The sequence below is a fragment of the Podarcis gaigeae genome (genome assembly GCF_964106915.1).
Source record: "Podarcis gaigeae genome assembly, chromosome: 8".
Lineage (NCBI taxonomy): Eukaryota > Metazoa > Chordata > Lepidosauria > Squamata > Lacertidae > Podarcis > Podarcis gaigeae.
In genome coordinates, this window is record NC_139684.1 from 37,491,359 (window position 1) to 37,635,537 (window position 144,179).

Sequence of the window (144,179 nt, forward strand, 5' to 3'; positions counted from 1 at the left end):
AGGGGTGTTTTACTACCGTGAGAGGATCCACCTGGACAAGGAGGGAGAGAGGCAGGTAAGAGAAGGGGAGTCACGTTCTCCCAGGCTGTCCAGTCCACCAGGGGGACACAACACTTGCCCTGCCCCGGCAAAGGCAACCCATGCTACACCACTGCTGCTGTCTATGCAGTGACAGTAAGAGCTGTTCAACACTGGAATGGATTGGCATTGAAAGTAGTAGACTCTCCTGCATTGGAGGTCTTTAAGCAAAGATTGGATAGCCGTTTGTCAGGGATTCTTTAGCTGTATTTCCTACATTGCAAGAGGTTGGACCACATGACCCTTGAGGTCTCTTCCAATTATATGATTCCTGTCAGTCCCATTCAAGATGCCCTTGATCCAGGGTGATGGGAATTGTAACCCAATACCTCTAGAGGGTACCAGGTTGGGAAAAGTTGGTCTATACTTGACTGGCAGCTTCTCTTTACAATTTCTACTGGATCTTTTTTTCCAGCACTGCCTGAAGATAGCAGAGACTGAGCCTAGGACCTCCTTCCTGAAAGGCATGTGCTACACCACTGAGCTACACCACTTCTCCATAGTCCTGGCTGGCTGGCTTTCCTCCATTTACTAAACCTTAAGCTGCACTAAGCATATATATGGTTACTGGGCAGAGAAGACTTTATAGCCCACCTTGATCCCTTGGGTTAGGATGCATTATAAATCTAACTTACTAAATAAACGTGTCACTTAGCCATGCTTTCAATCATATTACAAGTGCTGATTTCTCTCAGTTCTTGAAGACTTTCCACTCTCCACTTCTTGACATCATGCTCTGCTCTAGAAAATATTTGTGGGTTTGCCAGGCCAAAACTGGGACTGACATAAATGGCCACAGTCCCAAGAGATCCCTTTGACTATGCTTTATCTTTGCGAAGGGAGAAGGGACTGCACTTAAAAGAGCCAAGGAATATTGAGATTGCTCCCCTAGGCATAGGCAAGTTGGTGTGAGCTTCTTTGGAAATTGCAGAAATATTGGATGGGGCGTTTTCGAATGTGGATTATGTCATGTGCTCAGGGACTATTTAAACAAAGCAATATCGACAATCATTCCCTCTCCTGATCTTATAAATAAGCATTCAGGGAATCCTTGTGATGATGAACGCTTGACAGGGGAGGCTTGTAACAGCCTACTTCTTGGCCTACTGCAAATTATCCTTTTAAACCAGACTTGGCATAAATGAATTGCTAACACATTTGACCCTTCGCGTCTCCTAAAAAGCTTGCCATTAAGGTCTGGAACAAGCAGGCCAGTAGCTGTACGTAATGGCAGATAACTAATTGCTCACTTGAAAAATATACTCTCCTAAAGGGGCTTGAGGTTCCAAAGCAGGTCAGAAGTCAGAGGGATGCTCCCTCTGTCAAGAACAAAATAATTCTAGCAAAAGCCACCCCTCCTTCCAAGCACAGCTGCCGTAAGAGCTACTGTAGGCCGAGATACTTTGCCGCCTGAAGCCAAGGAAAGATAGTGCCCACTTCTATTTTATGCACAAAAGTCAACTACCCTAGCAGATGAATCTTATAGCAACCACTGTGTTGGTGGTGCAAAATCCTACTCTGCAACTAGAGAGCCCCAGATTAACTTAGGTGGAGGGCAGGTCACAAAGCACACTATTCTCCAACAACTTGCCACCATACCTTCATCCCCTGAAGGCAACCTCTTCCCTCTGCTTAATGTTAGAGCTGGCCCTGACTCATGTTATCCTAAAACATGAATACAGGGTGGGGAAGAGCTTATCCTTCACAGCTGCTGCAGAGAGTAATGTCAGTGTTGCAGATCTGGAACTGGGAAGCTCCTGGGCTGAAGGTTGGAAGATAACCTAGTGAGCTGACGTGGCCTGATATTCTTCAGAGATCTCAATCTGGGTATTCCATTTAAAAAAATCCATGGACATCAACTATATAGCAGAGAAATTTGGTTCCATTCACATTTGAAGGTGAGCCTACCCAATCTGCACTTTCTGAAACAACATGCCAACTGAAACTCATCCATCCTTCAAAATTAGCATTAGTAATTTCTGCAGTAGATTCTGCAGCTCTCCTGCCAAGCAATGTGTACAAAAAATGCATGTAGTAGGGTAAGATGTGCACCCAAATGCATATATTAGTGAAAGTAGCATACACACATACATGCATTATATTAAGGGAAACTCTTTTGCAAAAATGAATGCATTAGGCAAAACTGCACACAAATGTGTATATTAGGAGAAAATGCTGTTGAATTTTCAGGAGGCCTGATGTGGAAATTATATTGCCTTTGTGACTTTTCTAATATTCTTTCTTTCTTGAAAACTACCCTGGGAATGCATAATGAAGGTTGGTATAGAAATCCCTGGAACTGGGATGGGAAACCTTTTTCATTCCCTTTGGGGCAATCTTCAAGGGGCCACATGACAGTGGAGGGTTGGGCCAGAGACAAAAGCAGGCAAAGCTGTGAATGCAGATTTGGCCTTTGCAGAGTAGCCTAGTTTCTACATACACTCACACACCCTTCTCGATCCTCCATCCACGGAAGCAAGAGGCATCGTCAGAGCTGAAGGATGCATTTCAACCAGGCAAAGACACACAAGGAGGGCACTCAAAGTAGTGAGGAGTATGGTCTGGGGAGAGGGGTGTGTGGTTGAGGAGGGGGTATAGTTTGGGGAAAGGCCCCAGGCCCAAATAGAGAGGCCTGGAGGGTTGAATTCAGTCCCTAAGCTCAATATTCCTCACTATAGACATAGGGCAAAATTATATAGAGAGAGAATATATGCTTAGAGTTTTGCAAACCCAGCCAGTGAGCACATGGTAGCCACGAGAGAAGTGCTTGATGACCCTAAACATGCCCACTCATTTCTAAGTTCAATGGGACTTGCTCTTTAATAAGCATGTGCTTAAGATGCAGTCTTGGTGGCGAGGCTGTAGCAGCTCCAAGACCTGAAATTTCTGTTTCTGAAGCAATCAACCTGGCTCTACCCACAAATACTAAATTTAAGGCTACGTGTTTATAAAAGGAAACATTCAAGCATGTTCGTTTATGGTGGTCAGCCATGTCTCTAAATAAATAAGACCTAAACAATGCCGATGACATTTTCAGCATCGTATCCACCCAACAATTTTTCCCTCCCTGGGCTTTAAGATGGTTTTTTGTTTTCCAGGGTGTATTTTTCCCTTTAAAAAAACAAAACAAAAAACCTCTTTTCTAAACACCTGCCTTGGGACTCCAAAGCCCTCTTAATTCATCTCACATTTCAGAAAGGCCACCGTTATTACAAAGGTCACATAAAGAACAGGTTGGGCCCGTTTTACAGAAATTTGTTGTTTCTTATTGCTGCTTCTGCTTGGTTGAGCTGCAGTTCATAATGTCGGCTGAAGAGCAAAGGGCTGCATGCTGGAAATGATGTGCAGGAAAGGATGTCTTGGGGTGCACCTCAATTGCCTTGTGGTTTAGCATTCTATAGGGCAGTGGTAGGGGAACCCTCAAGCACCTCTATCTGGCTTCAGCCAACCTCCCCACTGCTCTTGCTTAGCACCCAACTTGAGAGTTTTTGCCTTTCTGGAATATGTCCTTGAACTCTGATAATGTCTCTCGTCCTGGGTGGAGGATAGAGAAGTACATCTAGAAACTAGCCTACAGCACAACGGTTAATTTTACATCCATTACTCTGGCATGTGCCCCCATCCCAATGAAGGCTGCCCAGAATGGAATGCCCTAGCTGAAAAAGCCCACTCACAGATTCTGCCAGTGAAAGAGCGAGCCACGGAATAGTGGCGCTCTGCATGGTGAAGGGTTTTTGGCACCAATAACAAGGCTTTACAGCCGACCAGGGAGGCATTTGCCTGATTGCTCTCGAGTAATCCCCTGATATCCTTACACCCTCCCCCAATGTCTGCCACCTGATGAACCAGACAGCCAGCTGCCTGCCCTGCCCTGCCCTGTCCTCTCACATGGCCCATGGCCACCCAGCTGTGCATGTGTGGTTTCACAGAGGCTGCACACACATGCCCCTGAAAGCTCAAGGTCCAGCCCAGCCTAAAGGGTGGAAAGTCAGTGCCTGTGTGCAACAGGCAGATGCCTGCACTGTGAGTGCCTCTGAAGCCTTGCCCTGTTGTGGGGCTGGGAAGGGCAAGGGGATAAAACCGCTGATGCTTGCCTTTCCACCTAACCAGTCTTTTCTTAGGAACTGGGTGCAGGGAGTGGGGGGTGGGGGAAATGGTGTTGGTACTGCGTACCATTGAGTATCACCAGAAAAAGAGCACTGCTTTCATTCATAGAGGAACCTTGAAGAGAGATTTCCCACCTCCTGGTCTTGCATTCTAAACATAAACCCTGAGAAATAGGGAGATTTTGTTTAGAGCTGCCCAACTTGAGGAACGCTGTCTCATGGAACACTCACTCCATTCTCTTGGCCAGATCATATGAGTGAGACCAGCGTCAAAATCTGGGCCTGCTCATATACAGATCAAGCCGTTTCCCCATGGCTTGCTCACATTTTGACGGCAGTAAACTGCACCAACTGTTTGTTTGAATAGGCCGGATGCCTTACAGAAATAGCAGGTTGTTCCTGCCTTATGGCAAGCAGACAGGAGCCCATCAGCTGTTGACAGACAGCAGAGGCTAAATGCAGCAGTGACTGCTGAGAGACTCAACTTCCATTGAGCTGTTTAATCAGTGCTATGAATGAGCTCTGTGCTGATCCTTAAAAATGAGAAGCAAATCTTCTCTCGAAAGCTTCCTGGCCCCCTAGTGCTATTGCTGTTTATTTTTTATTTGGACTCAATATTATCTTTAGCGTTGCTTACAAAATTCTGCTCATCCAACTTCCTACCAGGATTTGGGGATTCTAAATTGCTTGGTCTTGCTTGTGAAGTGGCAATGACCAGGTTAGCAGTCTTCTAGTCCTCCAACTTTTGATTTCTGGACACTGATATAGTCAGTTGAATCATTCCACTGTGGATTTCAAGGCAGGTCCCATCTACACCATGCATTTAAAGCAGTATCATTCTATTTTGAAACAGTCATGGCTTCCCTCAAAGAATCCTGGGAACTGTAGTTTGTTGAGGATCATGGGAGATGTTTGAAGACTCCTATTCCACAGAGCTAAAATCCTCAGGGTGGCTTAAAAATCTATTCTTATTCATAGGGAACTCTGGGAATTTCAGTTTTGTGATGGGCATTGTGAAATCCTTACTAAAATTATGATTGAGGACTTATTTTCACATCAGTTTGCATTGAAAATGAATGTGTAAAACTGAGCTTAAGATTGGAAAAAATGAGAAGGGAGAAAGAAACCAAAATAAATTTGCTCATTCCTGTGTCCAGCCTCTGCTTTAAGAACCCAATGAGAGAGTGAGAGATCACCTTTCTTCTAGGCAATTGGTTCCATTGTTGAGCTGCTTGTACCAGAAAAAAGTTTCTTCTCATTCAACCAAAATCTACCCTCCGCCACTTCAGCCCATTAGATCTACACAGTAAAAGAAGCCGAAACAAAGCTTACAAATTTCTACACAAACACACACACCCAAAGCAACTGATTCCTTCATGATCTGACTCAGCTTCCTTTGTTCTGTATGTAATAATAATAATAATAATAATAATAATAATAATAATAATAATAATTCTGGGCGACTTCCAACAAAACACTAAAATACAAAACCTATGCCAGTGATGACCCCAAGCAGCCAGCAAGATCATTCATTGCAGGTCTCTAGCAAAAGCAGAATTTAAAATAAAAACAGCCCTAATGTGTGCATATGCTACAATGGCAAAAAGCCTTTGGTTTGACCACAGCAGCACCAGCTCTGTTTTGCCTAGTTTCTCCAGGTAGCATGTCAGGCATGCACTGTAACTTGTAATTGATGCATCAAGGTTACTGGCTGCACCTGAGACCCTCCAACCCATCCACCCCCACCTCTCTCCTTCTCCCCAGGCTTGCAAGTAAGTGCTATGTTCAGGACCATAAAATGGATCAAAACCACTTTGGGTGCCACATCGGCAATTGTTTTAAGAAAGCGAGGGGAAAGTTATGAATCTGCCAGCACTAAATCTTGACTCCCAATTGGTTGAGTGTCTGATCGATGCGCAGTAAATCCTCGGCATGCTTAACTGTCTCTTAGAATATAGAACTCATCAAAAGTCATCACCATCAATGTGTCCAGCGATGCTTTAATTCAAAGTTACAACCACCACTGCAACTTCGCAGGCAAAGGGGAGCGGAGGTGCAAGGACTGCGATCGTGCTTCCTCTGGGAAAGCAGCACTAATGTTCAAAAACTGCGAACTCTGACCTGTGGGGAAGAGAAGGGAGAGGCATCCCACCTCCCATCTCTTCCCTTCCTTTGTTAACCAGGTATGTCTTGTTCACCACTTTTTTTAAATGTTAACCTGTTTATAACAGAAGTGGCTGGTGGAGGTGGAATGGTGTTGCCCACCTGGCTTCCCAACAGAGAGCTTTTGACCAGATTAGATTGTCTTGTTTGTCTTAGGCAAGCTATTCTGGGAGCCTGTAAAGGCTGAAGATCAGGTAAATAAATAAATAAAAATTGAATAAAATGGCAGCTACTGTGATTTCAGCACCAAGGTAATGCTTGCTTGACTTACACTCATCTCCTCTTAAGTGTCATAAACAAGCAATCCCAGAAGCAGGTTTGAGCAAGTGGGGAAGGAGAGGGTTGAGAGGACTGGAGTGGGGCAGGGATGGAAGTGGTTGCCTAGATCAGTGGTTCCCAATTAGCTAAGCACTGAGGACCCACTATTTTTCAAAAGCCAAGCCACAGACTCCCTACTTTTGAAAATGTTGATAACTTATTTTAGTTACCTTTGCAAAGTGATTTTTGGAATAAATTGTGGAGTGGACCCTAAAAGCAAAGGATTTCTGGTATATTAAAAAACCAACTAGGGCTGAGCGATATCTGGTTTTCAGCATGGTTATATATCAGCAGCTAAGCATTGTGATATTCCGATATGCCACGATGTCTGAAATTGGAGATCAGGCGTGGGGGTGAGGGAAGGAGAAGCCACAGAGATCAGGCGGGTGGGGGGAGAAGAGGAAGCGAAGTTACCTCCATGGTTTGAGTGGGAGGGAGGATGCATCAAACTGCCAACAGTAGGGCAGCCAGCGGTGGCAGCCAGTGAAGACGAATGCCCACTGTAGCTGCTGCTGCTTTCCTGCTGACTGAGAAAAGCTGCTCTGCCTCAGTGCCAGGGGAAGATAGTTCCATGCTGCCTTGAAGTGAGGGTGAACAGCTGCCCTGGTCTCCCTCAGCTTGAGGAAAGGCATCTCAGAACAGCAGCGTTATCGATTGGGATCATCGTGCAATATTGTTGGTACCTTGAAATCGGTTGCCCTGCTCTCCCTTGCATGAGGAACAATATTGCTGCATATTGCCAGCTCAAAATCATTCTTGCAGTATGATTTCAAAACCAATTTTGACCAATATGTTGAAAAAATCACACAGCACTAAAACAGACCAAAAAAATTGTGATACTACCATGCAAATATGACCCAAAAAAAAGTTCGCAGGAGGCAAGGGATGGGGTTGTGGACCCCCTGGGTGTGTTCTGTGGACCCCCAGGGGTCCTCACACCCCTAATTGGGAACCACTGGCCTAGATAGGGTTAGACCTCTGGCTTGTTCTAGGTCCCTACAGCACACATGGCCACTCAGAGAGTAGGGGAAGGAACATAGCTCAGTGGCAGAGCATCTGCTTTGCATGCACAAGGTCTCCAGTTCCATCTTCAGTGTCTCCAGATAAGGCTGAGGAAGACTCCTGGAGATCTGCTGCCAGTCGGTGTGAACAGGACTGGGCTAGATGGGTCTGATTCTGCATAAGGCAGCTTCAAGTGTTCCTATGATATCAGCCCTGCTTCTGGCTTCAAGGAGATAACTTCAAGGCATGCTTGAGCCTCGGACACATGTACCCCCACTTTCTTCCTCAATAAATAAATGGCTGGACCCCAGTCATCCTATAGATCCCATGACATGATGCCCAACTGATTCCAAGAAAAAGCTTTGAATCTATTCTAGAACTCCCTCCAGTTGATCTTCCCTGCAGACAGACACCTTCCCTGTTCCCTCCCTATTCAGGCTTTGTGAGAGCAGAACGGAGTATGCCATCCTCTGCAGATCCAAGCCGCCTTCTTATTTTGGCTTCTTTGGCTGACTTTTACCTGCCTTATCCTTGCACTGCAGCCTCTGCGAGTCTCTCGGGATTTCTTTCGTCTCCTTGAGTTGAGCATTCATGTCTGAGTGAGTTATGCTCCTCTCACTGGTAATTTTGCAGCTTTATTGGATTCCTTCAACTTCACTCAGTAAATTCCAGTGGCTATCAGGAATGGAAGGCATGCAGAGCCCCGATTGAGGATTTTATTGACTCATTGAAGTCTAGATAATGCTGTTTATCCTTTTCCAGCGACAGCACAGGCGTGTGAAGTGCAGCAGCTTAGCTGAGAGTCACTAGCAGAAATCATCAAGCAGCCCCTGCCTCCTCTTTCCAAGACCTCACAACTTCTGACGAAAATTGGTATGTAAGCATGTCCTCTCACCATGGATCCCAACAGACATCCTTTTCATTATGATGACTTGTGCTCATGATGTTATTGCGGAAGTTATATGCAGTCTCACTTTCAATACAATACTTGCAATACTTTTGGGCTGGACATAACTGCTTCATTTCCAGTGGGCATGTCCTATAGCTTTCTGCTGAAATCTTGTAGGTTTTTATACTATAAATCTTTATACCATATTTTTTTATATACTAGTTTACTTTTTCTCCCATTTTTGCTGTGCTACATAGTGCAAGAATGTCCCTACAAACAGAAACAATAAAATAAAGAATTTTGAGATGCATTGCAGAAAAACTAGCAGGCTGTGTTCAAACCCGCATTGGCTGTGCACTCACTGTGTTTCCATTATTATTCCATCTTTTCTCTCCAAAGATCTCAAGGTGGGGTACATGTCTCTCCCCATCTTCATGCAATCCCCACACCAACCCTGTGGGGTAGGTTTGGCTGAGAGACAGTGACTGGCCCAAAGTCATCCAGTGAGCTTCACATCCATGGATTTGAACCCTGTTCTCACAGGTCCTATTATTATCCAAAATGTGCATGTATTCTGTACTTCTTTGATATAAGAAAGGTGTGTTGCTTCTCAAGCCAGCTTCACACTGATGGAGTCCTTAAGCCATTCCTATGCATAGGATAAAGACATCCCTATCTTGTCAGCACTGCCTGGCATCCATACAAACAGAAACTACGGTGGAACTAAAGTTGTGCTGATGTGAACAGCTGTGGGGGGAGAGCTGTGAAATGCAGTGGGCCAGGGGGGCAGGCAACTTCCCTGTGCTCTAAGGCAGTAATGTGAACACCTCCATAACGTGGCATGAAGTGTGGACAGTCCAGTATAAACCCACCGCATATTCACTATTATTACATCAATGGCATGTTGCAGAATGCACCCGCAGAAAAACCATCCATCTGGAAAACACCATCAATCTGCCGTTTCAAAGAGGATTAGACAAACTCCCTGGAGGATAAGGATACTAAAGGCTGCTGGGTATGATGACTACACACCAACTGTAGTATCAGAGATGTCTCTGAATACCATTTTCTGGGGAACTAGAGTAGAAAGAGTACTGTTGTGCCCATCCAAAGTTGTTGCTGAACACTGGAAGATTCGGGGCAGGTAAAAGGAAGGACTTCTTCCCGCAGTATGTTGTTTTAACTGTGGAATTCACAGCCTCAGGATGTAGTGGTGGTTGCCATCTTGGACTGCCTTAAAAAAGCCCTGCCTGGCAATTATGGGGATTGAACCTGGAACCCTTTTCTGCATGCAAAATGGATGCTGTTGCATTGAACTTTGGCCTGTCCTGATCAACATGGCTATGATAAGCCTGCACATACTTTACAATTATTTGAGTACAAAAATATTGGAAGACGTGATGTTTCAAAGCAATTAAAATAGATAATGCTCAGAAAAGAAAAGAAAAGAAAAGAAAAGAAAAAGGAGTTTAGACGAATTCATGGAGGATGAGCCTATCAGTGGCTGCAAGTCACAACAGCTGCATTCTCTGTCCATTGCCAGAGGCAATATGCCTCTGAATATAAGTTGCTGGGAATCACTGGCAGGGAGAGAACTGTGGCCCTCAGGTCCTGCGTGTGGGCTTCCCGTCGGCATCTGGTTGGCCACTGTGATAATAGGATGATGGACTAGCTGAGTTTTGGGGCTGATCCACCAGGGCTCATAGGCTGCTTTTCTTTTCTTTTTTTGCCCAGATACTGTACCTTTTATAACTGAATGACAGACAGACTATCAACAGGTGCAGTGCAGGGTTGTAGTGATGAAGGAAATCTACTTGCTATGCAGCTGTTAGAAACACAAAGCTCCTGTCCGTGAGCACACGGGGACGGGGGGCTGGGGAGATGGCAACCCTAGGTCAGACTTGCTACCTAACTTGAGTGAAAACCTTGAAGAATGGTCTCCGTGTTTCATTCTGTGTCCTCTGAGGCCCACGGCCAGTCAAACTGAGCGGAGGGCTGTGCTAGAAAACCTAGCGAAATCGGGAGTGAGCGTGATTTATCACGTGAGCGGGGAAAAGTATATTGGAAAAGGTGACCGGCCACGTCCCCAGGTTGCCTAAACAGACGGAGAATGAGTGCTGCAGATACGTCTGGGTTTTAAATGCCGATTTGCTGGTCTCATTAATCTGCTAAATTACCCAGCTCAGATTGCTTTATGCATAAGCATCACATCCAAACAGGCCATTTTGCATTAGCTGCCATCAGAAAGAGGAAACAGCCGCAGAGGAACAGGGGGGAAGCCACAAGGAGAGACTTATTGGCTGCAAAAAGAATCCTTAATAAAATCCTTATACACCACTGTTCCCAAGAACCGTTTTGGCGTGTGTGCGCTGGTGTCTAGTAATATCTACTTCAGTCCTCTGGTCAGACAACATTTGTTCTGCGTCAGCCAAAACCCAGTGCCAGCAACAATCTGGGGTACAGTCTTATAATTAATAAGCAGGTATTCACAGAGCCTGACTGACTACTCAGAGTTAAGCATAGCATAGGATCTGGCACCAGAACAATCTGAACCACATTTCTGAATATCAATCCTGGAATTATTTAGGACAATTGTTTTTCGTTTTCTTTTGGGGGAGTTGTGTGTGTGTATTTATAATGAATTGTTGCAGACAGCAGAACATTCTTGTCACATCGACACAATTAGCTGGCTAGCCTCAGTGTGCAGTGATTTGCTTTGATTATTTAATCGATTTTCTTTTCGTCTCTGTTTTTTAGTAAATCTACCTAAGCCCTAATGAGACCTCCCTAAATTGATTAGATGCTCTGCAATTTCAGCCTAGTTTACACATTATTTCGGAAAGCTGTCAAGATCCTGTGACTTTCATTTCATTGGATTTAATGATTGCTGGGAAGGAGAGCGAAGGGAGAAAAGGTGTGCATTACAGCCAGATACAATCGTTTTTGTCAGTGTGATCCTTTTAAGTGCAATTCAATTAAAGTGTTATTCCCTAATTTTATTATTGTGCTAGCTTGAGTGCTAATGCTAGCCACCAATAAAGCAACAGGTAGATAATGGTATACAATTTAATTTAACTAATTGGAGTTTAGTGATCTAACATGCTTTTCATATCCTAATTCTTTGAATAATCTTTGATTTTTGCATCTCCTACAATTTTTTTAATGGAAGAGGGCAGGCGAAAACATCAGTTACATTTCAGATTCAATTATCGGTTAACATCTGCCTTTAACAGCGAGATCAGTATGCACACGAATTCCCATCTATTACCTGCTCCATGCATCCATTTCCCATTGTCTCCATGTTTGACCTTGAAATTAATTTATCTAACTGTGCTTACATTCCTTATTATGTTATCTCCAGTCTTGTAGGGCCAGAAACATTTTCACTGACTGGATTTTGGCAGAGTGACAATGCAGAGAGAGTCAACCACAGAGAGGAACGTGTTCCTCAAGCAAGAGAACAGAAGTATGTGGGTTTCCCCTCTTCTGAATAGAAAATGTGGTGTGTTATTTGCAAGCACACATAGAAGCCCTCAAGTGGAATTTTGCTTTCAATTCCATCTTTTGTCAGATTTTTATTTTTATTTTTGATGAAGGGGTATCTCTGTTTATTTTTATTTCATGTGACTTTCTTTGCACAGCCATTGCTGCCTTGTTCAATGCAGTTTGATATCCTGGCTGTTTTTTGTACAAGTATGTTTCTATTGCAGCTATCAGGAGCCAATCCTAAGTGTCTGACTCACCTCCTTTTGCTCTGATTGGCTCCAATCAACACAAAAGGTAGGAAGACTTCTGCTCAGTGCCTACAAAGCTCCCTTTCACAATGATTGAATGACTTTTGGATTCTGGAGACAGGGACCCTGTCTTCAACTCCCTGTCCTCCTAGGCCACCTCTAGATGAGAATACAAAAAATGCTGGTCATGTATCCTTTCATATTATGGTTACTACTTATACTCTTAGTATAAGAGTATCCTTTCATGCATCCTTTCATGTATCCTACTCTTAGTCGTCATTCAAATAGAAGAACTTACCAGGAAAAAACCTTTGTGTGCTTATTTCAGCAGTATTTCATACGCACTGTGCTCTCAAATTCTTTTTCTGTCTTTCAACTTAAGTGTTCACTGACCGCTCTTAATGTGTGCAAAATTCCTTCCTGCCTCCACCACTGTGTCAACACCTGTCCACAATTTCCTCTGGAGCAGCAAGGAAATATAGCAAAGCTGAGCTGAACGTTACAAAGTGATTATAATCCTATTGTCTCTCCTGACCTTGAATGTGGCAGCATGGCATGATCTCTGTTTTTCTCACTGCGTGCTTTCAAAGCACTGCTCAGATTATTGGGGGGGAGGGGACACAGGGAGCCATCGTAAGATCCACTAGGTGATAAGTGAGGAAGCTATGACCCTCCAGATGCTGTTGAACTACAACTCCCATCATCCCTGACCATTGGTTGTGCTGCCTGGGGGTGATGGGATCTGGAGTCCAGCATCTGGATGGCCACCAGTTCCTGCACTAGCCCCCACATCCTGTGTCCTCTCCCAGATGTCTTCTCCCATAATCCATCTAAGAACAATCACCAAAGGGTTGGGGCTCATCTCACCTGCCTCCCTATTGTAATTAAAGCACTGCTTCACTCTGGATCAAGTTCTGAAATGTCTCAGCTAGGAGTTGGCCATGTTGAGTGTTGCTGGTGGAAGATGGCTTTTAGTCTCAACCATTGTAAGAGCCTGATGATTTCCTCCTAGCTTTTAGACTCTTTATGTGGGGAATCTTTCTTCTATCTCAGCTTTGAGAAAATAAAAAGAACACTGCAATTTGGGCACGTCTGCAGTGCTTCCATTGAAAACTGGACAAAATGCACCTCTGAGAATTCCTTTAAGCTGGGGTGTCCAAAACCTTAGAACTGTGTGTGTGTGTGTGTGTGTGTGTGTGGTGGGAATGAAAGTAGACTTGTGAGAAGACATCACTGCCTGTTCCACACTGCATTTGTTGCATGCAGCACTGTTTCTGTTCTGCTGCACTCCGTCTTCTACCAAAAACTACAATATTTGTCTCACTTTCCATGGGGTGAAATTATGTAACTTATGTAATGTACATAATTAAATAAATTATATAAATCATGTAATTACATGGCCATTAGTTATTCCACCCCATTCAATTCAATGCAAAATAAACAGAATGGAAATAGAGTGGAAGGTACCAATTACATATTATTTGTCAATTGAAAGCAGCAACAGTTAATACCAATCAAGTTTGCCTTATTGATTTCCATTCCAGATCCAAACTAAATAAGCAAACATTTGAGATTTCTATTTCCATTTTCATTTGAACATCCTTCTTGTGAATGACAAGGCATGTTGCAAGGCTTTTCCTTCTTTCATCCATGAAACATGGGGGGGGGGGATATGAATCCTTCATTCTTCTATTTCCCAGATGAACAAATGCTTGGTACTGTTGTAGCATTTAGAAAATGACACTTCATGGACTCTCTTGAATTGGAATCACAGTACATTGCAAAGGTTACATTGCTACCAAAAAAAATATTTAAATGCAAAATCCCAGAGAATAAGAGTAATACCAATGATGAAAAATTGTAGAATAAAATGCATGATTACCCCCATTATGGCAGAGCTAGTTACTAAGAATGTTAAGAGTCATAGAAGGCAGACAAAGTTGTAATAAATGTGCTGAAAGCCGACAATCTTTATGTCTAGCAAATGGAAAATCAAAAATGCAGCCATTAATTGATGTAAGAGGAAATAAATTTAGACCTAAGCTTGTCCACTGTGAATCTGATAGAGCAGTCAGCCCATGCTTCAGAAAAATGGTTAAATGAACATATATAAAGCCTACAGAGTCCCAAGATGAGAGGATTTAGTTTCACGCAAATTCTCTTCTTTTGTCGTTCTTTCCCGCCCTCTTCTATTTTCCAGAAATATTATAGTGCCACTGTCAGTAGCAAGGATACATTAAACTTTAATGAGAAAGTGGCAATGTGGGAGGGGTAGAGAGAGAGAGAGAGAGAGAGAGAATGATCTTCACATATTACTTTGCCTCCCTCGATGGCCTTCTGTGCACTCAGTAACCTTTGGCACATAATGGGCAGTATAATTTTGAATACACTTTGCGGACGACTCATGGAATGGTGCTTCAAAAAGATAAATCCTCATGGTGAGAATGATAGAAAGTCACGGGAACAGCACCAATGGCCGCAATCTACCATAGTATTGGGGTGCATTCAAATGTGGGGAATATTTGTATTAGTTTTCCTTATTATAATGCTAGTGCTTCTGTCCCGTTTTCCAGTGCTTCTTTCACAGTGCAGTGCCTGTTGTGTTATGCAACTGTGGCTCTTTGACCAAGATGCCAGCATAATGCACTGAATTCCATTCACACCAGTGGGTGTGGTATGACACAACAGCGAATAATGTTGGACAATGTCACTAATCCATCTGCACCCCTATCTGGACAAGGATAGCACAACTTCTGTTGTCTGTGCTATGGTAACCTCTAGGTTAGATTACTGCAATGCATTATATGTGGGGCTGCCCCTGAACATGGTTCCGAAACTTCAGCTGGTGCAGAATTCGACAGCACTGTGTGTAGTGTATAGAATCATATTGTATCTGGATTGAAGATTTTGGATTAATGCATTTTCCTCTGGTACATTATATTAGACTGTTAGACCATTGTGAGCCTTTCATGGCACATTTTGATCAACACTGACCCCTATCTTAACTGCCATGCAGCCCGGGAACCAAGCACATCCCCTCAGGACTATCTATTTGGACCTCAGGGCCACACACCTAAGATACATTGACCACACCTTCCCTGAACGCTTTCTTCTGGCTAGTATCTGACCTTCCACTGTCATATTGCCTCTTGTTTGCCTGAAAGTAGGACAGAGGGAGCTGTAAGTGTGTGTGAAAGGGAGAGCGTTGTGTAGCTAGAATGTCACCTATCATACAAAGGTAAGAGTTACATCCATTGCTCTGCTCACTTTTACATCAGCCCCCCTTACCACTGGCTTGTGTAGCCCCTGGAAAGTTTCTCACAAGGAAATGCGGCCCCCAGACAGACACCCCTACTTGATTCATATGTTTCTGTCCTTCATCTACTCCCACCTCCCCAATTTGACCCTGCCAGGGCTTATTTCATAGACTCTGACCCCATAGACACTTGTCGTATTCCAGACAGCCTCTGAAAAGAGGCTCATATCTAATGTGGCTATAGATTAATGTATGTAGGATCTTGCCTTAAAGTGGTAATTGAATTTGGTGGTCTCTGTGCATGTGTGGTGCCATTTTGACTCCATAAGGGCTGACACTGAGACAATGACTTTACTTATAGGATTCCTGCCCCCTCCCTAGCCAGGCTGACCTGGTCAAGCTGTTTTACCTCTCAGTCTCAGTTTTCCTCACCTCTAGAACATAAGAATATTGTACCTGTCTCCCAGGGATATTATGAGTCGTAATTAGTTTAAGTGCTCTGGGAACGAAGCTTTCTAAACATCATGTATTATTACTGAAATGAGTGTACGACTATTCTGGAAAACCAAAGGCATTTCAAATTACCTAACAGCTACAAACCCCAGTCATTAATGTGAGTACTTAGAAAAGCAGATGCCCATTGTTCAAGCCACTGGGGAGATTATGTGTTTAAAAACGTAATTAAATATAAAAAATGTATAACACAGGAAGCCTGCCGATGACAGCACTAAACAGATGATCCAGCCCAGCAATTGTAACAAAGAAGGTGTTAAGAGCTCCAGTCTGCGCTGGGACTAGTATAGAATTGTGAATGCCACAGAGATGGCATGGAATTTTGTGGGGTTTGTGTTCCATGGAGTTTAATTTATTCCCCCACCCCTGCTTGATCATGGACTGTCCTGTGAAGCTGGCCATGAGGGAAATGCAAGGATCTGTGTCTACTTTTGTTTCTGCATTCATTTTCATCGGGTTGTAGCTATCTAAGTTCTACTCAGAAGAGTCACATTGAAATAATGGAAATGCCGAACGTCTGCATTGGTTTTGTCATTCATTTGTTGTCAGTAGTGGAGTGGCACATTCAAAAGTGTCTTTATGAGCAACACAGCCATGCTCCCTCACAGCCATGCCCCATCTAAGTTTATATAACCTTTTAAGGTTATGCAATAATAATAATTGCAAATGCATCACAATGATCAATGCAGATCCCCATGTGTTGCCTTTCATTTAGATCTATTTTCTGTGCATGTACATGGGCAAATAAGGTGTTGGGGAGGGGTAGTATGTCTGGTGGGGACACATTGTTCTCCTTCTGGATACTTTGTCCACCTTTGGACCCCAACCTGCACTCAGCTCTCACCTGCAGCTGTCAGCATGTGACAGCACCCACACCCCAGGACTGGCTTTGACTGGTCGGCTAAACCAGGTGAGAGTAGCCAATGGGTCTCAAGCCCTCAGTAAGTTAGGGTTTGAGGCTCCAGTGGATTGTGGCGGATTGTGTGGACAAGACCAATAGTGAAGGTAGTTTCTCCACATGCTATAGAGGAAAGTGAGGGGCAGATGGGGCTTGTCAACTTGGGAACATAGCCCATCAAAGAGAAGGAAAACTCTGGTGCAGGATATCTTTGAGAGAAGAAAAGGCTCAGAAGTAAACCCTACAATAATCTGGAGTGGAGTCCCTAAAATGGTTGGATAACTCCTTGATGCTTCCCTCTGGCAACTCCTGGAGCCAAGCTGGTGCCAAATGTATTGCTCTGCTTTCCTTTAGACCACATCAGTACACCAAAAAGGGGGTCTTGTCGTCTGAGCAAGGGGGTGTGGGTATAGTGATGACTTTGTTGTGGCTATGCTACGCCTCCATGGCTGGAGAGAGTAATGCTTCTGAAAACCAGTTTCTGGAAATCACAGGAGGGATAGTGCTCTTGTACTCAGGTCCTGCTTGTGGGCTTCCTATGGCCATCTAGGTGACCACTGTGAGAACAGGATGCTGAACTATATGGGTCATTGGCCTGATCCAGCAGGGCCTTCTTACATTCTACTCAATGTTATTTGAACTGCAGGTCCTATGAACCTGAACCAACATTGCCAGTGATATGGGGTGATGGGAGTTGTAGCCCAGCAACACAGAGATGACATCACAGTGGCGGTCTCTGGTGCTGACAATGCTGAGCTAGGTGAGCCAGTGGTCTGATTCTACATAGGGCAGATTTCTACATTGTACATGAAAGAACCTCACACACACGAGAGAGAGAGAGAGAGAGAGAGAGAGAGAGAGAGAGAGAGAGATTGTACTAAGGTCATCACTGGCAGAAAGCCAATTCCCACCCCAGGCAGGATGAAAAGAACATTCTGCATAATGGAATAGCTAAACTTGGCTCTCCGATAGATATAAAAAACAATCCAATGAATCTTGTGCTTCCATGGGCTACCCCACTTCACAAGAGCTTCTCTTTTGTTCTTGCAACTCTAGCATTTGAGCCATTTCACTTCCTCATGAAGGGGAGATGGGGGGAAGAGGGACCTCCTAGGACTCCACTTTTATGCTTCACATTTCGCCAATCAAGAAGCAGGTGTCCCTGGTTTTATGCCTAATTACCCAGGTCAAAGGATGTAATGACAAGGTTTCTCTTAGATGTCTCTTCGGGAGAGTCTGCTGTTCAGATTCCTATCAACAATGAAAACCCGTGTGCAGCAAAATAATTATTTTCCACGAGCCTTTTCAGGTTTTCACCAAACAACGAGGAGAACAGCAGGAGTTTGCAAATGGGAATATCTTTTATTGATGGCAAAGATTTAGTGCCTCTTTGTATGGGAGTTTCAAGGCCATGCAAATCCTTACACTGGTAAAATATGGTATTGTTCTTAAGAAAAGGTACTGTACTTAAAAACTGGAGCAAAGGAAAGACTTTAAAAATGAGTTCCGAAAATTGTCTTTATGATGAATTTTGTAATTTTGCAACTTGTCCTATGAAGAACTGGTAGGTTTCCCCCCCCCCCAAATTCTAAGATGATTATTTTAAAACAACAGCAAAAGATTATTACTTCTGTTGCTGTTATAATAATTGTTATTCTCTGACAACAACTACAACTGTGACATTTCCAATCATAAAAGGGTATATTCTTGACTGACCAACACACATAACACTTGAAATTAAAATTTTAATGTGGGTCAAATAGTACCCAAAATACTGAATCTGCAACATGGTAGGTAGGGGTGGGTGAATCAGCTTGTTTTGGTTTCTGTCCATCACACAGGACAGCACAGAAAACTAGTTGTGTTGTGGGTTGCTCCATGGCAGTGTGACCTCCTATACATCTCCCCAAAAGATGAAATGGATCACCAAAATATATCTGTACAGCCATTTGCCCAGTATATAACAGCAAGACAGCATCCTGTATAAGGAAGGATGTGATATAAAGAAGGACAGGGAGAAGAGTCAGTCTGGGTAATGCATAGTTAAATTATAGAAATTGCTCCCACATGCAGGCTTCTTGTCAAACTTCTTGTCAAGCTGCTTGGCCACTGTGAAAACAGAATTCTGCACTGGAATGGGCCATTGGCCTGATCCAGCACGACTCTTCTTATGTTCTTAACCTGGGACAGATGGAGGCAATTGTTCAACTCAGTACAGGCGTCTCCTGATATTCTAAGATGCTCAAATGCATATTATAATGAAATTCCAGAAAGGTCCAAGATCTAGCCCTTTTCTCATCATCTTTTAAACCAATTCTGCCCACTGATCTTTCTGACTTCCCATCTGAAACAATGCCAAGCTCCTTGACCTGACTCTTTTTAACCTCCCCTGCCAAAAAGATTCTTAATATAAACAGGACATTCATAATGAGGTCTTGGTAGGCTCTTTAGCGGCACAATGATGTACCAAGTCATATTACCCCCTTTTTGTGCATATATATATATATATATATATATCCATCCCTGGATCTTCATTGATCCATCTTGGATCAATGCTTTTAAAAAATCTTAAGACACATTTTAGTTAAGAGCAAAAGCCTGCATTTTATGTTTTGACATGCTATTATTGATTGGGAAGGGGGAGAGAGCAGGGACGCCCCACCTGACTGTCTCTCCAACTTCCATGTCTGGCAGTGTCTGGTAGCACAACGTCCTTAATGGCTTTGCTCCTGTTTTCTCCTTTCTATTTGCTGGCATTCTGCTTTATCCTCCCAGCCCACAGCACGGGGCCTTTCTCAGGGTTTTTTTAAAGTAATCAATACCCCCCCACTGCTGGCCGTCACTCATATTTGGCACACTTCTAAATTATTCAGGGGTCTCTCTTGAGCCATATAAAATTTCTATTGCATTTGTCAATTGCCTGATCAATAGTTCATTTTTCTCATCCTCAAAGATGCACACAGGGTTTTGAACTTGGAAGTCTGACTTCCTCTCTTCTTCTTCTTCTTTGACTATATATATATATGAAAGAAAGAAATTTTAACAGGAAGCAGACTGTGTTAGCTACAAGTTTCAAGATCCACTGTTGTATCTTGATATGTCACTAAGGTGAATTCCTGTATCTCGACACGTATTGCATCCAGCTTTTTCCTCTGGTACCATTTGCAGCCTACATAACGTATGGCAGAATGTGCTTTATTTCTCTTTGTGGCTGTGCTTACCTGTGACCCTTTCACCCTCCGCTGCAGAAGATGCTTACACCGGAGGACTGTCTGAACATCCAGCATTAATGACATCTGACATTTAAGTCAACCTGAAAGAAATCTCTGCAAAGGCAGTCACTAAAGCTAATACCGTTGACGTCTCTTTAAGGAGTTGTATTGACATTCTTGGTTGAAAATAATACCACTAAGGCACGTTGCGTTGAAGTCTCAATCAATTGGGTGGCTATCTTCTGCTTTCTGCCAGCTTTGAAAAAGGGTTGTAGAACAAAAAAGGAACAAAATAATGCCTTTTATATCCAAAGTATAGATTTGAAAAAAGAAAAAGTAGCAGCATTACTGACGGTATGAACTAAGCCACCTACCCCTGCAGCAACTTCAGCTTCAGCGCTAGCTTTTTAAAAAATTGTGCAAAGCAGCGTCAACTTAGCCAAGGAAAGGGTCCTGGCAGAGTGAGGCAGCTTGAATTCTTTCTTGCTTTAGGGCAAAAATGGGGGGATGAAAGAGCTGGAAACAAGAAAAGCTTCCCCACCGTCATTCCAACAAGGTAAACATCAAAACTCCAATCATTTGCTGTTGTAGTTTGGTGGCTCCCATAAATGTTTTAGTTTTAAGAAGCTGCTGATCTCAGTGGGTTAAAGGGGAGGTTTTGGTTCTTCCAGAATGATAACAACTCGACTGGCAAAGAGGAGGGACGTGGTTGTGCAAGTCATAACCTTGCTAAATCCCAAGAATGTTGCAGGCTTGATGAGGGTCTCGTCTTTCTGTTCTTCTTTGGGTGAAATCCATTAGTGCTGTGACAAAAGCTGTCCTCACATTTCATAAACTCCCCCCCCTTTGAAAACAAAAAATAAACAAACAAGAACTTTTCACTGTTCTATTTTGGATATATTCTTTAAGCTCTTATATTCCACCTTTCCTCCAAGTCATAAACTAATGCGGAAATATGAAGAACTGAATTTAAGATTAGAAAAGTGAGTAACTGAGTGAAACTGAAATTGACAAATTCATCCATGCCGAATGGTAGAGCATCTGTCATGCATGCAGAATATTACAGGTACTGTGCCTGACATCCCCAGGTAGGCTTGGGGAGACTCCCTTCTTGAAACCCAGGAGCACCCCTGCTGAGCTAAATGTTTCAATGGTCTGCCCTGGAATAAGGCAACTTCCTGTCTTCCTATGAATGTGTTGGTTGCTTCAAAACATTTTCAATTGTTCTTTTATTCCACCCTATCCAGTGTCCTGTCCTTGCAAGTCACTTTGAGCATTGGAAAAGTGGCACTTATAACACCTCCTGTCACTTCTGGAGCACAATAAGTGTTCTGTGGAGCTAGCTGAGAGATCCTCAGAGTTCTTCAAAACAAAATATAATTTTGATAAAGATGGCTTTCTCTCCAAATCTCATAGCCCAGTGGATGCCAAGCTGAACTTCCGACACAGATTTAAGTCCCTCTCAGATGAGAGTGTTGGGTTGTCAAGGCACTCTCTATCTATCTCTATCTATCATCTACAGGGGTCCACAAACTTTTTCAGCAGGGGGCTGGTCCACTGTCCCTCAGACCTTGTGGGGGGCCAGACGATATATTTTTTTTGGGGGGGTGAATGAATTCCTATGTCCCACAAATAACCCAGAGATGCATTTTAAATAAAAGCACACATTCTACTCATGTAAAAACATGCTGATTCCCAGACGTCTGCAGGCTGGATTTAGAAGGCGATTGGGCCAGATCCGACCCCTGGGCCTTAGTTTGCCTACCCATGATCATCTATCTATCATCTATCTATCTATCTATCTATCTATATCTATCTATCTATCATCTATCTATCATCTATCTATCTATCTATATGCCTCAATTTGCATCTGTAAAATGAGAACATGTGCAACCTTCCTAACACAGTTAGCTAAGCAGGACAGAGGTGGTAATCCACATGAAAACCTTCATTCATTAAAAGTACTATATTAGTGCTTAATAACAACCAAAGCCCATTTTGGCATTGTTATGTGGTCAATATAAGACCATATATATCACACACATTTTATTGACCCAACTATCCCAATACAGTGGTACCTCGGGTTAGTACTTAATTCATTCTGGAGGTCTGTTCTTAACCTGAAACTGTTCTTAACCTGAAGCACCACTTTAGCTAATGGGGCCTCCTGCTGCCGCCACACCGCCAGAGCCTGATTTCTGTTCTTAACCTGAAGCATTATTTCTGGGTTAGTGGAGTGTGTAACCTGAAGCATATGTAACCTGAAGTGTATGTAACCCGAGGTACCACTGTAGTATGTAACAGGCAGTCAAATATGCATGAATTAATATGCACCAATTAATAGGAGCATCAATCCCCAAACTAGGCAACAGTCTTGCAACTAGGTCTTTGCATTAATTAGTATCTGCTAATAAGTGGTTATGAGGTTGCTATTTCTCTTGGGGGAAGTGGCAACTTTAAACTACTGTTTGCATTTCTCTCTCTCTCCCTCACTAGAGCATGAAACTGTAATTAAGGACCTCACACCACCAAGGATTAAGTACGCAGCTGTTCGGCCAAGTTCTCTCTTCCAGTTTTACTGTACCGATGGCAGTGCAATATAATCAGGGAGTGTGGTAACAGAGGAGTGCCATGGCAGCTGGGGTCCATAAGGCACTCCAGCCCAGAGCTCTACTGGTCCCATGAGTGGCACATGAAAGAGTTTTACTCACGATGTGCTCCCTTTATGGCAGCATGACCACTGAACATCTCAAAGGTCTATTGGCTGCTAAAAGGCTCACATTCCTTCCAATGGACAAGCTGGCAAGGATTAATTTAACCCACATCTTGGCAGCTCTGGATTTCCATGCAGTGGCCATCCTCAGCCAGTGAAGACTGGCTTCAAGAATTCTACAGAGAGGCAGCTGGAAAGTTTGTTATAAAGCTGTTCAGGAATCCAGGATGCTTGCAGTTTGGCTGCAAGCTGATCTGAGACTCAAGGAAGGAGACTCTGACTCCTCATGTCAGATGTTTCAAATCCCAGTTTCCCTATGAGGAAACATAACAACATGGGGGGGCAGTTTAGGGGGAAGATGAGTGGGGGGCATGGTAGAGGTGTGTGAGATTATGCATGGTGTAGAGAAAGTGAATAGGTAGCTTTTCTCCCTCCCTCCAAATACAAGAATTTAAGGACATCCAGTGGAGCTGAATGTTGGAAGAGTCAGGACTGATGAAGAGAAAATGCTTTCTCATGTGGTACACAGTTAAACTATGAACTCACTCTCACAGGAATCAGTGGTGGCCTCCAACTTGGATTGCTTTTGAAAAGGATTAGACAAATTCATGAAGGATAAGATTATAGATGATTACTGACTGACCACAATGGCTATGTTCTAACTCCACTTTCAGAGGTAGTAGACCTCTGAAGATCAGTGGCTCCTTGAGCTCTAGAGAGAAGAAAAGTGTCCTTTCCACATTCTCCACACTATGCATAATTTTATGAACTTCTGTCATGTCCACCTTACTCAACTTGTTCTAAACTAAAAAGCTCCAAATGTCCCAAGCTTTCCTTATAAGGGGTTCGCTCAGTAGACAGTGTGGGTGCCTCAGATTGGCTGAGCCTAATAGGACTTTGGCCTTCTGCCCTTGCTTGGTCAACTGAACAGTGCCAATGAGAGAGCCAGGACCAGAGTCTTGGAGGGCCTGATGAGCCCTACAGTAGGTGTACTGAAGAACAGCATGATTGGTTTTGGAAAGGACATGTTGTCCCAGAAGCACAGGCAGAACTGCAAGACCAAGGCTGAAGGTCTGCCTCAGCCGAGCTTTAGGCTGATGACTGTTATTCCTGGTTTAAATAGGAGGGCCATGGATGCACATCAAAGGAAGCAATGCCTCTGGTGAGTTCCATTTGTATCCACATTTACAGATCATTATAACTTGGCATAGTTCCATAGGAGTCAAACAGCCAAACTTTCAGCCTCTATAAATCAGCCAAACTACTCTGATTTATACCAGCTGAGGTCCACAGCATAGGTCATCTGCACTGAGAGGTGATTAGCCAACTGCTGACCCACCAGCTCTGTGCCTTTTGGCTCTGATTCCTTCCCTTGTTCATTTTTTCCCCTATTTGCACAGCAGCCATTAAATGACTAATTGTAGTGAACTTCTAACCACAGTGCCTCCTTGTGAATTGTGGATAGACAGCTGAAGAAGTGATGGGGGTGTGGAAATACTGCAAGCATTTCATTCTAAATCCATGTGGGCCCCATGGGTGAAAAAAGTGGGAGACCATTCCTGGCTTTTGCATGTTCTATCATATGCCTAGAAATCATCACAGGTTTATTATGCACTGGTCCTATTATAGGATCACAGAGCTAAAACAGAGAGAGAGAGAGAGAGAGAGAGAGAGAGAGAGAGAGAGAGAGAGAGAGTTACATGCAAACTACATTGCCACATTTACACATGGGTGGAAGTGAGGAAGGAAAGAGAACATTGGGGTGTAGGAAGCTGTCTTATACAGAGTCAGACCATTGGTCCCTCTAGCTCTTATTGTCTGCACTGGCATGCAGCAGATCTCAAGAGTTTCAGATAGGACATTCCCTGTCCTACCTGGAGGTGTCAGGGATTGATTCACTCGGCCAGTGAACTTCAGCCCTGGAGAAATTACATGTTCTCTGTGTATCTGAAGAAGTGTGCATGCACACGAAAGCTCATACCTAGAACTAACTTAGTTGGTCTTTAAGGTGCTACTGGAAGGAATTTTTTCCTTTAAAATAGTTCTGCAATACAAGATCAATGGTATTACATGGAGGAGGGATACAATTCAATAGTAAGAGATTGGATCCAAGGTCTAATCTCTAGCAATTTCAGTTAGATGTGAAAGAAAGCCTCTGCCTGAGATCCTGGATGGCTACTGGCTATCAAAGTAGACAACACTGGAGTAGTCGGCAAATAGTGTGACTCGGTGAAAGGCAGGGCCAGTCCAAGGCAATTTGATGCTTGAGGTGAAGGAGAAGGTGGCACTCCTGCTTGACAGACAAAAGCCAGTTGGATTGGCAGTTGAACTTTGTTTTGACACTGATGGGCTGGTTTTTAACTAACCAGATTTTGTCAGTTATGGTTAAGCTTTTAAGGATGTGAGAATTTAACAGCATGATCCTAACCATGGCTACATGAAGTCCTATTGAATTCCATGGGCTGACTCAGGGGTAGAGGAGAAATTCAATCTTGTTTCCATTTTAATAGGAAATTACCAAATTCACACTTTTCAAACCAATGCATGAACTGGAATGGAGCCATCCTTTGAATTCACACTTCTCTGAATTTTGTGATGCAGTTCTACAACCAAACAATATGTACATAGATGCCTATATTGGGGGGGGTATGCATAGAAATGCATGTATTAGTGAAAATAACATGTAAAAATGAATTATATTAGGGGAATTGATTTGTACAAATGTGTATATTAGTCAAATCTCCATACAAAAAAATGGGTTTATTAGAAGAAATTAGCAATAAAATGTTCATGAATTTTCAAGAGGATTTTATCATGAACTGAATTTAAGACTGGAAAGAAATGAGAAATGAAATTGAGAGATGAAATTGAGAGATGAATCCATTCCTGCTTCCAGATAAGCAGGGTTAGGATTGCAGCCTTGGTCTATATTATTCTGAAATTGACAGATTTGTCCAGGTAAGGAGTGTTAAGGTGTGTTAGGTCTGTAGCATTGCTCTGTGTTCTTCAGTGAGCCAGATTGTGCGTTTGCGTACACACATTTGCACATGTGTGAGAGTGAGAGAGACAAAGCAAGATATTTTAAAATATAATTCTCAGGATTTGATAAATGAGAAAATGGAATAACAAATATAGGCATACATAGGTAAAGGTAAAGGTACCCCTGCCCGTACGGGCCAGTCTTGACAGACTCTGGGGTTGTGCGCCCATCTCACTCAAGAGGCCAGGGGCCAGCGCTGTCCGGAGACACTTCCGGGTCACGTGGCCAGCGTGACATCGCTGCTCTGGCGAGCCAGAGCCGCACACGGAAACGCCGTTTACCTTCCCGCTGGTAAGCGGTCCCTATTTATCTACTTGCACCCGGAGGTGCTTTCGAACTGCTAGGTTGGCAGGCATAGGCATACATACAAATAATTAAAAAACCCTACTTGTATTCCTTAAGATGTATTTACATATTTTGCCTACAGTGCATTATGATATAGGTATTACAACTTTGCACAAATGATGGCAGTTCCCTCCTGACCCCTCAATTTTAAAAAAATTGTATCCTTCAAACAAAATCTTGAAATATTTATTGGGGTAGCCATATGGAGGAAACAGATTATGAGGGAGGATGAAGCTGTTCCTTTTAAAAGAGAGAATACAGGGAAACCACATTAAGAAGCACTTCACATTCTTCCTCCCCTTCCCCCCGCCTCCAACCCATCCCAATCTCCAACCCACGAGGGACAACTTCCTTTGATCATCTCAGATCCATATTGACATGTCCCAGGCCAACCTCCCCTCTCTAATCTTTCAGTGCTCTGCTTGTGGAGCACATAGCACTACATACATTCATTACTGTTCAGAACAAGGGATTGCACAGACCCTACTTGGAGACCACAAGTAGACTGGAGTTATTGGTTAGAGATCATTTACATGCCTCCTTGACTGCTTTGCCTTCCTCTAGAGGGGGCTCTGATTTGCCAGGAGAATTGAGTTGGAACTTCTCCATTGTTCTCTCCTTCCTTACACATGGCTGGGCCGAAGAGAGTAGAAGTAAGTGAAATGGTTTCACATATAGCTGTTTGGTGTGGGGGTTGTATTTCTTTTTTCTCTCTCAATCTGACCTTCTTCTTCTTCTTCCCCCTCCCCTTCTCATCTCCCATGTCAGGTGAAAGAACCTCTGGAAGAGACAGAGTGGCCCAGAGCACATGTCATGAGTCAAAACACAAAAGCCCTTAAAAGAAGTGAGTGAGGGGTACAGTTCTGCCATGGGAGATGGGCAAAATATATCCCTTGGCAAAATCACAGACACTTGTAAAGTCATGCAACTCCACAGCAGGGTGTTTATCTCTTCCCTGCTGCAAGGTGTCAGGGAATCAGTCTGCGTCGACATCTTGAGCTATCAAGTGGGGAATGGCATTGTTTGCTTCCAAATCAAGGAAGTTAAAAAGCAATGTGCAGGGCGTGTAAAGGCTTTGCCATCACTACAAGTGTGTGTTTGTAAGAGTTGTTCAAGAGCAGAGCCGGAAAGTCATGTCTCAATAGATGTCAACCGTTTTGACACTTCCAAAGGACAATTCAAGTTTCTGTTAACAGGGCTTTGACTGTGTTTCCAGAGAGACTGTCTTGCTCTGCTTGCCTTGAAAAGAGAACAGTTGTGGGTGAGTTGGAGCTGAATGCTTTTGTCCCCATACCTCAGCACTGTGATGCTCTAAAGATTTTGTCGTCTACTAGTAATAATGATGATGATGATGATAATAATAATAATAATAATAATAATAATAATAATAATAGGATTAAAATATCTTCCTTTCCCTTGAGGACCTGAGGTCATAAGTCAAACAGCTTACTTCAGGCCACAGAGGAAGGAATGTCTAAATATTTGCACCTGGATCCAGAGCCCCATGTGTACTCCCCTGTGCATGAAGAGCTCCTGCAGGAATGAGCTGCCTCATTCAGTGACTGGAGCAATTGTGTGCATGTTAAGGGATGTGTGAGAAGAGCTGTGCCCCCTCTCCACTGGTGTGAGGCTGCAGAATATCATATCCCAAGGGACAGCTCTCATGCACAATGCAGGGCAGTAATAGTGCTGAGTCCTTGCTTCTCACACAGTTCAGTTTTGCAATCTTCTTCTCTCTCGTCTCCAATCTCTGCAGTTTGAGAAAGGTCACAGGGCCAGATTCTAATAAGCCTCAGCACAAATTAAATTGTGAATTAGGTCCTTCAATGTTGCATTATTGTATTATATTATTTTATGGTTTTTAATTGCTACCCCTCCCTTTAGGCAAGCTCTTACAAGGGATCTTGAAATAAAAATGCTAAAAGCAGGAGAAAGACTGCAGCTTAGTGCTGAGGTGGGAAACCGGATATGGTTGGACTCCAACTCCCATGATTCTCAGCTAGGATGACCAATAGTAAGGCACGATGAGAGTTGTAGTCCAAAAAACATCCAGAGAGCTACCTTTAGCTTAGTGGTAGAGCATCTGCTTTGCATGCAGAAGGTCCTGGGTTTAGTCCCCATCATCTCCAGGTAGCCTAGGAAAGACTCTGAAACCCTGTAGAACCACTGCCATCCAACGTACACAGTTCTGAACTAGATGGACCAGTGTTTTGACTTGGTAAAATGCAGCTTCCTGTGGAATAATTAATGTGTAACAAAAACAAAATCAGACACATAGAAATGCAATTTAACAAGTAAAAGCAAGGAGAATAAAAAGGCATAAAAGAGTCTGCTTCTCCCATTTGAACCTACACAGGTTCTGAGATCTTCAGGGGAGATCCTTTTCGCAGTCCACATTCACAGGCATGCCTGGTGGTGACAAGGGAGAGGGCCTTCTCAGTGGCTGCTCCCTGGGTTTGGAACTCGCTTCTTAGAGAAGCTCAATTGGCTCCCTCCTTGTTGCCCTTCTGCCAGCAGGTGGAGACATTTTTATTCCAGCAGAGTTTGGGGAACTGATTTATTGTAAGGAAAGGGCTCTTAATGCTGTGCTGTATTATTATTATTATTATTATTATTATTATTAGCACTGGTGGTAGTAGTAGTATCTGCAGTTCAGTAGTTCTTTTTTACATCATTTTAATTCCATATATAGTCTACTTTTTAACGACAACCTTTGATAGGTTTTTAGCTATATTTGTTTTATCAGTATTTAATTTTTATGAGCCACCTTGTTTGGGGGGAAAGGCAGGATGTAAATCATCCTCATCCTCACAAGAGAAAGGGCTGTATCAGAAATCTGGCCTTGTGAACCATGGCTCATAGTTAGATCTGGCATATTGACGCTGCAAATGTGTCAACTGAGGCATCCTGTAAGATTGTCATTGTGCTTGTTTTCTAACTCATGAAAATGGGCAGACAGATGGCTTAAAATGAAAGTCCATTAAGGCCAACCAAGGGGTATGTAACAACTAGGCAGCGTTCCAAAAACTAGCCTTGGTGGCTTGGCATTTGGTGACACACACCAGAGTCACATTGTTTGCATTCCTACCATTCTAACTTATCAACACGTCTCATCAACATCCTCCAAAAGCCCAACAGTTTACAACTGATTTGGCTGGTGCACTGAATAAAAAACTCTCAAAGTATCTGTGGCTGATCCTTCATAATGACATGAGTCCTGTTCAGAGAACTGGTTGAGTAACTGAATTTGTGGAGTTGAGCGCAATCCCCCACACCACAGGTCCACCTACACAAAACCCCTTAACTGTAATTGATCTCTGATTTGCATCACATGTCCTGCATGCAGAACTTTGTCCTTTTTTGCTACAGCCAGTCATGGAAGCATGGAATTCTGTTGTCCTAGCACTGCCTTTTTATCTGCAATTCTTACAAATAGTTTGGTGCTAGATGTTTGACTTTTTCATATATATTTACATGGCATCTCCTCTAGTCCCTACAGAGACTAAACCCTCTATTTTTATTTTTAAGGGGAATTCAAAGTGCTGGCCTTTAAAGTCCTAAACTGCTTCAGTCCTGTATACCTAAATTAGTGTCTTCACTACTGTTATTCAGCCCAGACACTGAGATCTAATTCTGAGGGCCTTCTGTCAGTTCCCTCATGGTGAGAAGTGAGGTTACAGGGAACCAGGGAGAAGGCCTTCTCAGTAGCCGCACCCGCCCTGTGGAATGTCATTCCATCAGAGATCAAGGAAATAAACAACTATTTGACTTTTAGAAGACACCTGAAGGCAGCCCTGTCTAGGGATCTTTGATGTTTTCCTGTGGTTTTATAAATTGTTGGAAGCTGCCCAGAGTGGCTGGAGCAACCCAGTAAGATGGGCAACATATTAATTGTTGTTGTTGTTGTTGTTGTTGTTGTTGTCAGGGTCACCGTTCAGCAGCAGAAAGACTCATGCTTGCATGCAGAAAGACTCATGTTCAATCACCAGAATCTCCAAGTAGGGTTGTGGAAGAACACTGCTTGAAACCCTGGAGAACTGTTTCTAGTCATTGTTGACAATACTTTGCTAGACAGACCAATGGTGTGGCTCAGTATAAGGCAGCTCCCTATGTTCCAAGGTAAACTAGATAGTTAACCATGCTGGAAATGGTGTTGGTTAACCAGTAGGGGGAGACTTCAGACAGTTCAGGATGCTTAAGCTGAAGTTACATCAAATGGATTTATCCTGTTTCAAATAAAACACTGCTTACATTATTAGCTAGTTGTTAAAAGTTGAAAGGTATTCTTAAACAATGTTGTGGTGTGGTAGCTCATTACTCTGCATTCACTGTTCTTGCTACAGCTCCACAGCATTCCTCAACAGTCATTCCAATGATGGGCTATTATGCTCCTCTTTGCAGTATGGGTTGTGGTCAGCTGACCTATAAAAATGCAAGGGACTTACAGAAGCATCATGTTGCATGAGGCCTTTGGCAGACAGGACTGATAAATAGGGAGGAAGGGCTATGAAAGCTTTCTAGGGCTAGGAAAGAGTTCAGTTGCTAGTTGTGGGATATGACTTGAAACCCTAATCAGGTGATACAGCAGGGATGGAGACTGTGTGGCCCTCCAGATGTTGTTGCACTTACAAGTCACATCAGACCCATCCAGTATGTGAAACAGTCAGGGAGGGTGGGAGTTGTATTCCAGCAACACCTGGAGAGGCACACCTTCCCCATACAACCATGCAGCCTCAAATGTATGTTGGTACAAGTGTGAGAGATAATGTGGTGGTGAAAACTTGTCTTGCTGTTCTTTTTTACCATCCATCAATTAATGAGAAAAGGAATGCATCCAAAAGTTATCAAAGGGGAGAAAAAAGTGGGGATGTTCTCACAGGTGGGATGCAGAGTTTTGTTGTCCTTACCTTCTGACCGAGGTGGCCATAAAGTGTTTGTGAAGGGTCTTTCCTTTCACTCTGCAAAGCATCTCTCTGGTGATCTGAGCTCTAGTGCCTTGCAGGGTATCTCCCTTTTCAGAAAACACAATGCTATCCTTGGCTGGGCTTTTCTCTAAGCACAGGAAGCTGGGGAGACTGTCCACTGTGCACCTGACAGCTGTTTGTCATTTTCCTTGATGGTCTCCCATGCCTCCCATGAGCAAAGCTCATATCCATCAGGAGCTGTGCATTGAGTTTTGTGGGCCCAATTTCAGCTGATGTCAGATCAGCAGCCCCTCCCTGTTGAACTTCCAGAAGCTACTAAAAACCTTTTTCCCCCCCATTATTCCAGAAGGAATTTTAACAATTCTGATTTTATAGTTGACCTGTATTTGCATTTTACTGACCTTCACAAACAGCACATAGGATCAATGTAATTAAGTGTTATGTACATTGCCAAAATAAAGAAATAAAGAAATTTTGAAAACTTTAAAAAAAACAATGTGGGAATCTTCTTCTTTTTTAAAGAAGTGTAATAGGTCCTTCATACAAAATCAGCAAGGCCATCTTAATCTTAGGCAATGGATAAATAGTCTTCCAGACTTCCTATGCTTTGGTTAAAGTTCAAGGAAAGATCAGATCAGGAAATTTCATCCCTTGTTGAAAATACTTACATACCAACTCACTTTTCCTGTTCCTGATCATCCCATGTTCAGTTAGGAAGGTTTGGGTGGGGGAGCTATTTACCTGTGTTTGCTTCAGAAAGCAAGGTTCCTAACCATGCAGAGGCTTCTACTTGCATTCATGAAATCGTAGGAATTACCCCATTCAATGCAGGAAGGTAGGAAAGCACCATATATATGGCTTGATGCTTACTTTTCAGACACGACATATGAAGAGGGCTACAGTCACCTTATAAGGCAGATCTCAATGCAATGGTCAAAAAGGTTTCACTCCGTTCAGTGGAAATCTTCCAGGTATTTTCACATACACACAAATTCACTGATGTTACAGGATTTCCAGACAAGCTGTATTGAGCATTGATCCCTGATTTCTTCACACAAAGTTTGTGAGGAGGATAGACAATATCAGCTATTTTTATGAATGATTCCCTTCCGATTTGTTTGCAGAATGGTTGTATAACATTGCGATAAACTAGGTATAGGGAACCTTTGGCCCTTCAGAAACTGCTGAACTACAACTCCCATCATCCCTGGACATTGGCCATGCTTGCCCAGGCTGATGGGGAGCTGTAATTCAGTGACATATGGCAAGTGGGGAAAGGGCTAAAAGTGTTGGATGAGCTGTAAGATTGGGATGAGGATAATGTGGTCTGCCATATGCTGTTGGACTACAACTCCATCAGTCCCAGCCAGTATTGTCAATGGACAGGGATGATGGGAATTGTAGTCCAGCTACACCTGGAGGGCCATGTTTTCGCCATGCCTGCTCTATGCTCTTAGTTCAAGTGGGCTGATAGTCAGACCTTTCAGATATGACATATAAATTTATATGGAATGTTCCTTGAGGATAGGAGCCTTGCAAAACACTGTGTTAAATAGATACAATGCTAGCTTATCTCAACGGGATTCTTAGAGGATCAATTAACTTTGACATCTTATTCAACATGTGAAACTGTTTCTTATCTCTCATTAACATGGCTGCATTTGTGACTAGCAAGTCTTCCAGCTTTGGCCAAGAACCCAGATATTAGCAGTCTTCCATCATTGTTGCCTCAAAGGATAATGCAAATTATACTTTTCCTAGTGAGTTGCTTCAGGTAGCAAGAGAGATACGGGAACAAGTTTGCACAACATTTTATTTAATTTAAATTTTGGAAGATTGACTCGCACCAGCCGGAGCCAGGAGAAAAGAGTTTAATGAGTGTTGTTTAACTAATTGCCAATTATCTTTGAGCAGAGTGGTAATTTCCAGCAGCTGTTCATAAAGCAAGGTTATAGTCAATTTATACTTTGGTGTTGCCAAATTGGGTAGGTAGCAACATGTGGGAGCAGATTGGCTCCATCTTTATAGTTTTTTAAAAAAGATCTATATATCATTCCTCAAGAAGGAGATGAGTGGGGGATGGGAGAGGAAACTTGGCACTGTGTTTTTCCATTTATTTGGAGTTACTGAGTGCAGGGCACATCCCAAAGGCATTTTGGTTTTATTGAATCACCTTAGATGTTAATGCCTGATTCTATTTATGTTTACTTAGAGATAAGTCTGATCGCAGGGGTGGGCAGATTTCATGTTTTGGTGTGTTGTTTTGGTGTTTTTTACTAGAATCATGGGATCCAGCAGCCAGGCCCTGAAGCCAAACACTGTTCAAGAGTAACAGATTGGAATGAAGTTCATGGTCCTCCTCCCACACTGCTTGCCTCAAGTGATTTTAATTTCAGCAGTATAATTTAAGCTCTGGATGTGCTGTACCTTTAAAATGCATTTAAAACATAGCCTTTATCTCAAAGTGTTGTGGGCGCTGTAGTTTGCCAAGCAACTCTTAACAAACTACAGAGTTCATTAAGGGGAAGGATTGTGCTTCAAATATGCTTTAAAGGTATAGTGTTTGCACAGCCATAGTTGCTGCTACTGTTTGATCATTTAGCATCAGAAATACTTGATAATCTATGGCAAAGCATTCTGAAATCTACTGATCAAGTAACTAGCTGTGGGCTGCAGCTAGGCACTATCATAACGGCACTATCTCACTGTGAAGAAAGCCCCATTCCGTTCAATGGGGCTTACTCCAGTGTAAAGTGTCTACAGAATTGCTGTGTAAGGGCTGCTACAGACTGGGGGATTTTTGCATATATTTTCTGCAACTTATCATTGATGCAATGATAGTGCATGAGTGATGGATTTATACTGGACTGTCCACACATTATTAGCTGTTCTGAGATGCTTCTCTGGTGTTACTGCCTTATTGCCATCTGGAGGGCAACTATGGCACAGCGAAAGCAGGACACATTGAAAAGCCTGGGACATTTGTTGGTATAAAAAGTGACAGAATTGCAGTAGGATGGTATAGGACATGCCCCGAAGTGGTATGTCCACTACAAAACTTTTGCAGCCACAAATGGTTTTGAAAGCAGGATTGAGCATAACCACCCCAATACCACCAGGAGTGCAAAATGTTCCTGAATGCATCGTAAAAGGGCCCTAAATCACTCAATAGCAGAATCTCCGGGAAAATCCTTGAAAGCCACATTGCAGGAGCTGAAGTCTTGAAGTGGTTTCCTTATTCAAAGTCCCCCACAAAAAACTTTTCACTGTTTTGTCTGTTAGCATTATAGACCACGTTTCTCTGCGGCTTGTAGTAGGGGGGTTTAAAAGAAAAGGCCTCAAATATGAGTTTATATACAGTGCCAGATTTTGTTAAGCACATGAGAGGATTCCCATGCCAATTTATAACTAAGTGTCCCTCCTGGCTGTGTCTGTTAGTCTCCCTGGAACAGGCAAACCTACAGATCACTGTAAACGTTAATCTTCTTATACTTTCAGGTATCAGGTTCCCTTTGATGTTACCAAACATGTTGACTCCTATCTTGGTTGAATGTGCAATCCAGACATAGTTAGCATTAATAATGTTTTGTCTACATCGTTCTCACTGAGTGACTAACAATATAGATTTGCTTCCAAAACCACACTTCTCTGGTATTTTCATAAAGTCGTCTCTAGAGCTAATGCAGTTTGTTTCCTATCTTCTGCTTTTGTTGAGGTGCATAGATACATCACTCTTTACTGGGGAGGGGATCATTTATGTCTTTTATGGGGCAAACCAATCTGTGTCTACTGAGAAGCAAATATAGGATTTAGGGATGGATGAATCTGTCAATTCATCCAATTCTCTGTGTTTCCCCCGTTTTTTCCAGTCACAGATTCAGTTCTCCACACTCCTGCAGCAATTTAGTGCAAATTTCTCCCATCATGTGTTTTCATATGTAGTTTTGATTAATATACACATTTTTGCAAATTATGGGGGCTCAGTGCACCTTTAAGTTTGATACATAAACTTGCTCTCAGGTAAACACTTAGGAGGGAACATCCACTCCCATCCACAAACTTGTCTGGGAAAAGAAGAAAATTCTTTATTCTCAATTACTTGATCATTCATGAGAACTGCTAATTAACAAGCAAATGTAAATAGTGATAAATTATGCTCAATTTTGATGTTTTCCATTTAGCAGAGTATTAAGTTGCAAGTGATATAGTGCACACTTTAAGATCTCGTTAATTTTGATGCCATAATGGATGAGAATTCCTAGAGGAGTTTTTTAAGGCCAGAAATATGAATGGTATTAGCTCAACAGTTATATGATTAAGCAGTAAGACCTGCTGAGGCAGGCAGTACTTGGGCATGATTGACGACTGTAATTGATTGACGTGCAGAGGTAAAGCCAAGGGCACCGATTTACTGGCTGGGTCAATCATCTCATGGCTGTGGCCAGTTTGGGAAGGCTTATTACTCTGCTGATATAGTGAGTGTTATTAGAAGCTTTTAATGTGTTTTTAATGCTAAAGTGGTAAATTTTAACTACGGTGAACCTTAAATAGGTCAGTGTGAGATTGTCGGGATTGGAAAATATTCTGATACTTTGGTAATAAAAGATCCGATTTTTTTTGTTGGGCCTCTTCTGTGGTGGCACCCTCAGGCAGTTTGACTGGCACCAACTTTACTATTTTTCAGCACCAGCTCAAAACATATCTCTCTGTCCAGGAATCTAAAATAGTCTTTACTGTCTCTGTCTGCTTTATAATTTTGTAGCTATGTTTGCTTCTTAGTTATCTTACTATGAAGAATGTGTGGAGTTGATGTGATGTTTTATTACATTGTGTTTTTTTTGTTGTTGCACACCTCCCTGGAATCTGTGAGGATGAACTTGAGATTGTCCTGAATCTTATTTAAGAATGATATCCTCTTTATTCAAATAAGCAACTACTAACCATGATGGCTGTCAGTGGCGTAGCGTGGGGAGTGCAGGAGGGCCAGCTGCACCGGGCACAACATCTGGGGGTTAGGGTTAGGGGGCGCAAATCCACGGGTTAGGGGGCACAAATTACTTGCCTTGCCCCGGGTGCTGACAACCCACGCTATGCCACTGATAGCTGTATATACTCCCTCCAGTGTCTGAGAGTATTTGCCTTTGAAGACCATTTCCTGAGGATCGCAAGTGGAAATATTGCTGTTGTACTGATGTCCTTTTTTGTGGGCATCTGTTTGGCCACATGCATACAGGATACTGGATTGGATGGGTCACTGGTCTAATTTAGCAATGGAGAGAAAAATGAAAGGAGCACGTGGGAAAGCGGCTAAAAGTGCAAATAACATACAAAATGTGTGAAATATAAGGAAAACTGCTTGCAAAAATATGTTTATTAGAGGTGTATATTAAAATAAATGTGCACTAAATTGTTGCTAGATTCTTGTGAGTGTACAGTTCCTTTTTTAAAAAAAATGCAAATTTGTGCAGAATTATGTTGGCTGAACTCAAGACTGGAAAAACTGAGAAGCAGAGAGAAACTGAAATTTGCAATTTTACCCGTCCCTGTTCGTTCTTATGCCAGTTTCATTTTCAAGCTGTCCCCCTTCCTCATTCACAGTACAGCAAGAAGAAAGATCTATATTCTAATTATGCGGCTCCAAGGGAGGACACACTTAAAGGAGGTCAAGGTCGAGAGGCTTGTTGGCATCAGAAGCCTAACGCCCTGCTACTGAAGCATCGCTTCACACTCTCCCACTGATGTATCTTATTGCAGCTCCCTGCCCTCCTCATTGTGCAAGATAACAAGGAAACTAAGAGGAGGCAGAGACAATAATAGTATGAAATATTGATGGACTCTTACATGAAACAGTCCATAGATCCAGCTGAGGCTCTTGTTCTTCCTGAATTGAAATCCACCAAACGGACCTCATTCCAAGGTAAAAATAATCATTTTTATAAAAAAAAATCTACAGGGGCAGGTGTTTGTTGCATACCTTCCTCACACTTTCTTTTCTTTAACAAAGTTCTGATCATCACCATATAAAAACCTATATTAATGTAAGAAGTTGTGTGATGTGTCTTAAAAGAGGAAGGGCAAGGAGTTGCAACTCACTAAGTTCTGCTTGGAGTAAACCCATTGAAATGAAAAGATACAAGTTAGTTCATATCCATAAATTTCAATGGGTCTACTCAGAGTAGAACCCCCACTGGATACAGCCGAATGTGCCCTGAAACCTCATTTATCAAAGTCATGAGGGGAAAACCTAAAATTAAGGGTTCCGTCTCAAATTTTAGTGAGGGTGAAGAACCAACATCAACAAGAGAGCCAGTATAGTGATAAAGTGGTTAGAGTTGTGGACTAGAACTTGTGTAACCAGGGTTCAAATGCCCTTGGACCAGACACTTCCTCACAACCTAACCTACCTCACAGGGTTGTTGTGAGGACAAAAATGAGGATACATATTTATGCCACCTAGAGCTCCTTGGAGGAAAGATAATAATGTGATAGATGAATAAATGCATCCATTAAGAAAGGTCCTAGAAGACCTGCTCCCCGCCTTGGAGGCCTTTTTCCACCGTCCCTGGGAGGAGAGGGCCCTGTCTGACTCCAGCTACCCAAAGCTGAGGCTACTGAAGAGGCCATAGACCATCCTGGCTGTCTTTTAGTGCAGACCCAGGTCATTGAGCCTGAGCTTCCACAGCTGCCAACCACCATGAACCACCATTGGCAGGATTGGCAGCAACAGTAGCAGATATGCTCTATGCTTATGATAATGTTTATTCTCTTGTTGATCATGCTGTTATAAAAGTGCACTTTATATTTGACTTCCTTTAGTCATGTTTTCTTTTGAAATGTTTAAGGTATTGCTTTAGCCAACTTTGCTGCATTAAATGTGCATTCTGTAGTTGACCTCCTTCGTAATGTTCTGTTGAGATCTGTTGAGAAGGTAATGTTTTTCTTTTATGTTAATTATTTTGCTTTGAATATATACTTTATAGTTGTCTTTCTTTGTTCTTTGTTCTTCCTCATTCTTCTTTGTTTCATTTGATCTTTTAATATATTGTAAACTGATTTGAGATTTTTTTTTCTTTAACATTTAAAGTGGTATAGAAATGAAATGAATAATAATAATAATTGTTCCACCCACTTTTGATATTGCTTCTTTCTCCACCTTCCACTGGCATGTGGCCCCTGGAAGGTTGCCTATGAAGAAATGTGGCCCTTTGTCTGAAACAGACACTCTACCCATTGTGTAGACCAGTGATGTCCAAACTTTTTCCAAAGAGGGCCAGATTTGATGAAGTGAAGGGCCGTGAGGGCTGACCAAAGGACCAACCAAAGTTGTTAGCCTTTTTTTAGGTTTGAAGTTGTTGAGGGTATTTTAGGATTTTACCCCAGTAAATGAACTGCCACAGGGGCCAGATTAAACTGACCAGCGGGCCGGGTTAGGCCCCCGAAATGGACTTTGGACATGCCTGGTGTAGACAATACTGAACAGATAGACCAATGGTCTGACTAAGTAGAAGACAACTTCCCATGCTCCTGTGTCTGAATAACACAATGTTCTTCTGCAGGAAATGTCTTGAAGGGGATGGGAGTGTTTAAGGGAAACAGTTGAACCTGTGACAAAGGCAAATGGGGAAAATGTATGAAATCTGTCTTCTCATTCATTCTCTTCTCTTCCCTCACCCCCCACTCCACCACCTTCTTCTTCTTTTGAATTGGATTGAAACCGCTATCATGAAGAACATGTCTGATTGGATTGAGATGTCCCCATCACGGGAAGCAGGCAAGGCCTGATGCCCCTATAACAGAAGCTGCACAAGCAATTTAACATGTGGCTTCAATCCAATTCCCTGAGCGATTCCCCCTCTTTGTGTGTGACAACAAGACAAAGTGTCGCATGTGTAGAATCGCAGGAGGGAATAAGGAGACGCACCGGTCTGAGCAGCTGGAACAACTCGTCTGTAGCTTAGTAGCAGATCATTGGGCTTGGAGTCTGCAGAACCAAATCTAATCCCACCATTTCCCCTCCCATTTAAGAATTCTGTATTTATTGCTTGGTGTTTCCGTTTGGCTAGAGAGGGGTGTTAAATGGCGTTCTGCCAAGTTTTCAGAACATGGAGAGTATTAAAGGGAATCTGTGTTATCCTTAAGCAATGGGAAGGGCCATAGCTCAGCGGCAGTGCATCAGCTTTGCATTCTGAAGGGTCCAGGTTCAATCCCCAGCATATCTAGGTAGGGCTTGGAATGCCCCCGTCTGAAACCCTGGGGAACCACTGCTACTCAGTGTAGACTGCTAATGACATCAGATGTGGGCAGGTAAAAAGATCCCTGGGCAAAAAAGGGACTTCTTGAAGCACCAACAACTGGTAGCACTTCAAAGCACAGTGCAGAGCTCTCTGTGAGGGGAGCCCTGCTTTGAAGTCCCAGCAATCAGCTGGTTGTGGAGGCTTCAAAATGTCTCATTGGCTGAGGTTATTTTGCCCCACCCACCAGTCAAATTTATCCACATGGAGGTAAAGGAGATAAGGATCTGACTCAACAGCCAGAATCACTACCCACATTCATCTTGTAGTCAATCCTGATCTAGGTGAAAATAGAAACATAGGAAGGTGTTTTACATTGAATCAGACCATTGGTCCATCTAGCTCAGGGTTGTCTACATCAGAGGTTCTCAACCTGTGGGTCCCCAGATGTTGTTGGACTACAACTCCCATCATCCCTGAGCTCTGGCCTTGCTAGCTAGGGGTGATGGGAGTTATAGTTCAACAACATCTGGGGACCCACAGGTTGAGAAAGAAGAGGAACAGAATGATAGAATGATGCATCCATCATGGGACATTGGAGGGGAGTGCAAAAGACTTGGAACTTGGGTTCTGGTTGACCCAGCCCCTGCCCAAGCCAAGAAGGAATGCAAGTGGGACCAAGGCCACATCTACGCCATACAATTAAAGCACATGGCTTCCCCCAAATAATTCTGGGAACTTTGGTTTAATAAGGGTGCTGGCAACTGTAGCTCTGTGTGGATTAAGCTAAAGTTCATGGGAGATTTGAGAAGACATATTTTAATGTATGGTGTAGATGTGACCCAAGTTTCCTTACAAGTCAAGACCAGGAAGCAAGTCTGTCATGGAAGCTTTTGCAGAGGCCAAAGTGTATCATCTTACCTGTTGTAACCTCCTGGGAAAAAGACAGAGGCTACATTGAGTTGTCTCCCTTCCTTCCTTTGGCCAGAGTCTTTCCTACAGCTCATTCCATTGGTTGGTCAGTTGCTTTGGAGGACAAGGTCAATGGTGGCTATTAGTCTTGGATCAGAGGTGGTATACCACTGAATGTCAGGTGCTGGGGGCAAAAAGCAGAAGCTCCTGCATTTGCAGGAGGGTGGCATGCTGTGGCTATAAGGTCCTGCTTGCAGGCTTTGCTACTGTGAGAACAGGATGCTGGACTAGATGGGTCTTTGAGCTGATCCAGCAGGGCTCCTCTTATGTTCATACGTTCATATTCATGTTCTGCTTAGGGCTTTTGATAGGCATCTGATTGCCTATTGTGGAAAACAGAATAGGTCCCAGGACATGGTTTGAAGGCACATGAGGCAACTATCTTCCTAGTGCTGATCAAGTCTGGATCTGATCAGTGTCAGGGTGGGTGCATCTCTAGGAACCACTTGTATGCAGTCTTGGATTTTATGATGGAAGAAAGATAGAATACAAATACAAGAAAAGAACTAAGCAAGTACATTAGCTAGGCCTTTTATCTGAACCAGCAGGGTTCTTACAGTACATGAGCTGAATCTGCTGCCTTTTAGGTCAAAATTCAAGAGGTGCTGCAGGTGCAAGTCTTGACATGTGCCGAAAGCAAGTGGGTGGAAGGCCGGAGGAAGCTTTTCCATCGGTGCATTCAAAAGCCCTGAGAAACACCTGTAGCCTCTTTCCATCCTTATCCACTGCTCAGCTAGCTGAGCTGAAGAAACTCTCTGATCATCTATTAATCTCTTTTGTTGCTCAGAAGGCACCGCAAAGGCTTCAGCCGTGGAAGCTGTCTAATGATTCTCTTAAGATCAAAAGGCAGGTGTCATAAAGGTTATTAATATTTTCCAAGTAAAATAGTGTTTGCTTTTTAAAGCCCCTGCCAAAGCTCTCCTGAAATGTGTTTGCCATTAAAAAGAGGGAAAAAAGAGTACTGGATGCCTTCAGCCAATATCTAGGTAGACAATTTCCAGACCAATTTGTGATGCATGATTAACAGATCAGAGGGGGATTTTTTTTTCTTCTTCAGAAAAAAGAGTGTTATCTGTGAAATGTTCCAGAGTGCCTACTTCACCACTTGAGCATCCCTGTTTATAATAGGCAACAAATGTTGCATTTACACAACAGCCTTATGGAGCAAAAGGTCGCCATGTTCAAGTGCAAAACTATCTGAAAATGGCTCTGGTTGCTTGACAAAAAAAGTGCTTTTCTCCCCTAATTAAACTGTTTGGCTCCCTATTGCAGATCCCAATACAAAAGAAAGAAATGCCCTGAACATGAAGCAATAGTTTTCAACTGCTTCACTCTGGAGGAACCCTTTATGCATTGCTTTGTTGTCTGCAAAACTGCTGTCGACTGTGCATTGCCCTGTGTGTTGCATAATCTAGATCAGGGCTATGGAAACTGTAGCTTCCCAATCTTGTTGAACTCCAGCTTCCATCAGCCTCAGCCAGAATGGCCAACCAGAATGATGGAAGTTGTAGTCCAACAAACCCTACAGGGTTACAAGTTACCCATCCTAACTCTAGGTGGTGACCAGATAGTTATAATATAAATAAAAAAGTAAAGGTAAAGGTACCCCTGCCCGTACGGACCAGTCTTGCCAGACTCTAGGGTTGTGCGCTCATCTCACTCTATAGGCCGGGAGCCAGCGCTGCCCGCAGACACTTCTGGGGACAAGCTGCATCTGGCGAGCCAGCGCAGCACACAGAACGCCATTTACCTTCCCGCTGGTAAGCGGTCCCTATTTATATACTTGCACTCGGAGGTGCTTTCGAACTGCTAGGTTGGCAGGCGCTGGGACCGAATGACGGGAGCACACCCCGCCGCGGAGATTCGAACCACCGACCATATGATCGGCAAGTCCTAGGCGCTGAGGCTTTTACTCACAACGCCACATACGTCCCTCTATAATATAAATACCGCATACAAATTAGGTGTGTGCTCCAGAATACTCTACAACAGGGGTAACCATAATGTTGCCCTCCATGTATTAGAATTCAACTTCCGTCAGTCTGAATGGTCAGTGGTCAGGGTTGGTGGGAGCTGGAATTCAAGAGTATCTGGAGAGTGCAATTATGAGTTATCTCTACAATGTGCAGCAGTAGTTTCTGGGACATGTTCTAAAAGAGCATTTTTCCAGTCCATATGGTGTGCCTGGTCCAAGCCATCACTCTGTGCAATTAAACTATGCCCTTAAAATGCACTTTGGAAGGTCATTAATGTCCTTCAGCCGTGTGCAGCCCTCTAGCCGAGGAAACTCTGTTGAGCAGGTTGGAAACCATTCCGCTGTAAAGTATTAAGAATGTATTGTTTGTGAAATGGGTACATCGGGATGTCCTTTCATATAAGCAAACATTGTCCCTTGAAACTTAGAAGCATCATCTCTTTTAAAATGAAACCTGGGGTTCCCTAAGCAAGCTTTCATTAGAATCATGTATGCCTTTGTGAATCACCATAGAGCTTCTAAGAGTCCAGTGGTCATACCAGGATCCAGAAGAATACAGAAAGGCATCAGAGCCCAAAAGATCACTGCTACATAAGCCAAGTCTCAGTCTAAACATAAGGTCTTTTGATAGTGTCTCTTGTTTAGGAGGACCCGTTGTATAGAGTAAGTGTACAGGGCTAGTATGGATCTGAGGACAATTTACCATGCCGGAAGACATTCCAAATGGAAGTTCGGGTGGCTCAGTTCAGTTTGCATGAAGCAGTCCCTTGAGCTGGGGATAGAGCAGGTGTTGGCAGCCTTTGGCCCTCTAGATGTTGCAGAACTAGATGTTGCTGCATCATCTCCAATAAGCATCCCCAGGGATGATGGGAGCTGTAGTTCAGCAACATCTGGAGGTCCAAAGGTTCCCAACACCTGCTCTATCCCCAGTAGCTCTTAACATCTGGTCACAATAGCGTCATGAAGTGTTCTGCTCATGGGCTTCCAAGAGGCATCTGGGAACAACATGGTGGACTAGACAGACCTACTGGTCTAGTCCAGCAGGGCCTTTCTTATGCTCTTATTAATTGCATCTGTGTGACTGAGCCATTACAGATCTACCACTGCAGCTAGGGCTTTTCTGTCATATGATGTCACCACAAAGGCAATGCTTTCCAAGATAAAGTATTCAGTAGGCAGCCATCCCATATAGTACAATAGGTAAATATAAGCTGGAGCTTGGTCCATAAAGGCAAATGGAGCTCTGCATCCCCAACAACCACAGTCTGCTCCCAGCCAGCCCCCACCTGACTTCCTTCTTACTTACCGGTACATCCAGTTCAGGCAATGGCACTGGCTGTTAGCTTCCTCCTAATTTGAATGTTGCTCTTGTAGACCTCAGCAAGGAGAAGGATAGGGACAAAGCTAAGATTAGTTGGCTCTGCCCATGAATGGCTCAGGCTGCATATACTGTGGACTTCTTTGCCTTCCTTTCCACCAGTCCCAATGGACACTAGCCACCACTGCAAGTGAACATCACATTTGGGAACCAGCTTAATCAGGTAGTCCTACAAGTGTTTACTCAGAAGTAAGCCCCTTTGAGTTTAATGACACTTACTCTCAACTAAGTAGGCATTAGGACTGCAGTCTTGGTTACCAATTACTCTTCAATATTTCAGGCACTGTAGAAGAGGAAGGTGGGAAATATCTTTTTCATATACCATGGAAGACCTTTTTAAAAAAATGTTTTAAAAATGTAGATCCGATTTATTTATGTTCCAACACAAGTATTTCTGACATAAAGGGCAGCTTCAGAATGCAGTAGAGTAATGAAGTTTCTTGCAAAGCACAACACAGAACCAGCCTTATTTCCTGCAAATTATAGATTAGAACCTTCCCCAGCCTTTGTAGAAGTCACCATTCCATTTTGGACAGGTTAAGTATAGATTTAACAAGCTTTTATTTCAGGAACATGAAAGAAGTTTTGCATGGAGTTTTCCCAAAAGGGAAGTAAATAACACCTAAGAATATAGCATGTAATTTCAACGTCAGTGCTGATGTCTATGTATACAGGTTTTAAAACCACCTTTCTTTGGATCTTCTTCTGTTCTCAAAACAGTAGTTAGAGTTCAACGATGTCCAAATATAAGCATACAGAGCTGACAAGGTACCCGACAGAGATGCACAGAGAAAAGATGCAAGAGTTTAACTGAAGCAACTAGACGCTGCAGCACCATACATATGCTCCAACTCTTAAACTGGTTTTGCATATTCAGGAATTCAGGAAGTGTAGAACATAGCTCATAATGAACCATAGGAAGAACAGAATAATAAAATGAAGGAAATCCTCTCATCACAACTTCATAATTGAGGCTGAATGTGCAATCAGCCTGGACACCAGGCCTTGCTCACACAAATGTTGCAGTGGGATGATGACTGTGGTGGTTGCATAGTACCATCATGACTTGTAGTCCTCAGTTGGCTTTCATGAATTTAACTGTCTTCCTTAAAGTCATTTAAGCCAGGGTTGTTGAACTACAACTCCCATCACCACATGGTAGCTGTGGCTGATAGTCCAGTTACCTCTGGAGAAGTACAGGTTCCCCAGCCCTTGTCTGAACTAAAGGCTATCACATGTTGTGGAAATAAGTTCCACAAATCAGTTAAATGATGTGAGAGGAAGTGCTTGTCTGTCCTGAATCTCCTGTCAAACAGTTTCATTGCTGGAGGTGGGGGAGCCCTACTGAAGTAATCACTGATTTTATGCCAACCCAAGCACACTACTTTTCAAACATGTACTGAAGACTTATCAAGGATCAGTTAACAAGTACAACTGGATCACTCGATTTCACAATCCTTGATGACTGGTACTTGAGGTGATATGAAAAGATACAAGAGTGCTCCCTATGATGTTTTGATCTATGATGAATCACCTTCAAGTTCCCCCCACGCTGCAGTCATTACTTGCATACATTCTAAAACTGGTCCTAAGGTTCTCAGTTATTAAGGCTGCATTCCTATACACAAAGGAATTCTGGGAGCTATAGTTGCTGAAGATTCTTAGGAGACCCCATATTTCCCTTCTAGAGTTACAGTTCCTAGGAGTAGTTTGACATTCAATCCCACTTCCCAGGGAACTATAGCTCTGGGAGGCAAATAGGGGTCCCCTAACAGCTGTCAACACCCTTAACAAACTACAGCTCCCAGAATTCTTTGGGGAAAGCCATGATGATATCATAGTGCTTTAATAAAAGGTAAAGGGACCCCTGACAGTTAAGTCCAGTCGCGAACGACTCTGGGGTTGTGGCGCTCATCTCGCTTTACTGGCCAAGGGAGCTGACGTTTGTCTGCACACAGTTTTTCCGGGTCATGTGGCCAGCATGAAACCAGAGCAGCACACGGAAATGCCGTTTACCTTCCTGCCACAGTGTTACCTATTTATCTACTTGCACTGGTGTGCTTTCAAACTGCTAGATTGGCAGGAGCTGGGACCGAGCAATGGGAGTTCACCCCATCGCGGGGATTCGAACTGCCAACCTTCTGATCACCAAGCCCCAGGCTCAGTGGTTTAGACCACTGCACCACCTTTTAATTATATGGTGTGAATTCAGCTATTGAGCTGAGCTTTAAGTTTAATGGAAATAGAACAAAGCAGCATTTGAATGTTAATATATTTATTGATATATCTTTTTTTACCAGTTGCATTGCTGGGGAAAATAGGTTTTCCTTTTAGAAGCGTTCCTTCAGATTACAGATCCAGCCCCAGAGTTTGTGTATAGAGCTCTTGCCTTCAAAGCACTATCAGACCAGTACCCAATAAATCTTCAAAGCACTCTCAAGAGGCAAGAAAGTTGTTATCAGGACAACTGTGATAAAGAAGGATTAAGGAGATGTCTCAAAGCCAAACAGGAAGCTAGTGTCAAAGATTGAAAAATTATTAGCTGTCATGATGACCTTGCAACTGCCATTCATGCTAGTGCTCTACCAAAAAAAAAAAAAAATCATCCTGCATTTTATTTTATTTTTTAACCATTCTCCATCAGTTAATGAGAAAAGAAACTGATTTAAACATTGGAAAATAAGAGAGAAAATGTTGATGAAGATTCACTTCGGTGGGGTGCAGCGTTTCTGTTGAGCTTACCTTACTTTTGCAGTGACCAAGGGACACACAGCACTAATTTGTGCTTTCTCTGCCTCATGCTGACTTGTTGCAATGCGTGCTACACATGGTCACCTTTCAAGACCATTTGGAATCTTCTAAGGACACAATTCTTCTCATTTCAGGCGTGAATCTCCAGGAGCACATTATACCAATGTATCTGAGCATGTGCTGATTCCCTGTTGTCTTTTCAGCCCAATTCATTGCATATATTTTTACTAATAAAGCCAAGGTCCAGCACCGAGGGCCTTCTGGTGGTTCCCTCATTGTGAGAAACAAAGCTACAGGGAACCAGGCAGAGGGCCTTCTCGATAGTGGCGCCTGCCCTGTGGAACACCCTCCCACCAGATGTCAAAGCGATAACCAACTACCTGACATTCAGAAGACATCTTAAGGGAAGTTTTTAATGTGTGATATTTTAGTGTATTTTTGGTTTCCATGGAAGCCGCCCAGAGTGGCTGGGGAAACCCAGCCAGATGGGCAGGGTACAAATAATAAATTATTATTATTATTATTCATTGTGTCAGTGGGGATGGCTACACAATCATGCATGTAACTGCAGACCCTCCAAGTGTCCCTATTTTCCAAGGACATCCCCCCAATTTAGAGAAGCCGTCCCGGTTTCTGATTTGATCCCGGAATGTCCCAGTTTTCCTTGGGATGTCCCCATTTTCATTGGAGAAATATTGGAGGGTATGGTGACTGGTACTAACATAAAAGACCTTATGCAGCTCAGGCCCAGGTTACATATATACCCGGTAGGCCATTGTGGTCTGTGGGAGCACTTCTCCATCAAGTTCCAAATACATCAGAAACAGACTCCACAGGAACTCAGAGCAGGGCTTTTTGTGTGACTGCCCCTGTTCTGTGGAACTTCATTTCTCTTGAGATATAACAGTTGTCTACTATCTTTACCTTCCGGAAACAACTGAAAGCATTTTGTTTTGTTTTCCAAGCTGGATGGATAAATCTCTAACATGGGTGTCTCTTTTGTATTTTTAAAAATTTTATCTGATGATGTGGATGGGTGGGTGGATGGGTGTGTTGTTTTTAACTCGGGGGGGGGGGCGGTTAGTCACTTTTTAATGGATTTTGTACATCACCTTGATACATGTCTGTGGAAGGTGGTAGACAGATAAATAACTGTTCCATAACTTCTTGTTATTGAGCCCTTTTATCATGAGAACTGTGAATTTTTCTGTGGACTGGCCCAACGTTGCTTAGTGAGCATTATGGCTGAGCAGGAATTTGAACCTGGATTACTCTAAGTATAGACTTAGTCCAATAGACTCAGTCCAACACTGTAGTCACTACTGGCTCTTTTGAATGTGCGGAGATGCCCTGAGCATTCTTCTGGAGTGGGTCTTGTAGGTTTCCAAACACAGCTTTGGCAAGAGACCTGAGTCTGAACTAGAATGGCATTGGACAGAAGTTTCATATTTCAGTGATCATGGATTTTAGGGCTGAGCTGGATGAGCACAGATTTCTTTGCTTGATAATGTGGGGGGGAAGTGTTTTGGCACTTAGGCCTGGAAGCCCTTCCTCCTAATCCTAGCTTTGTGGTGACTGGTATCAATTATTCAATATATCCAAGAATTTTTTAATTTTTTTTGGATATGCAAAATATCCAAGAAAAGAGAAAAATTAAGTGAAATTCTCATGTGTGGGATGTGGGAGTTTTCATCCACTTGTTTTACCTTTGAGAAAGCTGAGGGATTTTTGTGAGTGTCCTTCCCTTCCATTCATTCCACACATCATCATCTGGTGATCAGCAATATGCAGCTTTTCCAGGTGTCCTAGCTTCCTTAAAAACAGCAACCATGACATCCTTGACTGGGTGTTCCTGTGTGCACAGAAAGGCAAGGAGGCTGCCCACCATGATGTTGATAGCTGTTCCTTGGCTTCTGCATGGGTTTGTGCATGCATGTGAACTCTTTATTTCTCTTCCAGAAGCAAGAGTGGAAAGATTTTGTTTTTAAGGTAAAAGGGAGGACTTTCCTTAAAAACAAAATAAGTGGGCTTACCAGTCTCAGGCATTGGGTAGATAACTTTCCAGTTTTCTGAACTTTGATTAAATCGCAGGGGAGGTGGTGTCTCCCAAGGGGCTTCTTCTGATCAGGAAGCATGGACAGATGGGGAGAGGGTCTAGTGCTGGAGAAATCTTTAATGGAAAGAGAAACACAGGCACCAATCTTGACCACCTTGCAATGAGAAGGGATGCTTAACCTCATTCTGAATCAATTTTCAATGCCCTGCAAATGAGGCAAATTATATAAAGCTCTTTTGTGGGGGAAGGAAACTGCTGAGAAATAGGAGGACAAGTTTTGGTGTGGCATTATTTTACATGTGCTCAGAAGCAATCCCTTCTGTAGCACTCATTCCTGGGCTAATCGACCACTATGCCAATACTGAAACTCTTGCATCCAAGAATAACTTCTGCTGCAGTAAAAAAAAAAAATGGCACAGCCTATCCCCTGATTAAAAGATAAATCAAAATTTGTTAAGAGAGCGGAAGAGTTGGAGGGCTGATTGCTAACACCAGTGGGGAGGGGAAGGGGAGAGAGAAAGATGAAAGGGAAGCCTAATCGGAGACTTTCTTTAAGCTCTGTTGATTACTGAGAAGCTTTTGACATGGCTCTGTTGCAGGCAAACAGGAGTGGCGACCCTCTCTGATATTCTCCAGCTCACCCGGACGACTCCACTGACACGAACAGCTCAGCCCTGCAGAAATAGTGGTGAGTTAGTGCATGTTCCAAGGGAGATAATGGCAAAGTTATTTTGCCTTTGGGCTCAAAGTCTGTATGTGGGGAGTGAGCAGGGGGAGAAAGAGAGTGGGGGAATCCCTTGCAAAATAGTATAGAAGGGTTTTCTTTTAAGTCCCTTTTAGCCCTCAGGAGCAGGCAATGTTCAGCCAGGTCTTGTTTCACCAACATAATATCTCTTTATGAATAGCTGGAGGGTTGCTAGCAAGTGTACTCATTTAGCTGTGGAAGGGATGTTTAATAGCCATCAAAAAGGCGAACAACTTGACAACTGTTTGATCAACTGAGATGTCACCCGCAGAGATGAAATGACATATCTTCGGGTGATATGTGTCGGTCATTATTGAGTTGACTGTTAGCAGGAGAAGCAAGCTTTTAAAAAAGCAGTTGTGTCAGACCAGAGCTTGACATTATGGGGGTCTCGTGGCTACTGCTGGAAGCAGCAGACCCACATCCCTTTCTCCTCCTCACTTCCCCAGAGTCACGATGTTGTTACATCCCAAGTTTCCCTGCCCTCAGTCAATTCATTGGCTGCCCTTTGCACTGGCAAAGAGTGTTGCCAAGCAGTGATGTCACTGCATGGATAACACACACTGCAAGGAACAGGAGAGGAGGAGACAGCGTAGGGCTGCCATTTGGGGTGGCAGCTGTGTATCCTTCACAAGTGTTGCTGCAGCAGCGCGAGAGGCAACAGCAAACACAAAATAGGCATGTGTGAAAACCCAACAGATTTATTGTGGCAAGACTTGTTATAGGCATGAGTCTCCTTCAGATGCATGAGCAGTGATCACCCCCACATACACATAGGCCTCATCCGCACTATACATTTAAAGAAGTATCATGCTACTTTAAGCACTCTTGACTTCCCCCAAAGAATCCAGAGAGCTGTAGTTTGTTAAGAGTGCTAAGAGTTGTTAGGAGACTTCCATTCCCCTTGTAGAGCTACAATTCTCAGAATGGTTTAGCAATCACTTCCCATGGAACTCTGAGAATTGTAGCTCTGTGAATGGGAATGCAGGTCTCCAAACAACTCTCACCTCTCTCAACTGACTTCATTTCTCAGGAATCTTTGGGGAAGCCCTGACAGTTTCAAGGGGCGTGTTTCAAATGTATAGTGCAGTTGGTGCCAAGCGCTAGTGTAGTTCAATGTCGATTTTAAAAGGACTGCATCATTCTCAGGGCATAGTCTGAAGGTACAGAATGTGTCAATCTTGCTAGGCAGATAGGGGTCTCATCAGTGCTGGAATGGAGGCTGGGTTATTGGAAGAAAGAAAGAGTCAACCTGAATTAAATTGGGCGAGGTGGAATATGGGTTAGTGTTTTGATGACTGAGTCATGTGGATCCTGAAAACACAACTGCATGGCCGAGGGATAGGAATAGGTGAACCTGTTGACTCTGGTTTTGCTCAGTTTCTATTTTTTTCCCTATCTTAATTCAGTTCTCTACATCACAACATCAATTTGGGGTGGCTATTTCAAAGTCTTCGTGAAAATTCATCAGCATTTTAGGGCAGATTTCTCACAATTTGCATATTTTTACAAGCTGTTTTCCCTAAAATAATGCATTTTGTATCTTATGTTCACTAGTATATGCATTTTTCTGCATACTTTACCCTAGTACAGGCATTTTTGTACACTTTACATTACTGTAAAACTGCACTTCAAAATTCGGAGTTGTCCAAATTTCAAAGAAGTGTTTCAATTGGTACAAATTAGCCAGGTTTCCCTTTGGATGCAAACTGAATTTCTCCCCAATCCCACTTGACTTGCAGAAGTATGTTGTAGAGGGTTGAACTAGATGACCCTTGGGGCCCCTTCCGATTCTATGATTCCATGAAATTACATCATTGCCACAGGATTTGACTCCTCCCACTGCAAGCCTGGAGACAACAGGGGAGCATCAAAGACTTGAAGGGCATGCAAAAAAAGAGTCTTGAACCTATGCCAAGCAATTTGTTCTGGCTTTAATCAAGATGTCATCTTTTAACTCCAAATGTCATTCTTATTATTATTTTTATCAAAACTTTGAGTAGCATACTGCAGCATGAATAAATGCTACCCATCATTTAAACTTTCAGCAATGTTTCAAAGCCTTGCAAATGAGTGATAGCCATTTATATATGTAGTCATGCATGTGTATATTCATCAAAGTGATGCAGTTAACAAGCTGGTAAAAGACAAAGTGAATAGCAACAAAGAAACTGGTGGATAGTTTTTAACTATGTAAAAGCTAATGCAGAACAACTTGATTGTTAATTTTGTAGTCTCTTTTTGCCCAAAGAGAACACTCTTTTCTTTCCATCTCTCTCTTTACTCGCTGTCATCAGCATCCTGCCATTTTGGAATCTTAAATCATTCCCCCTCTAAGAAAAGTGTCATACGTGATGACACAGAGAATGCTCAAATAATCAGCTGAATTGCTCAAGCATTAAATATTAGAGCAGGGATGTCCAACCAGTAGACTGCGATCTACCGGTAGATCCCTGGCTGATCCTGGTAGATTGCGGGATCCTTATCATGTACAAAAAGTTACAGGGCGGGAGGAAGTAAAGAACTCTGTGCAATCCTCCCACACAAAAGCTCAACAGCTCCAGGCACTTCCCTCCTTAAAAAAGCTCAACCACCCTGGGCAATCCACACCCACCCACCCCATGCACACTCCTCTTCCCTCCAATGACAATGGGTAGATCACTGCCAGTTTTTTAATACTGGGAGTAGATCACAGTCTCTTGGGAGTTGGACATGCCTGTATTAGAGGATAAGAAATCCATGATGTCACCTAATTTCATATTTCCTGTTTTGGAAATGCAAATCTCAGCAGCTGGTAATTATTAGAGATGGATGGACAACTCAAAGCCTGGTCTGTGTCCATTTCCTATTTTGGATGCAAAGGGATCCATCCTGTCCCATTTCAACAGTTAATGTACTGATGGTTTCTCCAACAAGCCACAGATATAATGAAAAATAGGCACTTAAGAGGTGGTCTGAGGATTTAAAACCTTTCTTCCCCTTTCCTTAACAGGGACTAGCTCCTTGGAGTGACTAAGAAGCATGGTCATTGCCACTTGGGGTGTAAACAGGACTACAAATGTCCCTGAAAATGGCAAGATGTGATGACGTCCTGTCCCTTTCAAGGACATTGTATGAAAAAAATGGTTTTTCTTATGGAACCATGGCAGCAGCCATATTTTCTTAACTTCCATGGGTCCCCCCCCCCCCGATGATATCACCAGGAGCACTAAAGGGGAGACTTGACTCAGAACTGAGTTCACTATAAACCAAGCTATTTTCCTATTTTTTAGGGTGGTGGGAGGTAAATAGCTTGGTTTTCTAAGCCCAGTCATGAGCTTGGCTTTGAGAAGCTTTATGTATAAGGAAGCCTTCTGCAAGATAGTGTTCTCTAGATGTTTTGGACTATGAACCTCAGCAGCCCCAGCCATCACAGCTGTGCTGACAAGGGCTGATGGGACATGTAGTCCAAAACAAGCTGTGGGGAGGTTGCTGTGCAGGGGATAGGTGTTGACAGCAAGAAATTTCCATGAAATATTGCCCTTCTGATGCGTTCATCAGATGCAGAATTGAGCATAAATGAGATGAGCAAACCTCTTTTTATTGATTGCAAAGAAGAAAAATGAGCCGTACAAGTTCAAACTGAGTGTTGCTGCATCAAATGGCCAGCCACCAACATTGAAAAGGTTAATAGACTGGCAGCAGAACCACCACACATAAGCTGTGTGCGCATTACCATTCGCTCCGACTCCAGGCTGCTCCCACCACTGCTGTTTGAAGCCCGCTGCACATGAAGTTAGCCATAATTGACATGTATCCTGTAGTTTCTTGAGAAATGCTGCTGTTTGATGTGTTTCCCCTCAAACCAGCTTCCATCCGATTTGAAAATGTAAGCTGAGGTGTGTACATTTGAGACGGCCATAGCGCATGCGCAGTAGACAGCACATTTGCAGATTGCAGCTTCGTTGAACAAGTTTTTTTGCTGGGGATTTCAGGCACAGGAGGACAAATGAAGTGAAGACACCCTGTCGTTAGGTGTACACAACAAGTGCAAATGCAACTTAAAACATGATGGGGCAGGGAATGACCTCACTGTGTTTTAAGCCACTAATGTCTCTACAGCCATAGATCTACTTTCAGGCAAAAGGCAAAAAAGTTTCTCGCGTGCATACATGCTGCTCTCCCTGTCCTGGTCCTATGAGCCATTACCCCTCACCTCTGAACGGAGAAAGACTTTACGCAGCGTCATAATTTAGCAAATTACTTCCTCAGAGGAAGGTCAAACATTTTACCATTCGATCAATAGGAAGCGACTTACAAATCATGTGTATCGATCATTGCAATCATTCAGAGGAATGTAGGGCAGACAGTAAAACCGCATGCACTTAGTCTTAATTGCCCACATTAAAGCAATTATACCCCAAAACTGTCATTGTCTAATGCTGTGCACACCACACACTTTAATACATCTTGCTAACTTCTTAGCAATGCAGATAGAATCGTAAGTCAGCCCACCAAGGTTGTAGCAGTAAATGCCTAAAATATTGCTGGGACTTTGCAAATTGGACCGTGACTTCTTTCACATGGAAAGTGAGCATTTAAAAACACTGATCACGGGGAGGGGGGAGGCATGAAAGAGCAGGTAGGGACATAGATACATTGGGGACGTATATACACCCTGAAACAAATACCTCATTTGGTAGTTCAGATCAGGTCTAAAATATTGCCACTCCCAACATATTCAGAATAACTGTGTAGTTTGGGCTTTTCTTCATTAGCGGAAGCTACCGTAATTTTGGTGGGGGAGAGAGGTAAGTAGCTTGTAGTCTAAGTTCTTCTTTTATTTCATCAGTTGCTTCAGTTAGTCTGCAGATCTTATTCAGGGTGTATGTAATGTTTGTGGCTGGAAAATGTTTGAGGCAAGTACACAATACAGATGAATATACCGCCTATAAACAATCTTTGCCTGTTTGTTCTGAGCATAACACATGTAGACGTGATGTGGAACAATGTCCTGGTGAAATGGAGGAAATCACCTGGAACCAAATAAAGGGTGGTCTGAAACAGATGTGAGGGACCTTCGGCCCTCCAGGTGTTGGTGCACTACAACACCCATCAGCCTCAACAAGCATCACCAATAACCACAGGTGGTGGGAGTTGTAGTTCAGCAACATCTGGAGGGCCAAAAGTTTTGCCACACTTGATCTAAAACATTCTCTGGTTTTCTATGTGGATAATATTGTTGCAGTCTGAAGTGGTAGGCCCCATGGATTGACAACCTCATGAGAAGCAGGGCAAATTCTTAAGGAACATATGTAACTAACTCAAGGATTTGACCACTGAAGGAAATGTGTTGGTTAAGGCAGCCCAAAACAAGAGTGATTTATGATTACTGCAAATGGATAAGCACTCATATCAATGTGTCGGTAAAACACATTATGTTGTTTTAGCCCCAAGATGGGGAGTCTGTGGTCCTCCAGATCTTGCGGGACTATCACCTATCATCCATGAACACTGGCCATGCTGGCTGAGGCTGATGGGAGCTGGAGTCCAACAACATCTGGAGGGCCACAGGTTCCTCATCATTGCTTCAGCCAGTACTGCAAATTCAAAACAGTCTCTTGTTTACTGATGCAGGCAGTTTAATTTTAATAGTATGTAATATTCCAAAACCAAAGAGAAAGCACAGACCAACTCAATAGGTTATATATTTTATTGTACTTTTAAAGCATATGATTTATGGTGAGCGTCTCTGTTCGGCTATACACTCCTGAATTCACCACCGATTCTTGCCAGAGGTTTCTGGAGGTTTTCTAGTCTTCAGCATAAGGTGGGCAGCTGATTCATCTAGTCAAAGGAGGAGGGTGGTCTGTGTGTGTGTGTTTTCTTGTTTTTGTTTTGCAAGCATCACCTTGGAGTTTATTGTCAGCTTTTTTTGCTGCACTGGAATGAAGACCTTTCAAAACTTTCAGACATGCCAACTTGATAGACCAAGCTCTTCCTCCAAGTTTTGCAATGGTTCAATGCCAGGATTAAAATACTTACAACCACAGAAGGACTCACTTCTTCTTCTCCAGAGCAGTGTATGAGAGGAGTGTATGAGAAGAGAGGAGACTGACTCTGTCTCCGGTTGGTCACACTACCTTTAAAAAGATGACTTGGGAGTGAGGGATTCCGGCCAACCACTTGCTGGTTCAGTGCTCAGTGCCTTGTGCAGCTGGGTGTCCACCTAAAAAAGGGACATTCTTTGACAAATTAATGAAGCAAAGTTTCCTGGAGATAATGGAAAGGGCATCCCATGACAGTTTCGCCTGAGGCATTATGACAATGGACCTCAGAAAGATTGGATCTACCAATCAACTCCAGCCATTCTCCCATGTCCTTAGAGACTTCCTGCCCCTGGGGAGTAGGCTTCCAAACCCATTGTACTCCTATATGCCAGGGTCAACATCAGGGGTCAATGTTGCCAGGTAGCTGCCAAACCCTAAAGGGAGCACCGTGCCCAACCTCACCCCACCCTGAGTTGCAACTCTTCTTCCTTGCTGTCATCCCTGATTCCTTCTTCCTCAACAAGAGAATAAACAGTTTCAGGAAAAAGAAGAATGGAGCAGCGATTTCTGCTCACCATCCCAGGGAAGGCTGGTTCCCTAGAAGGGACGGGACACTGCTCTGCAGTAATCTCAGTCTGCCCTCATCCAGCCCTCACCTGTCTCTCTTCTTATATACAACCAGTCCAGAGGGTGGCTCTGGTTGTCAGCTTCCTGCTCCTCAGTCTCTGTGTTGTCCTTGCAGAACTCCACAGAGAGGAGAACAAGGACAAAATTAGAATTAGTTGGCTCTGCTGGTCTTGACTCTGGCTCCACCTACTGTTGGCCTCCTGCCTTATGCCCTTCCAGTTCCAACAGACATCAGGCACCACTGCACTGTTCCCTCTACTTCCAGGCAATGGTGTGAATTGGGTAAGTGACTGGGTGCGGTGTGGTGTGGCTAAGTGAATAGGTAGCACACGAAAAGCAAGAGTTGGGGCTGCAACCTAGTGTAGCGTTGGCTGATATGAAATACTCATTGGGAAAACAGGACTTTGGTCACATACTCCTATCCCTTGGTGCTTTGTTACATCTGCCTTCAGGCCTGCGTCAAAGAGTGGAGGAGGAAGAGGGAGGGAGGGGCACTGATCCATGACAGGGGGGTGAACCCACAGGGAAGGCATGCAGCCAGGGCCTCATCCAAGGGCGCCTTCCCGTCTAGGGCCCAGCCCTCATCAACCCAATATTTAGGGCAGAGGTGCCCAGGATTTTGTGACATCTAAGAAGACCGCTTTGTGAAAATGGCGGTCTTGCCAAAAGAATTCCATTTCTGCCTTTGCCTCTTTCATTATAGCAACAATCGAGCACTTTGGCCGGTTCCTTTATGAAAGTTTAAAATTGGTTTGTCCATTCCTCTCTCTTTTTCTCCACCCCGCCCTTCCCCTCTTGCTTCTCACACCTTATCTGGTTTCTGCATTCTTCGCTTCTTCAGTAGTCAGAGTGATTGAAAACTGAGCAGACCACCCTTCCCCGCAGCCACTTGTCTTCACATTTCTCATTTACCACCCAATCAAACGGGCCTTTTGTGGATTGCCATTCCCTGTCGTTGCCTCTGTTACATGCAAGGTATTCTTCAGGTCAGGCAGGTTAAAAGGGGGGGGGGGGAGAGAAAGACTCCAGGAAAGGAGATCCACTTCGGCCTAGCTCTCTGCAGCCACATCGCTGCTGGAACCAACCGCCCAATAGAAGGAAGATATACTACCCCTATTTGATGAGCAACGGGCCAATAAATTCATTAATCATCATTTTATGCCTCATCAAACACTTCCCAAGTTCCTCCATGGGAGTTATACAAATTAGCGGGTGAAAAGGCAGTAATTTTAGTTTTGCTAGGTAAGTGCTTTCTGATTGCCTTCCTCAACAATGCTCCCCTTGACAAGCTAATAAATCAGGCCTTTTGGAACCTTCCTGCAAACAATGACTTCACATAGTTTTTGCCGCTGGTTTTTGGCTGGAAAGAGCCAAAGAGGATGATCTGAAGACCAGAGACATTGGGCTTTATTGCCAAGCAAAAGCTTTATTTGTGAAGAAAAGGGGTAAAAATGAAAAGGGGGGCTGAGGGTTAAGGAGGGACGGGAGAATTCATTATTATTTTTTTATTGAGCGTCACTGATGGAAGAGAGAGACATTTCAAGTGGTAATGATGACACTGGACCATATATAATAAGGACCAGTTCCAGGAACAGAAACACAGAGAGCTACCTTATTCCAGGTCAGACTGCCATTAGTCCATCCAGCTTAGTAAAGAACAGTTCAGAGTCTCAGATCTTTTTCTGAGTCTAGGTAAGCACTATACATTTAAAGCACACCCCCACCCAAAATAATAATAATCATGGGAACTGAAGTTTACCCCTCACAGAGCTACAATTATCAGCACCCTTAACAAACTACAGTTCCCAGGATTCTTTAGTAGGCAATATGCTTTAAATGTGTTTCAAATGTGCTGTGTGTACACAAACTCAGACAGAGATCTTTCTTACTGCCTCCTATCTGATTCTCCTAACTGGAGATTGCAGGTTATAAAAAGCTTGGACCTGCTACATGTAAAGCCTGTGTGGATGTACCTTAGCATGTAGTCTGCGACCGGGTTCATTTGCAGTGTGCATGGCACACCTTCGTTTTATCCTATGTGTTTGCAGGGCTGCTCCAGTGCACTCCTCTGCTGATATCTGAAGCTGCCAACACTAACCACAATCCGTAAGTATCCTTCAGTTTCTTGAGAAAGCTTACTTTTGGGTGTGCGTCCCCTCAAAGCAGTTACCATTCAGTTTGAAAATGCAAATTGAGGTGTGCATGTCTGAAACATCCATTGAGCATGTGCAGATGAGAGCTGCATTGAAGAGGAGTTTGGAGGGAATGTTGCAGGGATGGGAGAACAGCCATGTAAAAATGTGACTTGAAAACAGGCGGGCGGGGGGGCGGGGAGAGAAAGAGAGGCCTCACAACGTTTCAAGCTGCCAATGTGTACCTAACCACAGTTTGTTTCTAGGTTGCATAAGGTTGATCTGTATTAGCCTAGTATTAAATTGCCCCAAAGCAGTGTCTTTTAAGAACGTTCATTGCAATTAATTTTACATGCCGCATAATGACTGTTGGGAGGGATGGGTCACATGTAACCAGAAATACAGGAGGATGAGCTTTTCCTATGTCCTCTTTAAAAAGATGCTCTGTCTGTGAAAAAAAGCACCTTGTCTCTACCAGCTGGTCAATGCCAGGAATCCATAGGCCAGTGCTCTGTCCCAGGATGGCACTGCTGATGTTCTGCCCTTCCACTCTGGCTCTTTGCTAGGCCTACACACTTAGGCTTGTGCCACCTCCTTGCCTCCCCCCACCCCCCACCCCCACCACTTGAAATCACTGGGAACTACTCATCAGTGATCTGTGCTTTCTGAATTGCAGCCTTCATCTCATTCCAGGGGCTCAGCAGCGAAGGAGGAAGGGATGGCAATGCAACCAATCTCTCTTTGCCGCAGCACTTTGAAATATACACACTGTTAGCCGGGTGGACAGGTGAGGGGCAGTTACATAAATCTAGAGGCTGCTATTGTCAGAAGTAACGGATTGCCAGGGAAAGTCGTAATAGAGACTGTATTTAATCTGTGACCAATTGATTGCTCCAGTGTTTCAGGTATTTGTAGTGTAGGTTTAGATTTGTTGGGTGGTTTTACAGAAAGCCTCTGGGGTGTGCTGTCTTATCTTTTTTCCCCTAAATTGCTGCCTTTGACAGTATCATCCCTTTTTGGGGGGTGGGGGGTGGAATAGAAGAAACTTGGCCGTAAATCACTGTACTAATCAGCTGTCACCAGCCAACATGCATACATTGGCATTCAGCCGGCAAAATTTGTTTTGGAGAGGCCTTTAGCAACAGAAACCATGTTTGTATCAATAACCATCTGTTAGCTTTTCCTGCATAAGTATGTACAACACAGAAAGGAACAAGGCAAAAAGACGGAAAGGGAGAGAACTGGGAAGGGGGAGAGAAGAGAGAGAGCGTATTAATTACCTGTTTTAGGGGGGTGGAAACCTCTAAAAAGGTATACATTAAGTGCCCAGAGCTTCAATTCTCTACGAAATAAAGCTGCAGTGTGCTCATTTTCGCTTCTTAGACAGTCCCACCGGCTAATGTCAAAGGGGATTTATGAGAAAATGTATTTAGGTAGGGAGCTAGCCAATGCATGCTTCAAGAGCTTCTGCGATTTCTCTCTCTCTCTCTCCCCCCCCCCCGCCTCCAATGGGGCATTTAAGGAAGATTAACCCAAGAATTTGGATAGGAACACGGAAGCGTCGGATGGAACGCTCGGCGGAACGTCTAAGTGGAACGTTCGGGGAGAGAAAGTAAAATCGCTCTACGTGCAGGTTTACTGGAAAGAAAGGCCCGCTGTGCTCAGCCAGACGGACTCCCTTACTCTGTTTAGGATGGCAGCCTTAGAAATGGGGCTCCCCGGTTCTCTATCTCTGAAATCCGCTTGTTCTAATAAACAGGAACGAGAGAGAGAGAGATTAAAATAGGCTAGGGGACTGCTTTCTCTGCAGCAGTCTAGACCCGAGGTGTAACTTAAGTACGGTGCGCCTCTTCTTCTCTCGGTTAATTTTCCTTCCTCGCATGACTGCGTGCTTCTGGAAATAACTTGGCAAACGGGGAGCCGTTTATCTATTTTATCACGGGACCTGATCCAATTAAATAAGTGCACATTTAAATTTGTATCCATCAAGACAAGAGCGAAGAGGGGGAAAGGGGCGGCGGCGGCGCTAGGGTGTTTGTACAAACAAATGTCCCTTGCCAAAAAAGAAGAAAAAATAGCCCCATAACTTCTAATAACCTGCTTGGTTCTGCTTCTCTTTTACTCGGTGAATCCACCAAGAAAGTCAGGGCGGTTGGGAGACAAAAGAGCTACCCAAAAAAGTTTTTGGTTTCCATATGTGTGTGTGTGTGTGTGTTTTTTTTCTTTGGGGGGAGGGGAAGAGATGTTATGGGGCACAAAATATCAAAACTCTTTGCAAGCGAATAAATCAACAGCCGAGAATGCCTTCCTTAGCAGTCTGAGTCCCGGATCCCAGCTTCTGAATACAAGCTGGAACACGAAACTAATTATAACAGTTGAGTAAGTGGGTGGCTGGAATGGGGAGGCGGTTCTGTTACAAGTACCACTTTTATTAGAGGAGGGCTGCGCTTTAGCATCGGGGTTAGTCACAGTTCAAGAACAGCTTTGCAAACAGCAGAAAAATACATGCATCGTTCTTTTGGGGTGTTTGTGGAGGGCACTGCTCGGCTCCCCCTTCCTTAACTTGAGTTTAATCATTCTTCAGGTTCTTCAGATCCCTTGCTCAGAATGATTGCGGTCCCATAGACTGTAAAAAGAGGTTTCAACCATCGTCCCAGAACCAGAAAGTCGCCACATTCCATAATGTAGGAACGACAACTGTGGGCCTTTATTCAACCCACATTGAATAAAGTTAGGGTTTGAGTATATTGAGTGGCATGTGGGGGGCGGGGTTGGGGGAGGCGTTCTTCCGTGGATTCAGGCGGGATCTCAGCAGTAAAGAAGAAGAGCGCAGCAGCGAGATCCTATTCTTAAATACTGTAATAGTTGGCGTGATAAACCCGCATAGCTAGGGCGGCCAGGCACTTCAGACTCTGCTTCAAGTTCCATGGAGGTGAGAGAGGCTTACTTTCACGAAAGTGGGTATTGGATTCAGGGCCGGGCTGACGCGGAACAACAAATGACCCCTCTCCAAGCATGCGCGCGCGCGCACACACACACACACATGGACATGCACCACGCACCAAGGTACTGAGCATTATATCCAACAAAATTATACTCAGCTCATACCCATTGAAAACAATGGTCGCGACCAACTTAGGTCCATTCATTTCAGTGAGCGTAGCTTGTATACAATTCACCCTGCTTAATACCAGCGAAGGGTGGGATGGGGTGGGGATCCTACGTTTCATTGGCAATGAAAATGAAGCAATACTAACTTAAATAAGGCCTGCAGAAAACCATACAGGGCTTTCGACGTTTCCTTGGGAGTATATATATATATATATATATATATATATATTAATGAAACAACAATATTAAATTAAATAATTAACTAACTGCTTGCCCTTTCATGACACTCAATACAGTATCAGCTGCCGGAGGCAGATGCCTCACTCTGCCTAATATTAGAGCTGGAACTGAAATATTGTAGTTTTGATATAAATAAATAAAAGTGGGGATTTTTTATCATAATAAAAAGCAGAATCTGAAATAAGCAACAGGTGTACAATCAGGAAGCCACCATATTCTTCCACCCATTTCCCCTTCCTCGGTATTTATGGAGGGCTGCCAGGAGCGCCGAGACTGATACTTAACCTCTTCAAAATGCACTTGCTTTGAAGCGAGGTCGACTGATGTCGTCGGAGCTGGTGCCTGGGTGTATGTAAGAAGCCTGCGGTTTCTAGTTGGGTGGGGTTTGTCTTCACAGAAACCGAGAGGATATTATGACATCCTCGCTTTTGTGATTTTATTTTAGGGACGCGTACAAGTTCCTGGGGTGGCTTACGATAAAGTGATTTAATCGTATGGAATACTGTATGTTTTCTGTTGCTATGGCGTGCGTGAGTGGCACCCGGGAGCCCGTCCTATTGAGCTAGATGAGACCTACTTCCGAATTAACATTCGTAGGGAGGTGTGATGTCACTGTGAGGGGGACTGCTTTCACAATCTGTCCTATATAAACCAGGGGAAATGGCAGTACTTGGATTTTTAACAAGGGCTTTTAAATCAGACAGAGGCGTCTGGTTGTCTAAACTGTGGCTTTATGTTGGAGGAGAGGACTTTTCGCCAATCCTCAGTGCATGGGCGTGGCCAGGATTTATGTTGTGGGGGGCAGGCTTCATGTTAGGGGGAAAGACTTTCTGTTGAGGGGCAGATCCTCAGTAGGTTAAGCATTTTTATTGATTTACCTGGTATGGGGGGGGGGCAGCGGCCCCCTGCCCCCCTCCCTTGGCTTCGCGCATGCTTCAATGATAATTGTGTTGCAGTGATGCAATGTTGGACATGTTAGACATGGAATGAGTTAATTCGTCGAATTAAATTGTTTTAAAAAGCCAAAATAATAGAGGATCTTTAAAGTATTTAATCAAAGTGTACAGCCCTCCTTATTGCCACAATGTAGACTTTACATTGAAGGTAAACCTCTCAGAAATTGAAGTAAATTGGGGATCCTCTGCTTAGGTCTAGCTCTTGACTTCTTAGACACACACACAGGGGGGGGGGGGGATCACCAACATTGTTTGTCTGATCTTGAATTAGTTAGCTTGTCTAATTTGCCAGTTCTGTGCCGAGGCAAGGGAATGCATTCAGGGGAAAGAAATAAATAGAGAGAGAAAAGACCATTGAGAAAGTGGGCTCTCCGCCGTTTCACTTCACGATGCCTTGTTCTGCGCTCTCCTCTTTTCAATGAGCTTTAGCGGGCGGAGTGGGTGGGTATTTCTGTGGTATCTCTGCAGGGCCTGGGGTCGGGGTGTTCAGTGTCCCTGGTTGCAGAGAAGCATGGGGAGGATCTGCCCTCAAGGCGCGCGTTCCTGTTGCTTCTCTGCATGAACAAGAAAGAGACAATCTTGGGGCGCTCGAAAGCACAAGGATGAGTCAAATGCTGCTTGCTATTTTAAAGGAGTCTTAAAGGAAACCTTGTTGATTGCAAATACTTTTAAATCACGGAGTTGGGGTGGAGGGAGAACCGTGTGTCGCCTCTTTCAGAACCCTGTGTTAGACGGTCAAATGCAAAACTTATTAATAGACGGTGTCTGGCTGGAGGTGACGATTGTATCACCACAGTGCGGTGTGTTTCTCCCCCCTCAAACCTCTCTGTCCCGCCTCTAGTTGCCCAACAGCTGCAGGAATCATATGCCGATTCTTCTGTCCCAAGAGTTTGCCCTGAGGGGCATGTGGGTTTCTTGGTTTATTTAAAAGCTTAGCTACTGGAGTTATTTAAGGAAAGGCTATAATTGACCACCTATTTTACTCCGCTCACTATCTGTGGCGCTGTCAAAAGAGAGGAGGGGGCATTTTGATGCCGTGCCCTTGGACACGTGGGTAAGTTTGTCTTAGGAGTGCAACCCTGTGATCTGAACTATGGGGGGGGGACCCTAGCCTTATTTACTCAGACGTACGCCCCAGTGTGTTTAACGGGACTTAATTCCAGGAAAGTTTGCACAGGATCTCAGCCTTAAGTTTGTTCTCCAAGAGGGTCTTATTCAATAGGGAAACGTGGCCTCTGGTTTCCAGAGGAATGGCCTCGGCTCACTTCCCAATGAACAAAACTTGGATTTCTCAAACTGCCCTCGCTGCACTTTTCACGACAGCTGCTTATAGACTGTAAGCTCCGTGCGGACAGGGACCTGCTGCTTATTTGTCGCGAAGCATCCCGTGCACTGCTATGTTACCATGGAGAGGAGTTGCTCGACAGAAGGAGAAGGAGCCCTAATTTGGCATCCTGGTGGCTATCGCCTTTCTAGGGTTCCTTTTCTCTTTTAGCTATCAGTATATTGCCAGAGACACATCAGGCTTATATTGGAAAACAGAAGTGCCATCTAGGCAAGTTTATAATTTTCTCAGTCTCGCCTCTGCTTTACAGTGATTGGACTTCCTTGCAGGGTTGTCGCAAGGGCTGCGGAGAACACCTGTGCAGAATGTTTTGAAGCACCCCATAGCTACAATCCTCTATATACATAACACACATCTACTTGGGAGGGAGGCCCATTGAATACAGCGGCATTTACTCCCGAGACCTATACAGGATTCATTTGCAAGTCGCTATAAATAGAGAGAGCTAAAGGAAAGTTCTCCCTGCGCTGATCGCAGAAAGAAGGCATTTAAATCAGCATGCGCTGAATTAATCAATGGGACTTAAAACTGCTTTACAAACTTTGGCTGGATCGTGTCCTAAATATTATTTTTCTCATCAAAATGCACGCTTAGGCTCAGTAAATCGCTGTAACTGCTTTGTGGATAGCAGCTCTCTTTCAGCTATGTCCACCAGCCCAGAGCGCCTACTAGAGCAAGCATATAGAACTCAAAGATACCTTATAGATCCGTAGCAAAAGAAATCTCCCAAATCCACGGTTGGCCAAAACCTGATTAAGACCAATAAAAAGTCACAAAATTGTGGCAAGCTGCCGCGTTCTCCAAGTATCTTCGCTAGGCAAGATGTTACACAAAATGTCTCAAAAGAGTAACCTCCTGCAGATGGCGGGAATTTGCGACTTCTTTTGTGTCCATGCCTTAGCTTAGAAAGAAAGTTGTTCCACAACTCAAAGTTTTGAACTCTTTTGCTGTAGGTTCCCGCTAAGGAGTGCGTTTAAGATTGCAGCTTTAAAAACTCAATGGCAATTCTTGGTAATCCACGACCCCTATAGATGGTTGTTTTACAAATGACAACCCAGCTCTTTCCCGGCCAGCTCCCATTCTTTCTCACTGAGTAAGGCCACGGCTTTCTCTTAAGAGCAGCTATGCACTAAAAGTCCGTTTCTTTCCCATCAGAAAGACTGGCTTTCCTGTCAGGGACCCGATCCAGTTCAATCTCTTTCATTTTCCCGAGGGGCGTGGGGAGATGATCAAGTACCACTCCGCAACTGAAATACCTGTGTTTTATCAACCTGTGATAGCACTTCACTTACTTGATATGCACGGTGCCCAGAATTATTAAGGCCAGGAGAGGAGTGGAAATTCTATCTGGTTAATGTGACTTATTTTAACATCCCATATATGCGCGCGCGCGCGCGCGCACGCACACGCACGCACACACACAGAGAGAGAGAGAGAGAGAGAGAGAGAGAGAGAGAGAGAGACGCGCGGGGGGAGGCATGTTAAAATAAATCATATTAATCATATATATGTCTCTGTATGAAAATGTATGTGTGGTTAACATACGAGGTCTCCCTACACTGCTACAAGCTTTCTTTCTTTCTTTCTTTCTTTCTTTCTTTCTTTCTTTCTTTCTTTCTTTCTTTCTTTCTTTCTTTCTTTCTTTCCAAACCGATCGTTCTTTGGTTTTCACCAATCTCCCCCTCCCCACATCATGTAGAGGTAAGGAGGCTGCAGGAATGCGAGTCTACAATCAGCCATCTGTCAGTTACAAGTGGCTTTTTCTTTTTTTGGTCGTGAGGAGAGGGCCGAACGCTAGGATACGCTTTCGTGGCGCTGGGGGGCGGGGTGGGGGGGAGAGAATGGAGGAGGGGGAAGCAGCAGCCTGCCCGCAGACTTTCCCTTCTTCCTGCGGGTCTGTCTCCGAACAACTCCACTCCAAAGGAAACAGCTGGGCTGCACTGCTCGCACCCAAAATTAATTAAGAGCTCCGTTCGTGGGGATTTGATGATTCAATAAAAACCCAGACTCTCATATTCTCCTCTGTGGCTGCAATGATCCACTTCACTTTCTCTCTCTCTCTCTCTCTCTCTCTCTCTCTCTCTCTCTCTCTCTCTTTAACTGGGGGGAGATATATGTCCCTAGATAGGACGGACCGGCCTCTTCCCCTCCCCACGAGCGAAGAGGGGAAGAGCGGAGGGTGTTTCCAGATTGTCTCTAATGCTCACACTAATTCAAAATTGCCACTTGTTTGCAAGGTTCGGGGAGGGAGGGGCGCTCCCTCTCCCTTTTCAAAATGATCGTGATGAGGAACTAGAAAGTGGCGGTGGGGGGATTGCCAGTGCTGTCAAGAATTAACGTATTGGTCGTTTGGAAAAGCAGCTGGTTTGGGGTTTTTTTGGGGAGGAGGCGGGGGGTCTGTGTGTGAGACGGTCTAGCGCCTTGCCAAGTCCAGATGGCCTAATACTCTAAGCAGGTCACGTAAAAAAAAAAAAGGAGCGGGGAGGAGGGGGAGAGAAGTGGTTGGTTAGGGGAGGTCATGGCTATCGCTTTACACCTCGTGAGCCGAATTCGATTCGGCTCTAGGGACCCCAGGTTTTGACGGGCGAGAGTGAGGCTGCGCGGGGGGTGGGGGAGTTTCTCTCGCGGTTAGTTAATTCGAAGCAAAAGAATGTCTGGCGGCAGCCTGTGCAACAAAAACCACAATTAACAACAACGCCCACTTGTTTTGTTAATTTCTTTAAAAGCAAACAAAACTTTGCTCCCTCCCCAGCGATTTCAGTTTGCAGCCCCCGTCTCAAGCGAGAAGAGGACTTTCCCGAGTTTTTGAAGCGTCTCACAGCCTAGAAGGCTCAGGGTGGAATAGAAACTCTACCTCGTTAACCCAAGGAGGACTTTTTTTAAGGGGGGCAGGGGACTCACTTTAGTTGCCCAGTGACTTCCGAGAATGGAAAGCTGCGCGCCAGATTATTTAATTTCTCCTTCCTCACCCCCAGGAACGTTTGACTTCGGTGCAAATAAAGACAGCGTCAGAACCCCTTTCAGTGAATCCGAACCTACCTCAGCTCAGTTTAACGCATGTTAAACTCGCTGATTGCAAGGATAATCCACTAATAAAGACCAGAGCATTTTATTCCGGATATGTTCACCTGGAATGATCACCACTAACAAGAGAGGCATTAGGACAGTCCTTTCACTGAGTCATGCAATGGGGAAACGGATCCTTTTGCCAAACACGGGGATTTGAAGAAAGAAAACGCCTTTAAAAATAGGTGCGGTTCATTTGTCCAACGGAAATCGCCTGAGCCATATTTCATATGCATCGACTCAAGTCTTTGGGTTGCCTGTTGGGGGGGGTGGCGTTTCTGGGTGGCTGTCTTCATGGGTGTAGCCAAGAGGGGCAGGGAGAGACAGCTGCCCCCCCAATCAATAAAAATACATAGCAAACTGAGGTTCTGCCCCCTACCAAAAAAAACCTGGCTACGCCCATGGCTGTCTTACCACAAGTTCTTAAACTCATCTCCCTCTTTTGAAGCAATTGGATATTTAATATCTCTTTCAATCATCTAGAACATGCTTCCTCAACCTCGGCCCTCCAGATGTTTTTGGCCTGCAACTCCCAAGATCCGTAGCTAGCAGGACCAGTGGTCAGGGATGATGGGAATTGTAGTCTCAAAACATCAGGAGGGCCAAGGTTGAGGAAGCCTGATCTAGAAGACGTTTTGTATTAGTATGTCACATCCTCACCATACACTCAAAGAATAATTATATACCACTTTAAGAGATATGCTGCCCCCACAAAGAATCTTGGGAACTGTGGTCTGCTAAGAGTCGTCTATCTACTCTCTGAGAAACTACAATGTTCCCGGGATTCTCTGGGAAGTGGCGAGTGGGAAATCCGGTTTGAGTCCAAATACCTGGGCTTTGGATTAGTCGAGTTGTCTGTGGATCGGGTTCAAAGTGGACGCTTTTAATTTCAGCACCTTCCAATCAATGAGCCCAGGCCGGTTCAGCGGATGAAACAGATTTCGGGGTCCGCTCAACTCCAAGCAGCTAATGCTCTCCTTAATTCTCTCTGCACCAGGTCTGTCTATCTATCTATCTACGGTCTATCTATCTATCTATCTATCTATCTATCTATCAATCAATCATCTATCGGTTCCTCCTTTAGGATCTCTCAGGCCAAGTAATGGATCTGAAAACTGTTCCAACTGGAGTCGAGGTTGGACTGGCACCCTTCCTTGGGAGCAAGCCCGTTGAACCCAGATGGACTTACTTCTGAATAAACCTGCATAAAATTACCTGGCACGTTCCCCACCGCCCCCCTTCTCTCAGATCTCTGCTGGCTCCCACTGAAAGGGTTGTTCAGCCCACTTACCTGGTAGGAGTGGTAAACTCCAAAGTGTTAGTTTACAATCCTTAGGTTAGTTCTGAGTAAACACACATCGGATCTAGGCTACAAAAAGGGTTCCAGGCTGGCTGGATCGTGCTCTTTTACATTGTTGATTCCTGCGCGGGGTACGTGTGACTTTATTCGAGTTCGCTGCTTTCTTGTGATCAAGATGATTATTATTAATAATAACAATAAGTGAACAAAAATCGTCCTCCTTTTTGGAGGCTGGAAGAGAGAAGTTTCCCCCCGTAAACTTGATTAGTTTAATTTATTATATGAGTATTATATATCCTTAGTACATGTGGTATTCCACCTCCCCGCTTCTTCCTTTTCCCCCCAGGAGAGGACCAAGTCGGAGGAGTGTTTGAGCATAAGATGTGCCAAAGAGGGCAAGAGATAATTGGTGGCAAGGGCTTGCCCATCAGAAGGTCAGCGGTTCGAATCCCTGCGAAGGGGTGAACTCCAGTTGTTCGGGCACAGCTCCTGCCCACCTAGCAGTTCGAAAGCACACCAATGCAAGTCGATAATTAGGTACCGCTCCGGGGGAAGGTAAAAGGCGTTTCTGTGCGCTGCTCTGGTTCGCCAGAAGTGGCTTATCATGCTAGCCACATGACGTGGAAGCTGTACACCACTACCTCGGCCAGTAAAGTGAGATGAGCGCCACAACCCCAGAACCGTCTGCGACTGGACCTAACGGTCAGGGGTCCCGTTACCTTTTGAGCTACCAAAAAAAGCTACCAACAGCACAGGACCGGAACTAGCAGGACGGACGTCTGTCTGCTGCTGCGCGAGAAGGGAGTGCGCACTGGTTTCTTTAAATTGGGAGAAATTAATAAACGCCATTAGAACCAAACAGTTGAAATAATTTCCCTGTCCAATGGGCATCCTGGCTTTCCATAAAATCCAGGCAGTGCTGCGTTGCGTTTTATTCCTGCCTTCCTGCTCCCCGCGCCCCAAACCAGCGTTTCTAGTCCTCATGACCGCAAGAGACCAAAGTTTTCTACTTTGCTAAATGTAGACAACCGTTGCAGGATGGAGAAGATACACGAATCTATGCAGCCCTTCTTCACTCCTGCATAGACTACCCAATCCTTGAGGCAGTTTCTACTAACGGAACAGTAGTTACACCGCAGCTCACTTGGAGCCTATAGGCCTACTTTATTTGCTAGGCATCTGCCACTCTCAAAAGATGTTCACCTCGCAAAGGACTTTGCTGTCTTTATTGTGCTTGTCCTCACAACAGCCCTGTGAGGTAGGCCACTCATGAAGATTATGAATGTGAGAGCACAACACACTGGCCAAGGCCACAGGATGTCGCTCCCAGAGCTAAGTCCAGAAACCCTCACTCCTGTTGCCTGTTTGGAAGAAACAGGCAAGACCAAGGTCACCACAGCCCAACTTAGGTGTAAAGATTCCTCTTTGCCTTTGACGCTTAAGCATTGCAGTTTATTAGCGAGAAATCTCTTGGGTTTTTTGCTTTGGAGATGCCCAGTTTTTCCCCCCTACAGCAGCCGTTTTCCTCCGAAACCAGTTCGGATTAGTGTAATTGAACTTCAGGGGAGCTAAACCGAAGTAAATATCCACTAACTCCTGTATGGTGCCTGGCTCCTTGCTGGATGAAAACCGGTGTCAGTCCGTGGGAGGGAATCAGAAAGTCTCCTGAGCTTCACTCTGAAGAAATCCCGTTGCAATCCGTGTGATTTAAATGCAAACGAAACCGATTTGAGTTCAGTTACCCAAGCCCCCTAGAATATCTCCCTCCATCCTCCCCCCCCCCCCCAACTCGGTCTTTGTGGATATCTTTGGCATTGGGGAAACAGCTGTTTTGGGAGCTGGTTGCACAAACGCTAATATATACTCTCTTTTTTGGAGCAGGGATTTCTCTCCTCTTTCCCCCTTTCTTGCTAGAGCATGACAAACTCTCCCTGTTTCCCCCTCAACCCTGAAAGCAGCGTGTGAATAAAACAATTTGGAGGCTACGGAACCATCTTTTATTCATACTGCCTTTAAACAAGAGTGGAAAATATATTCCCACCGGCCCTCAGGCCACTGGAGCCAGAGAGCGAATGATCTCCGAAGCCAGCAGCATGCTTTATCCTCATTGGGAAAGTGTGCCTAGAAACTGGCGTGAAATCGGTTTCAATCCGAATCCTCCGAACCCCTGATGACCTTCGTTTTCACTGCACGCAAAGGAAAACTAGATCCCAGATTCATCACCACACACACTCCACAATAAAGCGAAGTAGAATTCGAATCAACGTAGTCACAATAAAACATCGGGAATGACAGTAATACGCAATCACTAAAAGCGGGGAACGCTCTCTGGTGATCATTTTAAATTCGGGTCTAGCTCTGGAACCGGGTGTGCGTGGGAACTCGGATGTTAACCTTTCGGAACTCAAGCCGGAGTCAGCATCTAAGTGGAGAAGATTTAAGGGGTAAAGGGGGACCCTCATCCCCTGACACGTGTGCGCATGTGTGTATGCCCAAGCTCCCTTTCCCCTTCCCCAAATCTCTTTTATAATACCACTTCAGTCAGAACATCCAATTCCCCATATACGCAGACCATTCGAAGCAAATCAATGGGTTTAGGCAAGGTTTGAAAGCGTAAGGGCTTGAAGTAGAGAGCTCTCACTCTGTCACCGCAGATCTGTGGAGATGGTTCCTGTGGGTGTTTACTCGTAAAAAAAGTCTTACTGAGAGCAATTGGACTTGTGCCTAACTAGGGTGTGGAGAAGTGGACAAAGAAAGTTTGGGATGTGGAAGGGGACTTAGCTAAGGGTCAATTCTCGACTCATATCTGTGAAGCTCACTTGACCCTGCTTCCAGTCTCCTCCTCTAACTTACCTTGCAAGGCTGTGGTGAAGATAAGATGCGGAGTGGGAGGGAGACGGACTCTGCGGGATTCTTTTATTATAATTATAATTATTATTATTATTATTATTATTATTATTATTATTATTATTATTAAATAATAAATACTGCCTAGAATTGCATCTTTAAGCAACTCTATCCTGTCCAGGTTTTCCTACCGCTTTAAAGGAAGTATCTTCCTGAATAAGTGTACACAGGATCGCAACCTTTAAAAAATAGTAACATTCGCGTTATTTACTTATTTTTATATATAATAATAAGTATTCGAGGGCCCTAAAAAAATCGGTTTGTACTGCCCAATCCTATCGACATTTTGCTCGGAAATATATCCCACTGAGTCCAATGGGGTTTACTCCAAGGTAGAGTACACAAAGGACTGAAGGTCTGGACTGCAATCCCGGGCACACTTCCCTTGGCACGGGTCCATTTGAACTTGGTGGGACTTACTTCTGAGCAGACACGCATAGGATTGCATTGTTAAGGGCGTTTTGCAAAGCGCAAACTGAATCTGACATCAAGAGGAGTTTAAAAATCCCTTTGGATTAGTTTTCCTTGTTACGGATCTGTTCGTTGCAGGTGGTTTAAATGATCATAAACTCCGAGGAAATGTCAGACAATAGAGCCGTATTCTTGGTGGGGAAGTTTCTTCCTCCCGTTAAAAGATGGGGCGCGGCAGGTGGGGGAGAGAACCACTTTCCTATTTTTACCTTTTCATCACCAATTAAGCCTCCACTCCCTTTGAATCCGGAGGGTTAGGTTAGTCTTTATAGAGTAAATCTGTTCTTCTTGGGCAGCAGCTCTTTAAACAAGCCCCTCAGGAGTCCCAGAGAGGGTCACCTAAACCAGAGCAGTTGCGTTTACATGGTAGTGTGCTCCTCTGCCTTCTGCGCGTTTCCTTGAAATAGTTGTTATTTTTTTATTTTTTAACAGTTTGGAAACCGCTTCCGAATACGTTCCTAGGGCCAACCCGCCTCCCGCTTCCCCCATTCAGGAAGGAAGCACTCGTTAATCTGCGATTCACGTCCATGCAAACATACACGGGGTCAGACACACGTAGAAATATTTCGGTTAAACTGGTTTGCTGGGAGTATGACCCTCTAGATATTGTTAGACTACAGTTCCGGTCACCCTTGACCTTAGGACCGGTTGGCTGAGGCTGATGGGAATTGGAGGAGGGAGGATATGAGGAAGGGGCACATGGGTCTACCACCCCTTGTTCCAAGCTCATCTTTGTGGAAGTTTATGCAGAGATTGAAATCAAGTCCTGGTGGGAACCTTCCTTTCAGTACTGACTCGGTCCTGGGAGGCATGGTGCAAAGGGTTCTTTCCTTCTGCTGGGGGGGGGGAGCCCGCATCTGGGATGGAGGGTGGGTTTGGAAACAGGCTTTTGATGGTGAGTTTCATCGCTCAATCTTTGGAAATGATCAACCCCTGTTTTGAAGGCCTCAGTCAAATAGTAGCCAGGAGCCTTTTGACCGGAATCCCAAACGAGTAGAGGTGAAAAGGAAAATGGTTTTTGCAACACTGGTGATTTCTCTCCCTCTCTCAACTTGAATTGAATCTAGTCAGTTCCATGCTTTTTATGGGACTTTCCTCCACACACGCACACTTCGCCTATTAAGCTTACAGCTGGGCGTTCACTACAATCCTAAACATGCAGACTAAGGAATAAGCCCATGAAAGTGAATGGGATTTACTCCCATGTAAACATTTAGAGGATTGCTTTCCCAAACCCACGTATCTCCCCCGCAACTATTACCCTCTCAACAGAAGTGTGAGACCCACTGAACAAACATATCCGAGTAAATATGCATAGGCTCGAGCTGAACGCCCTAGTGGATCTTTGTTATCCCCAAGGAGGTGATTTCGGTATTTCAGCCGCCCTAAGAGATGTTCACATTTCGATTGTTTCCCCATGTTGCTGTTTTCCCAGTTGAGACAGATCCTTTGCGCTCTTACTCGGGAGAAAACCCCACTTAACGCGGTGGGGCGACGCCGACCTGCCTAGAGAATCCACCTGTGCCTGTTTAGCTCCTTTCAGTGACTGCTCTTCGCAGATCAACTGGTTTGAGGATCAACAGGACCTTCGCGCTAGACAAAACGCCTGCGCTCAGTTTACAGGTCCCTGGAAGCCCTGCGCTCCAAGCAGGAAACCTGACTTGTAAACGGAGTGCTTTTGACTTCGATTTATATGCAACCCACTTGCTTCCAAACTCGGGCAAAAGTGGAGTGTGAACTTTCTGGGACTTGTACCTCAGGACGACTTCCCGGCTCCCATCACTTTGATTTGCAGGTAAAGCTGTGCCCCTGAAAGGGAAAGGAGGGGTGAATAATCGGCTTTTAATCGGCATGCGTCTGAAACCCAAACGAGCCGATCATCAGTTAATTACCACCGAGTTTGTAACAGCCTCTGATGACTGCTCTCTGAAGTGCTGTTTACTCCAACCGTAACCTAAGAGGGTTTTTCTTTTTCTGTTTTTAGGAGGTTAAGGCCGCGGGAGCGGGGTTGCCTCGTTTTCTCCCCACCCCCTGAAAGTGAGATCTACAAGTTATAAATCTGCAGCGTTGAGGAATGAAGCAATATTTGGAGAGGGATCAGAGACAGAAGGATTCTGGGTTTGAAATTACTGCTTCATTATGTTTTCATTAAAAAACAAAAATCAGAGAAACTACTTTCCCCCAGACCATTCCGGGGCGCTGGCAAACGGTTTGCAGGCGTTTTTGTGTTTGGACGGAGGGGATGGTTGACCTCACCTCGCTGCGGTTTGATCTGCGCGTCGCGGTTTTCGATTTGCAGAACAGAGATCTGGCTGGAACACGAGGCCAATCAGTCCTCGCAGCCCCCATTTAAACCTGCAACATGCACAGCCCTGAGCTTTAGAAGGAAACCTCGATCTCCAAACGAGCGTCAACTCGGAGCCTTTCAAACGCTATCCAGGGCATGTGTGCTTGGCAGAGGAAGAAGTCTCGCACTCTTAAGCGGGCATCAGGATTGTGATCCTAGGCGAAGGGACTCCGAAAGCAGTGAAGGCTTTTTTTCCAGGAACGCGTTTGCATGCTTACTTAATCCGAAGCAGGTTTGCTTGAAAGCCCCATGGTCCTCAGCAGGATTCCCTTCGGATGGGGAACGTAGCTTAACGCCACACCGAGGGCTTCAGAAATGTTATGACCTGGAAGTCAGTATACTTTGTGGCATTGACGCATTTGGGCGCCCCCAGCCTGTTGCCCTATCTAAATTCACGGATATCGACGCCACTTGTCTCCCTAGCCATTACCTTTTCCATTCCCCTCCGCACGCACTTCCAGTACCACCCCTCTTTCAAAATACTGGATCCCAGCCATTAATTCGGATTTGCCCCCCTCCCCATTTGCGAGAATACTTCTATTATCCCAAACTTTGTTTTCAAGTCCAGCTGTTTTCTCCCTTTGTGTGAATGAGGAAGATAGCTGCACGGCTGCCCCCCCCCACCAAAAAAAAACCTGTACACAACCCAGGATGGATTCACACTCGCTGCAAGTTTAATAAATTAGTCAGAGATCCACACGTTACACCTTTACACGAGTTTTCTCTCTCTTCCCCACCGAACGTTCGAAACGTCTCAGAAAGCTAGAACCCTGGACTGAAACTGACAAGCCTTCTTCTTCCACCACCCCACATCCATAAACTTCACGGGGGGTGAGTTGGCTAGTGCACACCTACCCATTATGAACCGCCTTCTGTTTTTCTTCTAAGCCATGCAGAGACCACTTGTTATATTTAGACGACGAAAAGCGGTTCCTTTCACTAACGCAAGTGGATCGAAACTGGTTTGACTCCAGCTACTTTGCACGTTGCGATTCCGAAGTAAATTTAACTGGAATCAATGGGGATGACTTTCCTTTCGATATCTAATACGTCTGATTACTCCTAATAGGAAGAAAATTCCACTGGAACCCATAGACCTTCTTTTAAAGTATTGGTGTGCGTTGGGGGGAGTCTATTTAGCACCACGGCACATCAGCCTCCTACCAGATTCGCGTGATGTCCCATTTTGGATGCTCAGGAAATTTGTTTTGTCCCCTTAAAACAACAACAACAACAACACAGCATACATAAACACTATTTGGGATGAAATGACTGTTTTGTATGTAATTTCCTTCCAAAAATCCAGTTGGTGGGAAATATATTCAACGGTTGCACCCAGCCAAGTTTTAGTTAGAGGAGACACGTTCATATTAACGGACTTAAGTTTCTCTTGTCCAAGAATTTCCGTGCGTCTACTCTCAGTAGAACAAACATTGGACACAACTCTAAGCTCCAGATTTTTTTAGATCTTTAGACATAAAAACAAAAATCACCCCGTTTAAAATAAAAATGTAAATTTGTTTCGGATGTCATTGTAAACGCTAATTACCATAACATTATTTTTGCTGCTATAAAAACAACAAAAACCCGAAGACATGTTTTGCTAAGGGTATACCAGACAAATGCATGTTAGTTACACATGTATTTAAAATTTCACCTGGAGAGGAGAGTACACTTATTTTTTTAAAAAAATTATTATCTATTCATAATCCTAGTTCAGCCTTAACTAGAATCAAGAAGGACAGCAGGCCGGTTAGTTGTATCTTAAAGGAAATTGATTAATTCCCTTAGGAATTTAATACATCAAAAGAAAACCTTATGGAGACTGCTGGCGCGCCTATTCAATATGATCATTATTATATAGAAGGAACCAAGGTTGACAGTATTTATGTTTAAGTTACTAACCTTATATTCTGAGTTTGTGTGGTGTGTCCCCCCCCCCCCCATTCAAAGACTGAAAGAATCGTGGTTATTAAAATTATAAATAACATCAGCAACAGTCTCGAGGTTGTCATATACGTGCGTGCTGAAAATGGTCGTAATTATTTTTTTTAAAAAAACCATACCAAGTATAACACGACTTTCTTTATTTTATTTTAGAATGTCGGGAAGCTAAACATTATATTTATATTTAAAAGGCGCCTTTCAGAATTGAAAGATCGGATGGCCATTTCTAACAGGCCAACAGTTTCCCCTGAACTCAACTGAGGTCAACGAATCATTCGCAACTTCCTTTTTCCTTAAATGATGGAAGTAAGTTCAACAGGTTGATTTGTGGAGTATTCCCCCCCTCCCTGCCATCACTCCCCCTCCCCACATCACAGTTCAGATGAACAATTTGACCTGGGTATTGAATAGGTGCTTTCTTTGAAATCATTATTTACAGTATTCTTATGGCCCTAATATGTGATTGTTTACACGTTTAAACAGCTTTGACTTCTTTATTTAGATTTATCGGCCAGGCTAAAAGAGTATTTGTATATACCCCGTGGTTTCTTGGGGGAAATCAAATCACATCTCGGTCGCTGTGAGGGTGAAAGGAAAAAAGATTACCCCCACCCGCAAATCGTTTAACTGTATGTAGCTAAACCAATTAGCAGCTAATTAATTATGCGGGTCCAGTCGAAGTTCCGAAAAGCTCGCAAAAGATCTATACAAATATAGGGAGGCAATTTTTCCTATTTTCCGAGGCAGTGACGAAAGTCACGAATAAGTGGCTAGGAACTGACATCCGTAGAAAATCCAAAGTAATGTGGAGGGGGGGTATTCTCTCTCTCTTTTTGCAGGAAGGTATTTAATAATTTTTAAATGCTGGAAGTGGACTCCGAGTTGAAAGATTAAGCAAACGAATACAAGTTGTCGCTTTTCTAAAATCGACGAAAATTCATTGCCATCCCTTTCAAATCAATGACGTTTATTCCCGAGAAAAAAATTTAAGGCTCCCTGTGTTAAGGAAACAATCAAGTCAAGCGGGTAAGAACCAACTTAATTTCCTTTCGATAACGTGGGTTCAAGGCTGGGATGCCAATCAATTTCCAAGCAGGGGTGAAAAATAGAAAAAGAAACCTATCTTATTTTACTTCTGAGTTGTGAGTTTTCTTTTGTCTTTAATTCTTTTTATATTTTAAGGGCAGGGTTTTCCTAAATATTCAATGCCCCTTTCCCATTAATGGAAGAGATCTTGAGGGGGGGGTACTTTCAATTTTCCTTTCTCCTCTATTTAAAAGCCCATAACCTTGAGACCTGGAAATAAATCTTAGTCCCCCAAAGAACCGGCAGTATGTGTAGGAGTGAGACCCTCACATCAAATCAGGACTCTAGGTGGTTAAGTTTCCTGAACTCAAAATGATTTAGCAAATCGGAAATCCATCTTTCTTCGGAGCCTTCCTTTCACCCCACTCAAGTTTCCCGTGGATGTGCTAGAATTTTTTTAAGCGCTTCTTGTCGCTCCCTCTTTAAACTCGCCCAACTTTCAAAAGATGAGCGCTATGTTTGAAATTCGGTACAAGTGTGACACCTACCTGTGAATTTGGGAAGCAATCCAAAGGCGACCCTCCTCAACCTTCCATTTGTATGTGCTAATCTCCGTACAGGCAGCACGCACACCCCGCCAAACCATCAAGTGCTATTGCAGAATGGAGCCGCCAATAGGGGGAATAATTTTAATGCTAAACTTGAGGCTAGCAATGCAGGGAGATATTTCCTGTGTGTGTGTGTGTGCGCGCGCGCGCGCGCGTGTGTGTATTATACACGCACAACTGAAATGTCTGTCCGTATACACACACAGAGAGATGCTCACAGTATATGCACAAACAGAGCTATTTATCCATCTGTTTCCCCAGTGTATTCTTTTTTAATATGTATTCCCCCATCCCTCTCCGTAAAAACTCTGCAGACCTTTGAAATAGTAATAAGGGATAAATCTGGCATAAAATCGAACTCATTAGCAAAGTTCACGAGCTGACTGCTTTGCATAAAGCCCGACACTGATTAAAAGTAATTAGGTTAAGAGACGGTCCGCTGTTGCCATCCTGCGCTTTTGAGAGCACTTCCACAGGAAATCTCCATCCTCTCCTCCTGTATCCCTGTATCCATCCATCCATCCATCCATCCACCCCGCTCCACTAGCAGCAAGCTACAAGCGATAGACGTTCAGAGGCGCCCGCTAGCATCCACGGGACTGGGTCCCTAGGGGGGCGGTAGGGCAAGGGAAACCGGGGGGAGCCTTAAGACAGCAAGCTGACATATTCGGCTGCGGGAGTTTTTTTTGAGGGGGGGGGTTGCTGCTTTTGCTGAATCAGTTCATGGGTCCCAGCTAGCTCAGGGAGAGTCCAAGGTCTCTCTGGCAGAGATCTTTCCCAGCTTTTCTGCCCGAAACCCTTAAAAAAAAAGGGGGGGGGGAGATGCAAAGAGACCGGACCCTGGGACCTTCTGCGCGCTTAACGAGGCAGAATTAGAAGGCCACTCATCCTACGCGGGGATCAAACCCACAGATTTTCAGACTGAATTAACTCCCCTGACAGGCCCTCATTAGATCCGGAACGTCACCGGCGCTTCCTTTCACAAGTCAATCACCTGTACATATTTCACTGCATCCTCCCTCCCCCGCTCACCCCTGTATACTTTCGCCTTTCTTGCCGGTCCCACCTGTCACCAAATCCATCAGGTGGAACTTATGCCAAATGTAGAGGCTTTGCCCAAATCGCCTGCGTTCAGGAAACATCCGTCCCTCACTTGGAAAAGTTACTTTCAGTTAAATTCTTAGAGTGCAGATTTCCGCTTCCCCTCCCCCCTTTCCCCTTTTAAGAGTGGTGGTGGAAGGAATGTACTCTAAATATGTCTTTTGTTATGGGTCTCCGCCCCAACCCACATTTCCTTCTGTCGGCTCCACTTTGCCATCAAAATGAATAAATAAAATAATTTGTATTTTTTTAAAAAAACAACAACTCCTCTATGCTTTGATTAAATACCGATATTTGACAAAGGGGCATCAGCATTTTTATACTTAATCCCGTGGGTTGACCGGCTTCTCCCGCTTCCCCTAATTAAAAAAAAAAAGTTCTTCGCATTGAGTAATAATATAATACTACTAATCGTAATTCAATAGGCATAAAAATTTAATTTAAACTTGTATATATATATATAGATAGATTTTAAAACTATGAAACAATTTGGGAAAAGACACAGAAATGTATATATATATATATATATTTATATATATATATTTATATTTTATATTACCAAAAAAACCAACATTGATGGCTGTACAGGCGGTTGGATTTCATAATTTACTTCAAAGATAGTGTTACCGATTTAAATACAAAAAAGCTACATTAAATATACAGAATAACATTTCATACAAATTGTTTCTGCCTTCCCCCGCCCTCCCCATGTGGGTATTTTTCCCTCTTCCCGCACTTCCTGCACTTTTTACCTTAAGACATTATTATTATTATTATTATTTCTCCTCCCAAGAGCTGCTTACTTTCTGCTTTCTCAAATAAATTATACCACTGATTTTGGAAATTGGAGTGGTCTGGGTTTCTCTCCCCCCTCCTTTTCTTGCTTTCCTCCTTCCGCACTTAGTTCTCTCCTTTTTTAATTAAAAAAGAAACCTCTGCCAAAATCAAGTCTGAATTGGTTGTAAATAAATTAAAACCAACAACAATAAAAAAGCAGAAAGAAATAGACAACATAAAAAATTTAAAAGAAAAGAAAAATCAAGGGAGAGGGGATAGTCCGGTCGTGGATGACGAAGAGGGTTTTTAATCTGGGAAGAAACTCAAGATTAAATATGCGACATACCTTTCTTCAGTTCGTAAGGCGAGTCTTTACTAAGATCAAACTGGGACTGACTTCTGAGGATTTTAGTTTCTTTAGCCAAGGCTTCCGCTCTGTTCAAAATAGTCTGGTTTAATCCGTTAAAATGGGGGCTGGGGTTCCCCGCCGTCGCCGCGTTGCCGGAGAGGTGTCCGAAAGAGCTGTAGTTCGTGTAACCCGGGTAAAAGGGGCTGGTGGTGTAATATAGGGGCCGCGAGAGGACCGAGGCGCCATTGGGGAAAGGGCAGTGCGTGGAGGAAGGCGACCGCGCCGTCGGGGATTGCGCCGAGCCGGCTCCAGCTAAACTCGGAGCCTGCGGGGCCACCTCGCCGCTGCCCTCCTTCGATTTGTCCGCTGAGGTGGCGATCTCCGCCAAAGACCACAGTTTAGGCTTGGAAAGGGCCCCGGCTCCCGCCGCCGCCGCTGCCTGCGGAGCTGCCTGGGGCGAGTGGATCACCGACGTCCCGTTGCTGGAAGGCAGGAGGGGGTGCAGGTCCGTCGAAGGGGGTCTGTACTGGGCGGGCAGCGGGTGGGCCGGCTGCGGGTCCTCTCCTCCGGCCGGGTGCAGCTGCTGGTGCGCTTGGAGAAGGAGGCGGCCCGCTGCAGCCGCAGCCGCTGCCGCCGGCAGACAATGGGCCAAAGGCGGCGAGGCCCCGGGGCCTCCTTTAGACAGCGCCTCGTCGGGGGCTTCTTTACAATCCGAGTCGCTCAACGCGCCGTCGGCTTCTTTGCCTGCCGCGCCTCCTTTCGGGTCTCCAGCACCTGAGGACAAGGGCAGAGGGAGGGCGACACACAGTCCTTGAGGCCTCTCTGGAGTCCGATCCTCGCTCTTCCCACCCACCCCGTCGAGTCCCAGGAAGAAGAAAAAACACCTTCCCAAAGCGGGCCGTGTAAACTACTCTGGAACCAAGGTTTTCTGGGGACGAATCCAGACAGTTCCTATTTTTCCCCCATGGCCGTTTCAACCCCATTAAGTCTAGCGATTCCCCGCTCCTCCCTCGCCCCAGACAGACCCCCTTGCCAAAAAGCGTACAACCCAGTTCACCTCCCCAAATCCCTCTCATCTCCATCGGCAGCTTACCTATCTCGATCGCCTCCAGATCTCCCTTCTCCTCCAGCTTCTGTGGCTCCTCCTCGTCGTTCTTCTCTAAGTCGATGTTCTCCTCTTCCTCCTCGTCTTCGCTCCGGTTCCGGGGAGTCCAGGTCATTTTATTCTCCTTTTTGAGGCGCCGCCGGGCATTGGCGAACCAGGTGGAGACCTGCGTGAGGGTCATCTTGGTGATGATGGCCAGCATGATCTTCTCGCCTTTGGTGGGGTAAGGGTTTTTCCGGTGCTCGTTCAGCCAGGCCTTGAGGGTGGCCGTGGCGTCCCGGGTGGCGTTTTTCCGGTAGGCCGGGTCGCCGTAGGGGTAGGATCCCAAGGGAGCCGCGTAAGGGTGGTACCCCAAAGAGCCGGCCATGCCGGGGGTGTGGTCGTAGGGCGAGCCCTGGAGGAAGGAGAAGGAGAGGCAAAAGCGTAGCCTGAGGTGAGAAGGAGACCTCCTAAAAAATCATTCTGGAAATCCATATCTCTGAGAAATCAAACCATCTCCCTCCCGTTTGAAAGGGTCCTCTCCCCAATACGTGGTTGTACCCCCACCTCCATAACAGACTCGGCCTAAAAGTTGGAGTGTCACCATACCTGGCGGTGGGAGTCAAAGTAAGTCTTTCCTAAGCTAAACACGAGTTGCCCACCGGTGTCTGAATGCGACCAGACAGTGTATCTCACCCACCCACTTCAATCTCTGCCAAATTACCAAGCTATAAACAGTAACAAATTACACCTCAGCCTCCTCCCCTTCTAATTGAACGCAACCTTTTACACAAACCCACACACACCCTTCCCCCCCTTCACTTGGAAGCATGACAGTGTCTAGACAGATAGCAAGCTCTGCCTCCATGACCCACCCCCCACTCCCGAGGGGCAATTTTCCCGACAATAAGCCTTAAACCGAAATATTCGGATTCAACTCTATTCCAGTCCCAGTGTTTCCAAGAGGCCTAACTCGCATTCTTTTTTAAGAAGCTGCATTATTTAGATTGGAAATGTAACTAGAAGAAGCAGTTCAAGCATGGAAGAGGAAGCCCTTTAGTTTTGGCTTTGTTTAGTTTCAGGAGGGAATAACCACTTTATTCGCTTTCTCTTTGTAGATTTATTGAGCTACTGAAAGCGTTTCTTTCACATAACTTCTGGACAGATGTTTCCAGATGTATTCCATACTGCCTGAGATTATTGTGGAAGGGGTAGGTACATTTAAAAAAAAAAAGAGAGAGAGAGATACTGAAACTTCAAAAAAAATCTTTTTGTACCTTTTTGTATCATCATCATCATCAGACTGTCAGTCGGCATCCTGAGATGAAATTATAGCTCTGCAATATTTGGGGAGCCCGATTAAGACGGCAGGGAAATGGCAAGGGGCAGAAGGGTCACCCCCTTATCCAGCTTTTCTTTTGGGCACCTAAACTGCCGGATTTGACTTGAATTAAAACATCTGAAAATCGTACTGGAGAGTGTATATGTATGTATAGACACGCACCTTCACTGAGACTCTAACTCTCACACGCTTTTCTAAATTAAAATGAAAAGGCACAAACGGAAAGCCTCGCTCTTCTTAGCCCCTTCAAGATCAAAGCTGCGTCCCTAATCACAAACTGACCCGGAGTCACTTTGCGGGCTTGACTTCCGAGCAAACACGCTTAGGATCGCCGTGTTCTGCTGCTGCGTGGCGACCTGGCGTGCTTTTACTCGCGCGTAAAACAGCAGCCGAGGATCGTGGCGCTGCCTGGCTTCCTTGGGAGCAAAAGTGGAGCTTACTACGGAGTAAAACCAGATCGCGCTGCAGCTCCCGTTCAACTCTGTATTTTTTTTGGGGGGGAGGGGGTGCTGATAGTCCAGAGTTAAACCAGCGAGGAGAAAGACGCTGGCCGGCTGCAGGCTTTCTTGCGAGAGAAATGTCCCATTGATCTCCGCACAGGAATCCTTCGTCCTGCAACCGATTTCTTTTTAAGAATATGCGGTAGGCTAACCATCCACTGAGGAGCTGCGGCCATGGAAGGTGCCAAAATCCACGGGCAGCTTTTCTTTCCTGCACCCCTCCCTCTGCACTTCATCTTTCCCCACTTTACCTGCCGCTTTCGTCTATGGTTACAGCCTGCAAACCATCCAAGCTCCAACCCCCTGGGTTATCTCAACTCCCCAATAACACCCGCCCCGCCAAGTCTTCGTCCCTGAGCTCTGGTTCCATCCCTCTCTCGGTCTCCTCCTTTTCCCACAAGCGGCCGGCGTGGAGGAGGAGGAAGAGGGCGACCCGAGCGCTTCCCTTACCACGTAAGAGGAGAAAGCGGCTGCGGCCGCGGCCGCCGGATCAGCGCCGTACTGGAGGTGTGAGTTGTAACCCGGCGAGGGCGCGCTGAAGGCGGTGGAGCCGGCGTAAGGAGAGAAAGCCGAGCCGGACGACGATCTGCCCAGCTCATCCGTCCTGGGGCCAGAGATCACGCTGGTGCTGTACGCCGGGCAGGAGTAGAGCGCCAAGGAAGCCGACGGCTGGTACAAATAACCCTGAGGATACGACATGGCCAGAGGCAGGCATATACCCGCCAGGCAGCGAGCGCACAGCCACCACCGCCGTCGCCAGGAACTGCGTCCGTCCTCCCTCCCTGCCTCCCTCTCTCCCGGGCGCCCTGTGCGTTTCTCTCTACGGCGAGCGTCGTCGAGGTCTGCCTCCGAGGGTGCTTCTACAAGCCGGGGCTAGCGGGCTCGACGCGCGCGCCCTCCTTCGCCGCCTCTCCAGTGCAGCCGAGCTGAGCTTGGACGCACTCCGGCGAATGGCTCCCTTCTTCTTTTCTCCCCTCCTCTTCCTCCTCCCCCTCTTCTCCTACTCCTTCGCCTTATCTCTCTGCCTCCCTCCTTTGGACGGAGAAGGGCGCTCTCTCTCTCTCTCTCTCTCTCTCTCTCTCTCTCTCTCTCTCTCTCCCTCTCCCACCCCACTTTCCTTTGCGCGCTCCGCCAAAAGGTCCGGCCAAGACGCGAAGTTGGAAATCGAGGATTCTGACGCCTGCGACGCAGCACGGCCGAAGCTCCACCTTCCGCGGGTGTTGGCAAAGCAAAAAGGGGGGGAAAAGTGCGGGGGGGGGAGAGAAAAGAAGAGAGGGAGGGAAACGAGAGAGAGAGAGGAGGAGGAGGTTGGCTCCTGCTGGGCTTGCCACAACCAAAGCCAACCAGCCAGAAAACCTCTCTTTTTCCCAGCCCCTCTCCCTCTCCCCCCCCCCCTCTCTCAAGCTCAACTGCGCCGGCCTCTGGTTGGCAATCAACAGCCAAGCTGTTTAGCGAGGATCACCTCCAACTTTCTTCATTTGCTAAATACACCATCAGCGCAATTTCTCTTTTGATTTATAGCGAGGAGCTTTTGCGCTCTCTCTCTCTCGCTCTCTCTCTCTGGCTCCCTGCGCTGGAATGCAAAAGGCACTCAGTTGATGAAATAGATTTCATAACAAGATTTAGTAGCCATTAAAACACACACACACGGGGGAAATAAAATCATGAATCGATGCTTCCCGAGTAAACATTTGAAAAAAGAGCAGTTAATGTGAGGGTTTTGTTTTTGTTTCTTAAACTATCTGCAGAGAAGAGATGCAAGAAGATAACTTCTGTTCCACGCAGTTGCTTCGCGATCGTGCTTCTCTTGTCGCTCTTATTATTGTTGTTGTTGTAGCACATATTACTACTGGGTGTTGGTGAGCCACATGGCCCTTTACTCACGAGGAATCCAGCTGTGGATTTCCTCTCCTCCCACCGCTCACTCAGCACCACCCCCTACCCTTTCGACAGCAGCAACTGCGGGTTAAACGGATTGGGCCAGCCGCTTGACACTTAGCGAGGGGGCTTAACGAGTCCTCCGCAGCCTGCTTAAAGCAGCGCGCTGGGGCTTGAAACGCTTTGGGGATGGCTGGGGGTTGGGAAGTCTGCGTGGGTGCCGCGCGGATCGCACCGTTCGGCCTGCTTGGCTCAGGGCGGCGCCAAACGCCTGGAAGCGCGCGGACTGGCAGGCCAGCTCACGCGCTTTGGGGATCGCGGCGACATACACGAGCGAGCCATATTTTGCCAATTAGTTTTGCGTTTTGGCAGCCCGAAGGCGAGTTTGGGAGAAGGCTTTTGGACTGAACTGGGGACGGGAGGCGGGATGAAAACTCAACTAAATATTTCTTTTCGGGGGAGTGGGGTGGCGGAAGGACGTGTCCTAGTCTTTTCTCCCAACCTACCTTGCCGGGTTGTTGTGAGGAATACCTCACTCTCCCTGTGTGTCCCAACTGGTTTACTGCGGATAAGTATCACGGATTCATTCCGCTCGACATTAATAAGAGAAGTATAGGCAGCGAACGCACAGCCGCGAGCTCGTGCATAAAGGTCGATGAAGGCCAATGGAACAACTCAAAGGTGCCCAAACCAGGGGATCGACGTCGCGTCGCTCCATTCCCTCGCCGGTCATCTTAGCGGGCTGTTATTTGGTGTAGCATACCTGTTGTTACATGCGGAACCAAAGGACACAGGGCAAACGCCCCCTCAAATGCTGGGGAGACGTTTGTAAATGTATATGTTTATTTAATACGCACAAAGAATCCAAGGTGGGCGTTTTAAAACTGTTGTGATAACAGGGGCAATTTCTTACCTCCCGCCATCAGCCTCCTTGGGATGGAGAAAAATGCGCGGGGGGGGGGGGGGTTGATAAAGCGAAAAGTGGGGTGGGGTATGATGGGAGAGACCTGCCTGCTGAAAGAGGTTTGTGCAGAACATCTAAAAGAATAAGCCAGGTATCTTTACTACACGCCCCATTTAAAACTCATAAAAGGATAGAAGAGAAAGCAGATTAAAACCATATGGGCCAGGGGAAAATCCACAGCGATCGTAGGATGTAATCGCCTTTGATTCCAGCAGATATATAGCCCAGCAGGAAGATACCTTCGCTTGTAGGAAGATACCCTCTCTCCACCTCTTTTTTGGCGGGGGGGGGGAGGCGGAGATGGGGCTTCGCTTCTGTGAGGTGCCTCCGCATCACCTTGTGGGTGTTTTCTGTCTTCCAAATGCACTCTGTATCCATCTCGACGCCGGCTGATGAGCTTTCGAAGTTTCCTCTCGGGATCCACAGACAATGACACACACACACACAGATACAATACAAACACGTTAGCATGCCTGCATCTATCCATACAGCACATAATTTCAGCCCCCTCTTGGCGAAATTCCTGCCCGGCTTGCTGATTAATTTTTTTTAAGGGTGCACAGGGGGGGGGATGGGTCTGGAATGGGGTTTCTTTCCTATAGCTCTGGTCTGGTGCCCATTGCGTGTGTCCTCCTTTCCGCGGAGGTCTTTCTTGCCAGATTGCGGCCGCTCTTTCAGCCACTTACTTAGATGAAATACACAGGCAGCTTGTCAGTTTCAAAGCCACGGCAGCAGCCGCCGCCGCCAGAGGAGCGACGATCGTCCTCCGCTTTTGGTCTTGAAAACTCCGAAGCGGGGAGAACTTTGGTAAAAGCAGCGGAGAAGCATAAGGCTGAATTCGGCGCCTCTTGTAGCTTGCTTGCTTCTTTTACACACTGGAGATGCGGGACACATTGGGTTTAAATAAAAAAATGGCAAAACCCATAGAGGGGATAGATTGGAGCGGGTCAGGGAGGCGGCTTAGCTGAGAAAAGCCAATTTCTCCAGACTGGCTCTGAACAGTGGGTACCCATCTGTCAACTAACCGGCTCTTTCCTTCTGAAACTGAAGGATCTAGGAATGTTCTAAATTTCTGACCCCCAGATTCACTCGCGAGCAAGTTCCATTGAAATCTTCCAGAACCATCTTCTTATCAAGTACTGTTATGTGTCTTTTCGGAAGGGTTTTTAGAAAAGAAAGAAAGAAAGAAAGAAAGAAGTGTAAGTTAATAAGCTTGCTGATTATTTAAACTCACCCGGGAAAGAGTTGCTCTGCAGTCCACAGACCAGTGGTTTTTTATTTCATTTTAACTGTGTAATTACGGAGAAGAAAGGGGGGTGACTCCCAGGCTGCAAGCCCATGCTCTTGGGACCTAAGACCCATGGAGCAAAATGAGGCTTGCTTTCAGGCAAACGTGCGTAGGTTTGAGGTGCTGCTCCCCAGGAATGATCTCCGGCTCCGCGCACACGTTGCAAGCAAGGCCCTAAGCTTGTCTTACTCCGGAGTAAGTCCTGTTAAATTCAATGGGGTCTCTCCAGGATTACCACGCTGCGCTTTTCTTGCACCCCATCTACTCCCCCCTCTCCTCGCCTCATTTCCACCCCCCGCCCCTCCACTGCCTGCATGTAATGGTCAAATTATGCCCATGAGGGGGCAACCCGCAACCCAGTTGAACCGAATGTCTTCCAACCATTGACTTCTCCGGCACCGAGTTATCTGCACATGTTGTTTTGCCGTGGAAGACAAGGCAATGCCAAAACTTCAGGGGGCGGGAGAATTCCCCCCCCCCATCCATTCTGTTGAAATCTCTCGGAGAAAGAGGTGGTGGACTTCTTTCTCTCAGTGCCTTGACTTGTAGTTGTTAACTCTTCGGGACAAAGGGAGGGGGACGAGGAAGGAGGCGGGGAGCGGGGGAAGATCCTGTCATGCAAATCCGGATTCAGAGCAAGCAAGTCTCCTGGGGTTTCTCCCCCTGCATATTTATCGATTTCTCTCTCTGATCGCTGCTGCTAATTCTTTTTATGCGTTTGAAGGGTGAATTCTTGACTGGAGGAAACGCCTGCTTTAAATAACAATAAGAGCAATCATATAATAAAAGAGCACCGCGTCTTTTGGTGTGTGTTTATATGTTGTATGATTACGTCGTAATTAGACGGTCTTCAATATAAATTCGTGGTAAAATTTCCTTTCCTTTATTTTCTTATAATTGGAAAGAGGATTTCTAGGGGACACACGAAAATCCTCCAGAGAAGGTTGGGACTCGTTCATTTTATTTATAGCTACGATGTAGAACAGCTAGTCTACTCGGGAGTAAGCTACGTTAAATTCAATGGAAACCGTGTAAGCTCATATAGGGCGGCAAGTCAAGCCTACGGAAGTAAATTTCCGGCTTGCTCGCTAAGCTTGCTCACACGTCCCATGGGAGCAAATCCTATTGGACACGGTGGGACATACTCCTGAGTAAACAGGTGTATAGGTTATGCTTTGTTTTTTTTTTTACTTTATTCCTCACGTGACTCACCTCTTTGGAGATTCCCTGAAGCCCTTCCAGGAAATGGAAGATGGGGGCTAGATTCTGTGCTTCAGCCACCGGATCGCACAGGGGTCTTGTGTACCTTTAAAAACTGCACTATGCTGGTGGCGTTTTGTATGTGTGTGTTTGTAAAAAGTACCCCCCCCCACACACACTATAAAGCATTTCATTGGGGCAGGGGTGGTATGCTTTATATGCAAAAGGTCCCAGGTTCGGTTCCCGACCTCTCTAAGCAGGGCTGGGAGAAAATCTTTGCTTGGAATTCTCAAGAATTGCTGCCAGTCAGTGTGGACAATTCTAGTTTGGATGGACCAATATTCCTGGTATAAGGCAGCTTTTCGTGGGTTTTGTATGTTTTCAGTTTTCCTCTCAGAGAATACATAACTGTCAAATTCGGAGTTCTATTTATTTTTCAGCCAGACCACCTGCAAAGTTTCGATCATTTCCACTGCTTGAGATATTAGCAGATAAATTGGGGTTGGGAGGAACCTGGCTGGGAGACTCTACCCACAAGAATTGCGTTAAGCAATTGGCCGAAAGAAGGAAGATTTCTCCTGCCCTCATCTCTCTCTCTCTACCCCAATGAGAACTGAGTGCAACCGTCAGTTCGGTTTTATGCACAGTGTAAATCCCAGACACGTAGTCTCCACAAATGCAAACCCCATTGAGCTCAACTGGGCACCTCTGACCCTCCAGATGTAGCTGGACTCCAACACCCATCAGCCCCCCCTCCAGTATGGCCAATGATCAGGGAAGACGGGAGTTGTAGTCTAGCAATACCTGGGTGGGCAAATTACTCCGTCCCTGAATTGTATAGCCTTAGTGCACTGCAAACTCTTGTGGTCTCCTCCGCCTTGGGAATCTGGGTCTTGATAAGCGCCGCAGCAGAGGCGAAACCGATTTTTAAACTGGGATATTGTGCAGTGACATCCCCCACCCCTTTAATCAGGGATCCTGGGGGTGTAGTAAGAAGTAGCGAGACTGAAACATCAGGAAATGAAGAAGGAAATGGTGAAGAGGAGAGGAGCTGGCCACGGGCAAATCAAGAGAAATAGCAAGCCGGCTGGAGAAAAAAATCCCCGCCAAAGCAGCGTTCATTTTCCGCTAAGAGCACAGGTAACGTTTGGGACTACATTACCCAAGCGCCTTTCTTCCAGCAAGCCCCGCCTATCTCTCTCTCTCCCCCCGCTTACTGGCGGTGGCCTTTGGCGTTCTGCCGGACGCGTCGTCCCGATTGGCGGAAAGAGCCTGCCACTCGGCGTTGCTACAGAGACGCCAGTCAAACCTGGGCGAAGGCGCTATGGCCCCAGTGGACAGCTGCAGCCTCGCGCCCTGCTCGGGTTCTTTCCTGGCGCTTGCAAAGAAGGGATCCGGAGTGGAAAGGTGAGCAGGAGCTGGGCGGGTGGACTGGAAGGCAGGCAGGCAGGCAGACAGACATCCTCTAGGGGGAGGAGCAGAGCTGTGCATCCCCCCTTTGCAATGCTGTGGCTCGGGATGCAACCCCCCTTCTCTCCGCTGATTAAGGTTTGGGGTAGGATGGCTCTACCTGCCTTAGCTCTTGTTCCTTGCTAAATTCCTCCTGGTTTTGCAGCACGCTGCAGGATGGGCTTAGCTTGCTTTTGATGTAACGATTGCAAAGCCATTCATTCATTTTTAAAATTATTTTTTGCATGGGGACGGCGGCACTGAAAGAATGCAACCGTGGTGCTCAACGTTTTAAATAAAACAGATCATTATTAACCCAGTGTTCAAAGCAAGGTCGTCATATTTTCTCTTCTAAGATTCCCGGATCAGGTATTTGGGATACCCATTCAGTCTCTCTCTCTCTCTCTCTCTCTCTCTCTCTCTCTCTCTCTCTCTGCCCCGGCTTCCCTGCTCTCTCCTCCCCCTCCCCAGCAGAATAAGAGCTCAGCAAATTTGTGCATCGAGGTGGGTGGGGGAGAAGCAGAGCAACCCTATTGCACATAACAGAGGTATCTTAATACGGATTAATTACTATCCCAGGCACCTGAGCATATTTCATGGTGGGTTTTCCTTTCGTGGTTAGTGGTTTCTGAAAGTTCTTAGTGATTGATTAAAATGGAATAGAAGTGTGTTCTCAAGTACAGTAAGGGGGGGGGTGTTTTGTAGGCTGGTGAGCAAAGAGTCTCACTTGGAGTAGTTGTGAGTTGAGAACTCATGTGCCTGTGTGTTTCTTAACACTTCTTCTGGAGGGGTTAATTTTGCATATATCCTGGTGTGTGTGTCCTTATGGAGATGCTCCCCCAAAGTACCTGAAGAGGTGGGACAGCTCCCACTTATCAGTTCCCCAGGCAGTAATTTATCTTTCTCCATTTCCACAGTCACAGTGGAGTGAGATGGAGTGCGGTGGGGGAACAAAACCAAATCCAAACCAAACAAACAAAATTGAAAAGCAGTTTATTGAACCATGATACTAAAATGATCAATGAAAGCAAGACAGATAAGGTTGTCTGCAGGCTGAGTTGTGTAAGGTTCTGTTTACATGTCTTTTCTTGAAGGACCTCATTCCTTCTTCTCATATTCTCCAGATGGCTACAATTTTACTTCTTCAAGGTTTTGGTTGGTCCTCATCAAATGTAGTCTCTGTGAGGTTTTGCAACTTGAGGCTTACCTGCAAAAAAGTCCCATGAATTGAAGAGGGGATTACTTCTCAAGTATGTGTGTATTGGATTGCAGTCTTCACCTGCAATCCTACACACTATGTACTTGAGAGTAAATGCTGTGAAATCAATGGGACTTTCTTCCACTTTAGGATCTGGGTGCACATCTGCAGTCTGCTTCCTCAATATTAGTCATATTAAAGTGAATTGAATTGCTACAAACCCAGAACATGGTCCCCAGCTTTTCTTGGTTCAGAGTAATGCCAGCACACAAATTGTGAATGACAGTTGCAAGTAATATTGCTGTATTCTCCTTAGTGAAAAGTTTAGCGTTGCAAATTAATATGCAACTATCAGTGCACAGATGTTGTGTTAAAATAACAGTGATGCAGAACTGTTGCATTCCTATTGTTAGCGATATAAATGTAAATACTTGGTATCTGAAAACTGCAAAACGTTAAAATAAACCCAATGTTTTTCTAATTCCCAGAGTAGCAGTTTGATTTCCTTGGCCAAATATGTATGATCACATGTGGCTTATTGAGGGTTTTTTTGAGTCCTATGCTGTCTTTCATATAGCTCAGGACTTTATGAAAATGGCTATTTAAATTCTGGTCAAAATAAGTAGACCGGCTAGAACCTCCCAGGCATCTTACCAAGGAGGCATTATTTCTCTGTGTGAGTTTGAATATTTTCTAAGGAGATTTTTCTTTTTACATTTCATTTGTCCTAAAGAATCAAGAATCAGATTCTACATTTTTTTTTAAAAGAGTGCATGGTGTTTTGCCTTTTGGAAACATACTGGCTTTCTGTAAAATGAATTCCTTGGCATTCTTACATGCTGAATCCACACAGGTGTGCACTTTGATCAGTTTTCAGCGTGTCTGTGGCACAGCTATTTGTCCCCAAGTTAATTTTTAGTCCTTCAAATCTCTCTCTTCCCTATGCCTCTCTCAAGACTGTCTGTCATAATCTCCCAACAATTGCACTCAGCATGTAAGAGATCATCTTGCAAAGTTTTGAGTGTATTTAATGTTCGTATGGTCTGTGCATATGTGTGTGTGTAGTCAAATGAGTAACCCAATTTGTTTCTTGCTCAATTGCAGCAGAGCTGTTTAAAGAAGCTTTCCACTCCAGTCAGTGACTCAGAGGCAGAAGGTAAGGTGGCTGCTGTGTAATAATAACCTTTTCTTGGTGATTGACATTCTGCTAAAAATGATAAATCTATTATTATTATTATTAATTATTAATGTGCAAGCTTTGGACTCTGTTTGGTGAATGAGATGCCGACAAGGAGCGTGCTGCTCCATTGCAGATGTAAATGCCTTTCATGAGCTGTCCTTGCCGTAGCATTCCTCTTGCTTAGCCACTGCAGTTTTAAGAGGACTGTAGATAATTTTTCAAGGTATTGAAACATTTAGCCGTGGCTTCCTCTGCCGTGGTTGTCACCTCTGCTTTGTGTCAATTGCAGATTCATTTCGTAAGGATGTCTCTATTTTCTGCTTTATCTGAACATTGATAGATCCTGCATGACCAGGCTGAAGGAGGCTTTGCTAGGAGATGACTGTGTTTGGAAACACACACACACACACACACGAAGGAGCTGAAATCTAATCTGCTTTTTAGGGGGTCTGTTGGACTCCTTTTGATTAAAGGAAAATATGAGCTCGATCTGGAGATTTCTCCCCACTTCCCTGCATTCTGCTGTGTGTCGCTTTAGCAAATAGTTTCGCCAACGCAGAAGGAACCTTAACATCTTGCTTGATAAGTTTGGCTTCCCTTTGCATGGATCAGTTTGGAACGGCTTTCTTTGGAATTCATGCATCTCTTTGCACTGGGGGCACCTCATGCCTGCCAGATACTTCCACTGCAGTAGTAGCTGCATCTTTGCAAGCAGTGTAAAGTGCCTAAAAATGGGAGAGGATGACCCAGCTCCACTGTGAGGAGAGCAGAACTGGGATGAGATTTCCAGCCCCCCCCCCCTCAGCACACTTCAGCCTGAGCACACATACCCCCGTCCCCCATCGTCCACACATGTGCATGGCTCTTGACTCGCCCCCTCTCCATATTATCACAACAACTCTGTGAGGAACATTAGGGTGAGGGAGAGAGTGTGACTGGCCTCAGGTCACTAAGGGAGCTTCATGGGTGAGTTGAGACTTGATCCCTGGTCTTTTCCAGGTCCTAGTTCAATACACTGACCGCAACACAATTCTGGCTCTTTCTGAATACCTCCATCACTCCCAACTGGGGGTGGGGGCAGAATAAGAAGGTTCTCATGAGCCCTCTGGTGACCCCCACACTTTCAGTTAGACTGGATAATCTCTTAAGGTTGTGATATTTCCCCTCTCCTCTGCATATGGTTGACTCGGAAACCTAGAGATTTGAAATATTTTTGTTTTCCATCCTGGAAGAGTTCATAGTCTCTGCACAGGCACACACTTCTAGAGCTGTATGCTTCGCATTATTAATAAAAATATTGGCGTGTGCAAATGTCTGTGCAGTGACTTAGTATAACTCTCTCTAATTACATATTTAATATCCCCATCAAAAAAACAACAAAGAGTCTGGTGGCACCTTAAAGGCCGACAGACTTATTACAGCCGAAGCGTTTGCATTTCTGAGCCTTTTAGGTGCCATAAGACTCTTTGCAAGTTTTGCTGTGACAGACTAACATGGCTAACCCCTCTTGAACTTAAGCTTCCCATTTTACCCATGGGGAAACCGAGGCAAAGAGGGAGTAATTTTCTTTCTTTTTCTTCTCCTTCCAAAGGCCACCCAGGGAGTTAATGGCTGTTATGAAGTTGAACCCACATCTTCTGGACCAGGACCAACCCCTCCAGTTATCTCCTTCTGCCATCTATTTGTGTTAGCCATTTTTGGCGTGCTGTTTTAATTTTGCAGATGTGAAAAAGAGGGGTTTTCCCTTCCTTTATTTTTTGAAGGTTCACACACACACACACGTATGTACTGTACTTTATATATGTGTGTATCATTATATACATATACACATATATACATTTCAGCCTTTTAAATAGAATATCACAGATAGGTATGGAGACCTACAAGTGCTGAAGTTCCATTATGGGAAGTGGTGGTCTGTTTGCCCTGCGAAAACCCAGGCTCCCCCCCCCCCCCCGGGGTGCCAAGCGTGTGTCTAGACAGTGCGGCTGCACGCGGAGGCTCGTTTGATTGGAATGCTCCCCAGGCTGAAAATATTCCTTACACATAGAATATTAGATGTTGGGGGAAGTCTATGCTAGGGCTCTTCTTCCATGATATTAACCTTGCAGTCCTGTACTCGTCTCTTGGAAGTAGCTGCCATTGAATTAAATGGGACTTACTCCTGAATGTATATGGCAGGTGTGGCAAACCTTTCGGCCTTCTAGATGTTCCTGAACTACAAAACCCATCAGCTCCAGGAAGTTTGGTCAGTGGTCATGGATGATGGGAGTTGCAGTTCATCAACATCTGGAGGGCCAAAGGTTCCCTACATGCAATAATAGGGATGGGTGAACCTGTCAGTTTTGTTTTTTCTTAGTTCCTCAATTTACTTCCACTCTCCACAGTTCCACATCTGTTGCAAAACTTTATTTCAAGAGTCCTTGTGAAAATTTGTTAGCATCCTACTGAGAATGTCTCCCGTTACATGCCTTTTAATATGCAGTGTTCCCTAAAATGCACATTTTTGCAAAGCAATTTCCCCTAACATTGTGGGGGGTTTTTTTTGGTATGTTATTTTCACAATTATATTCATTTCATGGACACTTTGCCCTTCTGCACTGCAAAATTAGAAGGGTGGATTAAACAGGATTGCCAATGTTTCTGTTTATTCTGTTTATAAATACTGCTTCCTCTTAGTGATTTCAAGGTAGATTAAAAAAAGAAATTGAAACCAGGTCAGGTGAGCATAAACAACATAAAGCAATGCAGATAAAGTAACAGTTAATAATCAGAGAGTCTGAAGTATTTATTTAAAATTAATTTTAAGAGGCTGTGGTCTTTGCCTAGCGTTGGATAAAGGACTATGAAGTTGGCAATGGGGTGTTCTAGAATTCCTGGGCAGGATGTTCTGCAGCTGGGCCATAACTATCCAAAAAGTTGCCTCCCTTGTTGATGTTGCCTGTGATGAAAGTGCTACCGGTACTTGTGGAAGAACATGGTCCAAAGACCTTAGTGTTTGAATGTAAATGCATGCTCCACTTTTTAACCCAGAGATGCCTCAGGTGGTGAACCATAAGGTATAAAAGCAATCTCATTATAAGAAAATTAAAGAACAGTCAAAAACAGCCAATTGGAAAATAGTTTTGAGACAGACAGTGCCTATTGCAATATTAAGGAAATCAGCCAGCCAGACAAAACTAACAAACGCCTCCTGGAATATACAAGTCTTTAATCAGTAGCAAAGAACAAAGCCATTTGAGAGAGTTCCAGACAGATTTCCTTGGGTGTAACTGGTGTAACTCTTGTTCCATCAGCTGTATTTCTGAGGAAGGTGGGATCCTCAAAAGAGCTGCTTCAGCTGATCTGTAAGGACAAGCAGGCTCTTCTGGGAATTCCAAACTATTTAGGATAGCCTTCCCCAATCTCATGTGGTCCAGACGTTCTTGGACTCCAGCTCCCATCAACCACAGCCAGCAGGTCAGGGAAGATGTGAATCAGAGCTGAAGATATCTGGGGGACAGCAGCTTATCAGCACCATGTTGAAATGAGCCTGGAAACAAAATGGCGGTCAGGATGACAAAACGACAAAGTAGTTACATATTCCATTGAACTGATACTGAGGGTAGGTATGGGCAAATCTCGGTTAGCTTCAGTTTCTGTCAGTTTCTCATTTGTCCAATCATAAATTTAGTTATCCACATTCCTACATCAATTTATTAATTTAAAATGTCCTCATGAAAATTTACCAGTCTTTTTGGTGCACATTTATTCCAATATACACATTTATGTTTGTGATTTCACCCCCTAATATCCATATCTTTGTAAAGCAGTTTCTCCTAACATAATGCAATTTTGCATGTTTTTTTGACTCATACATATATACATTTAATGCATATTTTGCCTCAATATATGCATTTTTGTACACATTACTTGACTGGAGAACTGCATTGCAAGATTCAGAGATGCCTGTGTTTTAGTTTGAGTATTGTAGTAATTAGCAAGGTACCAGTCTCAGCTTCTTGGTGTCAACATGTGCTCAGAGGTGCCCAGTTCTGTAACTCTCAGACTGCATCTGCCTGGCTGAATCATCCTTTTGTACCTAGTTGGCCTAGGTTAAGCCAGTGGCCTAGGTTACACCAGATCCAAACTCCATTCAGGAATGGAACCGCTGCTGGCTGAGCTGGCCTAAGCCTGGCAAAGGAATGAGCAGCTCAGGATGTAGTGGATCTCTGACTCAGACACTGGTATTAAGTCCCCAGCCCTGGCTCAGCTAAAGATACACCGACATTACTTGTTCATCATGGCTCAGCTGGCTGAGCTGAGGCCAGAGTAAAAGGGGTGTTCTGGAGGTATGGTACCAGTGAGACCCAGGGTGGGGGGTGGGTAGGGCTTAAGCAAGATCCTTAACTTGGTCATGTGACCTGGCAACCAGGCATAGGCCGCTATTTTAAAGGCAGCATCCCTGCTGCTGAATAAAGGTTGGAGCTGGTGTGATAGTACACCAGGTGAACTTAAACCAATTTGCTTTACGCCAATTTCTTGTGAATAGGACACTTCCCTTGAAATAGCGTTTGAGTTATACCACCCTTTTTGGAAGCTTACCTAGTGGCTGTTTCAAAACAAGTGGGAGCTGCGACAAAAGGCTGTAGTGTGGAGTCTAGCCACACTGTTTAATTTCCCATTTTCTATGTTTCAAAGAGGTGGAAGGGCTATAGCTCAGTGGAAGAGAGTCTGCTTTGCATGCAGAACATCCTAGGTTCAGTTCCTGGCACTTCCTGAAACTTGGAGAGCTGCTACCAGTCAGGGCAGACAATAATGAGCTGGATGGAATGAAGGTCCTACTCAGTATAGGCAGCTTTCTATGTTTCCATTTTTCCACAAACACAGTCAGCATGCCATGGGCACTGAGCATGCTCAGCCCTCATTGGGCTGTCCCCCCCCACCACATTTTTTAAAAAAACAAAAACCTTTGCAAACTTCTCTGAAGCCTGCCTCTCTCTTGTACATGAGTAGTGCTGTTTTGCTATGTGAGTGACAGCACTCATTGCCCAAATGTTGGAACTAGAGGGAAGGATATAATCCTTTTCTCTGTATGTGGTTTTTTAATCCCCTAACAAAATCAGTAATATCCCAAAACAAACTGAATTACAGTACAGGGTGTCCTGACAAAATGGATTGTTTTTGTCTCTTTGGGTTTTGAGGGGACTTGTAGTCCAACAACATCTGGAGGGTACCGTACTGGCTCTTTACCGTACCTCAAGTATTTGCCTCTTAATATTTTTCTGTCTCCTATTCCCACTTCTGTCTGAATTTCCCCCACTTCTTTTTGGCAGGCCTTATGTGACTTATATACAACTTATTTTGGAGTCTCATAATTATTTGTTCTTTCTTTCTTTCATTACAAAAGAAAGAAGGAGAATAATGTTAAGACATTTACTTAGAAGCACGTTGGACAAGAGAAGAGAGACGGTTTTCCCTTGCTTGGAAAGCAGCACAGATTTTTTTTCAGCTGGGTGAAAAGCAAAAACTGGCTGTCCTGCTTTGAATTAAATCAATATGCCGGTTGCTGAGTGATTGGTGTATCAGGCATGATACCCTGAGAAGCAGGTGTAACAGCTCAGAACACTTTTTTCGTCCACTGCAGCTTTCTCTACGCTTGGGAGTGTTTTCGTTGGCCTTTGATAAGTGCTTAAGCTTTGTCCTGGAGGTTGGAATGGTTCCACCAGTTTGTTCCGACAGGCAGAAAGTCCTTGCCCAAGACTGCCTCCCTTCGTTCCAATTGACGCCCTTGTTTGCTAAGGGCTGTCTCCAGTACTTGTTACTCTCCGAGTAGACCCACTGAAATGGGTGATGTAGGTCTGTAAATTCTGATTGGCCTACTCTGCAAAAACTTAGTTGGCTGCAACCCAGAAGCTCTGTTGTACAGGTTAGATTCTGAGAAGCTGGCGCTTCATGGGAAATGCCCATTGGTGTCTCCTTTACCTTTGCAACTCTGCATGAATTTTGCACACCCATAGCGCCGCCTAGGAGAATTTGAAAAAAATTGAACTGAGAAGAGTGAAGGATTACAGAAAGTGTTTATGTTGGCGTGTGTGTGAGTGTGAAGGGGGTAAATGCAACAATAGGGAGTTTCCTTTTCAGCTGCTGTTCTGTTAGCATTATTTTACGGGGTGTAATTCTTTTATAATTGTTCTATTGATGATGTGCTAATGGTGTTATTTATTAATTATATTCATTTATATCCCACCTTTTCACCTGACTGGGACTCGAGGCAGCTCATGGAAATTAAGACAACATAGGTAAAAGCTAAAAACACAGGGGGGGAAATCATTAATCTCAGATAGAATTAAAAACAACCCCCCCACACAAATCTACTAAAATACAGATGATAAAAACAAGAAAAACAGATAGCATTATTAAAGCTATTTCCTTTAAAGCAGTTAGCTCCCAAGGCCTGTAAGAATAAAAAGTTCTTCACCTGCTGGTAGCAGGAGAACAAGGTGGGCGTCAGTCTACCTTCTCTAAGAAGGGAGCTCCAAACTCTGAGAGCAGCCATTTGTGCTGCAACTATCATATTCTGTTGCTGTTGCTGTTTGTAAACTGCTTTGGGATTCCCTTGGATACAGAGTGGCATAGAAATACAATCTATCAAATCTAAAGTTCTTGTTGGTTACCTTGTCTTCTCCATGCAAGGTAAGATCGGTCATGATAAGAGGTGCTCTGGTTCATTGAAAAATACTCTTATCTTGCCAATCTCTAGTGCCCAGCTCTCCCTGATATTATTATTATTATGAAAGGATTTTTTAAAAAATAAAAAATTACATTAATATTAATCTCATGTGTCTTGCTCTTCCTGCAAGAACCTCAGGGTGGTGTGTGTGTGATTCTGTTTTGACAAACTTGTAAGTTAGGTTAAGTGGAGAAGCAGGGACTGTTCCGAGATTGCGTCATGGCTGAGTGGGGATTTGAACCCAGTTCTCCCTGCTCTTGACATTTCAACCACTATCACACCTGGGTGCTGATGGAAAAAATGATAGTTATTAGTTCTCACATATTTTTATCCCATGTCTCTTTTGATCCACTCCATAATGTTGTGCTCTACTTTACTCACATTTTCATCATCCTGACCTACCTCGGATGGTTCTGAGGATAAACGTGGTAGTTGCGGGGGACGGGACGGGACACCCCTACCCTTTCAGGAAAGGTCAGGTATAGATGCAGTAAATAATAAACACAATAACCCCACAATGAATTTATTTCTCATTGTTTTCACAGTTTTGAGAATGACTGCCCTGTGCCACATGCGAATTGTGTGCCATCTTCATATTCAGTATTGATCATCTTGCTTTTCTATGAGCGTGAACCCTCTCTAGCAGAAGCGGAGAACCTTTGACCCTCCAGATGTTGCCGAACCACAGCTCCCTTCATCCCTGAGCAGTGGCCATGTGTGCTGGGCCTGATGGGAGTTGGAGTTCAACAGCATCTGGAGGACCATAGCTTTGCTGCCCTTGGCTCTAGGATGCCTTTGATTAACAGCCTGGTATGTTTTGTGAGTAAAACAAAAAATCCTCTCCAAACGTATGATTAGCCACTGTGCTAACAGGTGTGGCAGGGGGAAAAGAGGGCAGGCTAGCTGGTTCATGGCAGGCTTGGGAGCCTGATAGAAGGTTTTGAATATTTTCTGCAGATATCTCTCCCACCTCCCCACCCCCCGATTCAGTTCATAAACTCTTAATGTTGCAGGGGAATAAAGTGGCTTTGGTTATACCCCACACCTTTGTTTTGCCTCTTTATTTCAGGTCTCCTGATGCAAAGGTGCAAATCAGGAGAATTTTTTGTTAAAATGTGAGAGTTTTCAAGAGGGCTTTAAAAATAAAAATAAATAAAAAGTTGTCGAATGTGGCAAACTGAATTTAAGATTAGAAACAGGAGAATCGGAAAGGAAGTGAGATTGACAGATTCACCCATCCCTACCTTTGGCCCTTTCCACCATTTTGTAAAATGTCTGCTTGTGTCCACTCATTTGGCCTATAAATGTAGCTTTCTTTTCTTTCCTCCATCTGTTTTTCAGGTGTGGTTTGCACGGCTTTCCTAAGGCACACATGGAAGTTGCTCACCAAATGAATGGAAGTGAATGGAGGCATGGCACCACCATCATTTTTATTTTTATTTTTTAAGAAAGCTGAATCCTATGCCACCCCATCGAGGGAATTCCTAGATTGCTATAGCGAAGAGAATGCGAAAGCATCTTGCTTCTGACAGTAGCCCAACTGCCATCATTGGGAAGCCTGCAATCAGGACATTAAGGGAATTGTCCTGTCTGGTTGATGTCTGTAGCATCTAATACTGAGATATACTGCCTCTGAAACTTTTTCTTTATTTATATATTTTTAACCTACCTTTCCTCCCAAAGTAGCCCAGAGCGGTAAACACAGAAGTGATTAAACACAAAGAAAAAACATATTAAAAAAACCTCAAAAGCATTAAAAATAAAATCTAAAATGATCCATGTAGCTATTGATTGATCTATCTCCTATGCCATGGAATAACGCTTAGGACAGCTTTCCTTCTGCAACCTGGTGGTGTCCTTACATTTTGGACTACAACTCCCATCAGCCCTGGCCAACATAATAATTAGGGATGTTGGCTTTTGTTGATTGCTATATATTGTCTGGTTTGGTATTTGTTTTGTTATGTTTTTAAAACTAATAAAGCATTAAAAATAATAATAATTAGGATGTTGGGAATTGTAGTCCAAATCATCTGGTGGATGTCAGGTTAGGGCATAGGAGAACAGCACTATATGAGAATAATTATCAGCATTTGTCATTAAATAAGCTAGCTTAGTGTTGTTTTGCTGTTTCTAGAAATGTCCTATAGGTGACACAACAGCATTTGGAAGCTCAAGAGTAAAATAGCTTCTTCACTGTATCCAGAATAATAATCTGGGGGGCCACTGTGAGAACTAAGGGGGCCAGAAGCCTGATCTCTCCATATGAGGCTTTAATTATCCTCTAATATATAATCTAATTATATATTAGATTCTGTTATATTAGTTATAATGATACCTCACCATTCCCCTGAGGAGCTTAAGGTGGTGTGCACGATTCTCTTCTTCCCCATCTTGTGCCCCACAACAACCACAGGAGGTAGGTTAGGCCCAGAGACCTTGGCCCAATGAATCTTCATGGCCGAGTGGGGAATCAAACCCTGGTCTCTCATGTCGTAGTCTAGCACTCTAGCTATTACAGCACCACACTGGATCTTGTTAAAGGGGGGGGGGGAATGGCTTAGATTTTTCTGCCCAGGTTTGTTTGGGGAACTTCCAAATGAAAGCAGAACACAGAAGCTGCTGTTTTCCCTATCTGCGTCTACATCTAAAGTGCCGCCTTGATTACACTTTAGAGCACAATCCATCTTCAGAGGTGAATTTATAGAGAATCTTTATGAGGAAGAACAGCCATTGATTTGTTCTGAGCTTACAGACGAAGCCAAGAGCCGACTCTTCGATTGGCTAAAATTTACTTAACTCTGTTAGCATTTTTAAGACAGGAGGCTTGTTTTACGTGGGACGGACTTCCTGCACAACTAGGAGCGGTGAGTGATGTTGACGGCAGAGGCAGAAGCGCCTGCTAAGTGTTTAAATGATGACACCATTATGTGAAGTGATTTTTGAAACGAGAAGATTTCGGCCCAGAATTACTGCGGCTCTCTCATCTCCTTTTCAAATCTTTACTTTGCCGGCTACGCGGATGATGATTGATTTGTTTGTGACAGATTGCAGGAAACAGCCATTGATTTTTCAATATTTTTACCTTAAAATTATTTACAGTTGTAACCATGGGGATGTATTTCCATGGGCTGTTGGCTTCTGAAAGACGAGGGATAATATTCCCTGGTCCCTGACAAGACAAATTACCTGTAATGAGTTCAGTAGCTGAAGGGTATGCTTTTATTTTAAAATATGTCAATAACCTCAGTGACTAAACGAATATTGATTCAGCATAATGAAGCCTGAGTAATGTGAAAATGAGCTCTTCTAGGGTAGGCAAAGGGGGAAGGCTATCCCCCTCCTTTTTCTTTCCCTTGCTTACAGCAATGACGCTTTTCATTCTTTATGGCTAGCTGTCGAAAAATATGCAGCGTTATAAACAAGTCACTGGCTGTTAAACAATAGAGGGAATAAACGGAGGCTCTCGACCCCAAAGGCTGGTATGCGCAATGCATTTCTAAGATAGCAAGAACAGTCTCGGAAGTCGGTTCTCTGTCTTAAAGCAATGCTCTGCATATGGAAGTTTCAACTAAAATTGCATTCACCACACAAAGCCTGAAATGCTAGGGACTCATTAAGATTTGTTCTTCAGGGTGAATATTTGGGCAAAATTTAGTCTGTGTGTCCAGGAAAGGGAGGGAAGTGTAGAAGTCCAAAAACAGCTTTTCCAAGTTGCTGTTTTCTCCTCCTGCCACCCTGTTTTGTGGTTCAAATGTTGGACTAGGACCTGGGAGACCAACTTGGCCATGAAGCTTGGGCCAGTCACTGCCTCTCAGCCTAAACTACCTCACAGGGTGGTTGTGGGGATTAAAATGAGGAAGGGGGAGAACCATGCACGTCACCTTTTACTCCTTGGAGAAAAAGTCTGGATAGAAATGCAATTGAAAAAACAATAAAACAATAAAATAGTCTCAGCTGATGCTGGCAGGTAGCTGTAGTCCTTTGCCCCCACTTCTCCTGCCCTGCCCATCAGAACCCTGCATATGTCATGTGGATGTTGCTGGACTCCAGCCCTCCCTTATCCTCAGCCAGCATGGCCAAAGGCCAAATGTGATGGAAACAGTACAATCCACCAACATCTGGAGGGCTACAAATCCTCCATCCCTGCCCAACAACAACCACCACCCTGTGAAGAAGGTCATTATTGCTATCTCCATTATACAGGTGGAAGCTGGAGGCTGGCACATGGTGGTTTACCAAGGCAACCTTCCTCAATTTGCAGGAAGTCTCAGCTTCAGTCACCTGCACCTTCAGGTCAGGTTGGACATGTCCTGTGTCTGAATCCCTGTTGGGACCACTGACAGTCCACATAGACAATGTCAGTCAAGATGCACCAATGGCCTGATGTAGCATAAAGCACCTTCCTCCGTTGCTAAAGATACTGCATCAAGTGCCATGGATTTCTGCTTTGTATTGTGCGCTCAGGTGCTTATTAAACACTGGTTCATAAAAATAAACTGTCAGCTGCTCATTTAAGACGCCCCCCCCTTTTTCATCACCTGTCCAATCCAGTTTTGCTTCCATAACATTGGCATTTTATTTTTCAAAAATCAACCTTTGATGGTTATATTCCCCTTCCTGCCCGGCAGTTATTAGAAAGAAAAAGATTTCTTAATAATATAAGCTACCTCTAGTTTCTCCTCTCTCTACTTCCAAAATGAATTCTTTTTTTGTTTGTCATGTAGGAAAGGCTCCTATATCTATGGGTTGGTGACAACAGCTGGTGCCACAGACTTCGTACATAATTCAAAAATAGTGGAAGCATTTCCCCCTCTCCTCTGCTTTATTTTCTGTGTGCACACATTTCATTTCCAGTGTGGTTCCATTTGCCTTCATTTGATCTGATCACTGCTTTGACCTGCCATATTTTATCTTGGTGTCGTTTAGAAGGACCATATGCCACTTCCCTTAGTTACCTTGTGTGGTAGAAAAGGGGAAGTAAATTATTCCTGAGAAATTGCTGCCAGGCTTCCCTCTTCAGTGTGTGGAGCTCCAAAAGGCTATGGGCACCCATTCACCCGGGTTCAACCTTTGAGCATTAAATGGTTGTGCATAGGTGTTGTGGGACTGCTGGAGATGCACCCGATGGATTCACAGTCTTCCCTCCCAGACTCATCTGCCATAAGCCCAAGCATTCAAGACGGGAAAGTCCCAAGGGAATAAATGGAGATACAGCTTAAGGAAGAATTATGGTTTGTACTGATCTCAGTATTTGAAAGGAGCTCTGTTAGATCCATTTTGCACTGCACCATAGGCACTAGGGTGTTTGCAGCTGAAAAACCTGTAAAATAAGAAGGAGCAAAACAAACTCTTAAAATCCTGATGGATGTGCACAAGGAAGTTATGATATCTGGAGATATCCCCACTTTCTACAGATGCCTTCTCCCCTTTGCACTTGATCTCCTTTCTTCTAAAAGCACCAGTCAGATGCTGTAACGGAAATCCTGTGTTTTATGAGAATCCTTGGGCTTGCCGATCAGAAGGTCAGCACTTCGAATCCCTGTGACGGGGTGAGCTCCCACTGCTCGGTCCCTGCTCCTGCCAACCTAGCAGTTCGAAAGCACGTCAAAGTGCAAGTAGATAAATAGGTACCATTCTGGCAGGAAGGTAAACTGCGCTGCTCTGGTTTACCAGAAGCAGCTTAGTCATGCTGGCCACATGACCCAGAAAAACTGTCTGTGGACAAATGTCAGCTCCCTTGGTCAGTAAAGTGAGATGAGCGCCGCAACCCCAGAGTTGTTCGCGACTGGACTTAACTGTCAGGGGTCCTTTACCTTTTTTAATAACATCAGTGGCCCATCCAGTACAGCATCCAGTTCTTATAGTGGCCAACCACATCCCTGTGGGAAACTCTCAAGCAGGATTTGACCACAAGAGCACTCTCACCTCCTGTGGTTTCCAGCAACTCATATTCAGAAGCATTGCTGCTTTCCAACTGTGGAGACAAAGCATAGACATCATGGATAGTACCTATCAGTGGCCCTCTCCTCCATGAATTTGTCTAATCCTCTCTTAAAACCACCTAGGTTGATGGCCTCCTGTGGGGGTGAGGTCCACTGTTTTATTTGCTGCATAAAGAAGGACATTTTCTGTCCTAGGTCTTCGAACACTCAACTTCATAGGCTGTTTCTGAGTTCTGGTGTTATGAGAGAGGGTGAAAAGCTTTTCTCTGTCCGCTTTCTCTCTGCCATAAGAGCCAACTCCTAGGGGCCTAGGACCCTTCAGCCCCCCCTAAAATATTTGAGGGGGCTGTCCTGCCAAAGTTGATGGGCATTGCCATTCAAATGATGTGTGTGCCACTTCTTGTGATCGATTATAATGGGGCTGGGTTTACCTACCTGTCCCTCCCCCCAATATTTTATTCAGGTTGACACCCTTGCATAATTTTATAAACATCTGTCTGTCATACCTTTTATCTGAACTAAAAGGTCCCAAAGTGATATGAGACAGTAAGTGAACCAGAACTCAGATGTTCTTAAAAATGTGCACTTCTCTGGAATTTGCAATGCAGTTCTCCAGCCACATGTTGTGTGCAAAAATTCCTATACTAGGGTAAAGTATGCATAAAATGGCACATATTGGTGAAAATAAAGTGCAAAAATGCATTATATTCGAGAAAATTGCTTTGCAAAAAAATGTATATTGGGCAAAATTGTGTACACAAATGTGTGAATTAGGGGAAACTTGCACTAAAATCTGAAGTTTTTAATGAGGACTTTTAAAAAAACTGAAAATGTGGATAATTGAATGTAAGATTGGGGTGGGGGTGGGGAACGAGAAACTTAGAGAAGCTTAAATTGACCCATTTGCCCATCCCTAAATCTTGTGTAGCAACATGGCTGGGAAGGAAATTTTTGAGAAATTGGAGGACCAGTTTCAGCACAGCAGTAAATCAGTTTTGCCCCATGAAAAATGGTGAAATTCAATGAGTTATCCTTAGCCACTTCTTAATTGGTAGCCATTGGGAAGAAGGTACCGGTAAGTGTTAGCACTTCCTTGCTCCAAATCTGAATCCTGCAATGCCGGGAGTTAATAGCAGATGCAACCTTGGGATTCATGACTGATCATCTCTTTCCATCAACCTAAGATTTGAGCTTTGCCTGAAGTCTAGAGTCTTCAATTGCCACACACGGTCTATTTTTAATCCCCTTCCAGAAAACAACTTTGAAATGGGTTTGCTCCTGCTGCTGCTTAATCTTCCATGTGTGGTTCAATGGACGTACCATGTAGTTATCCTTAATTAAACCTGCGTAACACTAGACTTGTGTGTTTCATATATAGCATAGGAAAGGGCTGCATTAGGTCAGAGACTCAAAATCGTACCTCTGAGTGCACATAATGACCCGGCATTAGCTTTTAGGTTTGCAATGCTGTTTATTTAGCAACTCAAGATAGAAAACAAAATGTAATCTTGGAGCAGACAGAATCCATTTTATATATATATAAATACTCCAAATAATAGGTTGGTTTCTCCCAGACTTCCTGGCTCTACAATGATTGCTGTATTCTGTGTGAATATTTCTAGATCTCAAACATTTCTGACTTGCTTGCTTGACTGTCTATTTTTGCTACACACACACACACACACACTGTGTGTTTCGACAGGACCCACAAAGTACCTTTTTAAAACCAGGAACTATAAATTCAACTTCAGCACTCTTCTAATTCAGGTTGGAGTGAACAAAGTGTAATGCACTTGCGAATGTTGATGTGGCCGTTCTTCTTTGTTAAGTCTTAAGACGGGTGGGGACCTTTGGGCCTCCAGATAGTGTTGAACTCCTGTTCCCATCAGCCCTTGCCAGCATGTCCAATGGTTATATTCACTTGATCAGCCAGAGTGGCTTGCAAGCCAGTACAAAGGGTGTGTACATGCCCTCAGGTGTGCAATATAAAAAGAACATGACACAAAAGGGAAAAGGGATGAGGAGGGAAGAGAAAAGCAAGCAAATTCAGGCACCACATTATTAAAGTTAGAAAGTTCCAATAATAACCAGCTGTTAAGGAAACAGGTTGCGCACAGTTCAGAAAATAGGCCTTGCCAGGCTCCTTAGAAACAATCTGCCTAACCAACCTTCCTAGAGGTGGATATAATGTAGCTGGAAACTGTTGACCTTAAAGCAGGGGAGTCTTTTGCAGTGAACCTTCCCCACTTTTCCCAGCTTTAAAAATGTCTTTGTTTTGATTATGGGGCGGCTGGACCACCTACCACCTTAATTTCCTGAAAACATCTATGCATATTAAATTTGCACCCACAACTTTGATGCAAATGTTTGTGTCATGACCTAATGCTGTGAGTCCTTTAAGTATCCAGCATCACCCCTCCCTTTCAGAGTAGGGCAGGGGTGGGGAACCTCAGGTTTGTGGGTGGGTCAAATGTGACTCCCACCCTGGCTCTCTCTATCTAGCCCCCACAAGGAACGCCCATCACTGAGTAATCTTGCCTGTCTGGAATGTGTCCTTCTTCATATTGTCATTCATATTAATTATTTTTCATTGATAGCTTTCTCCCAAAGATCTCAAAGCATGATGCATGGTGCTCCCCCAGGACCTCGTTTTATCCCCACAACATTTTTTTTTAAAAAAATACACAATACACTGTTTTAATTGATACAGCTCCATTTATGTACATGACACACTGCAGTGTAAGCATAAGAAGAAGGCAGCTCCCTGTCCCAAGGTGTCTGCAATTGAAATAACTTTAAAGATAATTCTGCTCTCACTGAACAGAAAAGCAGTACAGTGATACCTCGGGTTAAGAACTTAATTCGTTCTGGAGCTCCATTCTTAACCTGAAACTGTTCTTAACCTGAGGTACCACTTTAGCTAATGGGGCCTCCTGCTGCCGCCACCGCACAATTTCTGTTCTCATCCTGAAGCAAAGTTTTTAACCTGAGGTACCGTATTTTTCGCCCTATAACACGCACCCGACCATAACACGCACGTAGTTTTTAGAGGAGGAAAATCCGTAGGCATGCTACCCGTAGGCATTCCCTCCATAACACGCACAGACATTTCCCCTTACTTTCTAGGAGGAAAAAAGTGAGTGTTATGGTGCAAAAAATACAGTACTACTTCTGGGTTAGCGGAGTCTGTAACCTGAAGCGTCTGTAACCTGAAGCATCTGTAACCCCAGGTACCAGGTTAGGAACCTACAGGAGCACTGATGCCATAGTGATGCAAAACTGAGAAAATACAGATGCACACAATTTCCAAAAGTGCCATGCGCACAGAACTTCAATAATCAGCTTTCATGGACCTCAGAGTATGAGAAGAAGTAACCCATGACCTTCACCAGGGCTGGGCGACCATTGGATGCCACTGAATTCCCAACAGTTTTAAACTGATTTTAATTCTGTAACTCACCCTGGGACCTTGGGCTAAGGAATGGAACTAACACTCTTATTGGCAACAACAGCAACCCTGTGAAGTAGACGATACTGAGACACAGTGGTCTGCATCCATGTTCTACTCAAAGTCAACCAATTTTAATGAATGGACCTAAGTTAGTCATGCCTATTCATTTCAATGAGACAACTCTGCACAGAATGAGAAGGGTTCATTCTCACACATCATCTGAATTTACCTTGACCTGGGAGAGACCAGGGTTCAAATCCTCACTGAGTGACCAGTCACTATCTCTCAGTCTAACCTGAGAGGCAGTGACTAACCTCATAGGCAGAGGCAGCCTGTCCCATTTCAACACCCGAGGCAAAATGGGAATGTGCCACCTCTTCCTGCCCCATGCTGCCGCCCCCCATCCCCATCTTTTCCACTGCTGGTGGAATGCCTCCCCTCTCGCCAAACTTGACAAGAGCTGGGGTGTTCCACAAGGCACTGCCATTCATTGGAATGCCTCCCTCTTGCCAGTTTGAGACTGGGCATTCTGGCAGCGGTGGGGTGGTGGAGTGGGCAGGGCACTGCCTCTTGTACTTCTGCCACTTGAGATGGGTTGGCTCTGCTCAGCAAGTAGTTGTAGGGATGAAATGAGGGGGAAGAACTGTGTGCGCCACCTTGAGCTCCTTGGAGAAAGAGGAGGGGTTGAAATGCAATAAATGCAATATATAAATAGGCTGCTAAACCTTGCATGTTTCGTTCCCAATTCAGCTAAAATGCAGGCTCTCTTGCTGATTCATCCCGAACATTAGCAAGTGCCCTCAGGCATACTCAGTAAGAAAGATGCAGCAAAGCTCTGGCCTACACAGTTAATTAAACTCTCTTGCAGTCTTTTTGGGTAGCTGAAAGATTGTCATAGTTCCAGAGGCCAGGGTGGATTTTCTCTGAGGCTAGATGTCAGCAGTGGGACATAATGAAAATGTTCAAAAGATGTTTAATGCTTTGCCGATCTTAGGGTGTAAGTAGGTTCATATGGGGAAAGACAGTCCTCAAAGTATTGGGGTCCTGAGCCAAACAAAGCTTTATAAGTTGAAATTAGCACTTCGAACAAGAAACAAGACCAGTCTGAAGTCATCTATGAATGGAGACTGCAGGATGGTAATTCCAGCTTTAGTCAAGATTGCCATGCAGGAATGTCCTTAACATTTCAGATAGCCTCTGATCCTCCTATGTTTAGAGTTCTGCTATATAACAGGGCAGAACCTGGAATGAACTTGCTTGCTCTCTGAGAACAGTTTTAACCACATTTAGTCTTTTTAAGTCCGGCTGTCAAAAAAGTATTCTGCTCACATCCACAGACTCACATCCACTGTGTTCTAGCGTCAATAAATGTGATGCAATCCTTTAATTACTCACTTTGCCTGGGAACTAATTTAGAAAGCATTGTGTCTTAAAGTCCAAAACCAAAGAGGCCAACAATGAAAACATACACCCAAACACTGAATTTTGGAAGGTTCAGGACAGATAAAAGAAAGCAGTTCACACAGTGCAGAGTTGAATTGTGGGACTTGCTCCCACAAGAAGCAGGAACGGCCACCAACTTGGATGGGTTTTAAAGAGGATTGGACAAATTCACAGAGGATAAGGCTATCAGTGCCTACTAGCCATGATGCCTGTGTTCTACCTCCACTGACAGAGGCAGAATTAACCTGCAACTCCATGGACAGCTGTGAGTCCAAAATGACCCCAAGGCAGTGCACTTGATCCTTTAGGGGCACAGTTACCCCATTCAGGACCAGGGAGTCCCTCCCCCACCTGTCTGCCCCCTGTCTTGGGATTCAACCATAGTCTGTTGACCACCATCCATCCTCCAACCACCTTCAGACACTCACACAGAACATTCACTGCCTTCACTGGTTCTGATTTAAATGAGAGGTAGAGCTGGGTATCATCTGCATATTGGTGAGCACCCAGCCCAACTCCCCTGATGATCCTTCCCAGTGGCTTCATTTATATGTTAAAAAGCATGGGGGAGAGGATGGAGCCCCGAGGCACCCCACAACTGAGCACCCAGGGTCTGAACACACATCCCCCAACACTCCAGATATGGCCCATGAGAAAGGAGTGGAACCACTGCATAACAGTGCCCTCAGTGACAGTACTGTGTACCCTTGAGTACCTCCAGAAAAAAGTACCTGTGCTCCCAACTCCCAACCCTCCTAGACGATGAAGGAGGATACCGTAGTCGATGGTATCAAAAGCTGCTGAGAGTTCCTGCAGAACCAGGAAACAGCTTTCTGATTTTGCTGGATCGCTAGTAAGTTTAAATGCTTTACTTACACAACTTCCAAAGGCCAGATTCATGTGTTATTCCATTCAGCAGCTAGATGCACACAGGTAGAAATACAAAATATAGTAAAATGGATCTAAGCAAATGGTCTGAGCTTGTAGTGATCAAGATCTGGTGTGTCCTATCTCATCGAGATGACATGGTGAAAGAGAATGAACAAAGAAACTTAACTTCCTTCTAGGTGAGGGCTGTGACATAGCTAAGTCTAGGAATACAGATCTATGAGCACAACCCCTTCATGCACTGACTACTGCTATGCAAGCTGCTTATATTTAACTGTGATTTCCCATCGGCACCTAATTGGCCACTGGACTAGATAGGCTATTGGCCTGATCCAGGAGGCTCTTCTTATGTCCTTATAGGTTACTCCTTCTTTGCAGACTGGCCAACACCAGTCCCTCAATTGCCACAATAAATTGTGTGAATGGACAGGGAAGCAACCAGCGTGGGATGCCATTGGTTTGAGCTTGCATGGATGGTGAATTGACAGAGGACGGTCCACTTCCATTTGCTTCCAAAACCATAACTTGGATGTGCCTTATAAATGGCCCCCTTTAGCCATTAGGTATCTCCGATTCAGACTAAGCAGAACATCTAAAGCACAGGTGGCAAATGATTACGGCTGTTGCACTCTGCCACAAAGTCTTTATTGAATGTGGACTTCTAATCTGCAAGATGCTGTCTTTGAGAGCATTTTAGCATGTCACCTCGGGCTGGTGCTTGCTTTGAGCATGCTCCCCCTTTGCCTCTTTTCTCTGCTAATTAGGTTCTCGTAAACATTTGTGGTGTCTGAACGCCACTTGTCGAACTTCTCCGCTTTCCCAGCTATAGCCGAGTGTACAGCGCCTGTAACTATTAGGTGATCATGTTGATTCGACAGCCCTTTTAATTTAATAGAATAACAGGGAGGCAGACTAGCATATCCGTTAATTTTTCAAAACATTTTTATTCCACACAAATTAGTGCAGGTCCTGGAGGGCAAAATGACAAGAGGTTACTGGTAGACTATGTATTTAATTAATTGAAAAAAAAATGCTCAAATTGCTTTTACAGTTGTTATTAAAAAGTAGAATCAGTGTTGCCACTGCTCGACCATAATTAGCACCCCAGGGAATTAAATATTTAGCATTAGTAATGTTACAGCACTAAGGACACAAATTTCTATTTTTGTAATGAAAGCAAAACAGTGTAAGTGTAAATCGGGGAGTTGACAGTTCTGGCATGTGAAACGGTCTGGGATATTTCAATAAGACACCTCATTGGACAGCGAGTCTTTCCACATTATTGTTTGGAAAAGATCTGCGAGCTGAAATCCCAATAGATGCCCATTACCCTGAGTATTTAGACTTCTAATTGCATGCCGTGAGAACAGTTGGGCAAATGTCGCACCAGGAGCGCTTGAAACTGTTTCCCAAACGAGCTTTTTAAAAAGTTCGTTTTTTTTATTTTCCAAGGAGAAGGGTGTGGGCAAATGGATGAAGCCATGGAAGAAGAAGAGGTCTTGTTTCTTTTCTAAAAAGTTTAATTGCATTTTAAGCATAAGGAGTTTTGGTGAAACAACATGACCAGTTGGATGGGGGGGGGCGGCGGCTCTTAATGAGCTGTAGTTGGTGATGGTTAGAAAGACCCGAAGGGATTCATTCATGAAATTAATGGGATAAAATGACTTGGTTAAAGCACACTGTGATGGTTGAGCTGGGTTTGAAAGCCTAGTTACAGAGCCGTGTCTCGTTTTCATTTCTAACAGGCCATGTAGAGACTTTAAACAACCATCTGTTCCGACTGTTCAGCTTGTCAAAGGGTATTATATTACCCTCTTCCAGTTGATTCAACTTTTGGGAGTAAAGGGAAGAGGGGGAGAATATCCAATGGAATCCACTTCCATGTCCGATTTTTATTTTTCAACACAAAGTATTTAGATAAGAACTCATCAAAGCCGTCAGTGCTCTTTTCTGAAATGCCAATGAGGGGAAATGAAAGTTGAAAAGATTTGTAACTAAGAGGAGATGCTCCACTCTAGCTCTGAAAAGAGATTTTCTCTAAATATTGATTGAATAAGTCTGTGCATCCAGAAACATACTGGGTTCAAAGGTGCCCTTCTGTTTTTAGAAGGTGTGCTCAAAGGCACTCTTCTCCAGCTTAATACTATTCAGATGTTTTGTGCTAAAACTCCATATCATCCCAGACGATGGCTATGCTGACTGGGCCTGATGGGAGTTGTAGTCCACAACATCTGGAAGATACCATGTTGGCTAACATAGTTTATTGCTGTTTTACATTGATTCCTTTAGACATATTCACCCCTGCTCCTGCCAACCTAGCAGTTCAAAAGCACATCAAAGTGCAAGTAGATAAATAGGTACCACTCCGGCAGGAAGGTAAACGGCGTTTCCGTGCATTGCTCTGGTTCGCCAGAAGCGATTTAGTAATGCTGGCCACATGACCCAGAAGCTGTCTGCAGACAAACGCCAGCTCCTTGGCCTATAGAGTGAGATGAGTGCCGCAACCCCAGAGTTGTCCTTGACTGGACCTAATGGTCAGGTGTACCTTTACCTTTACCTTACATCCACATAATGAAGAAGACTCAAGGTTGTAGGTGGCTAACCTGTTGCTGCCCAGATGTTGTTGGCTTCCAACTCTGATCAGCATGGCTAAGGGACTGGGATGATGGTAGGTGTAGTCCAGCAACATCTGGAGGGCCATAGGTTCACTCTGTTCAAAACCTACAAAACCTCTGGCCACCATGAACTCTGGTGCCATTGGATTCTGGGTCCTACAGAACATAATGAATCAACATGGCTTCTTGTTTGGAAACTAATCTTATTCCAGAGAAGGCCTTTAGCTCAGTGGTAGAGCACATGCTCTGCAAACAGAGGGTCCCAGGTTGTATTGCCAGCATTTCCAAGTGGGTCTGGGAGAGTCACCCCCCACTGCCTTAATTCCTTGTAAGCCACTGCCAGTCAGTGTAGACAATACTGAGCTAACTCAGGAATGGGGAACCTGCAATCCTCCAGAGGTTGTTGGACTGTATATTCCCACTAGCTCCTGCAACTCTCCATATGTTCTTAGATTCAAACTCACGTCAGGCTCAGCTAGCATGGCTAGTCATCCAGAATGAAGTTAGTTGCAGTCCAACGACATCGGGAGGGCCACAGGTTCTCCATCCCAGAGCTAGATAAACCAATGGTCTGACCACAGGGCTGTTTCTTTTGTTCCCTAATCCCTAAGCACTTTGCACTGGAATAGTTTAATTGATCTACAGTGCTTTCAGTTTGTACTTCTGAAAATTGTGCTGTTTCCTTGGTGCTGATGGCAGCCACTGCACAGACCTGATAGTGGAGCTGCTGAAATTTATCATGTTGACAATTGATCTAAAAAAGTACTTCTTTGTGTGGACTTGGACAACTTATTTAGATTAGACTCCATTTCAACAAACGTTTCCCCCCCCCCCCTGAAAGGTTGTTAGTGCTTGCCTCTCATCTATCAAGGATGGGATCAAGTCCTTTGAACCTTGCTTTAATTCCTTTCTCTTTATGGGCAGCTGGGTTGTAGAAGAAGGAAATCAGCTTGCCATTGCTCAGTGACAGAGCATCTGCTTTGCATGCAGAAGATCCCTGGTTCAATGCCTGGCATTACCAGGTAGGGCTGTAAAAGACCCCTGTCTGAAACCCTGGAGAGCCACTGCTAGTCACTATAGCACTATACTGAGCTCTGGTCTGACTCAGTACATATAAGGCAACTCCCTATTTTGCTATTTCCTGCTTTAGAAAACGGTCAAGAAGCAGTCATCCCAATGAAACCTTTCTTTTCAAAAATTTAATAAGAATAAGAACAGCAGCAGCAGCAACAATCATATACACAAATACAATTTTTATGAGATAATAATGCATTAAAAGCATCATATGGTTGTACATTTTCTTGGTACTTTATTTTTGCCAAACGTAACAAACATGGCCCATTTTTTGATACATCTGTTTGGCTAATTTATACATGATATAAGAACAGATGAATGGAAATGCTAGGGACTCATAGTCCACCTGGGTTAGCATCTGCTGAATTAAAGAAAACCCATTTTAAAATCAATGGCACCAATGGCACCTTAAACCATATAAGCTAAATCTGAAATACAAAACAGGACAGGATGACTGTTTGAGATGTGGGGCAAGAAGAGCCAAGTTTATGCATAAATTTTGAGCGTACTCTGTCCTTCATTTTCCCCCCCTTCAAAATCCAGTCCATAATACCATAACTGGTAACTTATACCTCATGAGCCCAAGCTAGTACTTTTAGGGTTTTTAACTGATACAATCATAAAAAATGATTCAGAGGTGGTACTTAATTTATTAACAGCTGCAAAAATACTTGTTGTAGAAAAGAATTGGGGGGAAATAGAGGATTGCACCATTGGATTGAGAAAATAGGATCTGTTGTACCAATGATAAAATTAACTTCCTTTTATGATGGCTTTCTTTTCTATTGTCCATTAGTAGGCCATTTCCCTAGTATTAACATCACAAGAACATAACCAGAGAAACCTACAGGTCCACCCAGCCCGGCACCTGCTTCCCCACCATGGCTAACCAGGGGCATTCAGGAAGCCCACAAGCGTAACGGGCATCAAGATTTCCCTCCCTTAGAAATCCAGCAGGCACTTGGAACTAGGGATGGATGAGGAATCTGTTTCAACTGGATTTGTACATGGAATATAGTGCTTCTGACCCAATCGGGCTTTGCCCTCAACAGACAAGCCTCCTGAATTGAGTGCCCACTGCACAGCTTAGCCACTCATACATTGCCATAAGGAAAGAAGAATCATGTGCAAAACTATGCACAAAAATAATACATAATAATATGGATGTTATTTGTATAAGAGGGAAGGTCCATGTGGTACTATATTTCTGCAGCATCATTATATAAGTGTTCACATACAATTTTATACAGTGATATGGATTTTTGTATGTGTTGGTTGCTTTAGGAAACCTGAAGTGTTTAGACGTATAACATGCACGTAATATTATACATAAAACAATGTGCACAATATTGCACATACTTACCTACAGTCTCTCTGCTGTAGCAATACTTGCCAGGTAGCAGCTCCTCCTTTTAAGGGTCTCAGGCAAGGTGGTGGGGTAAGGCAAGTGGAATAGCTTGCCCACCCTTGATTCCCAGCAACCGGTATTGAGAGGGACAATTCCTTTAACAACAGAGGTAGAACATAGGCATCGTGCTCAGTAGCTTTTGGAGCTGATGAGAAGCCATCAGCACGTACCAAAAGTCTGGCACATTAAGCATCTCCAAAAGTAACTGAACATGAGGGGGAATTCAGCGTGTGTGCATTTTTACAGTTCTGGATATTTCTCAACTGCTTAAGCAATTTTAGAGAGTCAGATCAGTGTAGCTTTTAAGTGTTATCGCAGTCGTTTCATTGCATCGTGTCTCTTTCCATTGGAATCATGTAGTAGGCCGGTGTAAGATGTCAAAAGCATTCTCGCACAATGAGTTCATCGCAGCAATGAGACATGACAGGTTGCAAATCAAATACACTGTACCTGCTTTTTAAATATAGTGGAGGCAGCAACAGGAATGAGGTGGCCATAAGGGTTACAGTGCAGTAGCGGAAGATGCGGCAATGCCTTTTGCATCAAAGCAAATAGTATATAAAATGCATTTATTTGTGTGTCTTTGCAGGGGAGGGTGCAAGCTGGCATTCATAGCTGCACATTCCCGCAGCAAAGCCACCAAATTGTTTTGGAACAAGTGTCAGTTCTGGTTCAGATGTGGCCAAGATTGTTTGACAGCCACCTTACAGGTTTGAACAAGGCCGAGCAAGGTTGGCGAAACGAGCAAGCGGCTCTCCACTTGGCTTGTGACTTTGTTAGACATTTTTCATCTCTGGGAGCATAAAAGAACAATAAAACCTACAATGCTGTCTTAATCCCAGCTATCATCTCCTAACAAAGCCACCTTCCAGTCAACCATGCTTGAAAAGTCATATGGAACCTTAAACCTCCTGAACTGAAATTCAGAAGCTATCTGGCAAAAGGGAGGTACAGAGTGTGCTCATTTTAAAGTACTGCGATATCACTTTAAACACACGCAGCTTCGCACACCAACCCAACCCTGAGAACTCTAGTGTTTAAAGGGTGCAGAGAGTTGCTAGAAGACCTCATTTCTCTTCCAGAGCTAGTTCTTTGTGAAGAGGACTTGATTGTTGAACCACTCTGTGAATTGTAGCTCTGGGAGGGGAATAGGATCTCCTTACAACTCTCACCACCCTTAATAAACTGCAGCTCCCAGAGTTCTTTGGGGAAAGCTATGACTGTTGAAAGTGGTATCATAGTGATTCGAATGTATGGTATAAATGTGGCCCAAGTCTATATATCAACTATCTGAACGAGAGCTCATTTTCAGGTGTTAAGACTGGTAGTTTTGCCACCCCCAGAAATTTGGGAGATCACAGGTAACCTCCCCCCCAGAGAATATTATGCCCCCCTGCCCCCTTGCCTACACTCATCTGAAGTGACCTCTCAGGGCACAAGCCTGGGCAGTACGCATGGAGGTCCTGGGCTGCGCAGACGACAATATCTCCCTCTCGGCCTCGCTGATGTGGTTTGGCACCAGCTGCAGGAGTTGCCAGAAGGAGGCTACAAGGCACTGTTCAAACATCTTATGGACTCCAATCCAGACTTGTGTAGGGTTTATTCCTTAACCCGTGGGTAGGCAAACTAATGCCTGGGGGCCAGATCCAGCCCAATCGCCTTCTAAATCTGGCCCGCGGAGGGTCCAGGAATCAGTGTGTTTTTACATTAGTAGAATGTGTCCTTTTATTTAAAATGCATTTCTGGGTTATTTGTGGGGCATAGGAATTTGTTCACCCCCCCTTCAAAATATAGTCTGGTCCCCCCACAAGGTCTGAGGGGCAGTGGACCAGCCCCCTGCTGAAAAAGTTTGCTGGCCTCTGCTTTAACCTTTCTTCTCCTGAAGATGTTCCACAAGGCAGCAGATGTTTATGATCAGAGTTTTCCTTCTCCTAGATGGGCTACATTCCCAGATGGGCGAGCCCCATCTGCCCCTCATTCCCCTCTACAGCCTGTGCAGAAACTGCTTTCTTGACCGTTGGCCTATTGGTCTTGTCTGCTCAATTTGTCAGAGCCTGCCTTCGCATGCTGGGGTAGTTCCTAACTCACTGAGGGTTTGAGACTCATTGGCTACCCTCACCTGGTTTAGCTGGCCAATCAAAGCTATTCACGGAGTGTGGCTGCTGTTGCAAGCTGACACCTTCTAGGAGCCACAGATGACAGCTGAGTGCAGATTTTAATATTGTATTTTCATATTGTTGTATCCCCCTGTGAGACCTTACAGTGAAGATCGAGTAAGAAATATATCCTATAGTACTGCATCATCTGAAGCTGCCTCTTCATCTACTCTAATTGGGTGTGATCTCTGAGACCCCATAGCCTTTCTACCTGAGGTCCTCTTTACCTGGATACACTAGGAACTGAATCTAGGATCTTGAGTGTGCAAAATGTCTCGGTCAGTTTATTGTGTTTTAGCAAACAGCCATTATACACATGAGTGCAAAATGTCTGTTCTCTGGTTGATCCCTGGACCCTCCTCAGTTATTGGTACTTTTTTCAAATTAAATTGTACTTGCTGAGCCGACAAACTACATAGCTATGATTCTCAAATCTGCAAGAGTGTTGGACATATATAAATCCATATATACAATAAATAAATAAATCCCTCCACATGTTGGGAACAAGGGCTCTATCATAGCCTTCTCCTTGAGATGCCAGTTTTGATCTCATTTTTTTAATGGACAACAGTCAGCCATGTGACCCCTGCCCTGCAATCTAGTGGTACAACCCAAATTTAGGCTGACTTCTCCATAGAAAAGTAGACTGTGGTTATCTCACACCACTAACATTTTAATGAAGGAAACAACAGATGACACTGTTTTAGTCACTTGAAAGCTTTATTATATTTGCTGATAAAAAAAGAAGTTCTTCTCTGTCTCTTAAAAATGAAGTAACCTCAGCGGTTTAAGTGTATGTAGCAATTTTTGTTAATGAAAGACTTTGGACTAGAACAGAGTTTTTAAGTGCATTTATTAAAGGACTTCTGCATTTTTTCCCCATGTCTGCAATTACTTACAGTAATAGCGTTGGCTGTAAATGAGTAATTTTACAAGGAACTGCTTGGTCCTCTTGTATTTTATGGTGCTTTTAGAAGTTCAGCAAGTTCTCAGACTTTCTCAGAGCTAAGGAACAAAAGTCCTGTTCTCACCTTCTTTTTTCAGGCATTGGAGGAAGTAGTGTGATGCATCGCTAAGAAAAAAAGACAAAAGAGGACACAGATTTGCATATACTCTGTCTGAAGGGTTGTCCAATCAAAGTATTTAAAGAGTGCTATGGAGGGTGCGAGTAATTTCACCAGCTCCACCCCTTCACACTGTGATTGGTCACTGCCCTTGGTCCTGTCATGTCTAATAAAACTTCCCCTTACTGTTGGTCCCCTGCCTCCTCCCCCAGCACATCATTTATCAGTCATTAATCCATCTGCAACCACTCTGGGCAGTCCATCACTGGAGTTTGGAGTTATTGAACTGTTGCCCCATCGCCTCTCCCACCTCAATAAATATCATGAGCAGCACACTTCAAAGGCCCGGCTTCTGAAACTGAAATGACTTAACCTTGCAGCAGGTTAACCAAGATGCAATATCCATGCAAGTGTGAAATGCCGCTTTACTAAATAACATGTAAGACATTCTCCCCCCCCCACTCCTCTCTCTCTCTCTCTCTTTTTTGAAGCCTTGTATATGATAGTTAATTAGACAACATGTAATTTGGCTTAACATTTTTGTGTCAGTTTCGTGAAAGGGAGACTCTATAATTAGGGAATACAGATCAAGTTTCTGTCAGACTTATAACCTCTCACTCTAATTTAATGCTCACTTCTGCAGTGCAATGCCACACGCAGAGTGCAGAATTCCCCTCCCTATCCACACTGTCTTTTACGCATGGCTAGGAACCACATTGCCTGCATTACACAACTGACAGCAGAGTGGAATCACTCGCAGAGCTGTAAGGGCAGGTTTTAACAACAAATTTGCCCATCAGGCAGATCTACCAGACAACAGTGTCCATGAAAATGAAAGACACGGGCAAATCTGTACCTCAAGGAGAATATATCTACTTTAAATAGTACGTATGTGTTCCATTTTGTGTGGGTGAACCCTCTCAGTGGAAGTAGAATAATAACCATCATGGCTAATAGTGATAGCCATCATGGTAACCATGTCTTGCACAGTTCAAAAGGTCTATAAAGAGTAACTACAAACCTACCCACCCCACATGTAAGAGAATGAACTTGAAGAGTTCAAAGTTCAATCCCAAAACACACTTAACTCATGTTCAGTTTGGTTTGGCAAAGTATAGCCTTGATGTACAACCAAGATGGCTAGGTTTGCAGCCCTCAATGTTATTAGACCAGAATTACCATCTTCCCTGACTATTAACCACACTGGCTGGGGCTGATGGGAGTTGGCATCCAGCAATATCTCAAGGGCCACAGGTTGGCCACCCCTGATGTACAACACACAGATCACACACCAGATAGAGTCTGTGATGCTTAAAGAACTCGCGTCTTATGGAGTGGGTTCTCTTTTATGTCTTATACTATTCAGCAGTAAACAAAGTTTGTCATCCTGGAGGCTTCAAGCCTTTCATGAGGTCGAGGTAACCCCTGGTGTAAAAAGGGGGGGGGGGGTGGCGGCATAAGGAAAACAAAGCCCTGTTGGTTTTGAGTCATCTTGTCAGCCGTGGCTTTACAGAAGACCTGGAGTGCAGCGAAGGTGCTGGAGTTTTGCTGTTCGATCAGTTCATGGAGGCCAGGATAAAGTTTGGCACATAGATGAAACGGCAGATGAAACAGGAGCACGGAAGTTGTGATCACAAAGGCAGCTGAGGTGAGTGATAGACAATACCTGATCTAAAATTCCTTTTGTTCTTAACCAATTTGATAGCATGGATTCTATTGCACCACACTCTTTCAGATTTTCTTTCTTTAATTTAACTTTTGTTAAGTTTTGGACCAACACCTCCCCATTACATTATGTTTCCTATGGCAACAACAACAAAGCCAATAATTAAAAGTATACTTTATTTAATTCCCAGTACTCTTTTAACTGAAAATCTTATTATATGGTCCTTCTGAAATGTTGTTCCCCTCCTTTGCAATTTGGTGCGCAAATCTGCATAAATTAGTGTTACCCATGGTTATTTTGCCAGCCATAATTAATGTGACTTAAGCATTATCACAAACAAAAATATTATGTTTTATTTATTTATTTATTTTAAAAAGAAAACCAACAACTATTGAGGGCTAGAGGAAATTTACCTCTGGATCGACTCACAGAGACAATAAAATAGGCTATTATGTCAAGGTGAGATCACAGCAAAGAGATCAGACCAAGTTGAGAGAGACCAAGGCAGACCACAACTAGCATACAAATATATTTGTATGCCCCACCCCCAGTGTTCAACAGCTAGCCTATTTTTGCTGACACCAAATGCGGAGGGTTTTTCTTTCTTTCTTTTTGCAAAGTAGGTTGCCATATTTCTCTATGTCGGCTGCCTTCACCTTCATGGATCACAGATTCAGAACTTCTCATATAAGTCTTGAAGCAAATGCATTGACTTCTGGAGGCAATTCTCTTCCATGCCTCATACAGCAGCAGTGTCGGAAGTGTGTCCTTCAGATGATGCGGGAACACATCTGCTACCATCCCTGGCCATTCATTGGCCAGGCTGGTTGGGGCTGACAGCAGCTGGAGTCCAAGCAGTTAGTGTGGTGTAGTGGTTAGAGTGCTGGACTAGGAGCTCAACGAGCAGGGTTCAAATCCTGCACAACCGCAAAGTCCAGTGGGTGACCAGGGCTATTGTGAGGATAAAAAGAGGAATGGGATGAGAACTGCGACTGCCACCTTGAGCTCCTTGGGGGAATGGTGGGATATAAATGCAATAATAAATAAACAAACATTTGGAGGGCTGGATTCCCCATTCCTACTATCCATCTGAGGACCAGCATGCCTGAAGAACTGCTTTCTCCTACACAAGCCTACCTGGGCTTGAGATAATATTCTCTTCCTTAGGTAATCTCCTCCTTGGCTATTTTCTTCTTCACTGGGATCCTTCTTCTGAGTGACTTCAATGGACTGAAGTGTAACTTATTGGGTGGCTGGTGGTGGTCTGAGTCTGTCCAGCTAAATAAGCTGGCTGGATAAAAATAATTTACCTTATTTTATTTATCTTGTTGGTTTCATGGATCAAAATGCCTTTAAACTTTTATTTATCTGCGTTGGTTGTCCTAATGAAGCCCAAGCTTGATTTAATATTTGCTGCTAGATCAAACAAGGCTACACTCAATGAGTTTTGTGCATATGATAAAGGAGATCGCTGTGTCTTTTGAAATGACATATGGGCACCAGAAGAAGATCAAGCCAGGCAGGAAATGATGTTACATTGTACATGTGGCAAAGGAATATAACCTTTTCAGGGTCACGCAGCTAAATCATGTTTTACATAAGCCAGGATTCTCTGTGTGTTTTTGTTTCTCATCATGATGAATCTAAGAGATTGTAATAAATTGCTGGGACTGGGACTCTGCAACTGAACTTCTGGAGTTTTTTCATTCTCTAATGGCCAACAATGATCCCTCCCAAATTGGACTCTGGGAGATACAATTTTATAGTATTAAAAGCATAGCAAAGGACGTTTCAGGGGAAAAATGCAGAGCTGGAAAACAACAGAAGGCTAGACACAAAAATAGGCTAGGTGTCAAAGGCCAGGCTTGAGAAGGGTTTCTTCACCGTTAGCCAAAAGTTATATAAGTGAAGAACCGCTCTGTTGGGAGGGAATTCCACCACTTTGGGGCTGCCACAGAGAATGCTCTCTCCTTGTGCTCCTAACTATAGCTGCACCTATTCCATTTAGTTATTATTGATTAATTAATTAATATTAATTTATTATTTATACCCCACCCATCTGGCTTGGCATTAACTCAGAGCACATAGCCAAAATTGACCAGGTGTGGCTGGTGGGTAGGCTGCAATAATTTTTCTTCTCTAATAACAAATGTAATAAAAATGTTCCATGTGTCTTGAAAGTTGTCCAGTTCAGATACTTTTTTCGGTGCTCCAAGTTTCAGGAACCTTGGGCAGCCAGGAAGGTTGCAGAATGCAGGCCACAGAAGAGATGATTTGCAGAATGAAAGACAAGCCACTCTCTAAACTTCATCCACCTCAAAAGTAACGTAAGTGCAACAACAAAACCCTTCCCCCTGCTTTGATAATATGCATAACCAGGCAGAGGGCCTTCTTGGTAGTGGTGCCCACCCTGTGGAATGCCCTCCCATCAGATGTCAAGGAGACAAGCAACTATATTACCTTCAGGAAACATCTGAAAGCAGCCCTGTATAGGGAAGCTTTTTAAGCTTTAATGTTTTACTATGTCTTGATATATGCTGGAAGCTGCCTTGAGTGGCTGGGGCAACCCAGTCAGATGGTTGGGGTACAAATAATAAAAAAATATTACTACTACTACTACTACTACTACTACTACTACTACTACTACTATTGTCAGTTTATTTTGTAATTAGTTGATGGACAATGAGAGAGGACTAAAAAGAAGGAATTTTTGGTATAGCACTAAATTAAATAGCCTGAGGGAAGAAGCACCCTACTGGACTAGGCACTGCCAGCAGTTCTTCTCCTGGATCTGATCACTGGGGAGACTGTTTCAGCAAAGGAGCTGCTCTTTATCAGCCAGAGACACCACTGACAGTGACTGTGACTTTAAGAACTTTTGTCTGAGCTTAGTTTTCTCCCACCACATTCCATTTTTCTCATGTGTCATACCATTTTAGGTTGTAAGCTTGAGAGCTGGGCCTGTCTTAGCACTGAGTTTTGTAAGGTGCTTTGACAGCCTTGTTGGCTGAAAAATAAACAGCTTTGGTCACCCTATATGATGACCTCTGTGGAGACAGGGGAAGTTTGTCCCTGCTAATTCTTCTTCACCCCTCAGTGGCTTCTGATACCATCAACCATGGTATTCTGGAGCAGCTCTCCAAGTTAGGGATGGGTGGCACCACTTTGCAGTGGTTTCGGTCCTACTTGGCTGGCCGTTTCTAGAGGGTGATGCTTGTGGAGTGCTGTTTGGCCCCATGGAGCCTTTGGTTTGGGGTACCTGAGGGCTTGGTCTTATCCCTTGGTCTTATGCTGTTCAACATCCACATGAAATCGCTGAGTGGGGTTATCTGGAGTTTGGGAGTATGTTGTCAGCAATATGCAGATGACACACAGTTCTGCTTCTCCCTTACATCTGCAGGTGTGGCTGTGTTGGACCGATGTCTTGCCTCAGTAATGGACTGGATAAGAGCCAATAATCTGAAGCTCAATGCAGATAAGACATAGCCACTGTTAGCATGCAGTTTCCTAGAACTGATGGATGGGAGGTGGCCTACTCTTGATGGGGACACACTTCCTCCGAAAGAGCGGGTTTGCAGCTTGGGGGTACTTCTGTCGCTTATGGTTAGGCGGCCTCCGTGGTGCAGTTTGTGGGATGTGAAACACAGAGCAGTCAAATACAACATTCCTAGAGTGGACATAAAAGGGGAAGTCTGGACCAGCCAGTCGGTACTTCCTGTTTCCTCTACATGTGACCAGAGGTGGGCGTGACCTCACCTATGCAGATAACAAAACAGCACAGGGGAGGCAGCCATCTCTCTCTGACTCAATTCCTCAAAGAAGCAACATCTCCTTAGCCTGAGATGCTCTGTTGGCTTCCAAGGAGGACAAAGGAACTATCTCCTTATGGGATAGATTCCACGTGTATATATTTTGTAACTTAAGTCAGCCTTCAGGGATCCATCTGTGAACAGAATGTGTGTGAGTAAACTCTTTTATACTTTTATACAAGACTGTGTCATGTCTAATCTTTTTATGAGGGAATAAAGGGGAATTACCAGGGAACGTATTTCAGAAACTTAAACAAGCCTGGCAAAGACGTTATCCACTGTAGAGTGGTACCTCAGGTACAGATGCTTCAGGTTACAGACGCTTCAAGTTACAGACTCCACTAACCCAGAAATAGTACCTCAGGTTAAGAACTTTGCTTCAGGATGAGAACAGAAATCATGTGGCAGTGGTGGGAGGCCCCATTAGCTAAAGTGGTACCTCAGGTTAAGAACAGTTTCAGGTTAAGAATGGACCTCTGGAACGAATTAAGTTCTTAACCCGAGGTACCACTGTACAAGTTTAAAAAGGGGAATGTTACTCTGCTAAATTTTAGAAATTGTTAACACAAGTTGGGAAGGATATAATTAAACAATATATCCTCTCCTGCCTCCCTGAACATTCCCACACAGCTTTGGCTGGTGGCCCAGCTGCACCCCTATCTGGACCAGAATAACTTAACTTCTGTTGTCTATGTTTTGGTAACCTCCAGCTTAGATTACTGCAGCGTGTTATTCATGGGGCTGCCTTTGAAGATTGTTTGGAAAAATCTATAGTAAGTACCTGTTGTGAAAGCCACCTCACCTACAGTTGATCCTGACCTGACTCTGCAAGGATGCTCAGCAACTGAGGTAGGCTTCCTGCTGTCCACTGTCTTTTGCTTATCTTACACTGAGCTTTTTCAAAACCTGATTTCGAATTCCACTGGAGGTCCCCCTCCCTTAAAAAAAAATCTTATTGATATATGGGGCGTGGATTATCCTACAATGTTTTAACATGCCCTTAACAACACATCATCAGATGCAAGGGGAGGGGGGAGGCAAGTTAATAATGTAAATGCCCACTATCTTTCGTCGTTCTTTTTTTCCCTTTGAAAACCATTCTTAATTTAATCCATATACTAAGTGTGCTTTCCAGTTACAAAAATTTATGATATGTATCGGGCAGAAGTGAAATGGTGATACAAAATTGTGACTGATGTAAAACAGACATACAAAATGAGAGGCATTAGGACGTTTGCTTTGAAGTTGCTTAAAGCCAGGAAAGCGATATTCACTTTAAATTAAACCTGCTGTTACAGATACCTACTTGGTTCGGGGAACAATTTTTCTAAAAATAATAATAAAAAACCCCACCTTCATCTCTCCTTCATTCTTTGCACGTTGCTTTGTCATTTATTGTGAAGTTTTGGAAATGCTGTCTTAGAGGAGAAGCAAACTGACTCTGAAATGGCTGCAAGTCAAGATTTAGCAATAACTACAAAGTTGCTGATGCCGCTTTCCACTTCAGCAAAGAAATTCTTGGGGCATTTCATATTTGGGGGCAAAAGAATGAGCCAAATTGATGAACGCCTCTGCTAGAAATTAGTGCTCTGCTGAAATCTGCCCTCCCTCTTTTACATTTACTTTTGAAAGTTATCTTCCCTTGCAAAGAAGGCTTTCCATTTTTCTCCCCTCATTCTCAGGGCACTTTGGAATTTCTTCAGAGTTTTGGTGTGCGTGCCCGTGGAGAAATTTGATCCAGTTTGCATTTAAGGGAGAACATACCTAACTGCCGTTTTCTTAGGTACTACGTAAACTGAAACACAGGCCATCTTTGGAAGTTCAGACTTCTCTAGATTTTTGCCATGAAGTTCTCTAGCCAAACGATCTGTACCAAATGCATAGATTAGGGTAAAGTGTGCAAAAAAGTGTGTCTGCTAGCACATTGTATTGGGAAACGAATTTTGCAAAAATGTGTATATTAGGTAAAAAAAACCTGCATACAAAAACTTGTGCACTAGGATATATTTACACTAAGATGCTGATTAATTTTCATGAGAATTTATTTATTTATTTATTTATTAAAAGTAAATTTATGTGGAATTGTGGAATTTAATTTTAAGATTCGGAACTGAGAGAACCTGAAATTGACAGATTCACCCATCCCTACTGCAGGGTTTTGAGCTTAGCTGATAAAGGGAATGAGGATGGAGTGTGTGTGTGCCTTTCTGTTTCCATTAAACATTTCTCTGCAGTTTGCAGCCTCCCTGGCTGTCCACAATTCCTGATCTGGAAGGAGTTAGCTCATGAGGTCTTCTCCTTAGCTGAAGGATGGGCAGCTGGGGAGGCTCCAGGGTGCAGACCAATGGTGAGATGCTTTTCAGAGACATACAATTCCCAAAGCAGTTTAACAATAATCCACCTTCCCAGGGAACTCTGGGAATTTTAGCCCAGTGAGGGAAATAGGGGCCTCCTAACCACTCTCAGCACTCTTAATGAACTACAGCACCCAAAATTCTTGGGGGGAAACCTTGACTGTTGAAAGTGGTATGATGCTGCTTTGGATGCACAGTGCAGATGGGTCCTTAGTAATGCACTTTGCTTTTGCTAGCTATGCGTTAAGAACTTTATCAAGCTCCATGCTCTTTGCAACCACTCTAGAAAAGTGTTGTCACTTACCTGGCGCTGCATGATCTCCCATGTTTGTGAAGTCCTAGCCAAACATCACAATTAAATTGATCAGGTTTTTGGTGGCTGCTTTCATCAGGCTAGAGCAACCTAGAGCATTTAACCCTATATATTCAGTGGTGCCCAGTAGTGATGTATGGAAGTGAAAGCTGGACCATAAAGAAGGCTGATCGCCAAAGAATTGATGCTTTTGAATTCTGGTGCTGGAGGAGACTCTTGAGAGTCCCATGGACTGCAAGAAGATCAAACCTTTCCATTCTTAAGGAAATCAGCCCTGAGTGCTCACTTGAAAGACAGATCGTGAAGCTGAGGCTCCAATACTTTGGCCACCTCATGAGAAGAGAAGACTCCCTGGAAAAGACCCTGGTGTTGGGAAAGATGGAGGGCACAAGGAGAAGGGGACGACAGAGGATGCGATGGTTGGATAGTGTTCTTGAAGCTACCAGCATGAGTTTGACCAAACTGCTGGAGGCAGTGGAAGACAGAAGTGCCTGGCGTGTTCTGGTCCATGGGGTCACGAAGAGTCGGACATGACTAAACAACTAAACAACAACAACAACAAATTCAGTGCTGCCATCAGAGCAGAACTTTGGGGCAGAGGTTCAGGGTCTCAGTCAACAGAAGGAGCAGGAAAGCCCCCAAATGCAGCCAGGCTGCCTTTTAACATTTTTAAGCTAGTGAAATAATACAGATTACTATCTAAAGACCCACACAAATAAGGCGATTAAATCCAGATTTTAAAAAGTACCGTATTTAGTTGCACCACTGCCCATCCTCTGTCTCCACAGAGTCCGGCTTATCCCTTTTACTAGCCGCCAAGATTTCACCAAGTCTGTCCACACCATAGTAATAAGGTCTAGCAACTTAGTTTGTTTTTTAAATATAAATGAATGAAAACTGAGCTCCTCCAGATGCTAAACTCAGTACTCATGTTATGATCACAGACAGACTGGTGTACATTCAACATTTGCTCCACTCTATGTAGGGGAACAATGATTAAGAGATAGGAGAAGCGGAAATGGTTATTGGAGTGGGGGGGATATATCAAAGGAAAACTTATACCGGTGGAAGAGAAGGTAATGAAAACCACGGGAAATGTTGGCTGGGAACAGGCAACAGATGTAAGGAACAAATTCAAAGCGAGTGTGCTCACATTTGTCCTAGAATCCGATATCATCGCTTGACATAGTATCCCCTGAAAAAGATAAAATTGGCCATTCAACTTTAAGAGATGATTATTTAATGGAAAGGATTCTGTTGACTTTGGTAGAGTCATGGCAGGGCAGTTGAGACTTGTGAGGCTCAGATCCAAATCCCCACTCAGCCGTGAAACTCACCAGGTGCCCTCAGGCATGCTGATGTTTCTAAATGAAGCTACCTCACAGGAGTTTTGAGTCAGCACAGGGTAAATGAGATTAACTTGTGTGAAGTACTGTGCCTACTGCAATTTATCTAGCACGGTATTTCCCCTGTGCATCTTTTGGACTGCATCTCCTATCAGCCTCAGCCAGAATTCCCAGCGGTCAGGGATGATGGGAGAGCTGCAGATTAGAGAAGGCTGATTTGTTACTGCTATTAATAATATGCCGCCTATTTCCCAGTCCAGGGCTCAAGGCGGCTCACACAAATTAAAACACAGGTAAAATACAAAAATCTAAACACACATAAAAGGCAATAATTTAAAAGGAATGGAACTCTAATAGAATTAAAACAATATCAAAACAAATCTATTAAAATGCACAGCATAAAAACAACACAGCACTGTGAAAACCCTTTCCTTAAAAAAAAGGTAGTGCCCAAAAGTCTGTCAAAATAAAAGATTCTCCACCTGCTGGCAGAAGCACCAGTAGGGATCCAGTCTAGCTTTTCTAGGGATAGAGTCTGGGAACACCAAGAAGTCCCTCTCTTGTGTTTCCACCAAACATAGCTGTGAGGCTGGCGTGACTGAGAGAATGGCCTCCTCCAAAAATCTTAGAGCCTGAAAAGCCTGAGAAGGTTCCTATGGGAGAATGCAGTCCTTCAGATAACCTGGGCCTAAGCCGTATAAGCTTTGCTTACTCATGATGGCTATGTTCCACGTCCACTGTCAGAGGCATTATGCCTCTCAGTACCAGTTGCTGGGAGTCACAGATAGGGAGAGTGCTTCTGTACTCAAGTCTAGCTTGGTGAGCCACCTGGTGAGCCACCATGAGAACAGGATGCTGGGCTAGATGGGTCATTGGCCTGATCCAGCAGCCCCATTTTATGTTTTTATTTCTTTACAGTGGGGAGAGTTCACTCAACTGTTTTTCTGTTAATTGTTTATAGGCAACTTTGAAGCCCCTGGATGTCTGCCTTTTCTGGTTTTACTACGTTTGGACAGCTCTTTAGATAGGAGGTTCTTTCATATATAGCACTGTCTTCTGTATATTAGGACTGAAGATGGTGATGATGAAGACCCATCTTTCCTCAAGAAGTCAGGAGGGTGTGCATGATCTCTGCTCCCCATTTAATCCTCACAACGATCCTGTGAGGAAAGTGAAGCTGAGTGGGGGTTTGAAGCCTGGTCTCTCTCAGGCCCTGGGCCAACACTCTTATCAGGTTGCCTTATGTCTGGAATTTCCTAGACATCCCAAAACACTGCCATCAGAAGCAGTGTCCAGGCTGAAATTGCTAATATCCCGAAGTATGGATGCCCATGTCGGCAGTGTTTTGGGCGATTTCCCTCAAAAATAGCTCAAAAACTTCTTATTTTTTGCGAATATGCCAAAAAAGCTCAACAACCTTTCTGTCTGGATTTTCATTGTCTCTCCACCCAATCTCTGAAAACATGGCTCTGGTCTGACCCAAGAGTCTGGAGCACCCATACTGTTAAGTTGTGGGTGAACATATCAGACGACACAGCGATTCTTCAAACAGCTCTTGTTTATTCACAGGCCAGGACTGAACTGAACTGAACTGAACTGAAGGGCTCAGTCAGCCTGCTTATATAGAGCTCCAGTACCACGTTACTGTAACAACTTTCTAAAACTATCCAATCACTGAACATCACTTTCGATCCTTCATTTGCATAACTATCTACAGTATCCATCCAATCACTGAACGTCACTTTCGATCCTTCATTTGCATAACTATCTAGAGTATCCCCCTGCTGGCCCAGGGAGAGAACTTCAGTACATAACACATACTTTCATTATGGTCCCAGTACCTCTAACCACAACATCAAACTGGCTCCTTCTGCTCTTCTGTTGGACCCCACCTCCATCTAATTTTCATGATTATTCTGCCTCTCTGCATACTTTCCCCCTCAATGATTCTTTCCCTAATTCATTTAGGTTTTCTGACGCTGTCCCTTTCATGATGTTTTATGACTGATGGAACTCCATTTGTTCGTCATTTCACTTTTAGCTAAGTATGGCTTTTAATGCCTTGCTTGACACCAATGATTGCAATAACAAAATGGTCAACTTTTTAGCAAAATGCGTTTCTCTTCTAGACTCAAACAAATTTGAAGTTGTGTATAGATTTTTCTTTTCTTTTTACTGTTGATGTTTCTATTGATGTTTCATTGTTAATTGCTTTAGGATGTTCCATGGGAAGCGATTCAAGAATGAAAAGAAATAAATGGAAAATAAATCTCGCAAGCAGTTCTGTATCATTATATAACTATATATCTATAGTATATATATTAGTAATTTTGCCTTTCCATCAGAAATTCATAAGCAAATAGATGGAAGCAGTGGATCCAAGAGCCCGAGGAGCATTTCCCTAGAAATTTGGCAAAACAGCTATCATTATGGCATATCATTCTCATCTAACTCCACCAGTATTCCTAAGGCATCCATAATTACTGTGACGATCACATAACACTGGGTAAGTGGAAGCCAAGTGAGAAAGAGAGAGGGGGAAAGCTGGCATGAATATGGTAAGAAAGTCCCCTTGGGCATTTATGCAAACTTAACTGTGGATTTGCTTCAGCTGTGCTTAGTGTCTGTGAATGTTTGAGAGGTTTATTCAAATAACTGCAACTGCAGATTGAATTTCAGCTAGCACACATTCCAAAGTTCCCACTGTCAGGATGGCACGTTCTAGGGGGGTAGGATGAAGTACTCCCGCCTTTTCCGAAACATCCCAAGGGTCATTAAATCGGTCGCGTAAACTCTTCACATCACCAATTAGGATGCAGTGTTGGTTTTGCTGTGAAAATGCAGGCAATTCAGGGGGCAACTCTGCCCGCCAAACCCCCATGTGCTTGAGCTAGGAAGAGGGGGGAAATATGTTAACACTTACATAACTGTTCAAAAGACAGATTGAGAGTAAAGTATTAAATCCGACTGTCAAGATCATTTATCAAGCCTTGATTTAATATTTCTTCACAAGGCTCGGTTGGGAGAGGAAGATTTCATTGCTCGCCATGGTTATGAATCTGCCTTTAAGAATGGAGTATATATAAAGAAGGCTTTGCGGGAGAACCCTCTTGATCTGCCACCACTAGACTGTAAACAAGTCGCCTGAAAAATGGAGACAGACTCTTTTACCAGTCTCTCACTTCCTCTATAAGAGATCAGGTTGTTATTTGTGGTGTTAAATGTATATATTGCACATAAGGCCACTTGCTTCTGGGGAAAGATATAGGGAAGGGCAATCTAGTGTATTTCATCGTGTCCATTTCCATCGGACCCTTACTACCAGGCAATGAGCTGGACTGAAAATGCCCTAGTAGTAGGACTAAATAGGAATTGGAGACCTGACACCTTAACCTTGGAGGCAGGAGCAGCTGCAGAACTCCAGTGGAGGAGGTGAGATGCCTACCTGACCCTGTTCCACAGCTGCCGGCAGTTCAATGCACCACACCATTGTGGGGGGAAACTGTGACCAGGTGACCTATATGCCTACTCAGTCTGCAGTGCAGTTGCTCACTGTTGATGGACAACTTCAAGGCTGTTTCTGATGGTTCTTTATCTTTAAAGAGACTTGGGCTGGACACCCTTTCAAACAGAAAATGGATTTAAATATAACACTGTCAGAGATGGCTTGACCATCTCTGCATGCTCTAGTAATTTCTAGAGTGCATTGTTATTGCCATGCACCTATTTGGGACTGGCTTTGATGATGACTCAGAAACTTCAACTGGTCCAAAATGCACTGGCCTGCTTTTAGAACTCATATAGCCCCATAAAGCTGCAAAGGTTGCCAGTTTGTGTCTTTAAAGCCCTAAATGACTTAGGCCCTGAATATCTGAAAGGCAGCCTCCTTCTCTATGGACCCTCCTTCCCTATGGACCCTCTCAGGTGTTAAGTTCAGCAGAGGGGGCCCTCTTGGTAGTTCCCCTCAGCACTCTGCAGTCTCAGAAGCATTTGGGGTTGGGGATTCGGAGAGGCCATTTTCTAAGCTATGGAATTTTCTCCCCATAGAGTTCTGCCTGGCACCTTCACTGTACAACTTTTGATTGTACAGGCCTCTTTACCCTGGCCTTTGAGAGATGAGATGTGTGCTTTCAAGACTCACCTTTCCCCATATTGTAATCTGCTTTAATTGTCTTTATTACTGAATTTCAAATTGCTGTTATTCACTCTGGGACCTGCTGGTGAACGGTGGGTAATTAATTTAATCATTGTCATTATCAGTCATGGCCAGACATTGTGCCGAAATAATGATGACCAAGATATGGAAAAATTCTGGAGTATTTTGCAAAATTTCTCTCTCTCTCTCTCTGTGTGTGTGTGTGTGTGTTGCAGGGACGGGGAGAGACAATTCTCTTCTGTGAAATATCAGCTCAGCTGCAATCCAGCTCTGTTTGGAAGTGATCATACAAATAGCTGCCTTGGAGGGATTTCTGTAGTTCTTTTCTGTTTTGCTTTGCTTTATTGTCTCATATTTGGGTCTTCTGCCCTTGTTGCCCGTTTGTAGTCTAATCACATGGAGAAAAGCAATGGTGGGCAAATCTGAAGCTTTTCCTGTTGATCAGTGGCTCCAGCGCATGGTTAAACTATGGGACTCACTCCCACAACAGGCAGCAATGGACATCAACCTAGATAGCTTTAGAAGAGGGTTAGGCAAATTCATGGAAGAGAGGGCTATTGATGGTTACTAACCAGGATGGCTATGCTCTGCCTCCACAGAAATACTTCTAAATACCAGTTGCTGGAAACCGCAGGAGGGTTGAGTGCTCTTGTGCTCGAATCCTGCTGAGGGTTTCCCACAGGCATCTGGTTGGCCACTGTGAAAACAGGATGCAGGACTAGATGGGCCATTGGCCTCATCCAGCTGGTTCTTTTTAATGTTTTTATGTTGTTTCCCTTGGAAAGCTTTCTTGCAGGTTCATTGAGCCGTCCCAGCTTTGCTGTCTCTGAAGTGGCAGGCTTGCATTCTTACACAAGTAAATTTACTGGTGGGAAGGCACTCCAGCTTGCCACTTGAATTGATAACCAAATGGGGTCAACGTTCCTTTATCATAAGAGGCACTGCAGACAAATTAGTCTGAGGCACTTCCTTTGATAGACCAACATTTGAAAGTGGGTGCCTACATTTCCAGCCAGAGGAGGAGTTGGGATGTGGTGCCAGCTGTTCTGGGGATATCCCGAGGCATATCCTGGGAAGAACAGCTGTTTCAGAAATAATTGAGGGATTACTAGTACTAGATATGTATCCATACATTGACCTCATCATCTTCAGAGAATGTTATGCAAGGGAAAGTTTGGAGACTGAAAGACTTGGCTTTCTGGATACTGTTTTACCTGTGGTCCCTTTCAGACACATATCTCCACACATAGCTGTGAGACCCCATAGTCTCCTTCATGATTATCTTGCAGCTACAATGCTAAACATTCCAGCAGAGGGACTTGCTTATGAGCAGACTTGCCTAGGATTGCAGTATCTATGCATGGAATCGTGGTTGGAGAACTTTTTTCAGATCAAGGGCAAAGGAGGGGAGCAGCGCTGGGAAGACACAGAGGGACTGTGTATGAAGGGATGGTGGGGCTTGAGTAAGGTATAAAGGGAGGTGGGTTGGTGACGTTTGTGAGCAATGTGCACGGGGCGGCAGCCCTAGTGCATGTGCACGTGCACACAATCACTTTCAGAATATCAGTTATTGAAAGAGTCCAAAAGGTAACCAACCCAACTCCCAAGTTTGAGTTTATATACTACTTAAAGCTCTCAGTGAGCAGCATTTAAAGACCACCTTGCTGCTTCCACCAAAGTGGCATTGTTGAAGCAATATCAGTCCTATTGTGGGATGGTTGCATATTTCAAGTCTGTTAAAGTAGCTGGATGAACAGTGGATTTAGCAGAAAAAGCGTGGGGGGGGGGAGGAGTGATGAAATAATAATGGCACCTATGTGAAAATGAAAGCAGATGGCCATCTGCATAGTAATGATCCATTTCTCTTCTCCAAAAATGGAATTTCTATCAGAGTGTTTATGAAAATTTAATAGGAAGGAGCAAATATAATGCTTTTTACTTAGAGCTGGTAAAGCAGATTTAAGATCTATGTTTTATAGTGGAAGTGGTTCCCTCCTCACCCCTCCCACATTTTCAATATGATGTCCATTCTTGCTCCATAGAATCAGTTCAAATGAGGACAAATTATTGAGTGCATTAAGCTTGAGATTACATCACCTTTCACCACATTGGACCTGGGATAGCATGAGACTCTTAATCTCGGAACTGTGAGTTCAAGCCCCACATGGGGAAAACATATGTGCATTGTAGGCAGTTGGACTAGATTACCCTCATGGTCCCTTCCAGCTCTACGATTTTATGATTCTACATGCACCATCAGCAGTCTAGATCCAAAGTTCATCTGTTCTCTTCCTTGGTCTATTGAAATCTACCTTCAAAGTCTATTGAAGATTGGCCGAAACTTTGCTGATAAGCTACCAGAGCAGGTATCAAGGAGTGGTTTTCAAGAAGGGGGCAAGAATAGAAATAGATGCCGGTCTCAGACATAACAGGAAACCATAGGTTCCTCTGGCAAATTACATCCAAACTTGGGTAACTGTAGCTTGTTTAAACTGTAGTTAGTGGAAAACCAGGATCAAAAAAACAGTTTGATCACAGGCTGCTTGTACTAATTAGACTTTAAAAAACAAACTCACTGTTGTCTTCGCAAATATTTGTTACATAAACAGTTTACATATTTTCAGCATGCCTTGCACACTTTAGATGTATATGTGAGAATTATGTACTGTGTGAAGCAGACTGAAGAACATAGTTAATAATGGAATGTTTGGGGACAGTTCAGAAGATAACCCTCACCCAACCCAGCTCATTGTGTGCAAGTCCATGAGCACCCAACCCACCTGCCCACTCATCTTTGCACACACCATGAGGCCACCACCTTGGGGAAGTTGGGTCTGGTCTGTGCCTGGGATGAGAGATTGCCTGAGAACCACATGGATATTGCCTTGGGTTGCACGATGGAAGAAAGGTGGACTCCAAATGTAAGAAAATAAATAATAGAAGAAATACATGGAATAGATACATGGGATTCACATGCAGCCAGTGTGTGCAAAATCCAATTCATATAAGCCAAAATCATGCAGTCAGTTTTTATTTTTCATCTGTGAGTTCAGCTTTATAATTTTGGCCAGTGCATGTTGGATTTTGAGTGTGTTGGATCCATGTGGCTGACCTGCACATGTCCATGTGGTCATGCAAAGATGGCGGAAGCAGGGATGGCAAGATGCATCAACGAACCTGCCCCTCTGTTTATGGGTGGACAGGGTGGTATTTTTACACTCCTGGTTCTCAACAGGCATCATATCCCTTTGCTCATTATAAAAACTACCTTAAGAATTGGTGCCGGAGCTTGCTTTCCTCCCTCTGCCACCCCTGTCCCTTTCCCCCTTTTATGTTGCCCCTTTAAGTCTTATAAGCCACCCTGGGAACTTTCTGGCTGAAGAGCTGGGCACAAAAATGCTCTAACTGAATAAAGTGGGGTAGGTTAGTTCCAAACACCTCAACAATTATTAATGTACCATATACTGTTATGTCATTTATCAAAGTGGTTTGCATCAGTTAAAACACTAAAACTATTAAAAACAGACATCAACTAATGATTGTGGTGCATGCACAGTCTGTTGATTCAGAATTATTTTAAAGTTTCTTTCTTCCCATAACTTCATACAACAGTCAAAGGAACTGCTCCTAATGCTAATAATATGTGGCTGAGACCTTTCTGAGGGCAGCCAGATATTAGCAGATCCTGAAATAGAAGGCACTGTGCCCTAAAAACTATGGAGAAATTGGAAAGAAGCGCACATACATGCATACTGGCATAAATGTCATTTTTTTTAAGAGTTGGTGGAATTTTGTTGTTGCTGTATATGCTAGACTGAAAGGTGTTAAATACCCACTCATCTTTAAGATTCTGCCAATGTTGTAACGTGAGGTTATTTGTCTAGGGTGGGATACAATTGTTATTTTTTGCTTGACCAAAAGCCAATTACACAGCTTGGTTCAAGTCCCTTGTTAAAAGAGCATTTCTGCCCTCCCCCCCTCCTTTGGCATTAATTTTAATGTTTAAATAGCACATGCATTTTCCTAAGGCTGCATAAAGATATGTTTTAAGTAGAAGGGTTAGCCAGGTTGGAAAAATCCAATGCTCAGTGAAGCCTTTCGCATATATAGAATACTGAATATCTAAACCGTTACTTAGCATCAGAATCAGTTATGGTTGTCTGGCTGATGGACAATTTTTGCCTGACCCAGTCTCTTTGTAAGTGACCTATACTGTCTAGACAGTTGCATGTTATTTATACATTCATTTCAGAGTCTTATATAGTTCTTTTAAACTAAAGTTGGGGATGCTAAGTTTGCTACCGACTTTGTATTCAAATAACCGTTTGGGGGGAAATAAATAAAGGTGCACAACCCTTTAACTGTTCATGAATGTGCACCCGAAATAACGTGTTGTTCTTTCAGATAATGTGGCCATCTATTGTGACTGGCTTATTATCACTTACCCCTGCTTCCCAAAGTCGCTGTGTGTGTGTGTGTGTGTGTGTGTGTTTTACAGGGTTAACCAACAAGGAAGTTACTGTACTCCTTGCTAATTTCAAAGGAGGCCAATCAATCCTGCTTGATCCTATTGGACACCTTGGGAATTGCATAAATGTTCTGAGCTTCCAAGGATCTATGTGTCGAAAATGGCAGGAGGCTTAAAAATAAAAGATTTTCTCTTCCCCTGCTTCTCCTCCTCCTCCTCCCCTGCCAAGTGATTTCCTACGGTATAGAAAGGAGGTCATGTTGAAACAACCCGCGAGCTACTTGGTACGAGAGGTGCCTGCACAAAGGTAAACTGTTATAGACCTTGATAACAAGAGAGTTTCTCCCTGGAATGGTGATCAAGTGGAGTAAGAAAAGGGGGCACAAAACAACATGAGCCACTGATGTTCAGTGGAGATCTTCTCAAGGACCTGTAGCTGAGCTGATATTCTTTCTTTTTTCCCTTCCGAAAAGGCATTGCTGCCGCACTGTCAGCAGCTGAGCAAAATGTACAAAGTCTACCTATGGTTTTAGGTATTCACATCTGGCCTTGATCAAGGTGGTTGCTGTTAGCAATTCTTTTAAAAAAGAAAAGACAGTTGTATTTGATATTTTTAATGGAAAACACATGCATGAAATATAACAGCCACTGGTTGATGTGAATAGCAAGAATATTATCAGCAGAGAGAGAATTAAAAATCCTTGTTCCACACAGGTGATTCTGGAACACAGTAACAGCAGATATTTCTTATGTGCATGCTTTTGCCTCAAAATGTCATCAGAAATTGGACGCCATGTTCAAGATCACCTAGGTTAGTCACCTCTTAAGGCTGCAATCTTATACACAATTACCTGGGAGAAAGCCCTCTTCAATTCAATGGGGACTGTATGTGTATACAATGTGAACCTTTTGTTGACATGGTTATTTTTGCATCCAGGATTGTAGGTCTCCATTTTCTTCTGCATGCATGTTTGGTATTAAAGTGAAGTTTCTGACAGGTGTACCAAAGTATTTCTCCGCAAACATGTGATATAAGGAGAACGAGAAGGGAGAGTGCTTTTTGTGGCTAGATTCCAATCAGAAGGCATCATTTTACTGGGTATCTCCATTCACAGCACTGGTCACTGCTTCGGATAGCTTTCAATGGGGATTAAATAAATTCATGGAGCAGTGGAGAGAGCCTATCCATGCCTATTAGTCATTAGGGTTAAATGGAGCCTTCTAGCTCAGAGGCAGTTTACCTCTGAATGGTTGTGCTAGGGAGACATTTCCTTAAAGCCTTGCTTTGGTGGGCTTTGCATGGGTATCTGGTTGTCACTGTGAGAGCACCATGCAGTAGAGTCTGAACAATTTGGGTGAATGGGGCACTGCCTCACCAACCTCAGGCTGCTCCTACCTTCCTGCCTTTGTTCTTACAGCCAGTCTTGGATTTGGTCCTGCCTATTAGCCTCTTCCTCCTCCTTAGTCTCAGGTTGCCCATGTATAACTCAGCAGGGAGGAGATTGTGCAGGGGGTGGGGGAACCTAGAATTAGTTGGCTATGCCTGTCATTGCCTCTGACGCCCCCTACTGTTGGGCTCCCTGCCTCTCACCCTACCAATCCCGATGGGCTATCGCTGAGCAGGTGAGCCTTAGGTATGATCAAGTGGGACTCTTCTTATAGATTAAGATAATTATGATAATAGTTTAAATTTCTAAATTGCAAGCTAACAAAAAAAGCCAACTACCAGCCCTTCCACAAACACATTTTCCAGTTATCGGATGTGGGGAAGAAATCCAATGTGGACATTTCAGAGCTTGTCGCCTTCCAACCTCTGGATCTCTCTGTTTTGCTAATACAGTAGAAGATTAATTTCTCACAGTGCACACAGCCTAGACTTTTGGCGCTCATGTTTAGTGATGTGTAGAGCTCTCCAATAAGTTTAGGGCTTCTTTTTTCATCCACCGTTGGGAAGTATATTTAAAAGCAATTGCTTTTTATAGATTTAAATTACAAAAGTCCTGATATCATGTAAAAAGCTCTGCAACTCATGCAAGCATACAAATGTGAAAATCTTAAGGGGCCCCAGAAAGATACTCAGGACTAATATGAATGTAAATAGGATTAGCTGCCTGCATTAGTGTCTGAAATGCAATTTAAAGTGCTTTGCTTTCTGGTTGCTCTTAAGATATAGTCGGAAATATATATTTTACTAGCACTCAGACGTACCACTAATTATTGATTTTCTTTCCCCACGCCCCACCCTGTAAAACTAGTCAGCCTTACAAAGTTGGTATTGTTTATTGACAACTCTGTTAATAATGGCTCTCCCCCCCACATCCTCTTACAGTAAAGGAACTGCAGTTGCTTTAAATTTGCTGTCAAAAGATATTTGAAACCATAGCGGTAGAAAAGAGAACAAAGGGGCAGTCAGAATGAAACAGAGGATAAGACTTAGATGTACAGTGAGCATTGCATTGACACGCTTGGAAAAGACGGGTTCAGCGACTCAATCTCTGAGCTCGCTGGCACAAAAAGGGGGGAGAGGAGATGATAAACATATTAAAAGGAGGATACAGATTTATTTTCTTCTTCTTCTTAATACGAGTGCATAGAAGTGGGGTCGGTTCTCTCTTGCTGAAAGAAGGGGAGGCAATTGTTGTTGACAGACGTCAGTTCTGCCCAGATTCTGAGACAAGGAATTGTCAAGATTCATAGAGCTGGAGGTGGTTAATACAATTTTGATTATGTTTGTGGTGTGTGTGTGTGTGTGTGTGTGTGTGTGTGTGTGTGTAGAATTAAAATTGCAGTAGTACTTTCATTCTGTATATGTTGTAGAAATATTTCTGTTGGGGGGGCTGCATGGTTTGATCTTAGGTATGCCAGCTCAATGGTAGAAAATCTGCTTTGCATGCAGAATGTCCCCAGCATCTTCAGGTAGGGCTCGGAATGTCCCCATCTGAAACTCCAGAGAGCTTCTGCCAGTCAGTGTAGACAATACTCAACCAGATAAATCACCAGTTAGACTTGGAATAAGGTTCGTTTCTTGTGTTCCTATATTTAAGGATTTGATTTGGTCTGCATTTTTAAGCAAACCAGCCTGCTATATTTCTAATTGTGTACTTCTGCAAGTTTTCAGTTAAGAAACATGCACCAAAATATATATTTTGGGGTGCAATCCATACAAAGATACATATTTAATCATTTCTGTTTTGAGCAATGCCAACAGCTGTTTACTAGTGAAACAGTTCAGGGATTGATTAGCTCTGGACCAGGGATAGAGAAGCTGTGGTCCTCCACATGCTGCTGGACTACAACACCTATCATCTTAGAGCATTGGCTATGCTGGCTGGGCTGATGGGAATTGTAGTTCTGGAGAGCCACAAGTTTCCCATCCCTGCTTTATATTGTCTATGTTATGTATGTGGCTGCTACGCACTTCCTCGTCAAAGACGCAATATAACAGTGTTTGTGAGGCATGCCTGTAAAAGCTATTTTGAATTTCTCCTGGGCAACCAAGACAAGAAATGGGCTCTGCATATTGTTTGTCACAATTGTGAGGAAATGCTTAGAGACTGGACAAAAGGAAAATGGAAAAGTATGTCTTTTGGGGTTCCCATGGTTTGGTGAGAACCCAAGGATCACACAAGTGACTGCTGTTTTTGTTTCCCAGTGGTATCTACAAGCTGTTGTTATTCAGGTACTCAGTAAAGCCTTTCTGTTGTCCAAGCAAGAAGTTGACCATTTTGAGATCCACACAGATGATCCAGTTGTGCTCCTCACCATGTTCACTTCCTTCATCTTCAGAAGTGACAAACCCCTTGAAAACTGGAATTGGGAGTTCCTCAGAGTGTGGGATAGGTTAATTGCTGAAGAAATACTGGGATAGGTGACAGAATATTGGTTTTTCTTGCTCATACCCTTCGTATTGACCAGACAAAAATAGCATAACAAAAGGCATCAGGCTTGTTTACACATTTTTGTCTACTTGAAGAAGCCATGGTCTGATCTGAAAAATACAAATATTTAGGTTACAAAACTATAAAAATAAAGAAAAATTAAGTTTGCTAAACAATAATTACCATGTTGTTAGGGTAGATCAACGTGTCAGTGTCCATTTATCCCCTGTGTAAATATGACATATCGGCAAAAGTCGGAAATTGAAAGGTGTCAATGCAACAAAAAAATTGTTTCCCAGTGATCCCAGGATTGACCCTAGAATTATGTAGGGTATAATTATACCAATATAATATAATCATATAAAAGAAAATAATTTCAAAGCTGTATTCAGTCCATTTCATGTTGGGATTATCCCTAATTGCACCTGGGGATGTCTCTATGAAAGTATGAATATAAGAAAAATGATTTAAGAGAATAATGGACGGTCTTGGTTTGTACATCTGCCAAGTGCAAATTCTGCTAATTTAAAAGCAAAACAAAAACTTTAAATGACCACTGAAGTTATTGTAAAATTCAGTTATATATTTACAAAAGCACTTTTATTTCATTCTTCCAACGATTTGCTTATCACCCTTTAGCAAAGCTTCCTAAGGGCAGTTTACAAAAACCCTTTACCCCTTAAACTTTTGTAGATAAAAGAAAGAGGAACATTCCAATCTGTCAAAGGCTTTTTCAGTGTCTATGAATATGCAAGTTTTTTTGGGTTTCCCTTTTATTTGTAATACATAGGTGGCAATCCTGAAGACATGTCTCTAATAGGAACACAGCTACCCAAACCTCATGTTCTGTCACACTGGAGGAAGTTTGCATGAGGTGGAGTCATTCTTCTCCCCAGCTATGCTAGGCTCTGCTGCCACCAAAAGCACAGGTGGGTGGAACCTATTGCTGCTGATATCCACATTAGTGGAAGCCAGCTTACCCCCTCTAAAATGGGACATTTCAAGGGCAGGTGATGGGGTTAGACTGAAACTGCAAAGTTTCACCTTCTTCCTTGGCCAGCTTTATCAATCCCAATGCATATTCATTAATGCTGTTCAAAATAACAGTATTTAACCTAATAGTGATGATAGCAGTCTACAAGATCTACCAAAAACTTGTTAAGATAACAGGAAAACATATTGCCTTAGCCCCCAGGATTGTTTTTCTTATTGTTATGTGATGGAGTAAACCATAATATTAAATGTAAGAATTAATATTTTATTTGTTGATTGCTGCACAGTAATCAGTTGTTCAGAGATGGTAATCCTCGGAAGATTGAGACTTATTCGCTTGGCATAAAAGTAGTTGGAATTTGATTTCAATCATTCAACCAATCTCCTTTATTGGCATAGAAAAAGTGCATCATATACATGGATCAGAAAACAGCACAGTTAACAAAACCGACTTTAGGAGATACTTTAGGAAAAAACTAATGTAGCTAATGACAATATGCAAGGACCCCTATAAATATCTGCCTCAGGAATATGAAAAGCATGAGGTGATATAGATAATACATCTGTAATATGTTTATTTTGTGCCTCTGGCATCAATTCATCATCATCATCAGTTTCCTGTATGTAATTTTTGGGGAATCCTGTATTGGGGGAAGGTTATTTATTTATTCTGTTTACTAAAATATTTAATAAATAAACAATGTCCTAGTTTAATATCCAGGTTAAACAATGCTATTAGATAGTGCTTGATTATTGTTGCATTTTATCCCACTCATTATCCACGGAGACCGGGGTCCATCTCACCTGTTGCCTGTGCCCCTCTTTCATCCTCATGGTCACCCAGGGAGGTAGGTGAGAGGGAAGGAAATCATTAGCAAAAGAAACACAGTTAAAAACAACTGTTCAAAACATCCAAAAATAATTAAAAACCAACGATAAGCTGCAAAACAGATTAAGACATATGTGAGTGTTTTGCATGTCTGGAAAGGCTTGTCTAAGCAAAAAATGTTTTTAGCAGGCGCTGAAGGTGAAGGCACCTGCCTGATGTCAATAGGCGGGGAGTTCCAAAGTGTACACACTGCCACACTAAAAGATCAATTTCTTACATATGCAGGATGAGCATTATGCAGTGACTGTAACAGAATTCCCCCAGGAATTCTTCCTGAGCCAGCATTTTTCTCTGCTGGAGAAAGCTGGGTGTGCCATGCACTTTGCTGCCCTCCATTGCCACGGAGGATTGCCACTGTAACAAAGTAAGATTTAACTCTGTTTAGTTAGCTTTAGTTAGCTGTTTAGTTAGAGGAGTTAGAGGAGTTTAGTTAGAGGAGTTTAGTTTAATATTTAGTTTAGTTAGAGTTAGTTAGCTTTAGTTAGCTGTTTAGTTAGCTGTTTAGTTAGCTGTTTAGTTAGAGGATTGCCACTGTAACAAAGTAAGATTTAACTCAGTAACAAAGTAAGATTGACCTCCTGTGAGTTTCACAGCTGAGCATGGATTTGAACCTAGGTCACCCTAATCCAAGTCAGCCTTATGTGAACTCAGACCACCAGTTCATCTAGCCAAATACAGGAATCACTGACTGGCAGCTGCTGTCTTGAGCTGCAGACTGGGGCCTTTCTCAGAAGATGCTGGAGGTCAAGCCTGTGTCCTTGTGCATGCAAAGCAGATGCTCTACCACCACCCTTCCCCTTTAATATGCCTTTATTTATTTATTTATGTATTTTTAAAAATGCATTCTTTAAACTGTCCTTTTGTAATGTGGGCTTCTGGCAATCTAACCGCTTTTATCAGCAAACTGTGGCATATTAAGTTTGTCAAAGGACTCCGATATTTTTATCCAGGTCTGGGTTTCCTGAATGGTACAACTTTTTTCCCCTTATTAAGTTGCTCAAACTCACTTGATACTTCTGTTGGGGAACAGTGTAATATGTTTCTTCTTTAGTGGACGGCATCAAGTTTAGTGTCTTTTCGCTTTGGTAGCTAATTAGCTAAGAGTTTTCTTGGATTGTTTCCAAACTCAGTATCCTTTGTTCCAGATAGTTCAGTTTTTGTCTTAAACTGTTGTCACCCTCTGCACACAAATGCTGCTGCTGTTAATAATAGTAGCAATAATATAATAATAATAATTTCAGCAGTTTGCCGCACTCACTTAAAAAAAGAAACCCTTGTTTGTGCATTTGTTTTTATTTCCTATAAGGAGATCAAGGCAGCATACATTATTATCCCCTCTCCCATTTTATCCAACCATGTGAGGTAGGTTGACCTGAGAAATGAATGCCAGGTCCACACCATACATTTAAAGCCCATGGCTTTTCCCCAAGATCCTGTTAATTTGTTAGTATTGTGAATTGTTGCTATGCAGGGGTGCAGCTACAGTTCCCATGATTCTTTGGGAGGCATTGTGTGCTTTAAATGTGAGTCGGATGTGATTTAAATGTATGGTGTAGATCTGCCCAGTGACTGGCCGCGTGTTACCATGTGAGCTTCATAACTGAATGGGAATGTGAACCCATATCCTAGTCCCCTACACTGCACATTGCAGTTTGCCTTAATTCCTGGTCATTTCCTTCTCTCTCTTGATTTCTTCAAATATGATGACTGTTTCAACAACAACAACAACAACACTACAGCAGTCACTGCCTCCCTGATGATTTCATAAGTCATCGCTTGTGTTATATTCTGACTGTAATATATTTGTAATTCTCTTGTGGGAAGAGCCT

The 144,179-nt window shown here is 43.9% G+C and overlaps 1 protein-coding gene and 4 long non-coding RNA genes across 14 annotated transcripts; 3 read left to right on the forward strand and 2 right to left on the reverse strand.

The window, feature by feature from the left end:
- The first annotated feature begins 8,113 nt into the window (after positions 1–8,113).
- LOC310850185 lies at positions 8,114–12,022 on the forward strand. Of its 2 annotated transcripts, none has more exons than XR_014567254.1 (3): positions 8,114–8,288; positions 8,430–8,540; positions 11,918–12,022. It is a non-coding gene; the product is annotated as an uncharacterized lncRNA (long non-coding RNA). The 2 variants fall into 2 exon arrangements; XR_014567255.1 differs by lacking the exon at positions 11,918–12,022 and adding an exon at positions 11,314–11,358.
- A 15,048-nt stretch (positions 12,023–27,070) lies between these two features.
- Positions 27,071–52,121, forward strand: LOC310850994. Of its 2 annotated transcripts, XR_014567525.1 has the most exons (4): positions 27,071–27,528; positions 36,791–37,109; positions 49,155–49,243; positions 51,043–52,121. It is a non-coding gene; the product is annotated as an uncharacterized lncRNA (long non-coding RNA). The 2 variants fall into 2 exon arrangements; XR_014567526.1 differs by lacking the exon at positions 36,791–37,109.
- Positions 52,122–54,979: 2,858 nt separating this feature from the next.
- IRX5 (iroquois homeobox 5) lies at positions 54,980–84,220 on the reverse strand. 7 transcript variants are annotated; one of them, XM_083752982.1, is made up of 5 exons: positions 83,679–84,219; positions 83,016–83,648; positions 80,733–81,138; positions 79,637–80,413; positions 70,090–70,528 (listed from the first exon to the last, which is right to left on the reverse strand). In XM_083752982.1, the coding sequence occupies exons 2-5, from the start codon at positions 83,262–83,264 to the stop codon at positions 70,326–70,328; spliced, it is 1,635 nt and encodes a 544-aa protein (XP_083609108.1). In that variant the 5' UTR covers positions 83,265–83,648; positions 83,679–84,219; the 3' UTR covers positions 70,090–70,325. The 7 variants fall into 7 exon arrangements, with proteins under 7 accessions (XP_083609113.1, XP_083609111.1, XP_083609112.1 ...); XM_083752984.1 differs by adding an exon at positions 73,240–73,293 and having other exon boundaries at positions 70,408–70,528; positions 83,016–84,217; XM_083752987.1 differs by lacking the exon at positions 70,090–70,528 and adding an exon at positions 54,980–55,508 and having other exon boundaries at positions 80,733–81,172; positions 83,016–84,218.
- A 4,989-nt stretch (positions 84,221–89,209) lies between these two features.
- LOC310850992 lies at positions 89,210–102,933 on the forward strand. Of its 2 annotated transcripts, none has more exons than XR_014567522.1 (4): positions 89,210–89,302; positions 91,647–91,698; positions 93,314–93,503; positions 99,776–102,933. It is a non-coding gene; the product is annotated as an uncharacterized lncRNA (long non-coding RNA). The 2 variants fall into 2 exon arrangements; XR_014567523.1 differs by having other exon boundaries at positions 93,314–93,408.
- LOC310850990 lies at positions 94,919–99,810 on the reverse strand. Its single transcript, XR_014567519.1, has 2 exons — positions 99,679–99,810; positions 94,919–95,254 (listed from the first exon to the last, which is right to left on the reverse strand). It is a non-coding gene; the product is annotated as an uncharacterized lncRNA (long non-coding RNA).
- Positions 102,934–144,179: the final 41,246 nt, after the last annotated feature.

Bases quoted from the DNA above. Each gene is read 5' to 3' on its own strand.
- IRX5 (XM_083752982.1), bottom strand. From the start codon at position 83,264: ATGTCGTATCCTCAGGGTTATTTGTACCAGCCGTCGGCTTCCTTGGCG. The intron at 81,139-83,015 runs GTAAGGGAAGCG...TCCTTCCTCCAG, and splicing joins CCGCTTTCTCCTCTTACGTG to GGCTCGCCCTACGACCACAC. The intron at 70,529-79,636 runs GTATGTCGCATA...TTCTCCACTTAG, and splicing joins GCCTTACGAACTGAAGAAAG to ATGCTGACTCCGGCTTGAGT.